The sequence below is a fragment of the Schistocerca piceifrons genome, chromosome 2 (assembly GCF_021461385.2).
Source record: "Schistocerca piceifrons isolate TAMUIC-IGC-003096 chromosome 2, iqSchPice1.1, whole genome shotgun sequence".
NCBI lineage: Eukaryota > Metazoa > Arthropoda > Insecta > Orthoptera > Acrididae > Schistocerca > Schistocerca piceifrons.
Window position 1 is genome coordinate 516,041,616 of NC_060139.1, and position 144,179 is coordinate 516,185,794.

Sequence of the window (144,179 nt, forward strand, 5' to 3'; positions counted from 1 at the left end):
CATTTTAAAAATCATATATCACACCAGTGCAAGTTCTTATACGCAAAATATCTTCTCCTTCAGGTGAATCTTAACACCTCATTTTCTTCTCTGGCGTCTTTTTCCCTCGGAAGTCCTGAATTTAGTATTTAATTTTAATTTTTGACAGTTAAATACCACACTAGTGCAACTTTTTATGCACGAAACAGCTAAGCCCTGAAAAGACAGACGTTTGGACATCTGATTTGGCTTCCTGGCGTCTTTTGTTCTAAATGTAGTACTGGATTCCTAGGACACCTTTTGGACAGTGGAAAAGCACGCCAGTGAAAACTTTTTATGCTCTAAATAGCTAAACTTTGAAATGATATACATTGTTTTTTTCACTTCATTTATGTAGATGGAGCCGCTGTTCGTAAAATCTTTCGATTTTTCCTCAAATCACTAATTACTTTTCTTTCAGTTACAATGATTATTTTCAATCAATTTAACTTTTTCCTCAATGCTAGACGTCACACTAGTCAGTTTGGTAAGTTGTTTGTGTTGTGATTGGCAAGAAAGCCAACACCGTTTTACTAAAGGAGGCCGAAATGCACGCGTTTTAGCTCACGCAGGCTGGCGTGAGGTCTGGAACATGACAAGGAAATTAGAATTTAGAAAAACGGACGTAGCTGGTGGAATACTTAACTTTAATCCATTAATGATGAACGTCGGTTTTGACGGTACATGGTTCACAATATCACTAGTAACTGATAATGGCGCCTTGCTAGGTCGTAGCAAATGACGTAGCTGAAGGCTATGCTAAACTATCGTCTCGGCAAATGAGAACGTAAGTAGGCAGTGAACCATCGCTAGCAAAGTCGGCTGTACAACTGGGGCGAGTGCTAGGAAGTCTCTCTAGACCTGCCGTGTGGCGGCGCTCGGTCTGCAATCACTGATAGTGGCGACACGCGGGTCCGACGTATACTACCGGACCGCGGCCGATTTAAAGGCTACCACCTAGCAACTGTGGTGTCTGGCGGTGACACCACAGTTTGATCACTTCCCATCATCCTTCCTTTGGCTACGAAAATTTGGACAAAAATCAATTGCATAATTTCTAGGGAGTCTTATACTTAAAAGAGGTATGCTTTGGAGAGATAAATTTTGTTACATTTCATTTATATACAGGGGGTTCGAGTAAGAGCGGGCAAAAATTCAACAGGGCGTAGAGGATGGCCAACTGAACAATTTGAGACAGGGAACCAGGAGTCGGAGAAGCTAGCTTAAGAAGATAAGGGGAATAAAATCACATTACTGCGACCTTTTTTGTTTACATTAGTTACACATCAAATATCATCATTGACACAATGAAGGTACCATTTATACTGCATCTGGCACTGAAACTGACGGCCATCGACCTCAGTGCAAGCATGACCCCGGCGAACAAGATTCTGACACCCTGGTGTCTTTCGAATCAGAAACAGGCAGCTACAAATGGCTCTGAGCACTATGGGACCTAACTTCTGAGGTCGTCAGTCCCCTAGAAAATAGAACTACTTAATCCTAACTAACTTAAGGACATCACACACAACCATGCCCGAGGCAGGATTCGAACCTGCGACCGTAGCGGTTGCGCGGTTCCAGGCAGCTACAATTCTGGCAAACACGGGTCTCATACACAAGTGACTTTAGATATCCCCACAGGAAATAATCGCCGGCCGGGGTAGCCAAGCGGTTCTAGGTGCTACAGTCTGGAACCGCGCGACCGCTACGGTCGCAGGTTCGAATCCTGCCTCGGGCATGGATGTGTGTGATGTCCTTAGGTTAGTTAGGTTTAAGCAGTTCTAAGTTCTAGGGGCCTGATGACCTCAGAAGTTAAGTCCCATAGTGCTCAGAGCCATTTGAGCCATTTGAAATAATCAGGCAGATTCAGGTCCGGCTATGGAATAGACCTTCCCTACCAATCCAACGACCATGTTGTATCTACTTTGCACGAACGTCAAATAAAGGTGACCTTACAGACGGCCAGGTAGGAGATATGGCCCAATAAGACTGTCGCCTACAATGCTCGACCAGATATTCACAGCAAAACGTACTTGATGGTGTGACTCTACTACAGCGTGAGGGTTTTCCTCATCCCACACATGGATGTTCCTGCTGTTCGAAATACCATCATGATCAAATAAGGCTTCGTCAGAAAAATCACAATTTGGAGGAAATCTGGTCGATCAAGCATTGTTGGAGCAACCACTGACACGAAGTGTCCATTGGTGCAAAGTCATTCACAAGCTAAACATGGAATACTTGTGGGTGATATGGGTGTAATTGTTGTTCGTGGAGTACTTCCACACGCTTGTATGTGCAGCGCCCATTTTACGTGCAATATGGCGAGCATTTGTACTGGGGTCCGCCGCAACACGTTCGAGCACCTCCTGTTCAAAATCAGGTGTACGGGTGGTCGTAATGTTGTCAGGTCCCTAGTTTCCTTTCTAATGAACCAGTCTCCGGCATTCATCGATCGAGAGAAATAAACACTCGTCGTGACGGATGATGCCTGTTAGGAAATCATTTCTAGTACAGCCTTTTAGCAGCGAGAGCATTGCAAAGTACTTCCCATACACAAGGTGTATGTCAGTGAGTTCTGTAAAATTGTACCAGTACTACTGCATTGTACTGTACTGTACGTCTCTGAACAGCACTGAGTAATGAATGGGTCTGTCGTTAATTCACAGCACGTTTTGTCATGAGACAATGTAAATACGATACAACGGAGTCACCTTATGGACAAGTGAAGTAAAGAAAACCTGCATCATGACTTCCTAGTAATCAGACTCGTCCTCCTTGCTTCCTTGCAGGAAATAAAGAATCTACCTGTAAATAACGGCACAGTACGCATAATCTTGTACGCATATTAGGTGTTAAAAAGCTGGGAAACCGTAATGCTAGACAAAGCCACAGACAAGTTTACTTCCATATCTCTGTAAACTGTATTCTCCGACACCAGATTCCCTGTCTCAAATATTTCAGTAGAGCATTCTTTACAACTTGTTACATTTTTGCACGCTCTTGCGGAAATGTCCTGTAGATAGAGCTACTGCTCGTAAAATATTTAGATTTTCCCTCAAGTAACTAATTAAGTTTCTTTTAATTACAATAATTATTTTCTAGCAATTAAATCTTTTTCAATACTAGGCCACATACTAGTAAATTTGGTAAGCCCTGTGGCCATTTCCCATCACTCTTCATTTCTTTATGGAAATTGCTCTTGTCAAACATGTGACCAAAAAGGTCATACACATAAAGTAAGAGAAGTTAAATATCCTGTAAGGTAATGTTGCAAAAACTAGGTTCTTTGAAGCGAAAACATGCAGTACGAAGTAAGTAACACATTACAGTAGCTCGCAGCATAGAAATAGATGTGAATGTGGACCCTACAGTGTAAGTCTTTGGTAGCATTTAACCAACTAGCTTTAAAAAAAAAAAATACAAAAATTAAAAAAATAAAAGGGAGGAGAAGAAAATTAAAAAAAAAATTACTGTGGCTGAAATTTCCTAATTGACTAAGAGTCTGACTAGAATTCCAGTCCAGTCCCTTCGTTCACGTAGGCAATTCGCATTGTGAGTACTGCCTGAGAACTAGAAATAATTTTTACTGTTGACGAAGTTTCACTACAGTGACGTACAATTTGTGGTTTTTTTTTTTTTTTTTTTTTCTTTTCCTTGACATTCAGGATCTGACAGCTCTAGAATCTGACAGTACAGGATGCAGCCAATATTCGGGTTGTTCACGTATACAGTATTTTGGATACAAAGATTCACGGATCCGAAAGTGCTGAGAAGGTCTCTTTTAATCGGAACCCAGTTTCATATTGCAACAGGGGTTGCGAGGGAAGAGCTGGAAACTACTCTTAGAGGTAGCGGCGTTTTCTTGGGTCGTTGGCTTATTTCCTCGGGGAGGCGGAATCAGAGAATCTGCTACAACGACGGCAGTGGTTTGCTCCCCCTCCCCCTCACCGATCGGTGGGCCCGAATCACGGCTCGCGGCCAAAGTATGGCCAGCCGCGGCCCGGGGGGACTGGCCGGCAGCCACCTGCTGCCCGCCCACACACACACACACACACACACACACACACACACACACGCCTTCGGCCGGACATCCCGACGTGCCGAGACTGGCGAGCGAGTAATCAGGCCGCGACCCGCCCTGCCCATCCATATTGATGGACGCCGCGAGCCCCAGCCAGGGCTTTCCGACCCGCGCGTTCGCTGGCAGTAAGGTGCGGCAGCTGCGCCGCGTCTGCTGCCACTGTCCCATTGAGTTTGCGCTTCATAACTTTTGTTTAGGACCAAGTAACGAGCACCGACGTACTCCGCTCTTTCTGATGAAAAGCTATCGGTCTGCCAGCGAGAGAAAATGATTTTCCGTCGAAAATGCTCTTATTGTGCAATGTAAGTCATTTCTTTGGACAAATCAGTTTGTTCAAATTTTACAGTAAATACACTCTTTGGGCAAAGGAAACGACGAATCACCAAATAACTGTCCGAATGGGACGCATATCAGTTGATATAATCACATATACTAACAAAAAAATGGTTCAAATGGCTCTGAGCACTGTGGGACTTAACTTCTGAGGTCATCAGTCCCCTAGAACTTAGAACTAGTTAAAACCTAACTAACCTAAGTACATCACACACATCCGAGGCAGGATTCGAACCTGCGACCGCAGTGGTCACGCGGTTCCAGACTGTAGCGCCTAGAACCGCTCGGCAACCCCGGCCGGCGGACGCATATCAGTTGATATGAAGACATGTACTAACAAACAACTGCAAGTACATAAGGAACTGGATAATTTATTCAAGAGAAAGAACTTCACAAATTGGGCAACTAAATAATACGTTGGTCACCTCTGGCCCTTAAGCCAGTAGTTATTCTGTCCAATTGGTGCGTTAGTTCGTCCAATTTCTGGCCTAGTTGCAGGGTCCTGCCCATAACCCTAAAGTTCAGAATTGGGAGAAAACCGGCAAGGCAGGATTAAGCAAGCAGGAAAACCAGCAGTCGAAACTGTCGTCTTGTTTGGGCCAGCACTATCTTGCCGAAATGTATATTGTGGCGTGTGGTGTAATTGTGCGTGTGCTGTGTTGTACAATTTCAGCAAGTTTACAATAAAACTAGTTACTTATTATTAATGTGACAACGGCCTTGCCTCAGTGGATACACCGGTTCCCGTGAGATCACCAAAGTTACGCGCTGTCGGGCGTGGATGGCACTTGGATGGGTGGCCATCCAGGCCGCCATGTGCTGTTGCCATTTTTCGGGGTGCACTCAGCCTCGTGATGCCAATTGCGGAGCTACTCGACCGAATAGTAGCGGCTCCGGTCCATAATACCATCATAACGACCGGGAGAGCGGTGTGCTGACCCCACGCCCCTCCTATCCGCATCCTCATCTGAGGATGACACGGCGGTCGGATGGTCCCGATAGGCTACTCGTGGCCTGAAGACGGAGTGCTTTACTTATTATTAATGTAATATGAGGTTTTATTTAATCACTGCTTTCCCCGGCTAATGAACGTTATCTTGTTAAAGAAATCTCCTCCTTGGAACGTGTAGCAATGTTGTCTGTTAAGCAGTGTAAATGCCACTAAATTCATTCACAAAAGTAATCATTTATAATCAACAAACAAACTAAATGTTTGATAAGTAATCTGAACTAAACACGAGTAATGTTTTTAATAATTTCAGTACTGTTGTTTAAAAGACTATTTGCTAGTTGCAGTTCGTTTATCAAAATTGACGCTACTGTTATCTCGAGGTGGCAGCACTTTTCTTTACGCAAAATAAACAATTTTGTCACACAATACCACACGTACACAACACTAATGCATTTTCCTGCCGAAATATTTCATAAAAGTGGTTACGAAATTACTAGGCTTCATCAGCAAATGACAGTCTATATCATGTAACATGCCGTTCGCATTCATAGAAGTTCGGTGTGTTCATCATCTGACTGGAATTTATTAGCCCAGAGTGGCTCCTCGGCCACTAGTACACAATTATTGTTGCAATTATAACCAGCAACTTTTAAGTCTGTATAGAAAATCAATTTAAAACTGTCGCTGCAATATTTCACTAAGATGGTGGCTAGCATAAAACAATCACTTATTCGAATTACAATGAAATAAAACTCCAAACAAAGAAGATTCATTTCAGTAACACAGAAACTATATTTTCAAATATCAGCAACATAACAACACTTTAGCACAGTTTTTTACAGATCTCTGTGATACATCAGCCACATCCTATCAGTACAACAGTTCTAACAAGAAGAAGAAGGATTTTTCTACAAAAATCATGGATAACCAAAGATTGAAATTTTCAGTACCTTTTTACATGGGTCTTGTCTGATATACAATTTTTTAAAAAATAATACATTATTTCGTTGGCAATAATTATTTATTATTTTTTATGATGAAGTCCCTTTTATCACTAACACGATAATAGTTCAAAGTTCAGTCACATTACACATACAATGCTGTCGTGAAAATTATTCTGAATAAGATATAGGGGTGGATATTATAATATCCAGGCAGGTTCACCTTGTAGCACAACGAAACGAGGCGTAAAATATCGTCGACGTAGCATGTGCTGTAAGGGCGCTGCCGGTGACAACCAAAGGTTTCCATTGTGAAAAGAAATGGCACGCCAGACCACCACTCCTTAATGTCGGCAGCATCACTGGTGTCGGGTTGGAGTGCCATCGCCGTACGGAGTGTCGCCAGACACGTCTTCGCTGGTCATCGGGGCTCAGTTAAAAGTGGGACTCGTCACTGAAGACAATTAATCTCCATTCAATGAGATTCTAGGCCAAGCACGTATTTACAGACGCCCCGGACAGCAGTAGGATGCTAACCTTTCAGTCGCCCGCCATACGGCCCAAAACCCAGGAGTGATGGTCTAGGGTGCCATTTATTTTCAGAGTAGGATCTCTTTGTCATTCGTGGCATCCTTAGAGTGCAGGGTACGTCGTCGATATTCTACTCCCCGTTTTCTTGCCCTTGATGACAAAACAAACTGGGCTTGCTTTTCAGCAAGATAATGACCACCTACACAGGGCGAGGGTTTCTACTGTTCGTCTTCGTGCTTGCCAAACCATACCTTGGCCAGAAAAGTCACCTAAACTTTCTCCAGCAGCTGAGAACGGTAGCAAAATTACTGGCAGTGCCTTCCAACCAACTCTCGATTTCGACGATCTTACGCGCCATTTGGAGAGAATTTGTTACGATATCGCTCTACAGGACATCCATATCTCTGTCAATCAATGCCAAAATGAATAATTGCTTACATTGTTTTTTCTTTTTTAGTGTGTATTTGATTCCTGAAGGCTGATTCTAGACGCTTTGCAAAATACTCGCCTTTAGAAGTTATAAAAGGTTTTATCCGTAAAAGTTCATACCTGAGAAAATATGGTTGCCAGAGTGAAAAGAATTCATCAGTTCCCGACAATCAGTAATTCACATCCCTCAGTTCCGCAATGGCCAAAGAAGCTTTCTAGACGGGTTCTACGACTTAGTTTTTGTTTTATTTTTTTCATGCATACCTTCATTTATTTCCATGCTAGCGAATTACCTATCGAAAAGTAATAGTATATGGTCGATAGTAACGGGTAAAACAGCTTAATTGTAAGAACGTTAGCTGGAAAACTCATATTGCAGCCACGTACACAACATAACAGCTTGAAAATATATTTTCTCCGTTATCATGTCCGTCACAAGAGCGATCAAAATTTGAAAACAACATTACTGACAAATAAAACGAAGGACTATAACTAAACATCTCCGTACAGTTGGGATCACAAAAAAATGTTCTATTAGAATGTCACTGAGTTACTGGTGATGTAAGATGATAAGAAATGTTTCATCACCAACTGAATTAACTACTGCTGATCAGATGCTCCATATTCACAGAATAATTTTATGAATTTAAGGATGTTTGATTGTGATCTTTTTTGTTATTGTATGTGAACTCTATGTATGTGACAACACTGTGACGGTATCGTATGCGAATTTCTCGACCTCCGCGATCGGATACAGAATTGTAGGGCTCCCCTCAATAAACTGAAGCAACGAAGAGACTGGTACAGGCATGGGTATTAAAATACAGAGTTGTGTAAACAGAATACGGCGCTACGGTCGGGAACGCCTTTATATGACAACAAGTGTCTGGCACAGTTGTTAGATCGCTTACTGTGGCTACAACGGCTGGTTATCAAGATTTAAGTGAGTTTGAACATGGTGTTATATTCAGTGCACGAGCGATTGCACACAGCATCTCCGAGGTAGCGATGTAGTGGGGATTTTCAGGTATGACCATTTCAAGAGTGACAAAACTGCAACCCTTCCGCAAATTGCTGCCGACTTCAGTGCTCGGTCATCAACAAGTGACAGCGTGCGAACCATTCAACGAAACATCATCGATATGGTCTTTCGGAGCCGAAGACGCACTCGTGTTACCTTGATGACTGCACGACACAAAACGTTGCACTTCCCCTGGGCCTGTCATCAGCGACATTGGAGTTCTGATTGCTGGTGTCATGTTGCCTCATCGGACGAGTCTCGTTTCAAGTTGCATCGAACGGATGGACGTGCACGGGTGTGGAGACAATCTCATGAATACATGGTCCCTGCATGTTAGTAGGAGACTGTTGAAGCTGGTAGAGACACTGTAATAGTGTGGGGCGTGAGCAGTTGAAGTGACATGGGACACCTCACACGCCTATATTCGACTCTGACAGGTGGTACGTACTTATGCATCCTGTCTGATCTCCTGCATCCATTCATGTTCGTTGTGCATTCCGACGGACTTGGGCAATTCCAGCAGGACAACGCGACACCCCACACTTCCGCAATTTCTACTGAGTGTTTCCAGGAATACTCTTCTGAGTTTAAACATTTCCACTCCTCACCAAACTTCCCAGACATGAACATTATTGAGCGTATCTGGGGTGCCTTGCAATGTGCTCTTCAGAAGAGGTTTCCACCCCCTCATACTGTTACAGATTTATGGATAACCCTGCAGAAATCATGTTGTCGATTCCCTCCAGCACTACTTCAGACATTATTCGAGTTCATGCCACGTCGTGTTGCGACACACTTGCAAGCTCGCGGGGGCCCTAAACTACATTTGGTAGGTGTAGCAGTTTTTTTTGGCTCTTCAGTGTACATCAGGCGTGCACCACACGCAGGAGACGGCTACTAGGGCTACTAGTGTCAGTGCAAATGAGGTGGTTTTAGCTTAGAGAAAACCTACCCTGGGATTAAAGACGATTTGCCTGAAATTAGACACAATGTGTTCAGAGGACGTTCCTCGTCGCAGAAAAGAGACAGAAAAGGTTAATTTGATTTTGGTAAACTACAGGAGCATCCAGGGAACGGTCCCTGAATTATTATCGTTAACCGAAGATTATAATGCACAGATAGTATTAGGAACAGAGAGCTGGTTGAAAGCAGGTGTTAATGACATCGAAATCCTGAATTCAGATTGGAATATTTATCGTAAGAAGTTAACTATCACAGATCGGTTAAAAATGGTAATTGGATGCTTTTGTAGACCACCTGGGTCAGGAGCTCTGGTGGTAGAGCGTTTAAAACAGAATTTGTGGAATGTCATTAATAATTTTCCTGAGCATGCTGTCTTAGTAGGAGGTGACTTCAACTTGCCAGATATAGATCTGGAGTGTCATGCTGTGAAAACTGGTGCCAGAGAGAGGAACTCTTGTGACATAGTTCTGGATGCCTTGTCCGAAAATTACTTTGACCAAATAGAGAACCAACTTGTGAGGTTAACAACTAGCTACAAACAGACCTGAACTTATCGAGGTAGTTAACGTAGAGGAAGATATCAGTGATCATAAGGCTGTGATAGCATCTATGACAACGGGTCTGACAAAGACTGTTAATAAAGGTAGGGAGAGTAGCGAGAGAGAAAGGATACATGTTTCAATCTAAGCAGTCAGCATCAAATATTCGGTGATGATGACAAAGGTGGGGAAAACGAATGGACAAAATTCAAAGGAATCGTACAATATGCTTTAGACAAGTATTTTCCGAGTAAGATCTTAAGGGATAGGAGAGACCTCCGTGATTTAATAACGGTGTTGGAAAACTTCATCTCAGATTCAAGAGAGGTAAAAACCTAGATGATAAACAAAAGCCGAACGAAACGAAAATGAGCCTAAGGAGAGCAATGTGAGAAGCGTTCAATGACGTTGCACGTAGAACTTTGTCAACTGGTCCGAGTAAAAACCTTGAGAGGTTTTGGTCACGTGTAAAATCAGTAAGTGGACCAAAATCATCTATTCATTCACTCGGTGACCATACTGGCTGCGAAACGGAAGATAATAGAGAGGAGGCCGAAATACTGAACTCGGTTTTCCTAAGTTGTTTCACGTGGATGACTGTAACATGGTCACTCCTTCCAATCGTCGTAAGAACGTCGAATTGGGATACTGAGATAACCGATCGCGGAATAGAAAAACAACTACAATCACTTAGTAGTAGAAAGACGTCAGGACCAGGTGAGATACTTATAGATTCTACAGAGATTATGCGAAAGAACTTCCTCCCTTCCACCAGCAATTTATCGTAGATCACTTGAGCAATGAAGGATACATAGCGACTGGAAGAAAGCGCAGGTCACTCCCGCTTTTAAGAAGGGCTGTAGGACAAATGCACCCAATTATAGACCTATATCGTTACCTTTAAGCTCTTTTAGAATTATGGAACATGTTTTATGCTCAATCAGTATGACATTCTTGGAGAAGAAAAATCTCCTCTATAAAAATTAACATGGATTCGACAAACAGAGAACAGGCGAAACCCAGTTCGCTCTGCTCCTGCATGAGATTCACAGCGCCACTGACAATGACACTCAGGTTGATGCCACGTTCCTTGAGTTCAGGAAGGCGTTTAACACCGTCCCGCAATGCCGTTTAGTGAAAAAATACGAGCTTACGGAGTATCGGAGCAGATTTGCGACTGGATTCAAGACTTCCATACAGACCGAACTCAACACGTTGCTCCTAACGAAACAAAGTCAAACCATGTAAAGGTAATTTACGGCACACCCAAGGAATTCTGGCAGGACCGTTACTGACTACAACGTATATAAATGATCTAGTAGAAAGCGTAGGATGCTCTCTAAGGCTGTTCACAGATGATGCCGTTGTCCATAACATGATAGCAACGCCAGAAGATAGCAACAATTTGCAGAATGACCTCCGTTAGGAGTAACTATCCTGAGTTGATGAGTGATGCAGGCTCTGGCAGTTGACCCTGAATGTAAGTAACTGTAACGTATTTCGCTTCTGCTGTCCAACGGAGGGCTTGCGCGCGGCCGACCTGCGTATGGCCTGTGCGGGGTGTGGCAGTATCGTGCTGGAGGACGCCGCTGCTAGCGATGTGACTTTCCTCGCCTCACACGACATGTTTGCTTGATTTGCAGTAAGTGCGCAGTGCATTCGCGCCTCTCCCTATCCGTCCCGAATTTTACTACTGTATGACAGACCACTGGAAACAGTATCTGCCGTAAAATATTTAGGAGTAACTATACTGAGCAATCTTAAGTGAAATGACCACCTAAAACAATTAGTGGAAAAAAGGGAATGATGCAGGCTCTGGCATTTGACCATGAACGTAAATAAATGTAACGTATTTCGTTTAAATTGGAAAAGAAATTCACTACTGTATGACAGACCGCTGGAAACAGCATCTGCCGTAAAATATTTAGGAGTAATTATCTTCAACAACCTTAAGTGAAATGACCACATAAAACAAATATTGGGAATAGTAGATACCAGACTCAGATTCATAGGAAGGATCTTAACGAAATGTAACTCGTTCACGAGGGAAGTAGCTTATAAGGTGCTTTTGATCGATTCTAGAGTATTTTTGTCTATCTGGGGTCCCTACCAGTTAGGACAGAGAGAATAGACAGAGAAGACCCAACGAAAAAGTCACGTTTCGTCAAGGGATCGTTTGGTCGTTACGAGAGCATTACGGAGATGCTCAACAAATTCCACTGGGAGGCGTTGCAAGAGAGATGTTGTGCACCATGAAGAGATTTACTATTGAAATTTCGAGACAGCAACAGCAAGATATGGATGTAGATGCAGATGTAGATAAAGATGTAGCAGCCCTCTGAGCAACAAGACGGTACAATTTGTGAACAGTGGGTAGATACAAAGTTATATGGCTACCCACAGAAAAAAACTGGCAACGAAGATAGCCAAACCCTGTTCTAGGACTTGGCTAATCGATCGAGTCATGTAAATAAATTGCAATCATCTTTAAAATGTCGGCATCTTCCTTGTCCTGAAAGCAATATCATTGAACTAAGAAGCTAAATTGTCCCCTGCTAATGTATCAGAACTTAAAAGTTAAAAATTGTGTCCTAATGTACAGTGTAGTTCAGCGCCTTTATTAATCTGGAGAGGTTATAAACATTCTCAGTAGCAGAATTATTTGCAGTTTGATTTTGATATTTGACGTTGAGAGCCCAGATATAGCAAACACACAAACACACTATAGCGCTTAGGCACCGTTATCATTCACTAATTCTGAGTTAAGCGTAAGTAGTGAACAAGTAAACAAAAATGTTCAAATGTGTGTGAAATCTTACGGGACTTAACTGCTAAGGTCGTCAGACCCTAAGCTTACACACTACTTAACCTAAATTATCCTAAGGACAAACACACACACCCATGCCAGAGGGAGGACTCGAACCTCCGCCGGGACCAGCCACACAGTCCATGACTGCAGCGCCTTGGACCGATCGGCAAATCCCGCGCAGTGAACAAGTAAACACTCTTGGTATGTCAGCTGATAACAGACATCATAGGGCGAAATGAAAACATAATTTTGTCCCAGAACAGATTTTTACGGGACTTGATGTCCATTGTTAATAAACAATACTGCGGTAGTTACAATTTTTACTTACTTTCCAAAGTGCAACTTCTGTTTTCTGAGTTCCACATTTAGTTACAGCTACATCGTAAATTCTTGTCCGAAATGCTCAATAGCGCACTTAAAGGGTTGCAGTAAAGCAAAAAATAATAAATCCATTAATCATAATAAAACATACCACAGTTAGAAATGTAGTTCTTATTAATAGCTGTCTTAGTTTCAAGATCATACAGTAGCCATTTACATTTTATGATATACGCATATTTATGGCTTTTATGAAGATACACTTTGCCCACAATGAATATGTTAAATACGTGAACAAATGTGAAAGGTGGACACGTAGGTCCGGAACCGCACGACAGCTACGGTCGCAGGTTCGAATCCTGCCTCGGGCATGGACGTGTGTGATGTCCTTAGGTTAGTTAGGTTTAAGTAGTTCTAAGTTCTAGGGGTCTGATGACCTCAGAAGTTAAGTCCCATAGTGCTCAGAGCCATTTGAACCATTTATTTGGACACGTAGATTATGTTTCCTATGGCACATCGAAGAAACTTTTGTGGTACATACATGCTGCCCTTCTATGGTCCTAGTAATAGCCTTGTAGCGCAGCGCCACTGAGTAAAATAGCAGCACTGCTTCAGCTGTCGCAAGAGACCACGGTATCAGGTACATTCGGAGCGGTCCAAAACATCCCGGTGTCAGTGATCAATGACAACATGGCGGGGCGAGACGTATGCTAGCATCGATACAGCAGAAAGGCAGAAAGACGGTAAAGTCGGCAGGCCAGTTACTTTACCCCTGACTTACAAGCTTATTTCGCTATACATAGTTGAAAGTGGTGCTTCGGGAAAACAAGAGGACGACGAAGCTGTGTAAATATCAATTGTTTTTAGCCAGAGATATCTCCGTCCGAGAGTACCATCTCCAAAGGGTGGACTATGCCAGGCCCCGGAGCGACACGGTTCAGCAAGCAGCCAGCACAAGACTTGGCCTCCACTAATGACAGGCTTACTACTGTGCCTTCTAGCTGGCGGGCCACCTCCAGAGTCACTCCAGCTGCTTCCCCCTCAAAGAGGCCTCCAGTGTACTCGTTCCACCTATCCGCTCTCTCCTCTGCATTTAACAGTGGAATTCCCGTTGCACAGGAAGGGGGGGGGGGGAGGGGAAGTGAGTACTTTAAGGATGTTGAAGATGGACCCAAGTGTCAGAAAATACAAATTCCTATCGTAATCGGCAGCGGTAGAATCTGCGCAATATGAACCATTGTGGATGCTAGAAAGGCTTCCAAGTAGGCAACACGCTGCAAATGATCGAGGCGGCGTAGGGAGCTATGATTGATCATCAAGCGGGTAACTTTCAAAACTTGACGAAAGTTGACAAGCGCTGTACGTCGCGTTGATGATGTAAAGGTGATCCCAAAATAGCGAAGATGTTGGACACAGGGCAGCCCGAGGGTAGCCCGCGTCCAGTAGTCAACGCCTTGGATTTGCAAACATTCATCACACTTCCAGCCTCTCTCCTATGCGTGGTGATGGTGTCGTAGATGAGAACGAACCAGAAGCAGGAGATCATCTGCGTATGCACGACATCGGAAGGTGTAAACGCGTAAGGAAAGTCCAGACAACTGCGTCGTCAACTGCCTTATGAGTGGCTGCAGTCCTACTGCATAAACGCACTTGGACTGGGGCAGCCTTGTCGGACCGACCGTTGAAACGGTATCGGACTCGCCACACCCCATTGACCTAGATCAACACAAGAGCCACCGAAGGACACTGATAAACCGGGCAGGGACACCCATCTGTTCTAAGACAGAGTATTCGGAGACATGGCGCACCATGTCAAACGCGCTGTCAAAATATACGGCAGCAATCGCTGCACGAAGTCTGCATGACTGCCAGCGCAGTCGCGTCACGACGATGTCCAGCCGCTGTCTAGACGTTAACTGTGCCACTTGGCATAGTTTACCCATTTGGAGAGGATACATGGTGAGAGCGGTGTGCAGAGCTCCGCCAGTAACTGCGCAAAAATCTTATAATCAGTATTTCATAACGTGACAGGTCGGTAGTTGCCCTTAGTAATTCCAGGCGTCTGTTTATGAACAGGAACATTAATACTCTTGACGAAAGCTGGTGTTACAAACCTGCAGATGTGATCAGTTCATTATACATCTCCGTCCACCGTGTAGATATGAGACCCCAAAGTGTGCTATAGTACTCAGTACTAAGTCCGTTGATGTCTGATGACTTGCACAATGCACCCCTGAAAATAGTGGTGGAAGGTTCCATTAACATCCAGGACGGCCCCATCATCAGCACGGTAGACTCGGCGATAATGTGCGACAAAGCTATGGACTACGTGCACGTGCCAGGTAAACCGCTGCACACGATGGCCTATGAATTCGGTGACTAAGTTGTGTCTGCGATTGTGCACAATATGATGTATGGACGGATTGTCCCACCACACCACATCACCACAGCGCCCTGTAGTTTCTGGCGAGTAATCGCTAGTAGCTTCGCCTTAATCATGCCTCGTTCAGTTTGTACTTCTGGGGAAATTGGCTGGCCTTCAAGGTCGCGGAGGGCGCTGAAGTAAAAGTCTGTAGTGTGCCTGTACTAAGCGGCCACCTCCCTGCTGTAAGTGATGAATGTGCGCCGGAGCATCGGTTTGGATTATTTCGGCAAGTGTCCATGACGGATGCGTAGGATTGAAGACACCGCGCGCATCTTGCCCACGTCTCACTCATACTTCGGCAACAATCAGGATCCTACTAATGCTAAGAGTTTCCATGGTGCTCGACTCCTCCAAACCTCCTGGCGGGCCGGCCGGAGTGGCCGAGCCGTTCTAGGCGCTACAGTCTGGAACCGCGCGACCGCTACGGTCGTAGATTCGAATCCTGCCTCTGGCATGGTTGTTTGTGATGTCCTTAGGATAGTCAGGTTTAAGTAGTTCTAAGTTCTAGGGGATTGATGACCTCAGAAGTTAAGTCCCATAGTGCTCAGAGCCATTTGAACCATCTGAACCTCCTGGCGGGGAAGGAGAAACGTAGATACTCGTATTTACACGCAGTGACCAGAGAACACCAAAGACCAGCACTCTAAATCGAGCGTCACATCAACCAGCCTAAAGGAGACATACATACTGTCTAATCTAATAGCTGAATGGCTCGTGTGAAACGAGAACCTCGGGTAGTTACTGCGCGGTACCTCCCAGGTATCCCGTAGGGTTAGATCACGAGCAATGAGACGCAGCTGTTGACACGGCGTAAAATTCGGGTACTGCTCTCTCTGACCGAGTATTCAGTTAAAGTCCTCTCCAAAGAGAAAATGTTCATGAGGACCTAAGAACAGTGGGGCAATCTCCTTCGCAAAAATTCGTGCTCTTTCACGCCGACATCCAGTACCAGAAGGCATATAGACATTAATGACGTGCGTGGAGTGAATTATAAAGGCCATACCCCTGGCAGATGGGAGATACATGATGTCGTCAGTCAGGATGTCTTCGCATTGCCTCAGCAGGCCTGACCATTCGGTACAACCTGCAGCTCTGGCCACATCTGCAGCTTCGGCATCTCAGGCTCCAACAACAGCGGCGGACGCCTCATGGCCAGTGGAGCATAGTCTGTACTCAGGCATCACTCTCTATCTTTCAGAAGCGGTGGCGGCTGACCAGCTTTCCATACGCGATGTGGACCGCATGTTATCCGACACCACTCACAATCAGTTTGAGCAACCTGAGGTCCTCAGGGTGGTGATGCAGAACCTCCCTGATCCAGTAGCAGTACCTCAGCGTCCGAGGCGGAGCTAGCACAGACTGAACCGATTCCGCCTGTAAGTTTCATCTGCGGAGAGGGGGGAGGGGGGGGGGGAGGGAGTGACTGACGAAGCCATAACCGACCTCGAGAGTGATATGGAATCATCACAGCTGTTGGAGATCGGCCATCACTAACCGATCTTGCCTGAGAAGGTGTATGTTGGCTACCTACATACACCGCACCCATGGAGCATGCTTCATATCACGTGGCGAGACACCTCATCATTGGTTATGTTTAAAACAGCTTCCCAGTCTTGAGCGGTCACTTCGACTGGCAGTGCGGCTGTGAACATAGACCCTAAGACAATTCCTGGAATTGCTTTGACTTGAGTGGAATAGTCATCAGTGATGATTCTTGCTTCGAACTGAGCCCCGATGACCAGCGATAACGAGTCTGGAAGGGCCTCAGGCCCCTGTGGGGTACCAAGCTAACTGTCAGCCGCCATATGACCCAACAACCCTTTCATTCCACAGCAGGACGCCTTTGCCGGTCACTCACAGAATAGCGGTATGTCGACGATATTCTACACCCTGTTTTCTTGCCCTTCATGGTAAGTCTTCCTGGTCTTTCATTTGAACAAAATAATTCCCTCTCCCACAAGGGGAGAGTTTCTACTGCTTGGCTTCCTTCTTACCAAACTCTACCTTGGCCAGCAAGGTCACAGGATCCATCCTCAATTGAGAACGTATGGAGCGTTATGGGCAGGTCCTACAACAAGCTCGGGGTTTTTACTATCTAATGCGCCAATTGAAAAGAATCTGGAACGATATCCCTCAGGAGGACGTCCAACAACATTGTCAATCAATGCCAAGATAAATAACTGCTTGCATCAAGGCCAGAGGTGGACGAACCCGTTACTGAGTTGCTCGCTTTGTGAAGCTCTTTCTCGTGAATAAACTATCCAATTTTTCTTAAATTGTGATCGTTTGTTTGTCTGTACATACAGATCACATCTATTGATATTCGTCCCATTCGGAAAATTCCTTCGTAGTGCATGGTTTCTGTTGTCTTAATGTGTATTTGTGTACTCGCTTCTCATACTACGACGACTATTGGCTACGTTTTCCAGACTTCCACGAGTTTTGTTTTCGTCAAATATATTCTCATAGTATCATGTCAGTCGTGCATATACTTCGTGTAATGTACATATACGTAGTTTGTATGTGTGTTATATTTCATAAATTTTTTCGTAATTGCAGCCTCTAACATACCCTGTATCTTCTTTCATTCAGAGTTTTCATTGTACTGTTTTCCTCACAGATTCTGCAGAGAGCATTCTCATTCATTATATTATATGTCTACTTTTTTTCTTCTTTTTCCTGTAACACCGCCTCTCAAAGATTTCGATTTCCTTTTTCCCAGTTTGTCAACACTCAATAGTTCATTTCCGTAGTACGCTTTAATGCATACGTACTTAGTAATTTCTTTCTCAGGTTAATTCTAATGCGTTTCTTAGAGTTGCTTCGTCTGTTATCCGTCGTTTTGCTTCCAAGTCAACAGACTTTCTTAACTTTGTCCACCTCCACATTCCCAATTCTAATCTCATTTGTACTACAGCTTAATATTTTGTCTTTCTTCCCCAACCAACATTCGGTGCTCTTTTCATAGTATTCAACCCGTCCTATATTACTTCCTCTGTTTCACAGAAAACAGCAGTATCATCAACGAATCTTATCATTAACCCCCACTCTGAACTTCTTAGATATACAGGTTGGACAGTAGAGCAGATGGAATATATCTTTTCCTTTTTCCTCTTTTGAATCTACAGCCATTTGTCTGGATCGCCACGAATTCCTCCCTTGTGTCAACCTCTCTATCGCAGAGTAGCTCTTGCACCCAACGTCCTCAGTTACTTGCTGGATGTGTTCCAGTCTCTGTCTTTCTCCACAGTTTTCATCCTCTACAGTCTCCTCTAGCACCATGGAAGTTATTCCTTGATGCATAATATCCTATCATCTTGTCCCTTCTTCTTGTCTGTGATTTCCATTTCTCCCTTTCTTAGCTGATTTTACAGAGAAAATTCTCGTCCTCACCGTGTCAGTTCAGCTGATTTTCAAAACTGTCTTATATCACTGGATCTCAAATGCTCCGATTCTCTTTTGTTCAGGTATACCCGCGGTCCAATATTCATTGCCACACGGTACTGAGCCCCAAAAGTACATTCTCAGAAATTTCTTCCTCATCTTAAGGCTTACAGTACATAGTAACAGAACTTCTTTTGGCCTGTATGGAACGCTCTCTTTGCAGACGCTAGTCTTTATTTTATTTATTCATTTCTTCGTCCATCATAAATTACTTTGCTTCCAAGGTCTATATCGTGATCACAAATTTTCATATTAAACTTCTCCCTTTTATCCTTCTTGTACTTCCCATTATGTTCGTTATTCTTAGATTTACCCTCAGCCCATGTTCCGTATTCATTAGACTGTTAATTCCGTTGAACAGATCCTTTAATTCTCAGTATAGGTTACTCCTATTTTGCTCAGAATTTCGAACATCTTGCCATTTTACATTGTCGAACGCTTCCCTCAGGTCGACAAATACAAAGAAAGAGTTTTCATTTTTCTTGAGTTTAGCTTTGATTGTCAAGCGTCATAACTGCCTATCTGGTGCCTCTACCTTTTCTGAAGCCAACTTTACCGTCATATAACACATATTCAATTTTCTTTTCCTTTCTTTTGCATAATATTCTTGTCAGCAATTTCCATGAGGTGTTAAGCTGATTGTGTGACAGTTCTAGAGCTTCTCTTGTTATCTTCGAAATGGAGGGGATTATATTTTTCCGAAAGTCTGATGGTATGTCGCCTGTCTCGCAGATTATACTTATCAACTTGTATAGTCATTTTGTTGCCACTCCACTCAATGAGGTTAGAAATCCTGATAGAATTTTATCCATCCCTCTTACCTTATTTGATCTCAAGTCGTCCAGAGCACTTTTAGATTCTAACAATGGATCCCCTATCTTCGACTTCTTCTTTTATCATGCCATCAGATACTTCTTCCTCTCCATATAGACCTTCTATGTATTCTTTCCACATATCCGCTTTCTCCTCGGCGCTCAAAACTGAATTCCCATTGCATTCCTCACGTTACCAACCTCGCATTACATTTCATAGAAGAATTTATAGATTTTTTATATGCTGAATCCATCCTTAAGACGATCATTTCTTGTTAGATTTCTTAACACATTTACTGCAGCCATTTCGCCTTGCCATCCCCGCACTTCATTTCTAATATTTCTATATTTGCTGTATTTCTGTCTTTCTCTAAACAATTTTGTACTTTCTTCTTTCGTCGATCAGTTGAAGTACCTAACTGATACCTACTTTTGTCTGGCACAACATGTGTAGTATTCTTAGGGAGGTAACTCCTTTTCTACTGAATATCTATCGCGGAATTCGTTAACGCAATATCCACATTTTAGTGAACTTCAAACGCGTCTCGTGATTCCTCAGTACTTCAACACCAAACTTATTTGCACACTGCCTCTTCCGAATTATTATCTTAAACTTCAGTTTACTCTTCATCGTTACGAAATTGTAATCTGAGTCTACATCAGCTCCTGGGTACGCCTTACAACTCAACGTCTGATTTCGGTGTCTCTGTCTGATCATAATGCAATCCATCTGGAATCTTCTATGAGTCCATGACTTTTCCTCCGTCATGTGGTTCTTCACCATTACTATCTGGAAATTTAAGATGAAGTCAGTTCTTCTTTCTCTCCTCTCTTTCCTGCCACAAAGGCAATATTACCCCGTAATTCTTTCCTCAACTCCTTCCCCTACAGCCGCATTCCACTCCCCCATCGTTACTAGATTATCATCTTCCTTTAGACACTGAATTTCCCGTTGAGTATCCTCATGTACTTTATGATTCATCTCCTTCTTGCAACGTTGGCATGCATTCCTGAACTATAGTTTTCGACGTTGGTGTGCTGTAGAGTCTGATGAGGACAACCGTATCGCTGGCTTGTTCACAGTATCTTGCTCTCTGCCCTACCTTCCTTTTCATAATGAATCCTACCAACGTTATCTCCTGCTGCTGCGGAATTACCCTATATTCTTCTGAACAGAAATCCTTGAAGACTTTTCGTTTCACTACACTGACCTTCTTTACATTTATAGTGGGCCTTCCCCTTTCCGTTTTCCAGCTATCTAGCTTCAATATCAAGTTCAAACATTTGACATTATACGCCCCGACTTGTGGGGTGCAACCGTTTTGTTAGTGTATCGTCACCTCCCCCTAGACATTCACGTCCAGGATATCCTGGTGGGAGACTAATGTGGAATCTTTTGTTAAGAGAGAGATCATGACATTTTTACAATCTTCTGTCAATTAGCTTTGCTTTTCCAGTTTCCTGTCCTTTCACCAGGCTGAGACTGGTGAGGTATTATAATTTTTACCTCATCAAATTTCCTCGCAGACACCTACATCATCTTCCAAAATTGTGATATTGAAGCTAGCACTATCTAAATAGCCAATAATGTATAACTAAACAGAAACACCTCAAATAAACTGCCCTAGGACACACCAGATATAACTCCAATATCTGTAGCTGACTCGTTGTCGAGGATAACGTAATGCATTCTGCCTTTAGGAAATTTTCGATCCACTCTAAAACCTAAGAGTATAACTGCCCTAGAAGGCGTATGCATTACATAATCCGAAGCTTCTCTAAAGTCTATTAATACCGAAACAATCTGTTTTCCTGGATCCATGGCAAAGTCGATATCGTGTATGAAGACTACGAGTTGAGTTACACACGACCGTTGCTTTCGTAACCCTTGCTGGTTTCCATGAGAAGATGATGTATTCTAAAATGGTGTCGCACCTGAGTAACTATAATATTTTCAGAAAATTGCAGTTTGGATTTCAAAGGAGTTGTTCCTATGAAAGTGTCGTTCACATGTTCCCACACCAAATTTTACAAGCAATAAATAATAAAACAGCGCCGGCTGGTATTTTCTGCAACCGAGCTAAAGAATTTGACTCTGTGAATCATAATATTCAATAGAATATTCTATAGAATACTGTGGTAAATTGAAGTTGTATGGGATGAATGGTATAGCCAGCCATTGAATAATATCATATCTATCAAATAGAAAAAAGGAGGAAGTTATACTTAGTAATTCAACCAGTGTAGTTTGTAGACATTATTGTGACTGTGGAGAAATCAATTATGGGGTTCTCCAACGCTCAGTCTAATGTTCACTATTGCACCTCACATATGTAACGATCTTCCATCTAATACACATAAGCATAGTTAATAATAAACGATTTTCTTAAAAGTATCAATGACTGATTTTCTGCATATAGTCTCACCCTCAATAGTTGCAGTTCTGAAAATTTACGGATAATACACCGATGGAAGAGCAACACATGAAAAGGGAATAATAAATAGGATGGAAAATTCAAAATTCTTATTTGTACAAATTGATGAGATTTTAAATTGAAAAAGCGCATTTTGGAAACCCTAAAAAAACTTTATTCAGCCACATTTCACGTAGAATCATTGCAAATCTTGGAGGGAGACAAATGAGTAAGATTATATATTTTGCATATTTTCATTCAATGATGTCATGTGGAATAGTGTTCTGCGTAACTCATTTTTAAGAAAGAAAGTCTTCATTGTTAGAAAACGGTCTTTAAAAATAACATGTGGTGTTCACCCATTATCATCTTGCAGGCATCTGTTCAAGGAGTTGGGAATTCTGAATATTACTTCTCACAAGGGAACCTCCCCATCGCACCCCCCTCAGATTTAGTTATAAGTTGGCACAGTGGATAGGCCTTGAAAAACTGAACACAGTTCAATCGAGAAAACAGGAAGACGTTGTGTGGAATTATGAAAAAAATAAGCTAAATTTACGAACTAAGTAGTCCATGCGCAAGATAGGTAACATCAAGGATAGTGTGAGCTCAGTCCCGTGGTTAGCGTGAGCAGCTGCGGAACGCGAGGTCCTTGGTTCAAGTCTTCCCTCGAGTGAAAAGTTTACTTTCTTTATTTTCGCAAAGTTATGATCTGTCCGTTCGTTCATTGCGTCTCTGTTCATTGTAATAAGTTTAGTGTCTGTGTTTTGCGACCGCACCGCAAATCCGTGCGATTTGATCGCAAGGTCATAGGTCAAGCGATTCCTCCACAGGAAAACACGTCTGATATATTCTATACGACACTAGTGACGGCATGAGCGTCACATGACAGGAATATGTTGTCGACCCACCTAACTTGTACACTTGGCGAATGGGTAAAAAGATCCTTCTACCTTGCCCGACTTAGGTTTTCTTGTGGATGTGATAATCACTCCCAAAAAAGTGATGAAAACATAAGAGTTTGTCACATAAACTGAAACAAATGAATGCTACAGTTTCACAGTCGCACAGTTTTCCCTGTGCTCTGTCATAACATATATTTTTAACGTTTTCAAATTTTTCCGCGTGTAGACCGTCAAATCCTGCATATGTCCAAGCAAATGTGAACATGTCCTGGAATTTTGGAGAGCGAAGTTCATTATGTGTGAGTGCCTGAACTTTGATAATTGTCTGAAAACAAAAAGTTAAACTTTTCACTCGAGGAGAGACTGAAACCAAAGACCTCTCGTTCCGCAGCTGCTCACGGTAACCACGGGACCACGGCGCTCCTGAGCTCAAAATAACCTTTATGTTGCATATCATGCGCATAGACTACTCACTTGGTATATTTTGCCTATATTTTCAAAGTTCCACACAACTTCTTCCTGTTTTCTCGATTGATCTGTGCTCAGTTTTTCAAGATCTATCCACTGTGCCAACTTATAACTAAATCTGAGAGGGGTGCGATGGGGAGGTTCCCTTGTCAGTATATTTATTCTCTCATGAATTACGTTATAAATAATCCACTGCAGGTAAAATCGAACAATGATGTACATAATTACACTACCAACAGGGAAAATAACATTCATTACTCCACATTAAGGTTGTATTTAGCATAAAAATGGGTGCAGAATGCTGCAACAAAAATTTTTGATAACTTACTCAGGGATATAAAATGTCTGACGGATAGAAAAGTAAAATTTGAAGAACAACCTAGAAAAATTTCTCCTTGACAACTTCTTCCATTCTGTAGAAGAATTTCTACTACCGTAATGTGTAAAAGGTGGTGGTTAGGAATTACTAACTCAAACAAAATAAATAGGTAAATAAATAAAATAAACCATAATAAACGTTCAGCAATGTAGCCATGTTTAAAAATTAAGATGTGATGTCTATGTCAAATGATTCGTTTGCGAGGGGCCAACATTCCCCGCTATATCATCAGCCACGATGCCCGTCCGTTGGAATCTGGCGAAGAACTTTCGAATGGTTTTCTCAGAGGGTCCTTTTGGAAGATTAAATCGTGTTTTCAAACTGTGCCTAGTTACCGTGGGATTATGTTCCAACCTGCGCTATTCCAACACGAGGATACACCGTTTTTCAATGGAATACAGTACTTCAAGTTTTTCCTTCGATACGCTAACTTCCTTCGACATTTCAACTATTGAACTGATCGTTCTGAGCTGCGGCTCACTATTTATAGGCACTATGAATTCTGATAACAACGCCGTTTGTTATTATGTTTCCGAAGTGTTTCGAAACTTCTGCATAGCTTCGATAAAAAATACTTACCGCTTTCACAATAAACTCGTATATCGATCTTACTTTTCGAGACATCTAATTTTGAAATATACACCAACCTAGAAAGTTAGCATTACAGCTACAGTATTTTTTCCTTCAGACTTGTTTTCGAATGAGTCACCGGATACGTCGTCACAGTTAATCAGCTTTACAAATTTCACATTGAATTTTATGCTGCTGCTAACGCATTAAGTCTTTCTCGTAAATCCGTTCCCCAGAAATAATTTCTCTTTAAAAGAGAAAACGTTTCCGCTGCTGAAGAATTATATACCACCGTCTATAGGTCCATTTGAATGCAACCATGGCATTCGGATATAGTTCCATTCTTCTCCTGCAGAGTGAACAAAAGGTTCAGCGGACCTCGAATTACAACGCAACGCCATACTTTCGGTTCGTACACAAATTTACACATCGCTCGTGAACGTACTTTGTAGGATTTTAGCTTGTAGTCCAATTTCGTATACCTTTTCTTACAAATTGAAGAGTACTCTTTATTCCGCTTTTCCACTTTTGGGTGACCATCTCTGTCTAAAATGCAAGCACCGGCAGAAGCTTCTCGGAACCCCCTTGCATTCGTTGGTGTAGTCCTGGACGTATCTGGCCCTCAAGTAAATCCAGGCACCTGTGTATACCTCCTTCGTTTTTACAGTACTGGACAAACTTTTACCAGAACGTCTAAAACAGCAAATCTGCTTCGTAAAATATTTAATCTATCGTGCGGTTTGGGCGCAGATATTTTTTCTGGTACTCACTTAACGCTCATGAGAAGAATTACATACGTTTCCTATTACAGTATTTGCTACTGTAATTTATAGCTAAATTTTTAAACCTATAGTTAAAATCTTCGTCTTTATATTTTCTGATGATATTGTTTCCCGAGAGGAAGCTACATAAGGAATTACCAAAAAGGCAAATACCTTACGTTTCACACTTCCGGAATTTCAAGTCATAAGCGAATAATTAATTTTTGCATTGCTTAATTCGATGTATTTCAATCCGCTTGTGAATAAAAATTGTACCGGTATTTACAGTTGAGAGAAGAGAATGGGTACAGAACAGTTGGTGCATTGTGGTGCAGTAGGGTGGGAGAAGGGGAATCAGGCCGAGGGTAGAGGAGGGAAGGGAAGCACCTGTAAGGGGAGGAGGGGGAGAGTGTTATAGGATGGAGGGGACATTTTGTTGTATAGCGGAGGGATTTCTAATTGCTGTGATTAAGCGACGACTACCTATTTGCATAAACGGTGGGGATCACCTGCGCCGTGGTAACTTAAGCCGGCGCTGATCTCGGTCCTATTGAAACAATTTAGGCGGGCCGTATAATGGCGATTATATCGATTGGTGAAAATGTGGCCACAGCCTGACGGTTAGGCAAACAGCTTAGCGCGCGTGCTAAGGCGGCGAGCGCTGGCGGGCGGCAGGCGGTGGTCCAGCGCTGCCCGCATGAATTTTGCAGCCGCCTCTTAGCCGGAATCGCTGCAGCAGCGGCCGCACCGCCTCCTCGTGCCAGAGGAACGCCGGCGGACCGACACACTTTACCTTCTAAACGTCTTCTACCCCACCTCCCCTCCCAAAATAGCAGCGCCAGGCCCCACGGCCCTCTTATTTTCCTCGGAAAACTTCCTCCACCAACTGAGCTTTAGCTGTATCTGCATTGTAGTACCATCGCAACGACGTTGTTCTCACAGACATGACACTGGCAAAACAACACAACTGTGATAGTTATAGTGACATTAATCTGCATCTACCTCTACATCTACATGGATACTCTACAAATCATATAAGTGCCTGACAGAGTGATCATCGAACCACCTTCACAATAATTCTCTATTATTTCAATCTCGTACAGCGTGCGGAAAAAACGAATAGATATATTTTTCCGTGCGAGCTCTGATTTCCCTTGTTTTATTATTATGATCGTTTCTCCCTGTGTCAGCAAAATATTTTCGCCTTTGGAGGAGGAAGTTGATGACTGAAATTTCGTGAGATTCAGCCGCATCGAAAAAACCCTTTGATTCAATGATGTCCAGCCCAGATCCTGTGTTATTTCTGTGACACTCTCTTCCCTAGTTCACGATAATGCAAAACCTGCTGCCCTTCTTTGAACGTTCTCGATACAGGATCCCACACCAAGCAGCAGCTTTCTAGAAGAGGACGGACAAGCTTACTGCGGGCAGCCTCTTTAGTAGATCTGTTACATTCTATAAGTGTCCCCCTAATAAAATACAGTCTTTGGTTAGCCTTCCCCACAATATTTTCTATGTATTCCTTCCAATTTAAGTTGTTTGTAATAGTAATTCCTAGGTATTTAGTTGAATTTACGGCCTGTAGATCTGACTGATTTGTAGTGTAACCGAAGTTTAACGGATTGCTTTCGGCACTCATGTTGATTGTAACATGGCCGGGAGTACGAATGGGTGGGGTCCCTTTAACTGTTTGTCGTTCCTTGACCGTGCGCCCTATCCACACCACGTACCTGATAATCCCCCGGCGGTCGTACTGTTCTGCTTCACGCTGCTGCTGGCATGCCTGAAATTACCTATCGAAATATACAGGCGGGTTTAGGGGAACCACTCAAAGTTAAAACACAGCACTGTTCTACGTCTGGTATGAACAACTATATTCTGAGACGATAAATAAAAATCGCAAGTTGCACTGTTTACATTCTAATTCATAAGTACACTCTAATTCATAAGTGCTTATCCCATTTAACTGATGATTATCTGTCCACAAAAATCACTAGGACGAGCGTACGCGTATCCGAACACGGCACAGATGATTATTGATGACGCGAAAGCCGAATGAGCGCACGAAAGTTCTTACGCTCGTCACGCATACACAGATATTTGGTACCAGTCCTCCTTGACACTAGTAATCATATAGCACTGTTCGTAAAGTTAATTTTTCAGTTCTCAGTTCTCACTTGTACGAGCGTGCGCGTAACCGTCGCCGTGCGGCTGATTGTTGATGATGCAGAACGTGATGACCGAACGCACGTCCTTACGCTCGCTACAAGACACTGGCACTTGACTGCACTCTTTTATCGTAACTAATTTCTACTGATCCACATCAGTTCATTCTGGGAGATCGAACATGGCGCGGATGATTGATACTGCACTACATGCAACGAGAGGACGCAACAAATACGTTATCGGCGGCACTGCTCATTATTAATTACATCTTGACGCACTTTCCTCTGAATTACTTCCATATTTAATAACTTTACTGTAATAGCACTTGTAGCAACACTTCAACATCCGTACTAACAATGCTTCTCACATGCAGAGCTACACACTACACAACATAACAGTTCCGTGTCCCGTGCTCGACCCCCTAGACGCGGCTGCCCCCAAAGATACTCCACAACTAAAGCAGCGATAGGACAGTACACTTACATGATGAAATCGCACTTTTCATTATTTATGGCCAATTTCCCACTTTTTCACCACACAGATATATTTTCTAAGTTGTCTTTCAATTTCTTTTGATCTTCTGATGTCTTTAATAGTCGATAAACGAATGCATTATCTGCAAACAATCTAAGACAGCTCCTGAGGTTGTCTCCTAAATCGTTTATGTAGATAAGAAACAGCAAATGGCCTATAACACTACCTTGGAGAAAGACAGAGATCTATTTTCTTTTACTCGATGACTTTCCGTTAATTACTACGAACTGTGACGTCTCTGACAGGAAATCAAGAATCCAGTTACATAACAAGCGGTATTCCATAAGCACTCAATTTCACTACAAGCCGCTTGTGAGGTGCAGTGTCTAAAGCCTTCTGGAAACATAGAAATACAGAATCAGTTTGAAATCCCTTCTATATCGCACTCGACACTTCGTGTGAGTAAAGAGCTAGTTGTGTTTCACAAGGAAGATGTTTTCTGAATTCGTGTTGACTGTGTGTCAATAGACCATTCTCTTCGACGTAATTCATAATGTTCGAACACAATATACTCTGGTTTCCGAAAGTAAAGCAACAAACCGCTATTTCCCCGTCGTATGTCTAATTCACGACTTAATCATACGAACTGTCCACAGATGTCCGCGCGATCGTGTTCTTCATGGAAGATGGCTTTCCGGTCAACAGACAACCACGCCAACAATGAGGTCAGTACAGCTGTCAAACGGGGTAGCGTTGGCAGGGTAGTCCGACATCCACAATCACTGTGCGGCATGGTACAGAGAAGACGCCTGGAGGGCTGGAGGGCCGTAGCAAGATTGAAAGGAGCTAATTCGCAAACTGCTGTGGCCCTATGGCTCAATGTTTCTCGGATTTGGGTACAGTTTATGGAGACAGAAACTGTATCCCAAAGACCAGGGCAGGACCGACCGAGTGTGACATCACTATTTCTCGGAGGCGGAAACACTTTATAGAGACAGAAACTGTATCCCAAAGACAAGGGCAGGGCCAATCACGCGTAACATCAGAAAGAGAGGACCGTTATTTGGCTGTAAGGGCACAACAGTACTGTCTTAATACTGTACTGCAACTGCTGTCTGACCTCGCAGCATCTACTGGATGTGTTGTATCGACGCAAACGGTGTACAGAAGGCTTCGGCAGAGTGGCCTTTATTCTCGGAGACCTCCTTTATGTGTACCTCTGAAGCTTCTTCGCAGAAGGGAACGTCTAGAGTGGTGTCGTCAACATGCCACCTGAATGGTCGAACTGTGTACAAATGTACTTTTCAAAGATGAATCCCTATTTGGTCTGGAGAGTGACACCAAACGGATTTTCATCTGGGGGAAGGTGGAACGTGATTTTGGGATCCAGACACTGTGAATATAGATATCGACGACGATCCCTAATGGTGTAGGAAGGCAAACACTTCTTCATGAAATTGTGCAGATGAATTGGCAATGTTTAACTGCTGTCAGGTATCGTGAAGAGATCTTAGGACATCATACGTGGTTGTTGCAAGATACTGTGGGCCCAGCCTTGGTATTGCTGGACGATAATGGTCGACCTCGTAGAATACGGATGACTGATGTTTTCTTGGAAACGGAAGAACGGAAGATATTGCACACATGGCGTGACCTGCTCGCTCTCCCTGTTCGAATTCCATGGAGCATGACTGGGATGGACTAGGGTGACAGGTTGCATCACGTCAGCATCCACCAACTATTCTCCAAGACTTGCGAGCAGCTCTGCAGGAAGAAGGGGCGTTGTTGTCTCAACATGAAATTGGTGACATCATTCATAGCATGCCCACTCGTTCTCATACCTGTACTACCAGAGACGGTCACCCGCCAAACTGAAAACATTAACCAGATGTCGGAAGGTGTGTGCAAATCCGTTAAGTTGGAAAAAACGAAGAACGTTTTTGTCCACCGTTATGCATTTTGAAATTGTTTACGTTCCGTAGTTTTTTACACTACTTTACTATCACGTGCTTATACTATTTTCTGGCAAAAGAAACGCAACCTTGACAAATTTCCGTTAGTTGCATTAATTTTGGACACCAGCATATGTTCCAAAATCCTTCTGAATATCGACGTTTATGATATGGGCCTGTAATTTAATGGATTACTCCTACTACCTTTCTTGGATATTGGTGTGACCTGTGCGGCTTTCCAGTCTTTGGATAAGGGTCTTTCGTAGAGCGAACGGTTGCATATGATTGTTAAGTATCGAGCTATTGTAAAAGCATACTCCGAAAGGAACCTAACTGGTATACAGTCTGACTGGAAGACTTTCTTTGTTAAGTGATTTATCAAAAGCAGATCTTCTGTTCCAGACTGTATTCCAGTTACGTTCCTTTCAGAGTATGCTGATACAATAGCTCCATACTTAACAACCATATACAACCGTTCTCTCGACAGAAGATCCGTACTCAAAGACTGGAAAGTAGCACAGGTCAAGAAAGGTAGTAGGAGTAGACCACTACATTACATGGCCATGTCATTAACGTCGACGTGCAGCAGGATTTTGGAACATATATTGTGTTCGAACATTATGAATTACCTCGGAGAGAACGGTCTATTGACACACAGTCAACACGGATTTAGGAAACATCTTTCTTGTGAAACACAACTAGCTCTTTACTAGCTTAATACACTTTTCTATACTTCTACAGTATCGTTATGAAATCCTTGTGAGCGTAACGTCTCACATTTGTCAGAACGTTGGAGAAACACTCTTGCATCCAGAAACATTGAGAAGTTTCATGATACCATAATGAGGCTGTCCACCTCACCACTGCAAACATTGATGAAAAAATGGTTCAAATGGCTCTAAGCACTATGGGACTTAACATATGAGGTCATCAGTCACCTAGACTCAGAAATTACTCAAACCTAACCAACCTAAGGACATCACACACATCCATGCCCAAGGCAGGATTCGAACCTGCGACCGTAGCAGCAGCGCGGTCCCGGACTGAAGCGCCTAGAACGTCTCGGCCACAACGGCCGGCCATTAATGACACAAATTACAAAATAAGTAATTTATTACGAAGGTTTTAAGTTCCGCGCCAGCAAACAGACTAGTTCTAACAAGTGGCAATACGAAAATTTTTGTTCCCAATACCATTTATACAGATAAACTTCGATTTATCTATGATCATGTAAGTGCAGAAATGCGGCTGTAATACACGTAAGACAAAAAGCAAATGATGCAAAATGAAGGAATTGTTAGAACTGGACGGAAATCGGTAGATATAATGTACATGTACAGACAAACAAAACATTACAATTTGAGAAGAATTGGATGATTGATTCAGGAGAAAGACCTTAACGATTTGATCAAACCAATAACGCGTCGGTCCACCTCTGGCCCCTTGCAAGAAGTTATTCGGCTTGGCACTGATTGGCAGAGAAACTGGAAATCCTTGATCAGACTGGCTCGTTAGATCGTCAAAATCCTGATCTGGTTCGAGGGCCCTGCCCATAATGCTCCAAACGTCCGTAATTAGGGAGAGGTCCGATGACCTTGCTAGACAAGATAGGGTTTGTCAAGCATGAAGACAAGCATCAGAAACTCTCGTCGTATGCGGACGAGCATTATACTGCTGAAAAGTAAGCCCAAGGTAGCTTGAAATGAAGAAAACAAAAAAAAGGGCGCAGAATATCATTGACGTATCACAGTCCTGCAATGACGCCGCCTATTAATTACAGTTGCACGTCAGATCGATGATATTGATGAATCCGGGCTCTGAGTACCTCTCCGTCGTCTGCTCGTTCCTCACTTTCCGGCACCTCTCTAGGTCGACCGCGTCCTTCTTGACACTGTATTCGGACATGGGTCAACTATTTCTGCAGAGATTGTCTAATAGTGACATCGCTCCTGTTCAGAGGTAGAGCGTATAACACTCCTAACTGCTACTGCTATACCTTAACCTCAAAACTGGAGGCAGTTTGCAAAACAGAATTATTTTGTTATAGCAATTATGGTATAAAGCAACAGAGCAGTGTTACCCTCTGAGAGGAATTTTGTTATGTTGACCGTGTTGTTCCTAACGGAAGTGGCTTATCGGAAATGAAAGTCAAAATTACGTACATATTGGAATAGTAACAAACAAAATTTTGCCTAGCTATATTGTTTACAGAATAAGGGAAACGGTCGCCAGCCTAATTAGGCAAGAGAAACATTAATGTGCTCGTTTATCAAAGTAGGTATAAGTAACTATAATGGACAAACACAACCTAGACTTAGCCACACGCGAGTGCAATGAACTCTGACACACATATGTTTTAAGATTGAAGCTAACAACTAGAGCAGCACAAACTATTTGCAAAAATTATAAGAGATACCGAAACAACTTATTACTTTCAGGCTTACATAAAGTGAATGGTCTTTATAACATTACTATTAACATGCACTTATAATACACAAGATACACAAACACTTAGCAAACTTGAATATATAATGTTCAACAACTGCAGCTTTCTCACTTTTACTACAGCGAAACACAATACTGACCGAATTGCAAGAACTGACTCACCCTTAAGAATTTACTGCAGACAATAATGTGATCGTTTGCCTTATAAGCCTCAGTCTGAAGAACTTTTAATATTGAAGTTAGCAGCAACACTTTAAATAAGCAGTTTTACTAGGAAAATTATTTCAGCAAGCATCAATAACTTTAACTCACTCTCTTGCCACTTTAACTTTCTCTTCACTAAGTTCAAGAGGCATTAATTAGCAAAACTCTAGGCTTTAATTTCTTTTAGTAAGGACACTCGGATATCACTTTAGCTCAAACGGAGAGGAACCTGAGAGGTGTTATGATGAGGAGAAAACCAAGGTAGGTACATAAATTCAAATACGAATTACCTTATATTTCAGTACATTAGCACGTCCTTAAGCTGATCCTTCACTATACATCATTGTAGTATTACGTAGCAATGATTGCGCAATGTGGTGGCAACTGCATGTTGGTAGGTGGATTCGCAGACTGAATTGCTGGACTCTGTCATTTCTTGGTGGCGACGATAGATACAAATTCCAAACTAGTTCCAGCTATTTATCCATCCATCCGAGGCCTTGGAAAGAAGCAGGAAAAGCCTCTCTCAGAACTAGCACCATATGCATCTTTTACATGGCGGTGCACGGACTCGTGGCTCGTCCCCGACTGGTGGCTCGTCCCCGACTCGTAGCTCGCCTCCGACTGACTATCAGTTCCACCTTTTCTACCTAGGCCAACCACAATTTGTGCGCGCTACACAGTTCCGTTCCCGAGGAGAACCACTACACCTTTTACATACAGAATAACTAAGAGCCCTAAGTGAAGGTCAGCAGTTTACATAAGAGCAAACAAACACATTAAATAAAACAGAACATTTTCACATATTGACGCTTCTACAAAAAATTATTCCCACAAAATTACAATTATATACAGTAAGTTTTGTTCCCTCCAAATGGGACAAAGAATTTTAAATTACAGATACACTACTTTGCATAGAATCAAATCACGACAACAAAGGTTTGGCAAAGAAAAGAGTACACAATTTTATGTTATCGATTCAAACACATTTACAAACGATAAACAATGTAACATTAAATAAAGCAAAAAAAAACAAAATAAATCCATACAGCATAAGAGCTGTGGTGTTACAAGCGGTTCGTCGATTACTGCAACCGACTTCTTTAAGCCCAATTACACGTCCTCACTCAATTGCCGACATCTGCGAAGCATAATTACTGTCCACTTGAGTCCACGGAATGAATTTCGTAAAGACTTGTGCCCTGGTATCGGCATGCCCTCTGTTTTCTATCCCTGCCAACTGCGTGTTCATACTGCGCTGTAGCGTCACACATTAGTCACCGGCCGCTGAAATTTTGAATTTTCCACTGATGACTCAATGCTGAAATTTTGAATTTTCCACTGATGCCTCAATGAATACTAATTTGTGACCAATTTCCATAACTCCTTCGTGATGAGTCTTTTTTTGTTGTCTCAGAGTGTATTTTAATCAGTAGAGCTGCAGTCAACAAATACCATTTCTCGTTAATTTTTCATTTTTTGTAAGAGAATAACAAAATCAAAATGAAGAAAAATTCTCAGAGAATTAATGTCTGTTTCTTACACTACTCCATTCTTGGGGTCAGATTTTGCGAAGTTTACTGTAATACTCCCTGCACTGTTCAGCAAGAAATGACAACATGGTCAACAGGTCTTTAAGTTCTGCGACTGACAGAAAATATTGATTTTCCACATGAAGTACGCCATCACACATGGTCATCGTCTTTTTTCTGTTCTGAATACACTTACATCTCCTCATTCTTCACTTTCTAGTAAAAATTTCTTAAAAGCGGTTCGAGGTGGATGACTATGAGGAACTATGATGATACTGGGTTTCGAGATCTCAAATGCATGCATTGACAACAATGTCTCAGCAGCATCATATCCTCAACTGATCCGACTATCATATGTTAATCTTGTGGATCTAAAGCCTTGCTTATTTTTTCCCCGTTTCTCTAAAATTGCAAGATGGAACTAAAGTCTTGCTTACTTTTCCTCGTTTCTCTAAAATTGCAAGATCTCTTTCGCAGCACAAAATTCTGTGACCGCTAACCAAAACCCGCATGTTAGCTGTTCAAACAATCCCAGGTTGGGCCGTGCGGTTCTAGGCACTTCAGTCTGGAACCGCATGTCCGCTACGGTCGCAGATTCGAATCCTGCCTGTGTGTGATGTCCTTAGATTAGTTAGGTTTAAGTAGTTCTAAGTTCTAGGGGATTGATGACCACAGATGTTCAGTCCCATAGTGCTCAGAGCCATTTGAACCAATCCCAGGTTGACGCAAGGCACTAGGAACTGCAGGAGGAATCAATACTCGGCACCCGATCATGAGCCATCTGGTAATGAATGTTTGAAACATTTTCTCCATGATTTGACACTTAGGACAAGGCTAGGGACATACAACAACAAACCTAGAACACAACAGCACTGAAGTCAGTAAAAAATGGCACCTAGAACGTTTTCCACTTCCACTCTTCATCTGAAAATAGAAACTATCTATTCTACAAAGGTAAACCGTATTCTTGAGGTGCAACAGTTAAAAAAAATAGTAACAGTTTTAACAAGCATATACAATTTTATGAAGAGTTTGTGTCCTCAATGTTAGTCTAAGCTATGAAAGCCTATTCATCTCAGCATAACTACTGCAGGTCACATCCATTTCAACTTACTTTCCACAGTCAAGCCTTGACCTCCGCCCCCTCCCTCTTTCATCACAAACTGACAAGTCGTTGATGCCACAGGATTTGTCCTATCAGCCGTTCCCTTCTTTTCCCCAAGACATGCCACTAATTTCTTTTTTCCTCATGTGACATAATAAGTGATTTGTTATCCGACATATCCGTCTAATTCTCATCATTTTTCTGTAGAGCAACATTTCAATAACCTTTCTTCTTCTTTGGATTGTTTGACCTCCACGTTTCACTTCCCTACAGGGCTACAGTACAAGCACATACCTTCAGAGAAGACTTCATAACGCGTAAAGTTACACGTTAACAGCTTCCCCTCTTTCAGAAACGTATTTCTTGCTGCTGCTATTCTTTACTTTATATCCTCTCAGCGTCGGCCATCGTCCATTATTTGGCTATCCAAAGTAGGTACTACCCATAAGGTACTGCATCAAATTGAAGAACAGAAACTGCAGCACAAATTCACTAACGGGATACACTGATTGTTCCCACCCTGAGGCAACAAAAGAATAGTTAATTTAGTAAATGAGGAAAAAAACTCTGTTTATGTGTGCGTGTGTGTGTGTGTGTGTGTGTGTGTGTGTGTGTGTGTGTGTGTGCAAACATAAAGAGCTGCTGAGAATATATGAGCATAATCAAGATTATAACACAGGAATTACCTTAATTTTTCTCCAGGAACTCTTCAACTGTGTGGAGTGAATGATCCGTGGGGAAATTACTCTCTGTATACTTGAAAGCTCGAGGTTATACTGTTAAGATTTCCTTACTTCCTGTGGCAACTCATTGATAATGGATGCAACAGAACACAGCTCGTCTTTCTGCAGAAGTGTCAAGGAGGTAGCAATCCAAGTGCGTAGTAGCATTTTGTCTGACATTAACTGAATGAAAGTTGCTGATTCTTCGGAATAAGCTGATATTTATCAACAAACGATATTATAGAAAATATATTACAAAACGCCAGTGTCAGAATTCTAAGGTTCTTAAACAGGGGTCTGCAAGAGGTTCGCGGATTTACACCTTATATTGCTCCAACTGCCCGTTTCTGAGGCACAACTACAGTGTGAAGTGTTACCCAACAATATAACGCCACATGTTATAAGCGAATGGAAATAAGGAAAGTAGACTAGTCTCTTGATTGACTGTCACTTGTTGCAGATACTGTGCTAGTGGTAAACAGAGCAGTATTCAGTTTTAGGGCACTAAGCTAGTGGCATCAGCAAACAGAAATATTTTAGTAGTGTCCCCTGTCATGTTACAATGAATATCACTTACATAACAGTAGTGGCCCCAACAATGACCCCTGAGGCACCATCATGACTCAACTGTGCCCATAACAGACGCCACCTCAAAGTTGTTCTCATTACTGTGCAGAATGGCCTTCCATTGTCTATCCTTAAAGTATGAGATGAATCTTTTGTGAGCTAGGCGTTGTATAAGAGTCCAATTTCCGCTGTGCCCATATCAGACATCACCTAAATGTTGTTCTTATTCCTGTGCAGAATAACCTTCCGCTGTCTGTTCTTAAAGTATGAGAGGAACCATTTGTGAGCTAGTCATTGCATAAAAGTCCAACTTCCGCTGTATTATTTTATGATCAAAACGATTAAATCAGTTTCTGCAGAGAAAAGAGAATAAAGCATTTTCAAACTGTTAACATCATCTAAACTCTGTACTTTCACAGCAGATTGTGTGAACTGAAATGGTCATTTACACTTATATACGCAGTCTTCCCAGGAACAACTGCAAACATTGATGCGATAGAAATAGAGCTAAAATCGTCTACCTTAACTCTTTCTCCTTTTTTATAAGGCAGCTTCACTACTGGGTAAATTAATCGTTCTTCCCAAAGGAAGAATTTAGAATGTAGCTAAATACTAGGCTAATAACACAGGCAGCAAAGTGCTTCACCATCCTGACAGATACCCCATCGTATTCAGTAGACCCCTTAGTCTTTAGCGATTTAACTATCGAATAATCTCCCCCTTGCTAGTATCACGGAAGTGTATTTGAGATGGCAGTCTTGGAAACCCATTTGATAAGCTAATTATATGGATTTACTGTTTTAGCTTTTATTCATTTAACCTGCTATATTCAGAAGGGGATTGTTAAGTACGGTACTTGTATGTGAATTGTCACTAACATAAAACATATTTACGGTGTATAGACTTCATATCCTTGAATTGTGCAGTTTGCACAAACTTCCTTCATGACTAACCCTATGATTCCAACTTTATTCTGAGAATTATCTGATATTTTTGCAAACTTTCCTTTTTGACTTCCTAATAACATTTTAAAATACCTTACATTACTCTCTGTAATCGGCCAATGCAGCTCATTGGAATTATTTATAGCGTTTTGATATAATTCCCACTTCGTTCTGTATGCTACCCTTATCCCATCTATCAGCCACCCAAGTTGGCTGTTGGAGTTATCACCCCGTTCTGATCGTCCTAATGAAAAACTACTTTGAAACAGCCAAACGTGTTGAGGAAGTGTCAAATTTATTATCTATGTTAATAACACTATACAGATCCTGCCACTGCTGTTCTTGATGCTTAAAAATGTCTGTTTCCACTGACGTAACATTTCTAAATAATCTCAAATTGTATGTAACATGTTTGGTTGCTTATTCTATCACTAACGGAATGCCCCTCTATTAATAAAGAATGGATAAAAATGTTGCTTATATTTGTACAGCTCTACCCTTGAAGTATGGTTTAAAAAAATACAGTCAGCATGATACGAGTTCAAGAGATCTTCAACATTATTTTCCTTGCAGAATGATATAAAATTAATATTAAAATCACCACAGTCATCTAATTCTTAATACTGTCTATAAAGTGAACCAAGAACTCTCGCTAACTTGAACAGAAACGTTCTGAAATCAGAGGTAGTGGACGAATAGATGACTATAATTGAAATATTAGCATACCTAAATTCAGCTCCTCCTGCACAGTACTCATTCTGCAACTTAATTTTAGTACCTCACTTTGATACATCAGTACATTCAGCTGGAAGATGGTCTCTTTGTTAAAGAGCCTTACCTTGAGTGAGGTAAAGAGACTTCCACAAAAAGACCTGCGTGAAGAGCTGCTTTGTACATTTTATCATCACCAATAAGTAAAGAGATTTTCTAATTTATCTTTCTCCTTTCTCCCCCTTTCTTTCTTAACACCTCATGAATGTTCTTCGCCATCGTTAATGAACTGATGTCATGTATCTAAGTATTAGGTGGTTATGCCCTTTCTTACATTCATTGAGTAAACGTACCACTGTATATTTTGGGAGTATGTCTTCTCGCACATTATTAACATGCCCGTACAATTGTAATAGTTTATACTGAATTACATCAATAATTGAATTTTTAGTAACCAGTCAACGTCTGGTGGTTCCATTTCTCATTTTATTCTTTCCTCGACGTTCATGATGAATTGTCAACGGGTGATGAATTTTGAACGGATATTCGTAAGTATGCGCAGTAATTTGAATATGACCTTCCATTTCGTGTTCTGAACATCTGACTCGTAAGTAATAATACTCCTATAAGTCGTCGGTAAAATGTATGAAATGTATTCACAGTTGCGAATAAGGTCAATCACCAGTTGTATAAGGGAATGACACAAGTGAAAATTTGTGCCGGACGTGGACTCGAACCCAGAATTCCCGCTCATTGCGAGCAGTCACCTTACCATTGGTCCATCCAAACACGACTCACAGCCAGACCCTAACTGCCATATATCGTTACCCACGCGTCACAACCTGCACTCGTGTATCCGTTGTGTATATTCATCTACAGGGGAGAAATGTTACTTGAAAGTCTCTTCCCTAGTGTCGGTGGATAAATAAATGCATGTCCGAAGGAACTTTGCACCGTATTTCGGAATAACATAGGCACAGGAATATAGTGTTGTTAGTAACACTTTTTTCCCTTACTGTTGATTATTATCTGTTTAACCCACGGAATTCCATTCATTAAAATAAAAGTCAATTTTCCTGAATTTGTTTCTCATCTGATTTCTAATGATTTGTAATTTTCATCCCTTAGAAATAAAAGTTAGGAGAAAAGAAAGTTATAGAAATGGCTATCAGGTTAATGGGGGAAAATAAAGTGAAAAGTCTAGACCAGAGTTTCCCAAACTGGGGGGCGTGCCCCCCTGGGGGGGGGGGGGCGTGATGATGTTGCAAGGGGGGGCGCGGGTGGAGTTAATGGTATAAACCTAATATTTCTTTTTAATATCGATATTTTAATAAAAATGAATGTGCAGGTATTAATGACAGATTATGGTGCTGACTGCAATCGTTTGGCGTCCCACTTCCCGCAACCCTATCTCAATAACCTATCCTAGAACATACAGCTTTTGAAGATCACGTCTAGAATGTCACACACAGAAACTCTCAAAATTACGAAGGCGATATGCGTTAATTCTAATATATCAGATTTGTAAACAACTTACTTCTGACAATTGGAAAACAGAAAAGTCAGGTATTAACTATTCCATATATTTGTACACATGAACTGAACGTAATCATGTTATAAATTTTTGCCGTAGTAGGCTATGTTCATCAGAGTAAGAATCACTTATACTGCGTAACTGCAAAAATGACGTTTTATTACCCTGTCAACCCGCGGATCCCCATGTCATGCGATTACAGTGACTTTAATAGACTGTATACGCTTCAAATGAACTGGCGGGTTCGTAATTTGGATGCCAGGGTTATGCCCTTTGCCACCAGAAAAATGAGCACGACGTGAATGCGAAACTAGTACAAGTGTTCGTTCTGAGCAGAGTACTTCACGCCGTTCTGGAAACATTGTCGTGAGTGCTAACAATGAAACATAATCCAGCTAGTCCATTAGTGAGGCTATTTTTTTTTTTTTTTCGAACGGTCAGTACTACAGCTCTTTCATTCGGATTACATATCTGACAAAACAGTTATTTTTCTTCTGCCTTTTTGAAATACGGCATAATTTCGTTTGAAATTACTGTACGTTCTTTGCTGCGACAATAGCTTCTTTTGGTACGAGTACAGAGATAACTGCTCGGCACTGTGCACAGTTTCCAGCGATGTGTGAGGTGTATCCATGACCTTACTTAATTACTGTGAAATTTGGCAACCAATTCATTGATGTTACCTCAAAACTTATAACGTAACGTAAGATAGGGGCACGAAAACGATTTTCGCATCAAACCCCAGGCCGCACTGCTCAGAACAGCACCGCAAAACAGGTAGCAAATTCTTAGGGTGCCTGTAGGCTGTTTCCGCCCTAATCCGGGAAAAGCCCGTTTCTCCCAGCAAGAGCCCTGCTCGGCCACCAGGTCGCAGGCAGACAGTGCACCGACTACCTGCACTGTGGCTGGGCTTCCCCGTTCTTCGCCCCAGGCAGTCATCTGAGGTGCCGACAGATGACAGTAGCTTTCCTTTATTTCAGCTGGTTGCTTGCAGTTGTTGACACATCTGATGTATTGGATTTTGCTGAAGTCGCGTTGAATCTTTCACAGTTGTGCCTCAGTAAAATCAGTGTTAGTGCGAAATTATACTGTTAACTCCTTGTTTTCTTTTTACTTCACCATAAGTGTCGTGAAAAAACGTGAATATAATGATGATTATATCAAATACGGTTTTGCTTCTATACAAAAACATGGTGTTGACAAGTAGCAATGTGTTATTTACTACGAGGTATTGAGCAATGATTCCATGAGACCTTCTCGTCTGGAACACCATTGGTCTCAAAGCATGGTGCATTGAAAGAGAAGCCGAAGGAATTTTTTGCTGCAAAATGTGATAATTTGAAACGGATGAAGTTGGACACTGCTGGATCCTTCTCTCAGACATCTGAAAAGGTACTGGAAGCCTCGTATGAGTTATCGCTACTTATTTCAAGGAACAAGGAAAGTAATATTATCACAGAGACACTAATCAAACCCTGTTTGTTGAAAGCTGCTGATATTGTTCTTGGGTCAGAAAGTAAACAAAAACTTTCACAAATACCGCTTTCTGGCAATACTGTGAAACGTCGGATTGATGATATGACCGAAGACATACAAAATCAATTACTTATGGCCGTCAAACAATCGCAGTTTTCCGCAATACAGTTAGACGAGAGTACCGATGTTGCGAATTGTTGCCAACTGCTAGCTTTCGTTCGCTATATAGAAAAATGAAGCAATTAAAGAAGAGTTGCTGTTTTCTACAGAGTTAAAGACAACTTCAAAAGCAATTCATATAATGGCAGCCGTCTCTGAATTCTTTTGTAAAAATGAGTTATCGTGGCAGAAACTGATAGGCGTATGCACAGACGGCGCCCCATCAATGCTTGGATGTCGCCCAGGATTCGTGCAGATGGTCAGAGAAAAAAAACCCTAGTGTTACTGCTATCCGCTGTGTAATACACAATCAAGCATTGGCAGCTAAGACACTTCCAAAGGAACTCAATGATGTCTTGAAATTGTGCATCAAAATCGTGAATCATATTAAAAAGAGTGCGTTAAATTCCAGGTTATTTACTGCTCTTTGTGAAGACTTGGGAGCAGAGTATAAAACACTTTTATTTCATACAGAAGTACGCTGGCTCTCAAAAGAAAATATGCTAGGAAAATTATTTGAACTTCGAGATGAAGTGATGCAGTTTTTGGAAAATAACAAACAAACTAAATTGTATGTGGTATTTAGAAGGCCCAGTGTTCATATTGCATTCGCATATCTGTCAGATATTTTCGAATCTTTAAACACATTGAATTTGGAATTACAAGGTGGAGAGTCAAACATAATTTTTCATTGGGATGCCATCAAAGCGTTTACTGATAAGTTGCAACTATGGAAACGTAAAATTTTAGCCTGCAATTATTCCTGCTTTCCCAGATTGTTTGGAATCCTGGAAGAAGCCCGATTTCATAACGATTTTAAGTATACTGATACTAAGAGTAAAATACTGAACCATTTGCAGTACCTCATTGATGAATTCGAACAATACTTTCCTAACAGTTGTGATGATAAAATTTATTATAGGTTAGCGACGGATCCATTTCACGTTGACGTGGATGTGTTGCCAGACAGACTACAGGAGGAAGTCTTAGAAATTAAAAATGATTTTGCAGCGAAGTATGACTTTGAGAAGATGGATAAGCCTTTATTTTGGGTGAAATATCTCACGGTGTATCCCAGCACAGCAGAACAAGCACTGAAACTGTATTTACCATTTTCAAGCACTTATTTGTGTGAAAGAGCATTTTCAGCTGTAATGGCGATAAAAAATAAGCTTGAGGCAAACTCAGTATTGCCAATGATTTACGTTGGGCAGTTTCTACTATTCACCCAAGAATTCAAAATCTTGTAAAAAATATGCAAGCTAATCCTTCACATTGATTTACTTGTTTGTTTCTTGCCAAAATCGTGTGGAAATAATATTTTTATAATAAATACGTCACATTATAAGAGAACTTGTTATTTTCTCCTTACTATCCTTACATGTAGGTAATACTGTAAACTTATAAAAAACTATTTCGAAGGAACAATATAAAATAAACATAGTGAATCTTATTTAAATATAAATACTGCGTGTGATCCTTATGGATTCTGATGTTACGTGTGGTATGTTATTTCAACTAATCATAGTATTTCAGCTGGATGAAGACACAGCGAAAGTTTATCCTACATATGGCAAGCGAAGAGTAGTCCTAAAATCGTATACTGGTAAAGAAATGGTGTGCAGCAAGGGAATGTAATCAAGGTAAGGAAGTTGTTTTACTCATATTTTTTAAAGTTCTGTGAAGTCTGCAAAATTATTTCGTAAAACTTATTTTTTATTTTTTGTCTTGTTCTGGGAACTGGGCCTTTGTCGCCGTTCGGTATCTGTTGTCGTCGACATGAATGCCAACCTATGCGCATTGACAATGGGGAGCGCTATAGGCGTACAAATTAGTGATGTTCGTTAACACCGTGACTGAGTGACTATTTTTGACAATGAGTGAAATTATTAAGCTACACTCAACTTGAAATAATGGCCCGCGTCCACTAATCTGCAAAGGTTACATTAACAGCCCACCATGTTACATGACGTCACCATCACAAATTTTTCAATAGTGTCTTGATAATTAATAAAAATCTCTATATCTTTAGGAGGGGGGGGGGGGGGCACGGAAGTTTTCTTTTCGGCAGGAGGGGGGCGTGACAAACAAAAGTTTGGGAACTTCTGGTCTAGACGAAACTGGCGTTTCATATGAGCCTTCGGACAACAAGAGTGGACAAAACGTATATAAACAGGACATTCATAATATTCGTAGACGTAGGTGCATGTTCTGATCTTGTGTGACGGCTTGCCCTATCGAAGACAGAAAATTCCAGAATGCCAATTTCTAGCAAAAAATGCTCTGGGATACTCATGTCATGATACACTTACGTAGTAGTACCTCCATGTTCAACAGATGAGTGCTGAGTTTGTAACTAATGAGTCGTCATAATACTATGAACTTTTAACGCACTGTAGTAGGTAATTGTCTCCAAGTGATTGACAGCACGCAGGGGAACTAATATATTCCTGTCGATTGGAATAATAACCTTTAATTTTGCACGTTACAGTTTATTGTCAAATAAATCAGGAAATGATGGAAATAGTGCTAAGTGCCTTAACTGAAATCATTCTCAATAGACAGAAAGTTATTACTTTGCTTTCTCACATAAGAAATGAGCTAACACCCCTCTAGGCTGCTGTTAGAGTTATATACGTCAGGGTTTCACATTAGAAACACTTCTTTTCCTAAAATGTAGTAATAATTTGCCATTAGGTGTCACAGATAAAAGAAAAGCGGTTTACTTTCGAAGACATAACGAATCATGGTGTCGGACAGTAAAGGACAGAGTGAAAATCTCATTCTGGAAACATCCCCCAGGCTGTGGCTAAGCCATGTCTCCGCAATATCCTTTCTTTCAGGAGTGCTAGTTCTGCAAGTTTCGGAGAAGAGCTTCTGTAAAGTTTGGAAGGTAGGAGACGAGGTACTGGCAGAAGTAAAATTGTGAGTACCGGGCGTGAGTCGTGCTTCGGTAGCTCAGTTGGTAGAGCACTTGCCCGCGAAAGGCAAAGGTCCCGAGTTCGAGTCTCAGTCAGGCACACAGTTTTAATCTGCCAGGAAGTTTCAGTAAAGGAATAGTATACCAAATTATATTGTGCAGAGAAAATTCTGACTAAATGAAACACAATACATCCAGTTGTCATTTTCAATGATCTCAATAATCTTCGTGCGTGGATTATTTCCTATGTCAGCACCAGTGATATAATGAAATATCAAATCTTAATGTAGTGTAACATATTTCGACAGTTTAAATACAAAGAAAAAGTTCAGGTTAAATCTACAAGGGCGATACTCTCTTGCACAGAATAGTTTGGCAGGAATGTATTTAACGGTCTGAGGCTTCCTAGACTAACACTACAGTAAATCATTTCCCTTGTGAGATGTTTGGTCAACAGTATGAACTTGTGTAAAAAAACAGCAACATCTGTTTATAAATCACAAGATATGGTAACATTCTTAAGTGGCTTGCACATAGGTAACCATTGATGGCAAATTTTGTCTCAGGATTTGTAAGAGTGTAAAGCCGTTCAGTGATTCAGTTTCGCCATGAGATAATATTTCAATCTGTTTTGAGTGGTACCCAATTCCAGCAAAATCGTTGTGTTCAAATCACCTCAGAATTGAGACAACTTTACGTTTAGATTCTCAGCAGCTTTCGGGAATTGGGACTATCTGAGCCGTTATTCCGAGAGAGTCTCGTGTGATGTAGATGTTTTAACGCTTCCTCGAGTGAACGTCAAGACAAGGTTATGGCGGCTGAACTGCATGTTATTTATTTTTACTACCGTTTGATTTTATTCCAACAGAGGTAGAATGTAGTTATGCCCAATTCAAGTGAATAATAGTTTACAGGTGATCTTCTAGCAGTTGTTCGTATATGCAGAAGCTTAAGAGCACTCGTAATATTTCTCATATGTAAGTAATACTCCACACACAGCCCCAAATGTAGACATTTTGTGGCCATTGTTCATCCGCCATTAATGGTCTTTCTTCAGTGGATAAATAAATGATATTACTCAACATTTATCCCAGCATTCGGTTTAGCTACCGTTAATGGTCACGTTGTATCACATTCACAATACTTACTATTTAATTTGCACCTTGCCCAATTTATGAACTTTTTAAAAAAATCGTACTTAATTCCGTTACCATGAGTGGACGACTTAAATGAAGTTGCATGCCATCCACCCTCAAGACGACTTAAACGAGCATATGTAATTTTTGTTATATATTTTCTCAATCCGTCATAGTAGACAGTTGGTTGTTATCGTTTGCGAAAGGTAATGAAGAAACAAAATTTTACTTAGGACCTTACATATTTCAGATGAATATAGTACACTACTGGCCATTAAAATTACTACATCATGAAGAAGACGTACTACAGACGCGTAATTTAACCGACAAGAAGAAGATGCTGTGATATGCAAGTGATTAGCTTTTCAGAGCATTCACACAAGACCGGCGCCGGTGGCAACACCTACAACGTGCTGACATGAGGAAAGTTTCCAATCGATTTCTCATACACAAACAGCAGTTGACCGGCGTTGCCTGGTGAAACGTTGTTGTGATGCCTCGTGTAAGGAGGAGACATGCGTACCATCATGTTTCCGACTTTGATAAAGGTCGGATTGTAGCCTATCGCGATTGCGGTTTATCGTATAGCGATATTGCTGCTCGCGTTGGTCGAGATCCAACAACTGTTAGCAGAATATGGAATCCGTGGGTTCAGGAGGGTAATACGGAACGCTGTGCTGGATCCCAACGGCCTCGTATCACTAGCAGTCGAGATGACAGGCATCTTATCCGCATGGCTGTAACGGATCGTGAAGCCACGTATCGATCCCTGAGTCAACAGATGGGGGCGTTTGCAAGACAACAACCATCTGCACGAACAGTTCGATGACGTTTGCAGCAGCATGGACAATCAGCTCGGAGACCATGGCTGTAGTTACCCTTGACGCTGCATCACAGATAGGAGTGCCTGCGATGGTGTACTCAACGGCGAACCCCTGGGTGCACGAATGGCAAAACGTTATTTTATCGAATGAGTCCAGGCTCTGTTTACAGCATCATGATGGTCGCATCCGTGTTTGGCGACATCGCGGTGAACGCTGAATTGCCCCTCTGTTTATTGATTGGATAGCCACTGAATTGCTATTTGTTTATTTAATGGGATAATAATAATTATTAAAAGGTAGCAATTTTATTTAAGCACCGTCTTCTTTACTCTTTCGATTGTTGCGAGTCAGCGATAGTGCAATGCTGCTCGCTTTGGAGAATACACATTTTATAAGAATTATTTGGTCCAGGAAACACCTTTGCAATCACGGTTGCGATTTAGACGGTATTCGCTAATTGTACTGATTAAAAGTTATCGTTTCCAAAAGACGCAGGTTCGATTAAAGCTGTGTGCACTTTTGCGCGTATAATGAAAATATTCATAACACGTCGCGTAACAAAAAGAAATATGCGAATTACAACCGTGATCAAACGAATCTGCTTAGTGTATTCATCTCTTGGTCTCCCTCTACGATTTTTACCCTCCACGCTGCCCTCCAATACCAAATTGGTGACCCCTTGATGCCTCAGAACATTTCCTACCAACCGATCCCTTCTTCTCGTCAAGCTTTGCCACAAACTTCTCTTCTCCCCAATCCTATTCAATACTTCCTCATTAGTTATGTGATCTACCCATCTAATCTTCAGCATTCTTCTGTAGCACCACATTTATAAAGCTTCTATTCTTTTCTCGTCAAACTATTTATCGTCCTTGTTTCACTTCCATACATGGCTACACTCCATACAAATACTTTCAGAAATGAATTCCTGACACTTAAATCTATACTCGATGTTAAGAAATTTCTCTTCTTCAGAAACGTTTTCCTTGCCATTGCCAGTCTACATTTTGTATCCTCTCTACTTCGAACATCATCAGTTATTTTGCTCCCCAAATAGCAAAACTCCTTTACTACTTTAAGTGTCTCATTTCCTAATCTAATTCCCTCAGCATCACCCGACTTAATTCGACTACATTCCATTATCCTCGTTTTGCTTTTGTGGATGTTCCTCTTATATCCTCCTTTCAAGACGCTATCCATTCCATTCAACTGCTCTTCCAAGTCCTTTGCTGTCTCTGACAGAATTACAATGTCATCGGCGAACCTCAAAGTTTTTATTTCTTCTCCATGGATTTTAATACCTACTCCGAATTTTTCTTTTGTTTCCTTTACTGCTTGCTCAATATACAGACTGAATAACATCTGGGAGAGGCTACAACCCTGTCTTACTCCCTTCCCAACAACTGCTTCCCTTCCATGTCCCTCGACTCTTATAACTGCTATCTGGTTTCTGTACAAATTGTAAATATCCTTTCGCTCCCTGTATTTTACCCCTGCCACCTTTAGAATTTGAAAGAGAGTATTCCAGTCAACATTGTCAAAAGCTTTCTCTAACTCTACAAATGCTAGATTCGTAGGTTTGCCTTTCCTTAATCTTTCTTCTAAGATAAGTCGTAAGGTCAGTATTGCCTCACGTGTTGCAATATTTCTACGGAATCCAAACTGAGCGTCCCCGAGGTCGGCTTCTACTAGTTTTTCCATTCGTCTGTAAAGAATTCGTGTTAGTATTTTGCAGCTGTGGCTTATTAAACTGATTGTTCGGTAATTTTCACATCTGTCAACACCTGCTTTCTTTGGGATTGGGATTATTATATTCTTCTTGAAGTCTGAGGATATTTCGTCTGTCTCATACATCTTGCTCACCAGATGGTAGAGTTCTGTCAGGAGTGGCTCTCCCAAGGCCGTCAGTAGTTCCAATGGAATGTTGTCTACTCCGGGGGCCTTGTTTCGACTCAGGTCTTTCAGTGCTCTGTCAAACTCTTCACGCAGTATCGTATCTCCCATTTCATCTTCATTTACATCCTCTTCCATTTCCATAATATTGTCCTGAAGTACATCGCCGTTGTATAGACCCTCTATATACTCCTTCCACCTTTCTCCTTTCCCTTCTTTGCTTAGAACTGGGTTTCCATCTGAGCTCTTGACGTTCATACAAGTGGTTCTCTTATCTCCAAAGGTCTCTTTAATTTTCCTGTAGGCAGTATCTATCTTACCCCCAGTGAGATAAGCCTCTACATCTTTACATTTGTCCTCTAGCCATCCCTGCTTAGCCATTTTGCACTTCCTGTCGAACTCAGAGACGTTTGTATTCCGCTTCATTTACTGCATTTTTATATTTTCTCCTTTCATCAATTAAATTCAATATTTGTTGTGTTACCCAAGGATTTCTACTAGCCCTCGTCTTTTTACCTACTTGATCCTCTGCTGCCTTCACTACTTCATCCCTCAAAGCTAACCATTCTTCTTCTACTGTATTTCTTTCCCCCATCCTGTCAATTGTTCCCTTATTCTCTCCCTGAAACTCTGTACAACCTCTGGTTCTTTCAGTTTATCCAGGTCCCATCTCCTTAAGTTCCCACCTTTTTGCAGTTTCTTCAGTTTTAATCTACAGGTCATAACCAATAGATTGAGGTCAGAGTGCACGTCTGCCCTGGAAATGTCTTACAATTTAAAACCTGGTTCCTAAATCCCTGTCCTACTATTATATAATCTATCTGATACCTTTTAGTATCTCCAGGGTTCTTCCATGTATACAACCTTCTTTCATGATTCTTAAACCAAGTGTTAGTTATGATTAAGTTGTGCTCTATGCAAAATTCTACGAGGCGGCTTCCTCTTTCATTTCTTAGCCCCAATCCATATTCACCTACTACGTTTCCTTCTTTCCCTTTTCCTACTACCGAATTCCAGTCACCCATGACTATTAAATTTTCGTCAGCCTCCACTATCTAAATAATTTCTTTTATTTCATCATACATTTCTTCAATTTCTTCGTCATCTGCAGAGCTAGATGGCATATAAACTTGTGCTACTGTAGTAGGTGTGGGCTTCGTATCTATCTTGGCCACAATAATGCGTTCACTATGCTGTTTGTAGTAGCTTACCCGCATTCCTATTTTCCTATTCATTATTAAACCTACTCCTCCGTTACCCTTATTTGATTTTGTGTTTATAACCCTGTAGCCACCTGACCAGAAGTCTTGTTCCTCCTGCCACCGAACTTCACTAATTCCCACTATATCTAACTTCAACCTATCCATTTCCCTTTTTAAATTTTCTAACCTACATGCCCGATTAAGTGATCTGACATTCCACGCTCCGATCCGTAGAACGTCAGTTTTCTTTCTACTGATAACGACATCCTCTTGAGTAGTCCCCGCCCGGAGATCCGAATGGGGGACTATTTTACCTCCGGAATATTTTACCCAAGAGGACGCCATCATCATTTATCCATACAGTAAAGCTGCATGCCCTCGGGAAAAATTATGGCCGTAGTTTCCCCTTGCTTTCAGCCGTTCGCAGTACCAGCACAGCATGGCCGTTTTGGTTATTGTAAGAAGGCCAGATCAGTCAATCATCCAGACTGTTGGCCTTGCAACTACTGAAAAGGCTGCTGCCCCTCTTCAGGAACCACACGTTTGTCTGGCCTCTCAACAGATACCCCTCCGTTGTGGTCGCGCCTAAGGTACGGCTATCTGTTTCGCTGAGGCACTCAAGCCTCCCCACCAACGGCAAGGTCCATGGTTCATGGGGGGAGGGAAGAAAATATATGATAACATAAATGTTCTTCGCTGTTATTCAGGACAGGCTCAGATTAGACCTTGCAGTTTTTAATTATAGGAAATGACAAGACGTTACACTTGGGAGATATTTGTTTTGAAGAACTTGTATTTACCTTCTCTCTCTCCTTTTTACAGACTTTATACCTTCACGTCGATTAAGGAACTACTACTTCTCTACCGACCAGTACGAGAACAAAATTCAGACTCCACAAAATGTCTTACATTGAATTATTACATGCTTAACCCTTAACAATCACATATAGTTTCGTAGTACAAACAATGCTAAATTATTCCGTGCACTAGAAAGTCTTTGATACACTGAGCACAAAAATGAAAATAATAAAATTATAATTACATTTTTAATATCATGAATACTTCTTTAAATCATGAAAATAAGGTTTTACATCGTCGTAATATTAATTTTCATCGTTGTAGCACTGCAACGCACATTGGAAGCTTGTATTCGTCATCGCCATACTGGCGTATCACCTGGCGTGATGATGGTATGGGGTGCCATTGGTTACACGTCTCGGTCACCTCTTGTTCGCATTGACGGCACTTTGAACAGTGAAATGTGATCACATGTCAGTTCTAGTATAATATATTTGTCCAATGTATACCCGTTTATCATCTGTATTTCTTCTTGGTGTAGCAATTTTAATGGCCAGTAGTGTAGTTCAATGTAGACACTTCTTGCTTAATGGCTGTAATATAGAATGAATGCTCATTCTCTACACTTACTATTATTATTTTATTATTATTATTATTATCGCTGTTTTTCACTTTTTTAGCGTTTTTATTTTTCGTAGATTATAGTTTTTTTCTGAACTCTTTTCATTTAAGGAGTCTTGATAGTGTTGTAGTATATTACTACTGACGTAGAGAAAAAGTAGAGGGATAAATCAAATAATAAATAAGTCCATTTATTTTAAGCTTTTACGTGTATAGGTGACAGAAAGATGTAAATCATTAAGAAACCTGACTAGTTTCTTATCATCATAAAAACAACGTGATAAATGTTTAACTAAAAGGAAATCCATTGCACAGCCCATTTTTGCAAAGTGATAGCTTCTCGCAATATTGAGTGGAGAGTGCGGGTGACAGGGCGATCACACGAAGTCGTTGCGTGTCACTTCTCTGTGCGGACGACACAGAGTTTTCCATTTCGTGACTGGGAGCCATTAGGTACGGAGCAGGCGGTGAGCAACCACTGTAACGATCAGCTGAAAGCCTTGTCTGAACAGAGCAAAATCGGTAAGCAAACGCGATTATCACCCACCACTGGTTTCTGTTCAACTTCTCAAATGTCTGTTTTCGTAACGTAAAGCAGTTCATGCAAGTTTTTCGCAGAAACATAAGGCCACAGTGTTGGTTATGTTTTCAGCCGGTGAGTGCTACTGTCAGCAGTTGATGAACATACAAGTGAAGTGAGGACGTTACTTCTGTCGCTTTTTTCCTTTAAACGTTTCCAGTACACTTGTATAATCACTTTTTAATCATTTCCTCGGTGGCTGCAATTTATGGAGGAGGGGCAAAATTAACTTCTGTGTCTTTTCATTCTTCGGGGAGGGACGCTCTTAACATGTAATATGGAATCCTGTATAAGAAATTGTTCTAGTTTTCTGAGAGGCAGAAAGTGTGAGTATACTGGGAAAATGTCAACTAACGCAGATCGAAACTTTATAATGAAATCAGTTCTTTGTGTGACCAAGGAGCCAATAAAGAGAGAGTTTTGGGGCAAATACAAATGACTGTAAGTCAAAACAAAAAGACCTTTAATTCTAAATATAAGTAAGAATAAGTTATTTTAGTTACTTGAGCAAAATAAGTTTCCCAACCAGATCAGCTTAAGGTTATATTGTTTCTAGCAAATCATTTGTATATGCAAAATATTGGTGGGGACATATTGGAAGAAACAAGAGCTGGTAATTCCCTTGTCCGAGGTCATGTCATTTCCTTCTTTGTTGGTATTTTTGTGTGGCTATTACACCAATGGTTTTTTAGAATAAAGGTCTTTTGTTGTTAGTGAAGTATGAGTTTTGAGGAAAGTTGATAAGTTCTGGAGTAGAAGCGTAGGCAAATGGACTGAGGATTTGTAGGCTGGTCGTAGAATGTTATCTGGAATGGAGAGTCATCGACAGAAGTAAGTTCAGACGAACCCCAGGAAAGATTGCTGGAACCCTTATTGTTCACGTGTTATAATTATGAGCTGTCAGGTAATATCATTAGTAATCTTGGGCATTCTCCGTATAACTAACTTACGCATAATGTAATACTTTCTGAAAAAAACTGCAAAAAAATTGTCATATCCTAGTAAGATTTCAAACTCCGCAAAGACTGGCAGTTTTTTTGATGTTTGGGGTGTAAAATTGTTAACAAAAGCGAGAAGGGTAGAATGTTATGACAACATCAATGAATCACTGTCGGAATCAGTCAAGTCGCACAAATTTTTTTTGTGTAAAAAATTGTAAGGATATGAAAATGAATGATGGTAGTGATTCAGTCGTAGCTAAGCCAGATGGCCGACATTGGTTCTAATAGCCTTTGGTTGAATAATCCATAATTAATACTGAAGCGCTAAAAGTGAAGGCTTCTAAATGGAACAAAATTTTAATAGTCTTCCCCTGATAACACCAGAGCAAGGCAGTACGAAACTGCCTGGCGAAATGCCAACGAAGATGGACATGTAATGTTGCCAAATGACGGATGTAATTCCTACACACCATAATAGGAAAGTGAAGAGTAAAGTGGCTGGGATAATAGCAGGAAATCTGAGAGAGAGAGAGAGACACTATTATGAGTGGTAAAATACTAGTGGTTACAGGTGTTGGAGCAGCACCTTTTTGGGGATAGGTAGGACAGAAAGAAGTACACTGCATTAGCAAACACAGCTGTTGGTTACAAAGTTGACATAACCTGCCTCTCTGATCATCACGTGATCACGGGTATAGACGTGTTAAATGTTGCACGCTTTAGGTTACCTTCTCACTTTTGTAGGGCAGAAATATAGGATGGAGGAGTTGTCATAGTCACAAAGAATTGCCATAAATTTAATAACACAGACTTCCACAAATTTTGTCTAGAGCAGCATATGGAAGCATGTGGAATAGAAGCAGAATCTAATAATAAATGATTCGTAATAGTAAGTGTATACTAAGTATGAGCAGGTAATTTTAATATACTGTAAATCACATTGTAGCTCCACTGACCTATTTAACAATAAAAAGAAAAAAATTAGTGGTTGGTTGTGATTTTAATGTAGATTTTCTTGGAAACTCTTCCAGTGTAAGAACTTATTGCAGTCAGTCGCATTGTCATGCAGCTTAATTCATACTGTTGACTTTACAACTAGAATAGCTAAGGGCTCAAAAATGGCCATTGTTTATATCTGCATAGAAATGTCTTATGAACAAAAAACGAAATTATATTATAACACCAATAATAATCATCCTCTCAGACCATGACATGCAGTTCCTTTTGCTAAATTAATACTATTGGGACTGAAAATCTACTAAATCTGAGTTCAAGAGGGTAGTCAGTAAGCCGAAACTTGATTCCTTAAGGAAACTCCTCGAAGACATGAATTGGAGTGATGTGTACAAAGCTCATGGCATGAATGAGCAATACAAAGTTATTAATTGTGTCCTTAACTTATTTGTAAACTGTTTTCCCTCAAAACTAATCCAGATTAGAGCAAAGACTATAAATAAGCCATGAATTACTCAAGGAATAAAGGTATCTTGTACTGCAAAAAGGAAATTATATGTATTCATCAAAAACAGCTCTGATGTAGATGCTGCAGATCATTGCAAAACATACTGCGAAATGTGGAAGATTTGTAATACAGACATAAAAATAAATGCGTTATCAGAAAAGGATAGTCGTGTCAATAACATAGTAAAGACAATGTGGGATATGGTGACGGAGGAGAATGGTAGAACCAAAGATGAAAATTTGTGATTTGTCAAGTCATTTGACTATGTGAATCACAATACCCTTTTAAGTAAATTCGAATATTATGGTGTAACAGGAAATCTGCAAAACAGTTCGAATCCTATATGTTTGACAGGAAGCATATGGTATCAAAAGAAAAGTGACATGTCTTAAGCTAGAAGGCATCATCCAGCTGGGAACCATAATATGTGGTGCCCACAAGGTTCCATCTTAGGAGCCTTACTTTTTCTTGTGTATATAAGTGACTTTTTGTCATTAACATTACCAGATGTAAGTTTATAATGTTACTTAAAATCCGTCTTGATTGCAAATTTTTTATTCATATGACCGGTTTCGGTTCATTCAGAACCATCTTCAGATCTGTAAAAATAATGATACTAATTTACTATTTCACAGAAGCAAATCTTTTTCATCCTGTCTGATCAACATCAAATGTACCAGAACGTACCTGATATTTCAGTTACAGGAGTAACCCGTCCAAATCCAGCAACTTTCACATGCTACGTCACATAAAATTGGTTGGCAGTGTGCACGTCATTTATAACACTATTACCGACAGGTTACGTCTGGTACATTTGTTACATTCCATTTGCATATACTGTATTCAGTAGATCTTTTTTTTATTTTACATTAAAAATACTTAATTAAAATATGTAGATGTCAAGGTTAAAATCTGTACCTATCAGAATTAAAAAACAGTAAAATTATCATTTTTATACTATCTAAAAAACATAGGGCGATTTATATATCTATGGTGCTGGTGTGAACTTGTTGTCCTCTACGGTCTGCTTCCGTGGTTCCCGTTGTGTTGTGCCGCGGTCGCCTGTATACCATCGAAGTAAAATGTGCCGCGGTCCGCTCAATCGTCTGATGTCCATCGCCGCGGGCAAGAGGGCGGCACAGGAGGGCCCCGTCAACGACGCCAGGCGCTGCACGCGTCTTCTGGCTTCTCCACCGCGCACCATCTCTCATCCCTCGGCCTGGATCTCCACACGCAACAGTTGTCGTCTTAGTAGGTCGTCATAAATGCTAAAATAGGCGTTATGATTGAATTCGCTTTGCTCGTTGAGGATTAAATCCGGATCTTTATTTTTGTGGGTGTATATTTCAATTTCTTCCAAAATGTTAAGAAACCGTCCCTTATGATCTCTATGCAGAATGTCTAAATTGTGTTCAATGTTCGCGACTGAGTGCTTTGTCGCAGCCTGTTTTGTTTTGAGAGTAGGTGTGCTCCCTGAATCTGGTTTCAAAGTTCCTACCAGTCTACCCTATATATTGTTTACAGCAGTCATTACATTTGATCTTATATACACCTGAATCCCGAAATTTATTCCTGCTATTACATATTCTATGCCGGAGCTTCAATTTTAACGTGTTATTTGTTCGGAACCCTATTTTAACGTCGGATTTACGAAAGCATCTTTCAATTTTATCTGTAATCTTCCATTGTAAGTGAGAGCTACATATTTTTTCTTGTTGGTCCTCTTAACTGCGACTTGACTTCCTTCTATTTGTTCCATTTGCCTCTTCTTTATCTTCCTATAAATATTTATCACCTGCTTACACGTATAGCCGTTCGCTACGGCCACTTGTTTTAAAATACTTAACTCCTTTTCCACTTCCTGTTGGCTTAGTGGCAATCTTAGTAGCCTCTATACCATAGAAGTAAAATATGCCCATTTGTATCGCGGTCGGTGACAAGAGCGCTCATTGATAACTAAATCTGTACACGTAGGATTTCTGAATATGCTACATTCATGTTTCCCATCTTTCTTTATTAGTTGTTAATCTAAGTAATCGCTGAGAAAATTTTATATTACAGGAGATATGTTGACGACTCCATTTTATTATACAAAGGAGATAAAAATGATATCGAAAAACGAGCTCTCAACACCCGAAAATTAGATTCACCATGGAATTTGAAGAAAATTACCGTATAGATTACTTAGATTTAACGGCCAATGGATATTCTGTCAAAAACTGCGTGAAAAGAGGAAGAAGGTGTTCAAATGGTTCAGATGGCTCTAAGCACTATGAGACTTAATATCGGAGGTCATCAGTCCTCTAGACTTAGAAGTACTTAAACCTAACTAACCTAAGGACATCACACACATCCATGCACGAGCCAGGATTCGAACCTGCGACCGTAGCAGCCACGTGGTTCCGGACTGAAGCGCCTAGAACCGCTCGACCACAGCGGCCGGCGAAGAAGGTGTACTGAACCAAGGAAAAAGAAGCAAAATATAATCAGTGAACGGTCCAAGTTCAAGATGTGCGACATCGAGCAAACTCGGACAGTTATGGCGTGATGGTTGTGTTGTCGCGGTGTTGGACTGCAAAGTGGGAGATCCGTGTTCAAACATCCTTGTCGCCCCCTTTTTTTATAAAATTATGAACTTCCCATCCGGCCATTGACGTGACTGTTCTCTTTCAATAGTCTTGCCAATTGTCATACTGTACGTTGCCTACAAAATATGAATCAAGTGGGAAGAATGTATTAAAGTCGCAGTACATGTGATGAATAGTGTCAAAATTTCCAAAACGGAAAGCAGGAGTCATAATATGTCGTACTTGCGTAGAACAAATATAAGGTACTTATCTCTCGAGGTCCCTTCCTTAAACCTCGCTGTTGCAAACGGACGTTACATCACGATACAGACACAAATCTAAATACAGTTAACAGACACATCATTGACTGGACGGAAAGGTCAGAATTCAATGAAAAAAATAGGACACGAAGGAGATTTGAACACTGATACCCCCTTCGCAGTGCAACACCGTGACCACAAAACCACGACGCCATCCGGCGGGGTCAGGGATTTTCTCTGCCTCGTGATGACTGGGTGTTGTGTGATGTCCTTAGGTTATTTAGGTTTAAGTAGTTCTAAGTTCTAGGGGACTGATGACCATAGATGTTAAGTCCCATAGTGCTCAGAGCCATTTGAACCACGACGCCATTGCTATTGAAGTTAGCTCGATGTCGCACGTCTCGAGCATGGGCTTCTAACCGTTCCGATGTTACTTCTTTTTACACAGTTCAGTACAACTTCGTCCTGTTTTCATGCCTGATTTGTGTTTAGTTATTTATCGACTATCCACTGGGCTATCTTAAGACTAATCCGAGGGGGGGTGTGATGGAGAGTTTCCCTTGTAAGAGTACTGAACATTTAATATATGGTGACAAGTTCTATATCCTTTGATAGGTATACATATATATTGAAGCGCCAAAGAAATTGGTATAGGCATGCGTATTCAAGTACACAGATATATAAATAAACAGAATAAGGCGCTGCGCTCGGTAACGCCCATATAACACAACAAATGTCTGGTGCAGTTCTTAGATCGGTTACTGCTGCTGCAATGGCAGTTTATCAAGATTTAAGTGAGTTTGAATGTGGTGTTATAGTCGACAGGCGAGAGATGGGACACAGCATCTCCGAGATAGCGATGGCGTGGGGATTTTCCCGTACGACTATTTCACGAGTGTACCGTGAATATCAGGAACTCGGTAAAACATCAAATTCCCGAAATCGCTGCTGTCGGAAGAAGATCCAACCAGATCGGGACCAACGAAAAATGAAGAGAATTGTTCTACATAACAGAAGTGCAATCCTTCCGCAAATTGCTGCAGATTTCAATGTTCGGCTGTCAATAGGTATCAGCGTGCCAAACATTCAACGAAATATCGCCGATATGGGCTTTCGGAGCCAAAGGTCCACTCGCTTTCTCTTGATGAAAGCACTTCACAGAGCTTCACGCCTCGCCTGGGCCCGTCAACACCGACGTTGGACTGTTGATGTCTGGAAACATGTTGCCTGGTCGGACGAGTCTCCTTTCAAATGGACATGTACGGGTATGGAGACGACCTCATAAATCCATGGACCCTCCACGTCAGCAGGGGACTGTTCCAGCTGGTGGAGGCTCTGTAATGGTGGTGGTTGGAAGGGGGGGGGGGACAGTTGGAGTAATATAGGACCAATGATTTTATCTTGCAAATCTTCCGTGTTTCAAAAAAAAAAAACATTAATATCAGAAATTGAGTCCGGCTTGATGCAAAACACGTTGTTATTCGTTCATTTCTTTATTATCCCAAACTAGTTTCGGCGACAAATATCACCATCATCAGTGGGGTTTTTAAATCTAAAACAAGCAGTATTCGTCTTTTTAAATATAGTTATCTGTGGATAGTTTCATACTACCTTATTTATTGTATGTTACAGCATGTTTTAAGCGATTATTGGCGCTGTTTGCGACATATTTTCTGTGCTCTTTTTTCTGTTCCCGTTTTTTACTTAGCCAACATCATGTCATTTGCAAGCATGTGAGCGGCTGTTAATAAACAAAATCCTAAAAAGTGAACTTGGAATGTGAGCAGTATATACTTGGGGTTGTGGTAGTGTTGCGGAAACCAGTTATTTGGTGTGTACTGAGCTGTTCCATAGCTATTCGTGTACTCACGTTCGCTGGTTGGTATGTGGCTGCTTTTATACACAGGAAAACAAAACGTTCGCACTTTGTTTCTGATCCAGAGTATTACGCCATCTTGCTGTTCGCGTGTATCGCGAGAGGTGTATCGCATGTGGCAAGAAAGGCTATTAAAACTGTAGCGTGGATTACGGAGACTTCTTTTCATTATTTATGTCTCTGTGTGTGATTGGGAAGTGGTTCTTTTGCGTGTGTGTGTGTGCTTTCTGTTCTGTGTCCTTGGTCAGTTCTCTCAAGCGGTAAAGAGTGTGTTGTTGCAAAGTGTCGTGTTTTCATTCATTACATTTTTCCCTTCGACTATAGCCTTTTGTATGTAGTAATTTTCTTCTATTGTAAGTTGTAGGTGTGGACTGTTGCTGTTTCTCAGAATGTGTAGATCGTTTTCGATATTAGTGGGGTTATGGTTTTTGTTCATTAGATGTTCTGCAAAAGTTGAATGTGTGCTGCCACTTTTTAGATCTCTCATGCGCTCTGTGTACCTTGTACGGACGTTTCTACTTGTTTATCCTATTTATTGGGCCTGGCAGGAGTTGCAAGTGAGTTGATATATTCCAGCGTTGCTGAATTTGTTTGAGGTTCTTCTGCTGGTCTTATTCTTTTCTGAACTGTATTGTTTGTTCTGAATGTTATTGGGATCTTTTGCATTTTCATGACATTTCCTATTCTATGTGATATTTTGTTATCGTATGTTAGTGGTGTGGTCTGCTGTGTTGTCTGAGTGTACTGCATTTTTCCGTGTTACCTTGTTGTTGAGTTTGTTTATGATGTCTTTTTTGTAGTCGTTTTCAACAGCAATTCGTTTCATTATATTTAGTTCCTGTAGTTTTCTGGTTTAGGAGGTGTCCTATTTATCCTGTGGAGCATGTGTTCGAACTGGCATATTTATGCACTGTCGGGTAGTTTGATGAGCTGTGGATAACAGTGCTCGTGGATGTGGGTTTTCTGTAGATGGAGAATTCATGTTGGTGGTTGTTACTTGTGATTGTGAGGTCCAAGAAATTTAGTTTCTTGTTGTTTTCTATTTCCATTGTGAAGTGGATTTTTGGGTGTACTAGTTGATGTTACTGTGTAGCTCTTCTATCCTGTTATGTGTTTCATCCACAAGACAGATTACGTCATTCACACATCGGTACCAGAACTTATTTTGTACCATCCTTGTTTTACAAAGTTATTGAATATTGTGTTCTCTACACGGTCCAAGAAAATGTTTGCTAAGGTTCCACTCATGGGGGACCCCATGGGAAGCCCCTGTTGTTGCAAGTAAAAGTTGTTGTTGAAAGTGATGTAGTTTTGTTCTGTGATTAGCCTAAGAATTGATGAGATTCCATTTATTTGTAAATCTGGGAATTTGACGCATTTTAGCTGTTGTTCTATAATATTTATAGTTTCTTCTATGGGTATGTTTGTGTACATGGATGTTACGTCAAAGGATACCAGTTTTGCTGTTGGAGGGATGTTGACATTTGTAATTATCTCTATTATGTCCCCTGTGTTTTTGAGGCTTCTGTTGTTTGTGTATGTTTATATCTTCTGTAGGAATATGTGCATGTGTCTCCCTTGTAAGTAAGATGGGGCTCTTTTGAAGTCAACCACTGGCCTGACTGGGATGAGGTGTTTGTGGACCTTTGGCAGGCTTGATAAGAGCGGAACACAACAACAAACTAAATTTCTGTTGTGTCATTCTCTTTGTCTAGTTCTGTGTCAATGTGTGTGTGTGATGTTTTTTAAGAGAGTATTTACATTTCTTTGATATCTTTGTGTTGGGTCACTGGTTAGCTTGCTTATTTCATTCTCTACCAGAAATTTTGCTGTTTTCTCAATGTATTATGCCTCTGTTATTAAGACTAGAAGCTTCCCTTTGTCTGCCTTGGTGATGAGAGCATTATGTTGTTTTAGTTTTCTGTGTATACTCTTCATGGTTTCCTCATCAGATGTTTTTTTTTATTTGTGTTTAAGGACGGTTTGCTCTTTCTGATGATTTGCTTCATTTTATCTGTCACTAGTTCTCGTGTTAGGCCTGGGTTGTGGTCTCGAGTGATAGTTTTTTCATGTTGTCCCATGATGTATTCAGTCTCAGTAATAAGATTTTCTATGGTTTTATGTGTTATGTCAGTGTTCAAACTGTATTTTGGGATTTCTCAAGTAGCTGTTTTTCTTCTTTTGTGAGTGTTATGTCAATAAAATTAATCAAACGTTCACGGAATGTGTGTTGTGTGTGTGTCTCTGTTTTAGAGCAGCTTTTGTTTATGAGTTTATTTAATTTCTGTTCTTGTTTCTGGCATTTCTTTTGCATTGTTGACTGTGAGTGGTGATTTATTTTTTCTATTGTGTCATACAGTGCTGAGGAGCTGGGGATTTGGTTTGCTAATTCTAGGTGTAATTTGTATAAGCTGACATTGAGTTCTTGTTTTTTTTAGTACAGGGAGCAAATTTCATATTTCAGCCAAGCTCTTTCAGCTGTTCGTTTAGGACACAGAACAGAAAGCACACACATGCAAAAGAACCACTTCCCCATCACACACGGAGACATAAATAACGAAAAGAAGTCGTCGTCATTCGCGCTACAGTTTTTCGTAGCCATTTTCTTGGACCATGTAGAGAACACAATATTCAATAACATTGTAAAACAAGGAGGGTGCAAATTAATCTACTGGTACCGTTATGTGGATGACGCAATCTGTCTTGTAGATGAAACACGTAACAGGATAGAAGAGCTATGCAGTAACAGCAACGCAGTACACACACAAATCCACTTCACAATGGAAATAGAAAACAACAAGAAACTAAATTTCTTGGACCTCACAATCACAAGTAACAACCACCAACATGAATTCTCCATCTACAGAAAACCCACATCCACAAGCACTGTTACCCACAGCTCATCCAACCACCCGAAAGTGCGTAAATATGCTAGTTCGAACACATGCTCCACAGGATAAATAGGACACCTCTTAAACCAGAAAACTACAGGAACTAAATATAATGAAACGAATTGCTGTTGAAAACGACTACAAAACAGACATCATGAACAAACTCAACAACAAGGTAAAACGGAAAACTGCAGTACACTCAGACAACACAGCAGACCACACTACCTCAGAAAAAAGAGAGAGATGGTACACACTAACATACAACAACAAAATATCACGTAGAATAGTAAACGTCTAGAAAAAGCAAGGGATCCCAGTAACATTCAGAGCAAACAATACAGTTCAGAAAAGACTAAGACCAGCAGAAAAACCTCAGACAAATTCAGCAACGCTGGAATATATCAACTCACTTGCAGCTCCTGCCAGGCCCAATACATAGAACAAACTAGCAGAAACTTCCGCACGAGGTACACAGAGCACATGAGATCTATAAAAAGTGGCAGCACACATTCAACTTTTGCAGAACATCTAATGAACAAAAACCATAACCCCACTAATATCGAAAACGATCTACACATTTTGAGAAACAGCAACAGTCTACACCTACAACTAAGAATAGAAGAAAATTGCTACATACAAGGAGTTATAGTCGAAGGGAAAAATGTAATAAATGAAAACACAACACTTTGCAACAACACACTCTTTGCCGCTCTGAGAGAACTTACCAAGGACACAGTACAGAAAGCACACACACATACGCAAAAGAACCACTTCTCAATCACACACAGAGACATAAATAATGAAAAGAAGTCTCCGTAATCCGCGCTACAGTTTTAATAGCCTTTCTTGCCACATGCTATACACCTCTTGCGACACACGCGAACAGCAAGATGGCGTAATACTCTGGATCAGAAACAAAGTGCGAACGTTTTGTTTTCCTGTGTATAAAAGCAGCCACATACCAACCAGCGAACGTGAGTACACGAATAGCTATGTAACAGCTCAGTACACACCAAATAACTGGTTTCCGCAACACTACCACAACCCCAAGTATATATTGCTTACATACGAAGTTCACTTTTTAGAATTTTGTTTACTATCAACCGCTCACATGGTTACAGATGACATGATGTTCGCTAAGTAAATAACGGCAACAGAAAAAAAGAGCACAGAAAATATTTCGCAAACAGCGTCAATAATTGCTTAAAACATGCTGTAACATACAATAAATAAGGTAGTACGAATGTATCCATCGGAAACTATATTCCAAAATACGAACAGTAAAAATGTATTGATTGGCGACTCCATGTTGTCTTGTGCACTACGACCAGATAACAGGTATACTTGAAAAAAGAGACAGCATTGGTCGTATATTTTTTACTATTGAAAAATCGATTTTCTGTCACTGAGTGACCATCTTCAGTGCTAGAAGTCAAAAATTTTTTTTTCACATTACGATCAGAGAGTACAACATAGAAAATCACAATTACATCTGCATATGAACATAACACTTGTTAGAAACAAACCTATATTGTATAACTTAAATTGGGATGCACTGTTGTCACTAAGCTTACGGCAATCACATAGACTGAGGTCGCTGTTTACCTGCACTTGTTCAGCAGACCTCGGTATGACGGGGCTTGACACGCCCTCTATGTGACATGTGTCACGTGAAGACATAGTATTATTTGTTTTGCGAATTATTAACACTAAATAACTCTTGTACTTTTGTGAATAGTGTAGTAATTCAAATTTAAAATGTACGTACAACACATAGCAGATGCAGGAGAATATCTAAAATACATTGGCATATTGTTTTTTTATAAACAATAAAACATAAAATAGATCGATGATAAGTTGTTAGAGTTACCTCTCGGAAGAATATGAAAGTGGTTGATGAATCTCCAGATGGACATGAATTGTTAATAATGGTGGGCTGGAATGGACGAATTGAAAAAGGTTAAATGTTGATGATGTAGGTCCATGGAGGAAAGGAAGTAACGGAAGGTAACGCTAGGAAGTTGATTAACTTCTGTAAAGTACAGAAGTACACTAGTATTAATGGCCAATTCCAGCACAAATAAGTTCATAGATTCGTCTGGTCTAATTCGTCCAGGAACCTAAACTCAAGTATAATTGAAGACAGTGGGTGATGAACCTACAAGATATAAGGGTAAAAAGAGGAACAGAGTGTGGCTCCTATCACACTAGATATACATAAAAAACTGCTTTTCCACTTACAGAAAAAAAATAGGATGATAAGGAGGTTGATTTAGGAAATACAACTACAAACGATGTAAAATATAGAGGTTGAATATATCTACTACTAGAAGACAGTGTCAAAAGTTTATTTCAGAAAAAATGAAATCTAAGACTGGATGCTGTGGAGGAGGACTGGGGTGACAGTGAACTATGGTTTTCCGAAAGAGTCGATTAAGGAAGCAGCGGAGGGAGTTTTAGTAAGGGAAAGGGAGTGACGAGTAAGAAGTGAATGGATGGAACAAAGGTGTTGGATATAACTGACCAAAGTTCTAGAAGGGATGTGGTGTGGATATAAGATATATAAAAAGAGACCTAAGAAAGTAACAGGAAAGAGCTTTTACTTGTGTATAGGAGATCTACCGAGGGATGGAAGATGTTAAGAAAGATGAAAATGGCTATCAATACTGCACACAGAAGAAGTACAAGAGTCACTCTGGAAAACTACAGGTAGGAAAAAGAAGAGACCAGCAGGGCTGCGATAAGTGAGCTGGCAAATAAGCAGCCTTCGGGAATTTATACGCAGGGTATCTCGTATCTGCTAGAAATCGGTGAGGTACCTTTGTTCCCATTACGCTGTGCAACGAATGATAGCAAGCTGTATTTCGTTACAATTACATACTGCTCCTGCTTTAAATTAACCTGTGAAAATTATCTCAAAGGGATAGAGGATGAACCACCGCAAAGAAAATGAATCAACTTTTAGCTGTACTTCATTTATCTCAGTTCACGACACATTTCGTCAGCAAGTCATACGCGGAGACCTTTAAACGCCAGTAATTTCGTTAGTTGGAAAACAAGTTTTTTGTAAGTTTTCTGGAAAAACTATGCTCTGTATTTGGAGATGCTGTCAAGTATGCCTCACTTCCACTGAACACATAATTTATTGTTCGAAACCTCTTATGGGACATGAAGTAAAAGAACCTGTCTGGTTCCCTGTGTACATAAATGACGTGCAGAATTGTTCTTTCTTGTTGCTGTTGTAGGTGAGCATATAAGTAAAAGAAATCAAGACGGTGCGACATTACTGCTCTGAGCGCACTCTTGAAGACTAGCAGTTCCTTCAGTTTATAATTCTGGCTGTTGGTACTGTTGTATAAACTAAAGAAGAAAATGCAACTAATACGTTGTGACTGGATGCAGCTAGTTGGCGGCAATTATGAGACAGAATATTTATTTTATTCGATGTTGTTGGTAATAGGCAAGGTGATATTTAGAAGCTGGTTATAGAATCGTGTCTCGGTCATTCAGCACGATGTGTTAGGCATTCGGTTTCATAATTCTCTTTCGCAGTTACGTCATTTTATATTGTGCTGGTTATCGTGAACTTAAATTTAAACTACTGGTTTCCAAATTTGCCAGTTTACGTTCGACATATATCCGGGAACCCAAATGGTTCTTGTTTCTTGCTTATCTGTTTAGAAAGTACTTTAGATTGTTTAACTACATTTGCTGTTACTCATTCTACTTCCTCCAGTCATTTGTGACTTTTGTTGGAAGTCATTGTGCACTCACGTCGCAAAGAATGCCCTTCTTGTTCAGTCAATGATGTTCTATCCTTCCACGATTATAATTGTTGACTGCCCCCTTGCCCCGCCAGTTAAGTCTCCAGAATGCTTGATGGTGAGTTTCCACAGGATTCCACCAGTCTTGATCGAATGACAGCACTGCAGCTTGCCATGGCAAAGTCCTTCTTGTATAACTTGTTGTTCCATCAGAGCTCAGACAGAGTCTCAATGAACAGAGGATAGACCGAAGTAGGTTATATACCCAGCTAGGTTGACGGCGAGATCAACACAAATAAACGAATCCACTGAATAAGAATGATATAAAGGAACAGTCTCTCTTGGATTGCTCTTGCGATTCGATGATGACATCACTTGTCCACCTTTATGGACTGGACAGCTTGCTGGATACTTACGCTGTAGCCGACAGGTGTGTTAATTCTGTCTTTCAGAAGCAGTGGTAGGCGTGTTCGCCAGCGTTAGTAGTCTGAACGATCGTTGTTACGTCTGACCTACAGCTTGTTACTTATAATTTCAGTTATAATCGGTGAAGTTTGATTGTTAGACTGATTATTCTGCCATGCCACTCTATTCCTTCCAATTAATTATTCCATGTTTCCATTTCCTTCTCATAAAACCTGATTCTTTCAGTTTTTTTCCACTCCATTCCATAACAGGATACAGTTTTAAACTGTACTTGTCCGCATTATTTCTTTTTCCTATTTGTCATTACCTGTATATTCACCTCCAGTGCCTCAATTTCTTTAGTTACTAGTCTCATTTTTTCCTGACTACACTTGTACACTGCATGCTGCGTAAATCAGAGTCCTTGTTATCAGAGCTGATGACTTTTGATCCAACCCCTCGCTCAATCGCCGGCCTGGGGATCGGGAGTTTACCTCAGGATTTACTCCCCTATGGAGGCTGCCAAGAATTCCCCCCTCCTCTCCCATATATTATGTTGTCATGTCATGAAAGGAAAACTCAGGAAAATATGGAATGTTATCAGACACTCTTTGTCGAGGTTTTCTGAATGGGGCCTACCCAGCATGGGAGACTCTGCCAGTAGCTACGCTATTGCTGCTTCATCGAAACATGCAAGCCCCCTCCCCCATACGGACAGTGCTGTATTATGGTGGTGTCTCCTCGAGAGGATAAGGAAAAGCAATGGACACAAAAGAAAACCCTGTGGCACCCCAATGTACATTGTCCTAGTTAGATTAAATTCAAGCCATTCTAATCCACTGTTGTTCAACTGCTCCCAGAGTTTAGGTAAACTTATCGGAACTGAATCTAGGGGGCGCATTTCGCTTAATATCATCCCATAAACGCACAAGAGAAGAGCCATCCGTTGACTTTAGGAGCTACACAGACACCCTCAGTTCGTGCGGTATCCGTAAGCTAATCTGATACAATTCAGGAGCGTTTGTAGGACCCATTCTCTTGCTGAAGGTACAGTCTGCTGGCGGGGAGATGTAGCCTAAGAGATGAACGCACACTACAGCGCTCTAGGTTCTAGAGCTGTTCTTTGGAGAAACTCGATGGCAAATGCATTCCGTATGATTTAAAGTTTCTACGCCTAAACATATTCACTATCCAGTTGAACGGTGCTCTGCCAAAAAAGGAATTGTACATCCCATGTGGTTCCTACTTGGTTGCACACCAAGCTGCGCCCATCAGTCAAGGAGAACTTTTTCGTGCCTTGAGCATCCAATTTCACTCTCTCTGAGAACATAAAAATCTCTGTTCATTGTGACATGCTGTAAGCTGAGGTACATGTCTGAGTGATGGTTTCTCATATCCGAAAGGAGACTGTATGGCTATTCATCGAATGTCGCTCTCCAAAGTTGAAAAGCTCGCTCATCAACACGTTGTTGACGACACTAATTGTCTCGTGGTGACGGTTTTTCACGAACTAATATACTCACTAAATACGTTTCACAAAGTCCATGTGAAATGCTTGATACTGGCGAGTTTTTCATATAGAAGACGTATGTAACAACTCTATAAATTTTTATACATAGCAATATTATTATCAAAAATTGCATAATAATTATACCTACATGAACTTAACGACTATGGTGTTTCCGACTCTTTTGTAGAAGCTGCAGGAAGTGTGACAGTTCTGACTAACCGGTTTTGCACTGCGGTATTTTTGACCAGCGTCTCCATCACTGTTGTGGTTTCCTTTGACATTCGGAAAAGCCACAGCAAAAATATTTCTCGTCAGAAACACCAGAAACCTAAGTCCACAGTCGGAAAGTCCACGACACCTTATTTGGACTCTCTGAACATTTAAGGCTGATCCAATCATTGTTGCGGCGCTCTCGGCGCAGCATCAGACAGAGCCAAGGCGACAGTGAGGCTCCAGATGACAGCACTGGACACAAGAGAGCACTTACAGTAACATTTTGAAAATATTTAAAAAGGTCTACTGCAAATCAAGCTGCCAGCTACAGTTTTTCTGGTGTCTCGTGAGGTGACGCCTTTGCCGTGCATGCAGTTCATACTGGAGGTCTGTTTACTGGGGGTTGATCGTCTCAGAAAGCCTCTCTATATCGTGACCTTGGCTTGCTAGCTGTGCACGTCCGCTCGCCATATTTGGATGGTGCATGCTTACTGTGGAGAGCGTGCCTGCGCCGGGATCTTCATCAGCGCTCCCCCTCGTCCCTGGTTGTTGCAGAGGTTAAGCTTCTCTACTGATTCCCACAAGTTTTCCTTCTTTTGTGGAGTTTCTCCATTTTTCTTTTGTGTCATGCGCCTACCGGAAAGTCGCCACCTCCCTCTGTCCATGTGATGCCGAGCCATACTCTGTAGCTCGACGAACCCTGTTTGCTGCTACCTTGTTTGGTGGATGTGCCCCAATACACTATCCGTAATCCTCCTAGACCTGACCCAGGAAAAACGGTGAACATCATGCAGTTAAAATGCACCGCAGTTCGTGACAATCCCTGTGCTTCTGCTAATGAGTTTCATTTTGTGTTCGTACTGTAAGCTGACCTGGTTTATTCTCATGGTCGTCAGTTGTTCTTTACCTTATAAATGGATCAGCATCCTGTAACAAGAACATGCACAAGTTAAACATCGATTATTCCTGACTGATCTGTTTAATATGCACTATTGGTGGGTGTATTTTCGTATGTTTGGTATTTTTAACATTTGTCCTTGTCAGTTGAGATGCATAATTTTTGTAATATCTTTAAAATCTGTTTGATCATTAACCGTAAGTCTTCAGCGAAAGGGACTTGATTTCACCGGCATCATTAGTGCGTGCGTTTTCTAAGTTTAGATACCGTTACAATGTTTCTTTATCAGTTTGCTTTATCTAGAAAATTCAGCTCTACCAACAATACTACTGCGTAAGTTTTCTAACTTTTAAATTTACAAGACGGGAGCATGATGCGGATATTAAGTTATGTTGGTTCTACTCAGTTAAAGTACTTGGGATTCGAAAGTACTGAATTATGTGCTCTCATTTCCCCAGTCATGTTTGGGCCCGTGTGCTATTCACCGCTTTTGTGTTAGGTAAATTTAACACAGTTTTCTGTGTGTATGTTTAGAATCTGTACCGAACTGAGCAAACCTTCGGGACGTGCAGATGAGCTCAAGCCTGCTACCATACACTAGTTAATATATGCGTTTCAGCCCCACTGTTTTAGATTTGACCTTTCTTACTCTTATTAATAATTATACTTGTTGATTTACTAATGCTTACTTTCTTTTTTCAAAACCAATGTAGGTATATCTGCTACACTACATTTTCTGTTATCTTCAAAGTTTGTGCTATGATTTATGTGTTAAAAGCTCCTGACGTGATTTCCTAATTCAAACCTATAACGTTAAGTTTGACCTCTGGAAAACAGACGTATTTAAAGATGACTTTCCTTTGTACTCAGCATCAAAGTCCTCTCGGAGCCCAGCTCTGTACCAATTCAGTGAATGCGACACAAAATCCACATTTCCGCTGCATTCCTTGCTTCGGGCGTCACATTTTTTTTTTTTTTTTTGTCAGTTTAGTGAGTTCTGTAGAGTTTCTTCTGTCGAATGATGTTTCACGCATGTTCGTTGGCCGTTGTCTATTCCTTTTTGTGATGAAAATTGCATTTACACAAGTGTGTCTGTGAATCAGTATACAGGGTGACGGAAAAGCTCGTTAACATCTGAAAATTCACTAATTCATGGAATAATATAGATAGAGAGGTAAAAATTGACACACTTGCCTGAAATGACATGATATATTATTGAAAGGAGAAACGAGTCCAAAACCTACCAACAGATGGCACTGAACAGCAAAAGTCAGTGACACCGCATGAGTATCGTGTATAAAATGAGATAAAGTGTGACAGCAAATCAGATCATCCCTAGACAGCCTGATAAACACCTGCTGGAAGGTACGAATTTCATGCAGAATGGCGGTCAACGCCACATTCCTATACGTATGAAAGTTCTCTTGCGCACATCGTTTGGTGAGGATCCCGTGCTGAGCCGTCAGGTCCGTCATACTTGTCCTCTCAGGTCCCCAGATCTCAGTTCGTGTGATTATTGATTATGGGGTTGTAAGTCACAACCCTGCCGTGTTCATCCGACCTTATTAAGGATGCTTAAAGACAACATACGATGGTAGTTTCTCATCATACCAACTGACATGCTATACAATGCTGTTCACACTACTGTCCCTCGACTAGAGGAATGAAAACCGACATGTTTAGTATTTGTTATAAAGAACATCGTCTTTGCTAAAAATCAATTCTTACGCTAATTACTGCTTTCGTATTACATGAAGTGTCATCTGTTGGTCGTTTTGTTCACTTTTCTTGTTTTCAGTAAAACCGCATGTTATTTCAAGCATGTGTGTCGATTTTTACCTATCTACCTACATTACTTCTTCAAGTATTGAATTCTCAAATGCCGCCGGACTTTTAGGTCACCCTGTATGTACATAAGCACTCAATAGAAATATTAGTGCGCATCGTATTGATCTATTTCAAATTTTTGTTGGTAACTATTACATCGGACCGAGGATGATACATTTCTGCTATGGGTGTTCCCTCTTATCTGCGGCTTTTTTCTTCTGAGTTATATTTCATTCTTGATTGCGTTTAATGGGTAGTAGTTGTGTGTTGTCCATCCTTTCGGACAGTCTTTGCTCGAGATAAAATACTCTCACCACGGAGTTGATGCTGGAGTATCTTTCAAATTCGTCGGAAGTCCGGAAATTATGTGATTTCGTTAGCGTTACTAAATGCTGAATGCTGTAGTGCTGCTGTGTGTGCATTTCCGTCAACGTGCGGTTAATTCGTAACGTTTTATATTTTTCCTTATTCTTTATTTACTCGGGTTCGCCTTTTCCATAGGCAATGTGAGTGTATTGAATTTTATTTCAGAAATATGATTTATGAGTAAAAACCAGCTCGAAGGTCTTTGGATGTTTGTCGATATTGCCATTGATACCTGCTACTTTTGTGCAACATAATTCATCAAATTTATTCTATGTATGGTTTTAATGTTTTTGTGTAAATTCAAGGATTCTGTTACTATGTTCGTATACGTTTGTATACATGTCAACCGCAATTTCTGTCATCTCACTTGAGAAAATATCGCAGTAGCTCTCATAAAAGTGGCTCCAATTACCATCAGTGTCTGGGAGCTTCCTTTTGCTACATTGACCACAGACGTTTTAATTTCATGCGCAGTAATACGACGTGAAGTCTAGGCTTCTGAGGTCATGTTTTCGCGATCTGTTGATGTTTATTGCAGGTTATTCCTGTTTGGCACCTAATCTCGTCTGCTGGCTGCACTCTTCTACTCTTCAAGGTCGTCATCATATGGAACAATAGCACTCTTTCTTCAATAGCAACGTCTTTTAGTTTTGAACTTATTATTGTGGGTTCCATTTTGTTTCTTCTAATGCTTGTTTACTTTGTTCTGTATGTTTTCATGGCGTATCGGTTTAGTTTTGCAAGTAGATTCGTGAATTCCTGCCAGAAGCGTAACAAGACGAAGTAATCGACGGAAAATTGTCACGTAAAAAAGAAATGATATCCGGCGTTCCCCAACGAAAGGTTATAACTTTTCTACTGTTCCTAATCTATATGAATGATTCATTCGACCATCTGTGCAACACTCTTAGATTGATGCAAATGACGTGGTCATTTACCTTCCAGTAAAAACGTCAGAAGATCAAAACGAATTGTAAGTGACTTAGACACGAACCCTGTTGTGTGCTAAAAGTGGCTATAAGGCAATAAGGGGAAGTGGGAGGTCATCCACATGATTACTAAAATAATTCCGTTAATTTCGATTGTACTATAAATCACACAAACATATAGCGTGTCAGTTCTACAAAAGACCTAGGAAGTGCGATTATGAACAACTTAAATTGGAACGATCGCCTAGGCAATGTTGTGAGAAAGGCAAACCAAGGAGTGCGTTTTGTTGGCAGAACACTTAGAAGATGCAACAGGTCCACTAAAGAGTCTGCCTACACTACGCTTGTCTGTCCTCTGCTAGAGTATTGCTGTGATATATGGTATTCTGACCAGAAGTTGTAACGGAGGACATCGAAAAAGTCCAATGCAGAGCAGCTCGTTTTGTATTATCACGAATTGGGGGAAGAGTGTCACGGATATTATCAGCGAGTTGCCGTGGCAATTATTAAAACAAAGGCGTTTTTCGAGGTGACAAAATTTTAGTCACTAATTTTCTCACGTCAATGAGAAATCAGTTTACTGTTGCCAAACTACATAGCGAGGAACGGTCATCACATTAAAGTAAGACAAATCTGCACTCGTAAGGAAAGATTTAAGTGTTCGTTTTCCCACGCGGTGTTAGAGAGTGGAATGATAGAGAAATGGTCTGAAGCTGGTTCGGAGAAAGCTCCGCCAGGCACTTAAGTGTGAACTCATCAGTAGTCAAGTAGATGTAGATATCGTTGTTAATGTCGAAAGTTGATCCTGGTTTCTGGGCTGGGTTGTGTCCTCCGCACCGAAGTCGAGGAGCTTGACAGAGCCACTGGATCTCTCATTTATGCCCCACTAAAAATTTATTTTCATCAGGAACTAACAAAGTGGCTTAAGTGTAATCCAAGAAGAACAATTACCCAGTGTCAAATGTGTCCTCTATTTACTAAAAGCCTATGGGAAAGCAGCAACCCTTGCTGATGCTGCTAATGCTTTTCAACTAACGGATTCTGGCCTCGTAACTGTTACATATTCCGAGAACACATCTTTGCTCCAGCAGCAACTACAGATATCCCAGATTGTGAACCTCCAAAGACATATGAAGTGTCTCTCTTTGTGAAAGCAATGACAAGGAACCAAATAAAGATATTGAAGCTGTGGAAATAATTGTTACGCTCAAGTGGTAGACATTAGCAACATTCCTACCATTCATTTGGAAATGGATCTCAAAGGAAACAAAAAAGAAAAAAAGACACATACTGTATTCATCAACAGCCCTACTTAAAACAACTTCAACAGAAACGTGAAGAGAAAGGGGAACGGCTGCAAAGAAAAAAAAAAAAAAAGAAAAGAGGAAACGTAGTGTTTGGAAAAGAAATGTTATACAAAAAATACTTTTTTGGCGACAACAATGTTGCTTCCTAATATTGTCGCTGCTTGTACTGCTTGGACTATATTCCCACTCAAAACCAGGAGAACACTGGTTAAGATGTCAGCATTGTAGTTTGTGAACACACACTGAATGTGCTGGAGTCAGCGACAGAACAAAAACTTTATTTGTGACGTCTGCAAATAGATAAGATTGATGAGAATTATTTTTTTCAGAAACCTAACTAATTTCTTTGTTTCATGGGTTGACATTTGTAATTCTACTTTCAGTCTCCAATTTTTGTACAACTGAACTGAGAAACCTTACCTGATAATGCTGAAGAACTGTTTCAAGAATAGTCTTTTATTTGTTCTTAAGAACAAATATATTGACTATGTCAAATATATGGTGTTTATCTGAATTTCTTACTTTTTCTTACTCCTATGCCTTTTTACCCTGACATCTGTCTAAATGATATAATATGCAGTTTTTACAATAACGTCAAAAACATACGTTTTATATTAATTTAAAATCATGGCACCAAGCTAACGGTACCTACAATTGAAAGTGTCCTGTCCCAATACAAATTTTATTTAACATAATGGCTTATGAATCAGTCATGACCTAAAAGAAAATGGTGTGTTATTTTAGCCGGACTTCCCCTACTAAAAGCACAAAGTAGAGAGGATGTCAAATTTATGATAAAGAAGTTAATGGAAGCCTTTTAACGAGACGGGCTCGTAATAAACATGAGCAGAACAGAATATCTAGTAGTGGGGGGAGATAGAAGGACTATAGTGGGAGGAGATAGAAGGAATATAGTACTGCTGGAAGGAACTATTGTGCTGTAAATAAGTTTAAATACGTGGGTTTGATTAGAGTTCTTCGGTAAGCTGTGAAGCAGATGTGGAACGCAGGATCCAGCATGCAAGAGGAGCAATTAAAGTGCCGGTAAATACCAAAAGAAACAAAGAAGAGGATTCTGCAAAGAGTAGTGGAAAGTATACTAACATACGGTGCAGAAGGATGGACTCTGGAGGAGCGGCAGTGAAGCAGAATAGAGGCTGTAGTGATGGCTGGAATGAGTAGAGCATCCAGGATATCCAGAACCAAGCGGAGATAAAATGAGGAAGTAAGGTGGATTATAGATATGGAATAACCAGTCGTGCAAAGAACTGAGAACAGAGTTCCTAAATGGTATGGTAAATGGAGCAAGAACGATAACCAAAAACAATCCTGGAACGGTCGCCGCCAAAACGGAGGAAGCGTGACGGCCGAGATTAACATGGAGAGGTGGAGTAATTACAGTGATGAGGACGAAAGTTCTGAAAGAGAAAGACTACCAGTGTCGTGAAAGCTGACGAACGAGAATGCATGACAACTACTACACGGTGTAGAAATCCTTAATAGTAAAAGTAAGTATTATTAAATTTATCATTTTGAACTTGATGACTAGCGTGCATGTGTAAGTTTTTAACTTCGAGCATTGGGTATTGTTTATACTAAAATCTAAATTAATTTTAGGCGTTCATCAGTGTCTTAAGGGAGCTGTGAAAAAAAATGTAATTAGCACATCCTTCAGAGGATTTTATGTCTATGCATTGCAATTATTGTTATCTTGGCCCGATGCTAATGTGAGCTGTTTTCCATTGAAGAAAAACCATCCAAATGTGGTTAACTTGATGTGTAGATGCACCATATGCAACTGACGGCCTGTAAGCTACGGATGAGTATAATTACATAAATGTTTGAGATGTAACGATATCAGCTAAGAGATAAGGCAGATGGCTGTATTAAGCGAAACAGCTGAGGCGGGTTGAGTAATTTATGTACAAATAATTTGATACGGTACAAAATTGACAGATATTGGTTTCAGAACTTTTAATATTAACATTATAAATGTTAACAGGTCACTCTACATTAGAGTTCTTCGGTAAGCTGTGAAGCAGATGTGGAACGCAGGATCCAGAATCCGCCCAACTACCTACCAGTCAGTGTAGCAACATCGAGAACTGTCCTTGTCACACAGGTCGTGGACATTGATCATTGAAAGTTTGGTCGCTGTTTCGGTCCTGGCTTCCAGACGATGATATATTTTCACAGGCTAAACACCTTCGCTGCTGACATTTATTTTACCTGATAGAAGTTAAATTCCTTGAAATAGCGTGTTGTGCTCACTTGGCTGTCATGCTGGCAGTAGTACCCCAGTTATATATCACACAGAACTATTCCACTGTGCATGTACAACTAATCCATAATCTGCAAACTACCGTGGAATGCACGACAGAAGTATTTCTCATCGAATCAAGTATTAGCGTCCTTCCTGTTCCATCGACCTATGGAGCACAAGGAAAAGGACTGTTTACATTCATCAGTGCGTGCTGGGATCAGGCTCCACCCGTCCTTGTGGTTCCCGCTGCAGTATTACGAAGAGGGGCTGGAATACATTCTAAGATTAATACTGGTTCTTTAAAGTATGTAAATAATAGTTCATGTTCATCCTCAAGTATCATCCATTTACAGTGTCCGCCCTCGGTCAGCGCGACAGAATGTCAATCCTAAGGGCCCCGGTTCGATTCCCGGCTGGGTCGGAGATTTTCTCCGCTCAGAGACTGGGTGTTGCGTTGTCCTAATCATCATCGTTTCATCCCCATCGACGCGCAAGTCGCCGAAGTGGCGTCAAAGCGAAAGACTTGCACCAGGCGAGCGGTCTACCGGACGGGAAGCCGTAGTCACACGACATTTACATTTATCCATTTCCAGTTATTCTGAGTTTGCGAGACCCTCTGCCTTGACTGAAGCAAACACACGATCATACATGCTGATCTTCCCGTGTTGGACCTATTTGTATAAGGTCCCACGCGTTTGACCGATATTCCAGGGTTGGTTGGATGAGTGTTTTGTAACCATGTCCTTCGTAGACTAATTATATTTTCCTTGTGTCCTACCACTGAACCGAAATCATCCATCTGCTTTGATCATTTGTGATTATCCATGCTGCCTTTACCTGTTAGCCCTATTTGGAGAACGTTTCACACATTGATGGATTTTCTAGCGTGGGACGGTTTAGTGATTTGTAGCAATTTCCTTTGTAGATTAATTATATTTTCCCAGCATCCTACCACTGAACAGAAACCAGTCACCTGCTCTTCGATGGAATTCAGGTGATCATTCCGTTTCATAGCCGCACAAATTGTTACACTCAGTTATTTGTTTGCGTTGACTGATTCCTGCTGTGGTTATTGATCTCATGGTCATATGTTATCATTTTTCTGCTTTTTATGAAGTCATAATACACATTTAGTAATAATTTAAGCAAGCTGAAAATACTTCTATCACTATCACAAAAGACTCATCAGGAGCTGAGTGAGTAATTACGCAGTCAGAGAGCGAAGAGGAAAAAGTACTTCAGGGTATAAAGGCCGTTGTGAGAAAATCTCAAGCACAGTTGGTGAAATTGCCGATATAATGTCTGGGTCAATTACCACAGTTGCCCACTGGACACTACGTCACAAGCCGGATCGTAAGTTATGGCAAACAAGATTCAGTCCAAGAGTCCGTATTGATGCTTTTAGAGAGTAATCCGCATCCTACCACTGATCCAGTGTCTACAGCGTGCTTATATTACCCTCTTGCAGTCACGAGTGTAAAGACTGCTCACGAGAAGGGAGTGTAGCGACATAGCCAATGTCTGTCTGCTGAAGCCTAACGCCTAACCATGATCCCTGGCCAACTTGACTTTTTATCGTCTGCCAATGACCGTGTTCCTACATGTCTGTAACCAAGTACAGCAATTTTTAAAAGTAAAATTCTCAATAAGTAATTCTAATAAATGCTCGTGTCCATTATTAATCATTTTCAACAATAGCATTTATGGAGATTTTCTAATTCTCATAAACCTCACAGATTTATTAAACTTTCTGAGTTATACAAACACATTACGTGACAAAAAACTGATCCAACCAGATGACATGGTCGGATGACAAAGTAACTTCGTGCCCGTACACACTTTGACAGCTATATAAATGATTAAAATAGGAATTCTTTGCGATGCGAGCAGCGTCAGATATTGAGTGATCACTGCCAATAACATGGAGATGTCGCGTACTCGTGTGAGACAGTGTTTCACTGTCGATCTGCGAAAGAGCGGGTGGCAAACTGCGGAATACTCAGATTTGTGGAGGCCGATATATATATATATATATATATATATATATATATATATATATATATATATATACACTGCACGGGAACGTGAGCTCAGCTTTAACTCGTGATCAAAATTCCGGTCGACCAAGTTTAGACACCAAAAGGAAGGATCACAACATTCTTCGCCAAGCACATCCAAACCGCTTCATATCAGTGGCTGCCATCTGAGAACAAGTAACGATTACCTGCAGTATTCTCAGCCAGTCTCGCACCATTGATCGAAGAGTAACAGCAGCAGGACTGTCATCAAACGTCTCATGCGTAGGCTGCCATCAACACCACAACACAAACGGCTGTGTTTGGAGTGGTGCCGTGAGGGGTGAATCACCGTTCTGAACACACGTGGACCAGCAGAGAGGTCAAATTGTTTGGGAGGCACAGCGATGTTACTCTTGGCGTCGAGGTGGGGAGCCATCGGGTATGTTTCCAGGTCACGACTGGTGGTGATTTGGGCAATTCTTGACGGCAGAAGGGTACGCTAAGGACATCCTGCGTCCTCATGTCACCTCCCATGCTACGGTGTTATGGTGTCAGTTATCAACGAGACAAGGCTCGCCCACCAATGTCTGCGTGATGCTGAGGCAGTCCAGTGGTCAGCAAGATCACGAAATCTGTCCCTGATATAACATGGGTGGATAAACCGCTTTCACATTCTTCCCGACCGAAGAAGAGCACGCCTCCACGCCAGATGGGTGTGCAACGTCATACTGAAGATTGGGCTCATACTGCAATGCCCTTCGAAAATTTGGCTCGGTGTCGTAATCAATGACACAACATCTCAACCCGAGAAGTTCCATTCAATTACGTCATCATCGACAGCCCATATCATCCATCTAATTGGACACGTCAGGAGACGCATGCTCCTTCTACACACCTATGCAACCATCGGCTAAGAAATTTTATGGGCTGTTGAAATTACATGAGTGTCGAAACCGGTCCAGCCGACAGTATATGTGAGCATTCACTGTTACAATATGTAGTACTCTTTCGAAACTTCCTGGAACATTAAAACTATTTGTTTGACAAAGAGTCGAACCCTGAACCTTACCTTTCTCGTTCAATCCTCTTGCCGTGAGCCTTAGAAGTTTAACTATTTTCTTTTCACTTCTTTCACTTCTGTTCATAAATGTAAAAGAAATGCGATATGCGTCGTGGTTCTGAATCCACACGAAGGTATTTGGCTGGGAAAGCCACTTCAGAGGTCGGAGGAAGGTAACTGCATACCACCTCTGATAGGACGTTGCTTAGTAGAGATATGTGCTGTTTAAATCAATGTCCGGGCTGGAGAGCTATGGCGTTACCTTTTTATTCAGATCAAAGATCAATCTGCATTGGGACTGACACTTCACTTAAGAGTCAAGAGTGGTGTATACAGTTGTATGCAAAAAAAGAATTATATTTCAGTATATAGTTCTAACACACGGTAGACGTTGAGCAAAAAAACATCGCTGAACTGCAAAACAAATCAAAATATGTACAGAATATTTAACCGCAGAACGGTGTGGCGGTAGGAATTAAAAATTTCTTTCTTGAATTCTTCCAAGATAACGCTAACGACACTAAAGCAAAAGCGTTGCGCTGGAAGATGCAAAAACCTTCACAGCCTCTTTCAAGCATCCAGTAGACAATACTAACGGATAACGAGTACAACAAACAGCGTGTAACACATCGGCTTAAATATACAGGGTGTTACAAAAAGGTACGGACAAACTTTCAGGAAACATTCCTCACACACAAATAAAGAAAAGATGTTATGTGGTCATGTGTTCGGAAGCACTTAATTTCCATGTTAGAGCTCATTTTAGTTTCGTCCACCTACGCTCAATGGAGCACGTTATCATGATTTATACGGGATACTCTACCTCTACTTCTAGAACATGTGCCTTTACAAGTACGACACAACATGTGGTTCATGCACGATGGAGCTACTGCACATTTCAGTCGAAGTGTTCGTACGCTTCTCAACAATACATTCGGTGACCGATGGATTGGTAGAGGCGGACCAATTCCAGGGCCTCCACGCTCTCCTGACCTCAACGCTCTTGACTTTCATTTATGGGGGCATTTGAAAGCTCTTTTCTACGCAACCGCGGTACCAAATGTAGAGACTCTTCGTGCTCGTATTGTGGACGGCTGTGATACAATACGCCACTCTCCAGGGCTGCATCAGCGCATCAGGGATTCCATGCGACGGAGGGTGGATGCATGTATCCTCGCTAACGGAGGGCATTTTGAAAATTTCCTGTAACAAAGTGTTTGAAGTCACGCTGGTATGTTCTGTTGCTGTATGTTTCCATTCCATGATTAATGTGATTTGAAGAGAAGTAATAAAATGAGCTCAAACACGGAAAGTAAGCGTTTCCGGACACATGTCCACATAACATATTTTCTTTCTTCGTGTGTGAGGAATGTTTCCTGAAAGTTTGGCCGTACCTTTTTGTAACACCTTGTACACTTAACCGAATCCTACAGCTTTGTTGTACAATGCAAAGTACTATAACGAATCAGTATATGCCTAAACGCTTGAAAAGTGAGACTATGGATGTTACAGTTATATACGGGCCCTTAGGAACGGTTCTTTCAGAAGTGATCGACGATTATCCAACATCTGAGAAGTTCAGTCCATCGAGTGTACATCTTCCAACATCTGTTAGTGACGGACCATAGAATGTAAATATCTTAGCAAACGAATAAACATAGTAAAGAACTACTTGGACGAGTTATGCATGGATGAGAGGTTGACAGAAAGCGCAACTGGACATGGAATTACTTTAAACACAATCGTCGACGACATTAATTGAGAACAAAATTCTTTGTGTTCAAGACAGAGGCAAGGTGTAGGTGCACACGGAATGACCCAGTCACTGTTCGTATCTGCCGCATTTGACCGAGAGATTAAAAATGAGTAACTTTAGTTTTTCTGCGACATCTCCTCAAGACATTTCTCTTATGTTTCCAGCACAAGTGATTTTGATATGAACTTCATTTAAAGTACTAGGGCCTGCTGAAAAGTAATGTTTTCCAGTTTTTTATTATGTTCTGAATATCGGTCGAAGCATGACATGTCATCCATATTCCTTAGTCGACTTTCCCGTTTCTCTGACGCAAGTTGCAGCCCTGTGCCGCTAGAGCGCTATGAATTGTAGCGTGTGACATGGTGGTGTGCAATGTAACTTGATTTGTAATAGAGTTACTAACCACAGAACATTTCGTACACGCACTGGGAATCCTTTCCTTCAGCACGACAATACCATACCACACACGAGTGCTGTAACATCTGCAAGAGTCCAACGTCTTGGGTTCACTGTGATCGATCACAGTCCCGACTTGGCCCTATCCGATTTGGCCCCATCCGATTTTCATCTGCTTCAGAACTTAAAAAAAAAAAACACCTTCGAAGTCTTCACTTTGACGATGAAGTGGTGCAAACAGAGGTGAAATTGTGGTTCCGCCAACAATGTCAAACAATTCACATTAACGGTATCAGCAAACTGGTCTCTCGTGGAGAGAAACGTGTTCCTTGGTAGGGTGACTATGTTGAGAAACAGATATATGGACATGAAGAAAAAATAAGTAAAATATTAATCACTTTTATCTTAATTAAAAAGCTTTAAGTGTCTTCACAAAAAAAGATCGAAAGCATTGATTTTCAACACTGCCTCAGCTAAAGATAACTGACGTACAAGACGTAGCAGAGCTCATAGAGCTATCTGAGTGCACGTAGAACCGTCTTGATGTAACTAACAGAACCGACAACGGTTGCAAAGGATGAGCGTTATTTTTCCAAGCTAAAAATATGAAAAAATATGTGTGTTGCAGACTAACGAACAGTTGTCTGGTCCATCGAAAGGAGAGGAATGGTCCGTGCAATCTCAGAATGATTTGAGTCGCAAGCGAACGTACCATAACTGTTCAAAAATTCGTCAGTAGCAGAACTGTAAACAAGACGCAGTGCATCTCACAAGACCTTACTGTGGGAGAAGATGAAATGACAACATTTTGATGAGAATCACATAGGAGTATGAGTGAAAATGGAGGAGGGGGCTCCATCTCACAAACTTCCCTCAGGCCCCCTTCACTCAATCCAACGCCACTGGCAAAACCGTTTTTTACCATTTCTGTGCTGACCTAACGCGTTACAGAACGTTCTCGACTATGCCGTAGAAAGGACGTTATCGCTCTGGAAACACCTGTCCATGAGTTGTCGAAAGACTGGTACTATAACCATGCTACGACTGGTGACTTGTACACTACTGGCCATTAAACTCGCTACACCACGAAGATGACGTGCTACAGACGCGAAATTTAACCGACAGTAAGAAGATGCTGTGATATGCAAATGATTAGCTTTTCAGAGCATTCACACAAGGTTGGCGCCAGTGGCGACACCTGCAACGTGCTGACATGAGGAAAGTTTCCAACCGATTTCTCATACAGAAACAGCAGTTGACCGGCGTTACCTGGTGAAACGTCGTTGTGATGCCTCGTGCAAGGAGGAGAAATGCGTAGCATCACGGTTCCGACTTTGATTAAGGTCGGATTGTAGCCTATCGCGATTGCGGTTTATCGTATCGCAACATTGCTGCTCGCGTTGGTCGAGATCCAATGACTGTTAGCAGAATATGGAATCGGCGGGATCAGGAGGGTAATACCGAACCCCGTGCTGGATCCCAACGGCCTCGTATCACTAGCAGTCGAGATGGCAGGCATCTTATCCACCTGGCTGTAACGGATCGTGCAGCCACGTCTCGATCCCTGAGTCAACAGATGGGGACGTTTGCAAGACAACAACTATCTGCACGAACAGTTCCACGACGTTTGCAGCATCATGGACTATCAGCTCTGAGACCATAGCTACGGTTACCCTTGACGCTGCATCACAGACAGGAGCGCCTGCGATGGTGTACTCAACAACGAACCTGGGTGCACGAATGGCAAAACGGATGAATTCAGGTTCTGTTTACAGCATCATGATGGTCGCACTCGTGTTTGGCGACATCGCGGTGAACGCACATTGGAAGCGTGTATTCGTCATCGCAATACTTGCGTATCACCTGGCGTGATGGTATGGGGTGCCATTGGTTACACGTCTCGGTCACCTCTTGTTCGCATTGACGGCACTTTGAACAGTGGATGTTACATTTCAGGTGTGTTACGACCCATGGCTCTACCCTTCATTCGATCCCTGCGAAACCCTACATTTCAGCAGGATAATGCACGACCGAATGTTGCAGGTCCTGTACGGGCCTTTCTGGATACAGAAATTGTTCGACTGCTGCCCTGGCCAGCACATTCTCCAGATCTCTCAGCAACTGTAAACGTCTGGTCAATGGTGGCCGAGTAACTGGCTCGTCCCAATATGCCAGTCATTACTCTTGATGAACTGTGGTATCGTGTTGAAGCTGCATGGGCAGCTGTACCTGTACACGACATCCAAGCTCTGTTTGACTCAATGCCCAGGAGTATCAAGGCCGTCATTACGGCCGGTGGTGGTTATTCTGGGTACTGATTTCCCAGGATCTACGCACCCAAATTGCGTGAAAATGTAATGACATGTCAGTTCTAGTATAATATATTTGTCAAATGAATACCCGTTTATCATCAGCATTTCTTCTTGATGTAGCAATTTTAATGGCCAGTAGTGTAACTTAGAGCTGTGGTAGCGTGGAAAGAGATGTCTGTATCCATAATCCAAATTCAGTTGAACGCAATGGCCGATCTGATTACGGTTACAGCTGTTGTTGTTGGAAGAAATAGCAGGTAAGTCTGGCAGATGCACAGTCCCAAATCACCTGCAAATTTAATGAGGTATTCTTTCTTCAGTACTGCTTACAACGAGGCTCCGCTGACCCTACTATACGTTTTATGCAATCAACAATGCCGTGAAAAACCACGGGCAAGACTTTCGTATTCCCTCGCTCGCTACACGCAGGTTATCAGTTCTACAGAAAGAATGAACAGGACCTTTTAGTAGTAAATTTAATGTAGTTAAATTTTGTACTGGTATATGTGTTCACTGGAGGACACGGTTTTCGAATTACAGAAGAAAAAGGCGTTTGAAGGTCACTTACGTACGCTGGTCTTGAGTAATTCCAAAACTACGGCGTCTAGCGAAAACATACCGCAGTACAGGGAGACCCTGTTCATTTTTGCTGTAGCAGTAGTGGTTTGCACGTGGCCAGGAACAGAATATGAAAATCGTGTTAGTGGTAGTTACAAGCATAGCAGGTTGCATAATACGCATAGGCAGGAGCAGCTGAACCACAAGCAGTTGAATCACACTATATACGCGGAGGGTAATATCTCGTAATTTACTATCCTTCCTGGTTTTGCCGTTTTAATGATCAGTAGTGTAGTTTACTGTTTGTGCTGTAGTACACGTACTACATCCTGATGTAATCTCCGTAATCGTGTACTTCACGGTGTGGCACAATCTGTGTTGCTGGAGTGTTAATCAGATGTTCTTGCCCGCTGCCTCTGAGGTTGCCGTGGCAAAACACTTCACCCGGTAATGAACCGCGCACGGCAAGCTCCCTCCTATCATCGAACGAGGCATAGGGGGCGCCTCGGTGGTGGAATCGCGCCAGTAACGTCCTCCACAGGTCGGCCGTGACGCCACAGCTTAATTCGCAGACCCTGCCGTAATTAGAGAGTGGGCAGCAGGCGATAACGCAGGCTCAGCCGTGGCTGCCGACGTAGGTAGTGGCGGAGTGCGGTGACAGGTTTTTGCGGGGGCTGCAGCGCGCCGCGCCGGCCCATCTGCGCATCGGAGCGACCAGGCAGACTGGCCGGACGAATTAACAAGGAAATTTAATCTGCCGCAGCCGCCGCCGATGCCGGTGCCGCTATCGATTCGCATCGGCGACGATACGCGACAAAACGCGACCGAGCGCGTGAGAGTGTGTCAGGAGAGAGAGAGAGAGAGAGAGAGAGAGAGAGAGAGAGAGAGAGAGAGAAGTGTGCTCCGATAAACGCGTCGAGCGTCGGGGATGGCTGCGCGTATCGTGTTCGTGCAAAATGTCAGAGTAAAAGGTTCCAGCAAATTCATACAGGCACAATTTTCATTCCGTGAATCTCTCTTTACACTCCCTTTATAGATAGGGTAGACAGTAACATCACAACATGGCCTACGAGAAATATTATTATGACATTCGCAGCAATGCTACAGATTACCAGCCTTGGGCAAACTTTGGAAAAAATTGAGAAAGGAAAAAGACATACTATACCTCTATACTTTAAAATTGTGCCCCAGAAAATGCAGTAAATAACGGAACTACACTTAAAGTACTTATACACTGAAGAGCAAAGAAACTGGTACACCTGACTAATATCGTATAGATCCCCGCGAGCACGTAGATGTGCCGCAACACGACTTGGCATGTCTCGACTAATGTCTGAAGAAGTGCTGGAGGGAACCGGCACCATGAATCCTGCACGGCAGTCCACAAATCCGTAAGAGTACGAAGGGGTGGAGATCTCTTCCGGATAGCACGTTGCAAGGCTTTCCAGATATGCTCAATAATTTTCATGACTGAAGAGTTTGGTACTCAGCTGTGTCCCATCGCTCGGGCGCCGACTATAACACTACGTTCAAACTCACTTAAATATTGATAACGTGCCTTTGAAGCAGCAGTAACCGATGTAACAACTGCCCCAGCCACTTGTTGTTTTATATAGGCGTTGCCCTCCACAGCGCCGTGTTCTGCCTGTTTGCATATATCTGTATGTAAATACGCTTGCCTATACCAGTTTGGAAATTTGTGGTAAGTGCTATGGGACCAAACTGCTGAGGTCATCGGTCCCTATGCTTACATACTACTTAATCTAACTTAAACTAACTTAAGCTATGGACAACACATACACCCATGCCCGAGGGAGATTCGAACCTCCGACGGGGGGAAGCAGCTCGAACCGTGACAAGGTGCCAAGACACAGCGGCTACTCCGCGCGGCTATACCAGTTTCTTTGCGGCTTCATTGTAGAGTATAGAAAGATGAATACATTGTTACATTTGTAGAACATTTAGGGGTACAAGGGTCGAACATCTAGTGCACAGAGGTATCACCTCAGGCAGTTAGTATTGTCTCCCCGGCTGGGCACTGCGCTTAGGTGACGCATGTGATATAGCATTCCACGCTGGTTTCGACTCTATGCCAGGCCCATCAGTCATAGTGGGTGGCATGTGGTGACGTGCTAGACTTTCAGCAATCTGTGACGTTTTCAACACATGACAGATCTAGAAAACGTGTTGTCCAGGGCAATAGTCTAATCCCCTCTGCATCTGCTAAGTCACAACAGCAAATGCAACTTCCAGTATTGTGTTATCTTGTCGAAATGTAACATCAGAGGAAACTAGAAGGTAGACCAAAGCCACCGGCACGCTTCAAAAAGTCAGAAATCTAAAACACGCTCGCCGAATTCTGGCTATGCGAACCAAAAATTATCGTGTTGCGTACACCGTGGCACTGCATGCCATCACTCCGGATGTTGTCCCGTAATACGAAGACGAATGCATTCTAGCGAAAAAACGAATGTATGTAAAACATGACAACGAGAAGGAACACTACGATAGGATGTCTGTTGAGACATCATAGAATAACTTCCATGGTACTAGAAGGAGCTGTAGTGTGTATAAACGGTAGAGGAAGATAGAAACTGGGATACATCCAGCAAATAATTGAGAACATAGGTTGCAACTGCTACTCTGATGTGAAAGGGACGGCACAGGAGAGCAATTCTTAGCGGGCAGCATCAAACCAGTCAGAAGACCGATGACGTAAAAAAAGAAAATGAAAGAGGGATTTATGAATGAGAAACCGCTAATCCTTCTTGATATTCAGCGGTTGAACTGAAATACAAATCATTTGGACATGCAAACATGTAATACGCTTCTTGTCAGTTTGTTCGCACGCTACTCCCATGACGTACCCCTTTAAACAGCCATCATCGTATTCAAACTTTTCACGAAAAAGAGTTAAAGTGTCCAATTGTGTCGCTATAAAAATGTACATCTGTTATTTACAGGGTTATAATAATTACGATTCTAGTTTCAAAACGCATTAAAAGAAAAGAGCCACTGCTCAAAATGACGTCCAACTTGAACGGAATATTATCGAAGAAGGGGGAAACATTATAGACACAAAAAATTACCATAATATTACCAGTACACTGTGCTGCAATCACCAAAATACGCGGAGTACACGACTTCTCCACATTTAGCTTCCAAGACGCTCAGCATCACTATCTCAGCGCAGGATGGCGCATTGATGGTAAAGCTCTTTTACAAGAACGGTGATTATGAGCAGAAAGCTCTTTAGCAGTCCCAAACACTCGAACAAGGCCTGATCTGATATCTGCCAAGAGACTGAAGATAATGATTACGAATTTCGAAAAAAAAGAATAGGTTCTTTTCAAGTGCAATACGATAGAGAGAGCAAATCAGCAGAAAATGTAGGCATAGCATTGAGATGGTGTTCGACATACAATGAATGGGGAATTACCCTGCCCTTTGAACGTGCCTGTGAGAGTGGTGCACAAAATTCTACGAAATTTCTTCCACTGCTATCCGTATAAAATTACCCGTGTACAGGAGTTACTTCATGTTTACCTGCCTGTAAGACTAACATTTGCTCGTATGGAAGTCTTTTAACATTCTCAGGACAGGCGACATCCATTTCCATTTCCAAGGACATGTCAACACACAAAACCGCAGAATATGAGCAACGGAATATCCGCTCGCACATCAATTGCTACCTCCTCATTCTCCTGAAGTACGTGTAACTGTATGGTGCGGGTTGAAAGTATCGTTTATCCTAGGGCCATCCTGTATGCGTTTCCTGCGCACCGACGTCATTCCATCCCTTGAACAGAGCCGTTTTTATGCAAGATGGCTCTCCTCTGCATACTGCACAGCCTTTGGAAGAACTTCTGCAGAGGCATTTGGAAATTCTAGAATTATCAGCTGTCATTTCCCTACAGCCTGGCCCTCCAGATCACCTAACCTTAATCCATGTGACGTCTGGCTTTGGGATTTTCTGAAAGATATTGCTTTCTGTGCTTCGGCTACAAACTTAGCTAAATTGAAAGTACGCATTGCGGAACTGTTTCTGAGTGTGATCCCTGAGACATTGTGATCTGTTGTGGAACATGCTGTTTGTTGCTTTCGACTTCCAGCAGAAAACGGTGGATAGCATACTGAACATGTATTGTGCCATTCTCTCGACAGTTCAAAACACATTTCATTGTTGCTTTTTATGCGGTTCGTAGCCACAGTTAAAAACCAATGTCATTGTTGGCTTTCCTGCGGTTTTTCGCCTCAGAACAATAAACAACCTATTTTCCCCATCCGATGTTGTATCAACATCGGATGGGGAAAATAGGTTGTTTATTGTTCTTCATCTTGGATGGAAATACCTAACCAGCAGTGTCACAACTGTTGAATCCTAAAGTTGTGCGGTCATGCACATTGCGCAGTATGGTTGGTTTAATATGCAGGTCGCATCATAGCCATCGTATTGCGATTCATCTGTCATTTGTAAAAGGTTTCCATTTGCGTTATAACGCTTAAACCGCCAGCTAGTGGGAAAATCGTTGTGAAATTTTTTGTTTCAATAATGTTTTCCCCTTCTTCGATGTATTTCGTTCAAATCTGACGACATTCTGAGCACCTGTTCCTTTTTGTACAGCGTTTTGAAACTGCAACTTTAATCATAATAACCCTGTAGATACTGTATTACAATAGGCAGTGCTTTATATTTTTTCTCTCATCAAATTTACAACTTAGTGTCACGTAAAAATTGCATCTCTTTTTCGTATTCTAGGGATTCCTTTTTTCCAAACACCTATATGTACACAATTTTTGTGCAATCTGCTGATAGTCAAATACCTTAACTTAAATTTGCATTTATGACGTCGTATTAGTGTTTTCTCTATTATTCCTAACTTATTTAGTTATGCCTTACCGGTGGTTTTATTCCAAGATACTTGATGTTCCATTTAATTAGTCTGCTTTCCGCTATATTTTCAATCTAATATAAATAAAACTTTCACTCATACCCTGTTCTATGAAATGTACGTAGTACTTTTAGTATGACTGTACCATTATCACAAATTGTCAATAACTGTAGTAACAGTATATGCACAAGATAACATTACAGATTTAAAAACAGAACTCTCATTTTCTGTTAATCTCATTTCTTATTTAACGCCATTATTAAAAATGTCAGTACCTTACAACTGAATTTCTGTTCTACGTTACAATTCACATCCACCTCTACAGCAACATTTATAATCCTCAAGTAACCTTACGGTGCGTGGCGGTGTGTACTTTCTTGGCCATTACATCTACCTTTACAGCAATATTTATATTCCGCAAGCCACCTTACGGTGTGTGGCAGAGGGAACTTTCTTGACAACTGTCGCTTTGTCCCTTTTCTGCTTCAGTCACTAATGGTTTGTGAGAGGGAATATTGTCGGTAAGCCTCCATGTCAGTTCGAACTATTCTAATTCTACCTCAATGTCCTTTTCATGAGGTATACGGAAGAAGAAGCAATAAAAAGGTTGACTCTTCTTGAAACTTGTCCAATAATTCACACCGTGGTGCAAAATAGCACTCTTGCAGCCGTTTTCACATGTTTGGCTGAGCAACTCCATGATGCTTTCGCGCTTACTAAATGAACCTGTAAGGAAACGTGCTGCTCTTCTTTGCATCCTCTCTACTTCCCTCAAATCTTTTCTGGACTTTCAGCCACCAATCGAAGCACTGTGTCCACTTTCTTCGAAGACTACGTCTTTAGCGTTTACTCTTTCATTCACGATGCGAACATATAAGAAATAAATACAAACGTCTTAATTGTTCCTTGACTAACCTCGCTCACATTTGTCTTCACTATTCGTTCATATTAAGAGATGAGATATCTTCATTTATTGTCTTTAGCAGAAGAAACTCTCATGCGCGCTGTATGCTTCCACAATGCTAGATGCAAGGGAGCATCAGTAATTTTCCCTTCACCGGGGCTCATGTAATTATACTTATCAGAATAATTTATGGCCCAATATGTGAACAAATCAACCATCATTGCATTGCATTGCGTTACAACCATCAGGAATGTAATACCGATTCTAGCGATGTTCTAATATTGATGAAAAACAAAAGAAGTCAGTAGTATAATATAGGCCAGACAAGAAGAAGTTCAAGAAATATTTAAACTAAGACACTCATATTTCTCGTCTCATTTTGTTGTGTTGGACACTTGAATTTTTAGTGTCCAGATACTTCACTATTTTGGTGACCCATCTGATAGGACTATCATTGATAACCAACTACTATGGAGTTACTGTCACAGCAGACCAGAGTTCTAGTAATTCCTACAGAATCAGTTGCCATGGTACTTAGAGGATACCTTTTCGGCAGCAATATCTGGAACATAGTTGCAAATACGCATTTCCCCTGACCATAGTAAATGCTCTCCAGTGACACATGGGGGGGGGGGGGGGGGAGAGGATCGGTCACAGCGCTGTGATTTCATGCCTACCAAAGTTACGACATAAGTTCCCATCTGATTATTGGCTGTGTTGTTTGATTCAACACTGAACTTAACAAGTAGAAATGGAAATCAAGGTAAGAGTTGAAATTTGACAGGAAGAGTAAATCTGTGTTGGTAAACAGATCACTGTCCTTCGCTGGCTCTAATCTTTCCTACTGAACTATCCATGTTGTCTCACGACATGTTTGAATCTGAATACGTCTCCACCACTTTGCAGAGGACCCAATGACTGCTCCAGGTTCCAAGCAGGATTTGCCACGCCCGGATAAAAAACAGGCCACATACGTGGAGTCTGAAGCACATAATCGAGTTAATGACACCTTTCAATTGATTGCTTAGTCATACACGTGTAACTCAGTCGACAAGAGAATCATGAGAGGTCAGAGTCCAGTTCGATATCTAATTTCAGTAAGCATGGACCTTCATTCCCAGAAGACAGGAATTGATTGTCCTCGAATCAGCCACTAAAACTCTAATTACCATGCTACGCCTGTCTGCACGACTTGTAAAATGAGTTTCTGCGTGTAGTGTCTTGTTTGACCATGTGTTGCAAACAGGCATTGACGATAAACAAAATATAACAATATTGTAATGAATTATCAGTTACACTGACCACATTCATGAGAGGCATGTAGCAGCACTCGGAAAAGCGTTTTAAATAGTATACATCCAATTTTTTTTTTTATCTTTCTGAATTATTCAAAGAACTAACTTTTAATGAATGACTATTTGAGTCTGTTTTAGATTCCAAAGCAGCGTCTAACTCGAGCACAATTAAGCAATGGCGTCGGAAAACCAAAACCTAAAGCAGTCATGCCAGTTTAATAAATTTAAAATGTCCATGTGCTTTACTTTCGCGATCCTGAGTTAAATCATAATCTCCCTATATCCTCAACGCGAATATAAAAATTTTATAGCTGCTAAATTAGCATCTGCTCGAGCAAACAGTTTGTGCTCATAACTGCGAAATGAGTAAATATGTATATTTTACATGGTCTGTTGAGTTATATTACAGTACAATATTCGTTCCATCATTAAAAATTTCTCCCAGTGAACGTTTTATAACCAAACAGAAAAATTATCATGTCGGAACACGACGTAAAAGAGCACGTAAGATTTAAAAGCGTCAGAAAAATGTGCCACTTGGAGCGTTAAAAGTGGAAAATTCCATCGTTTTAGTCGCACATAAAATCAGTATTGTATATGATTGATACTTCAAGTGATTATCCAAACAGAGATGATTTTTTGTATCTTTACTAACATTTGTCACACAGTAAAATGATTCATTATATTTAGATACTTGCAGCTAATCATTTATGCCTTGTTCAACCTGTAATTGTCTCACGCCGAATGACAGTTACCGTCAAAACATCCCTAACATGTCACAGTCAGGCATCGATTCTAAAACATTAAGCGTCATAGTGGGAGACGGAGGTGTGCAAACACGTGGTCGAGTAATGTGTAAATTTCCCCACAATTACGCGAAATCATAGAAAGAGGCTAAGAGAACAGTTCAACTGCAGAAGAAAACAGAGTGTCGTTGATACATAGTCTGTCGCGCTGACCACTCAGCTACCGGGGGCGGAATGTATACACATGTGTTGTGGCATCAAACAGTGAACACTTATAAACGTTAGTTTTTCTGCAGATGATCTCCATAAGAAAACAGCAACAGAAGTCACCATCGAAGAGAAATAAAATTATGAGAACACTACACTATGAGACTTTCACTGTGGAATTGAAGATTCCTGCGACGGCATCCTTGTTTTCAGTTTTCATGCTGCGTAAGATTTAAGTAAAACTTTGAGCTTACGACAAAATCCTGAATCGCCCTGTTAACGTTAAAAAGAAATTGCCCATCTATCTTTGTTATGAGTTGCGTCGTGACAGCCGTTAATTTAGAGTCAGACAGCTGAAATTAAATTAATACTCGTATTGAACGAGTACACACAGGATTTATAAATCACAATACCGTGTTGTAAATCCACACTCTGAGCACTCAAATGAATTTTTCTTCAATATTTTTCTGCAGGACACAGAAGCAATGACGCTGAAAGAATTCACAATGAAAAACTGTGGATGCCACTAAGATGAGGATCTATAGCCCTTCACTCAGAATCTGGATATTCTCGTATCCCAGGGGCGAACAAAACAGTGTTTCAGTTTGTAAATTAGAACACGGTTGTCGAGGGACGTACTGACTCCCGCGTTATAGCGCTCCCGCGCTATTTCAAAAGTGAGCCATGTAACGACACACTACGCATGGGAAGTTAGGAAGAACATGTAATGCAATATTATACATGCACTTCAGGAACTGGTAAAACATCAAATCTCCGAGATCGCTGCAGGCGGAAAAAGATTTTACACAATTATTTAACAAATTTGCAGCTAAGCTTTGGAATCTCCCCATGCTGCTTCCCTGGTAGCAGGTCATGTTTCTCGCAGCACTGGGGACATTATCCCGGTGGCGTGCTGCCGCTGTCTTTTCATATTTATCTAGAGGTGTTCTCCCGGCACGGAACGACGAGATTGGCCTCAGTCCCCTTCATTTACACACAGCTTTCTGCTTGAACAATGAGTTTTTGTCGATACTATGAAAAAGACTATAACACCTCTCTATGATAGGGGCGGCTATGTTACTGCGAATGCATTATCAGCAATTTCACATCAATTTTTGTTCGCCCCCGGTAGCTGAGCGGAAAGTCGGCTCTCAGCCGTGGCAGCGTGCGGACGGCCCCGCGCGCCGGCCAGTGCTCCGCTGCAGGCGTTGTTACATGTCGAGCGCTTACCGCCGTGCGACCCTTAAAGTTTCCTTCCCAGCTGAACATGCGCGACCTCGTGCACATGAAGTTGAAACGTTCATACGTGAAGAAGTTCGTTTGGATCCTAACCACGTTATCGGAATCCATTTTTCGATCACGAGTAGTGTCGTTCATATTAAAATGACAAACACCGAGGTGTGTGAAGATGTTATTCGCCGCCATGCCAATGAACTTAAGTTCAAATACTCTGATGGTCACGTCGGAGCTGTAACACTTGAACTCGCAGAGTACGGTCAACGCACGATTAGGGTGTTTGAACTACCTTTTGAAGTGCCGAAGGACGAAGTTGTTTCTGCGTTACAACCATACGGTAACGTCTTCGGTTACGTAGAGGAAAAATGGCAAACCTTCACGACCTACCATGTCCTTAATGGTGTGCGTCAGGTCAAAATTGAACTGAAAAAACATATACCATCATACCTGACAATTGGCGGGGTGCGAGCCATTGTCATGTACGACGGCCAACCCCGAACATGTGCGGGTTGTGGACAAGAAGGCCACGTCAGATCCGCCTGCATGCGACGCCGCCTGATCCAGACGCCGGACGGCGAGGAAGCGTCCCCAGCAGTGATCACTCAGATCCCTGTCACATATGCCAAGGTTGCGCAGGAAGGTAGCACCTCTACACAGGGTCTTCCTGCTCCGTTGACGTCGTCTGATCAGGTAGATACAACCGCTCCTGAGATTCCTTCTGATGTGCCACAGACGCCAGATCCTGACCTGCCGAATCATCACAGCACTGTGACTGAAAATGCTACTGAGATGGACGTTGATCCGGGAGTGGTACCTACTTCTGCTTTCCTTCAGACTGGTCCGGAGTCAGACGAAAGCCACCCGCAATCGGACTCTGAACGACCTGTTCGAAAACAAGGCTCGACACGAAAGTGAAACAAACGTAGCCGTACACCCCCTGATGAATCCATTCTACGGATGGATACCAGGGATGCAGACCCGAAGATGGACGACAAACCGCTCTTTGACGACCAAAAGTCTGATGCGAAAGACCCGCCACAGGCGACCACTGGCCACGAACACCCCTCCATACTGGCGCCGTCGCCCCCACAGGTGGACGTTGAAGAGAGTCTATCCGCTGAGCCGAAAACTACGTCTCCTCTCCACATGGATGATGTACACAGCCGGTACCCTACCGCAGTATCAGTCTCCTGGGCAGACGATGTGGAGATCGAAGGGAATGGGATGGACGGTGCTGTTGATGTGGCGCCCCCATCGGTTGCGCCCGCGACCGCAGTCTCTCCATAATAGCAGCCTCTTCAACGGACCAGCACGATCGTCGACCTCTCGCTCCTGAAGAAGGAGCTCCACCTGTGCCTGTGGGACTCCAACACCAGCACTATCGTGTCGCAACGATTAACCTCGTGACCATTCGTGCGCCCCACAAACTAGCGCTACTCCGCGATATGAATTATGATGCGGACATAGATATTGCGCTTTTTCAGGAAGTGCTTGTCGCCGATTTTTCACCACCACATGGCTTCACGGCGCATCTTTCTCCCGCTTCGGACACCGGTAGTGGTGTTGCCATCATCTTACGAGAAGGTCGTCCTGCCGAAGATGTCCTATACCTCCCCAACGGCAGAGGTATGGCCCTTACTCTCTTTGGTGTATGCATCGTCAACATTTATGCGCCGTCGGGCTCCAGCTACCGTCGAGAACGCAATGCCTTCTTCGCGAATGAAGTTACACCCCTTTTTATGGGACCACACGATGACTGGGTCACGGATGGAGACTTCAGCTGCACACAGCGACCTCAGGGTCAATTTCCGCGTCACTCACCATGCGCAGCTCTGGAAACAGTCGTCACGCGGCTACAATTTGTCGACACGTGGAGACATGTTCACGGTGATCTTTTGGGCTTTACGTACTACACTGCGCACTTCTCTAGCAGACTGGATCGCATCTACATCTCGCGATCCCTAATTCAACACACTCGACAGGATGAAATCTGGCCTGTTGCTTTCTCAGATCATGAGGCTTACTTCTGTGACGTTGTTCTCACAAGACAGGCAGTATGGCACGGACGTGGTTTCTGGAAACTGAACACGGCACTTCTTAATTCACCTGACTGTCGACTTCTAATAGAAGACACTTGGATCACGTGTAATAGACGCCGTCCCACGTATCCGTCTACATATCCTGGTGGATCCAGTGTGCAAAACCTGCTCTTCAAAAAACTTTGATCCGGTATGGCAAAGATGTTGTCGCCTGGAGGAAGAGCACTGTGGACTTTTACTACAGGATCCTACGAGAATGCTCCACGATGCCAGCCTCCCCTGAGCGCCATACAAGGATTAACCATGCTAAGGCCCAAATCTCCAATCTCATGCGAAGGCATTTGGAAGGAGCGATAGTACGATCCCGTACTGCTGATCGCATGCCTCATGAACATCCGTCGATGTACCATATCATCCAAGAACGCCAACATCGACGCCGAAAATTGATTCACGTCCTAACAGACCAAGAAGGGCCTCGCTACGTAACCCAATCTGCGATAGGGAATGTGCTTCACGCCCACTACCAGCAGCTCTACGCCGCAATTCCACATTCCCCAGAGTTGATCGAGGAAGTCTCACAGCTCAATTTCCGCGATGGGATCTGGGCAGGAACCATCAATCGCTCCCCAGGACCCGACGGTCTTCCCCTCGAATTTTATCGCACCTTCCGTGATTTGTTAGAGTCTACCTTCACCTCCATCTGTCGGGAACTGATGTCTCCAGAAGTACCTGTGCCGGACGCTTTCATGGAAGGAGTTATTATTCCTATACATAAACCGCATGGTGGCAACAATATCAGTGATTATCAGCCGCTCACCCTCCTTAACAGTAATATGAAAATCTTCACTCGCCTTTTGGCGGCACGACTTAAAAACGTTGCCCGATATGTTGTGTCGCCAGACCAAGCATATTTGGGAGTGGATAATAATATCCGCACGGCTTTATGCCGCTACAGGGATATGATCCCCGTTACCCAGGCACAACGCCTCTCTGGGGCACTTGCGTCTTTTGACTTTAGTCAAGCTTTTGATACGGTTGACCATTCGTTCCTTACGGCCGTTCTCCATCATATGGGTTTCCCAGTCGCCGTTATCACGGTAGTGATGCGCCTTCTGCGGGGTGCCTCTTCCAGGATTATGTACAATGGCAGACTCACTCCTCCGATAAAAATAGGTCGATCCGTACGTCAAGGTTGCCCTCTATCAGCGATTTTGTACGCCTTTTCCTTGGAATCCTTGCTATGTGGACTCAGACAACGTTTGGTAGGGTTGACCATAGATCGATACCGATTCTGTTGCACGGCGTACGCTGACGATGTAGTCATCTGTTTACGTAATGCCGACGAGGTTCGAGCTGTTTTGACGTGGGTAGTGACTCATGGTAAGGCGTCGGGTAGCTCTTTAAACGTACGTAAGTCACAAGTTATGTTCATTGGCACGGTGCGTTACACCTCTCACAACCGTTGATACCATTCGCTGTTTGGGAATAGATTTTTCATCTGATCTCCGGCGTTCAGCCACCATCAACTGCCGACGCCTCCTTTTAATGATCAGAGCAGGTCTTATGGACAATCGCCTTCAATCCCTAGATATTCTCCAACGAGCTCGATATGTCAATATATATATCGCATCCCGAGTTCCCCATGTAGCACAAGTTCTACCTTTCCCGCTTACTGTGGCACGTCGCATGTTGGCAGCGATGGCATCTTTCGTCAGCTCTGGCATCAGAGTTAACTATGCAACCCTTACTCTTCCCCGTGAACGAGGTGGGACAGGTCTGTTTCACGTGCCGGATAGAGCTCGCGCCCTATTTGTCAGCTCCCAGATGACGGTATGGACACGTTGCCCAACGAGCCTCACTGGTCTCCTCCTGTCGGCATATACGCCGGTCTCACGGTCAGCCCCAGTGATGATCTCGGATGTTCCGGCCCAGTTCCATTATATACGATACTTCTTTCTTGAACTCAGTTATCTACGCCTCACCTTACCAAGACAGCTTTTACTCAAGACAAAGGCAGTACACAATGTCCTCCAATTAGGTCGTCCACCTAACCCGATTGAACAAAAGTTGCCCCAGGTTGACTCGCGTCATGTATGGCGCGCGGTTTACGCCTGTTACCTTGACACGAATGTTCAATCTGTCTGGTACCTAACTGTCAATGGTAAGCAAATCAACCAATCTCGCCTTCATCGTATCCACCTCGCCGAATCACCTTCATGTTCCACGTGTGGAGTGCCAGACAATGATGAACATCGGTTTGTTTGCGGACCGGCGACGGAGGTTTGGCACTTGATTCGTCGTATTGTCGCTTTTCTATCGCGGGACATTCCGGATCGGATTCTCCCCTTTTATTATTATTTCCGGAACGTGACTATTTTCCTCGGACAAAGACCAGTTCTGTGAATTGGATTCGCGGACATGCCATTCACTACATATTTGGACAAACTGTAGACTCTGTACTCGATTTTTGGACATACCTCATTGACCGTCATTATGTCGTTCTCCGTCACCCAAAATACAGACAATTTTTCTCGAACTTCCTTGGGAGTGCTTTCCACGACCCGCCTCACATCTGGAATGTGTTAAGCCATGAGAGAAGAGGGTTTCCTGTTAGAACCAATGAACATTTCTGAACAATTGAACGGAACACATCAATTTCGAGAAGTCGTGACTCTACATATTACCAGCGGGGGAAGAAGGCCTCTGATCAATTACACAACAAAACTAAACAAAAAAATAAAATAAAATAAAATAACATAACATAAAAACAATAAAAATAAAATTCAGAAAAAGGAAGATTTTGTTTTGTTTGTAAGGATAGCCCTAACCTTGATTTCCCATATTTCCCCTGGTATATAGGCAGCTCTCTGGGGTAGGTTTAGTCAGGAGCCAACGCCTGAAGTGGACCAGATTTTTTTGTTATAGGATGAAAAGTGGCGGTGGCACTTGGTTTTCTTGTTTTTTTTGTAGTTCCATTTTATAAAAGGGTTTTTAAAAAGACAAGCAAATGTTAAAAAGAAAAACAAAAAAACAGAAAAAAATTAAAAAGAAGAAAAAAGATGGTAGAGCACTAAAAAATAGCGCAACGGGGATCGGTAAACCCGGGTTCGAAAATTCAAAAAAATAAATAAATAAATAAAATAAAATAAAAAAGTGGCCATGCGGTTCTAGGCGCTGCAGACTAGAACCGCAATAATTAAAAAACAAAAAAAAAGCGGTCAGCGCGACAAAATGTCAATTCTAAGGGCCCGGGTTCGATTCCCGGCAGGGTCAAAGATTTTCTCCGCTCGGGGACTGGGTGTTGTGTTTTCCTAATCATCATCGTTTCATGCCCATCGACGCGCAAGTCGCCGAAGTTTCGTAAAATCGAAAGACTTGCACGCGGCGAACGGTCTACCCGACGGGAGGCCCTCGTCACTCGACGTTTATGTTACTTCAGTTTATGCAGCACACTCGATAGGTGCAGGTGGTGGATAAAAATATGTACCGCAATAAATGCATGCAACGGCACAGGTACACAGCCCTCAATATGTCGCAAGAGTCAGTTGTTTTCAGAACAGAGTTCCGTAGACTTGTGAATCCATTACGTACTAGCTAACTGAATTTAAAATGGGAAAATTGTTGCTGCTCGTATGATGTGTCCTTCCGTGACCAACAGAGCCGAAGTGTTTGCTCTGTCAAGACGGCTGCAAGAGCCTTGGCAGAACGTAATGACGCACTCGCGAAAACTATCAGAAGACGATAATGGAACGGTGAGCTGGAATTCCAATACCACTCATCATTGATGCAAATGACCGCAGCAGAAAAGATATAAAACCTGGACTATAGAACAAAGGAAGAAAGTCTCTTGATCGGATGGGTGTTGTTTCACACTGTTTACAACTTATGCTCGAGACTACGTCCCAAGAGTGAAACATGGCTGTGGTTACTCTGCAATGTCTCACTTCTGCCAAGGTTTGTGTAACCATTATGGCTATCGCATCTGTCGCGTTGTACATCGTTTGTTCCTCTATCGTGACACTGTGCCCCAAGACGGCTGGGCCCCTGTCCACACAGCTCGTATCGTCCAGGACTGGTTTTGTGAGCACGAGGATGAACTGTCGCATCTCCCCTGGCCACCACAGTCACCATATTTGAGCCGCTGTGGTCTACTTTGGAGAGCAGTGTGTGACATCGCTTTCCACCTCTGCCATGTGCCACAATTTTGAGGGAAGAATACTATAAGATTCTCTTGATAACCATACAGGATATATTTCTTACACGTATTTGGCATAGTCATATGTTTTTAGTGTTTCACGATTTTTTCCATGCCTTGTATTTCTTAGTCAGTCGCCTCTACAAGTCCTAGAAATTTGTAACCAGAATTCCCGAACACCATGTGCTGTTACACTCCTAATGTAAAGAGCTTTTCGAAAATGAGACAGTGAAACATTTTTAGCGATTGAAAAAGTTACTTGTCGTATTCACCTCTTTCCTAGTCGTTCATTCCTTGAATATATTGATCGACAGATATTTTTGTATGAATCGTGTCTGTCAAATTTTCCAGTGGTTCATCTCATTAAAAATGTCCATTGTTTCACCAAAGAAATTAATCGCTCAGTATCTCTTAATAAAACTATGTTTAGGCCTACGACAAAAATTACGACATAAAAAGAATTCCAACGAAGAAAGGAAGCTTGCGGTTGCCTCGAAGAATACCAAGTCGCGTTGTAATCGACATCCTACCACCCACACTGCAACGTACTAAAACACTTTAGTCCATTACACTGCAAGTGCTCGGCAGCTTCTTCATTATTTTCTGCCGTTTGGACGGCCTGTGCAGGGTTCGCGTGAAAGCCGCCTTATGGATTTCCACACAACGGTGATGCCTACTGTGCCTTTAACGGCTGTTTCACACCGGCGGCCGTCGCTTCCAGATTTGTCTTGTTGCAACCCTTGTCCACAGTACGAGCAGCCCTTAGCGGCTCGCCATCTGACAAGTGTTCATGACGTCGCCTTTCCGGCTGAGATCTTTTTTAATATGTGACTTGTAAGTACTGCATCTTTTCGAGTCAGTACAAACTTTAATTTTATTAATGTACTATATACCTAATGTTTTAGTACAGCCAGTCTAATTCTGAAGACGACGCTCATAGTAGCGTCAAAACCAGGTCAATTTTTACTTCATATTTGTGACCGAGGGCTTATTTGTTACAATACAAACGTCTGTATTATAATATTGTACTGTTAATGACATCAACCAGACACCTCATCATTTATGAACTTTAGTATCCTTTGCGGCTGTTCTCCGCTGGAACTCTCTGATCTGTCAGTTCACAGCACTTATGTGTTGGATATTGGGAGAAGGAAGTTTGTCGTGTTGTGTTACAAAGCAAACACTGTTACTCTATCCCAAGACTATTGACCATTTGAAATACTTATGTGCTAGTAGTATGCTGGAGAGGATATCTCACAATCATACTGATTTCTTTTTTAACTATAGGTATTTTCACAACTCATAAACGAATAACAAGTACATGTTTGGAGACAAATAACGTCACATGAAATGCGTCTGAACGTTTTTGCTTAATTTGTGATGTTACCAGATACAAATATTAATCTATTATTATTCCAACAACTCTGTTTCTCCTTGTTGTGATCTGTTTACATTTTATATAGCCATTCTAAATGAACAATGCAATAACGCTTGATGACTATTCTTGCTTCAGATATCAACATCAGTCCTCGTGCATTTACAAGTCCTAAGACTGTATTTGGGATGTTGCAGAATGCAAAATGTAATACATAATTTAGTGTTGTTATTGCAATAGAAATTAAATATTGTATCATTTTGTTTATTTGATTCATTACTCATTATTTATATCTCAGCAAAATTTTAATATTTTGTATTGATGTACTACTAGACACTGCAATATGTATGTTTGGAAACTGATGATTTCAGATTCTGATTCTAATTTCATCCATTTTTGTTGCATACATGTTATGGAAATTGAGGACTTTCAACAAAAGACGAAAGAGAATTAGGATTTAATACAAGGTTGACGACGAGGTCATTAGTGACAGAATGGTATTGATACGGTATGTTTTACGTGTGATTGTGTGAAAATAATTAGGAACAGGGAAGTTGTAGGACAAGTGAATTGGAAGAACTAGACTGCGGTGTTTTTGTTTTATGAGTTGTAGCGCGAACATTCTCAGCAAAAGACATACCTATTCGACTTAGTTTCGACTTAGTTATCACACTTCGTCACCAAGATGCCAGATATTGCAATGAAATTGTTTACATGACGCCCACATTTCCGGTCTGTATTTGTGTCAGGTTTGCATGGAAGAGCAAGGTAAATAAATATTTATAAACTCAGAGTGCGCGAAAGCGGGAGACAGAAAGAGAGAGAGAGAGAGACAGAGAGAGAGAGAGAGAGAGAGAGAGAGAGAGAGAGAGAGAGAGAGAGAAAGAGCAATACTATGGGATTGGTTGTCTAAAGGATAGAGAAAGGGTGTAATATTCAGCACAGTATTTCTCATTTCGTTTCCGCAATGCCAATTTAACATACAGAAGCCATATACTCGTAAAACATACAGCTTGTATCACTTTTCATCATATTGCATGAAAATGTTTTAACTTTGTTTGTACACCTTTTGATACTGGAAACAAAAAGCTTGTGAAATATGAGTTTCTGGAATGTAGAGCGTACGATTGTGCCTTCACACCTGTACAGAACTGTAAGGAAAAACTAGCAAACACGTTTGGAAGCTCCATTTGTGTCTTCAGTACTAGCGTACATTCCTTAAGACAGTCTTGTCAGATTCCTGTGGTATATTCTGGTTTAACAGTAGCATTATATGGGTACATTTTCGGTATTCATTGTTGTGTGTACGCTTGAGTTCTTTCAATTCACACAATTCTTTATCAGTCAGGGATAACGGATGGACACTAAGTGAAATAGCGCGCGAGTTTGACAATGTGATTAGCCAGAACGTACAACGAAAACAGCATTTCCTTCACTTACGATGAAAGCTCACATTCACCTCTGTCAACTAAATGAACAAAAAGTTTTGTAAACTCAGGTATCCTTGTGACCGCCAAAATAGTTTACCAAGGAAAGTAATTGTGTAAACTAAACTGAAATCAACACCCTTGAAAAGCTGCTGTCACGCTAGACTCGAGAATAGTACACATTAAACACGAATAAGCTTTTACACTGCCGAAATTATTAGTACTGCAGTATTTCTGGTTTAAAATACTAAGCAGTCTTCGTATGTGACAAATGTTTATTAAACGTTGCACCAAAGTGTAAATGAGAACTGAGAATTACAAAATTTTCCGTGAAGTGCATAAGTCTTTGTTGAACGATGCAGTGACTTCTGGTGTGGGGTAGCATCTTTGATCAGCAGTCAGAACATCCTGAGTTTACATAAAAATCGACAGAAATGGCAGCTGCAGACTCTTTCCAGTAGCCTTGTCGAAGAGAACGGAGAAGCGGTCAAAGCTTCAAGGCCCTCTCTAGCCCTTTGCTTGGAAAACTGGCCTTGAAATGCTGATGAATCAGCAACGACCAATGGCATGCAGATGTAGATTTTATGAGTCGAACTGTGTAATGTTGAAAGTTTGAATATAAAATCAGAAAAGGGAAATTTTAAGGCTTACTTTAGATATAGTCGGGATCAGTGAAGGGAAATGGGAACAAGATAAGGATTTCTGGTACGACGGGTATTGGGTAATATTTATAGCAGCAGAAAATTAATAGGTTTATTCTCATCAGAATCGACAACAAACCAATACCGACAACAACTGTTCATACCGGCGTCGCAAGCTGAAAATGAAAAGATAGAGAAGCTGTATTAGGATATTGAGCAGGTATCCAAAACGTAAAAAGATAAAACTCTAATAATCATGGGGGATTCGAAAGCGGTTGTAGGGTAATTAGAAAGGGTTACGAGAGAATAAAGACTTGGTAGCAGGAATGAGAGAGGAGAAAGGCTAATTAAGTTCTACCTTAAGTGTGAGCTAGTAATAGAGAATACATTGACGAAGAATCAAAAGAGAAGACAGTATATGTGGAAAAGGACTGGAGCGTGCGAAGCTTCCAGCTGGATTACATCACGCTCAGACAGAGATATCGAAATCAGATATTGGGTTTCAGGCATACTCAGAGACAGATATAAACACTGATCACACTTTAGAAATCATGAATAGCAGGCAAAAGTTTAAGAGAATTGTTCGGAAGAATCAATGTGGTACGTTGTGAGACACCGAATTACTGAGGAAGGATGACAAGAGTTTAAAGTTCTTTAAAGATGTAGATACTGTAATAAGGAATAACACAGAAGGCAGTTCATCTTAAGAGCAGTGGAAATCTCTAAAAGGAGCAATCGCAAAAGGTGGAAATACAGTACCTCCCTAACAAAGGTAATTGGTAGCTAGCTGCGTGTCGACCTTGGATAATAGAAGAAATACTACAAATGATCTACGAAAGAGGGAAACACAAAAATATTCAGTTAAAGGCAGAAATACTGCAAATTATATCACTTAGGAATCAAACAAACAGTAGGTGCAGCGAAAAAAAAGCATAATGGCTACAGCAAATAAGCGAAATAATCGTAAAGAAATCGTAGTCTGAAGGATGTACTTAGCATATAGAGAAGTCAAAATCGGCCTTCCGTAATTATAAGCAAGGACGGCAACATTAATAGTGAAATGAGAATTCCACCTTTAAACACAGACAAGAGAGCCGATAGGTGGAAGGAGTTCACTGATTGATTCCACCGCGCTATCAGCTTAACAGCTCATGTATACAGTTTGCTGAGATGAATACAGAAGAATGGAAAACTGATGGTCTTTTGAATCACGATCAGTCTGGCTTCAGAAAAGGAAACTGCACTAGAGAGGGAGTCTCGAAATTGCGCTTGATAGTGGAAGCAAGACTGAAGGAAAATCAAGACCCGTTCGTAGGATCTGACGACCTCGAAAAAGCGTTCGACAACGTAAAACCGTGCAAGATGTTCGAAATTCTGAGTAAAATAGAAGTAAGCTATTGGGAAAGGCAAGTAATACGCAATATGTGCAATAACGAAGAGGGCACAGTATGTTTCCAAGACCACGAACGTAGCACTCGGATTAAAATGGGAATAAGACAGGGGTGCAATCTTTCACCCCTCCTGTTCGCAGTATACATCGAAGAAAGACGAAAGTAATAAGGAGTAGAATAAATGAGAATAGCAAGAAATTTGATACGAAATTTGGTGGTCACGAAGAGGACGAAGTAAAGGAATTCTCTTACTTTGGAAGTATAAAAGTCCATGAGGGACGAAGCAAGGAGGACATTAAAAGCAGACGAACACACGCAAACAGGGCATTCGCAGCCGAGAGAAGTCTATTAGTATCGTCCGCCTGCTGAACTAACCAGTCAGTCAGTATTCAGCCATGATTTCGAACTCTCAGTAGAAATGACGTTCTCTTACCGCCAGGCTACTGTGAAACTCACGTTCGATGATTTCTACGCTCTTCCAAAGGCTTATGAAATCGAACGGCTTTTGAGAGACGACATACATGTGGATCCCCACGAGCTGATAGGCATCCATCTGTCTATCGCTCCCAGCACAGTCTACCTCAAGATGAAGAACGAAGAGGCGTGTGATAACCTATTCCGACGTTCCAACAACGGCTACCGCTTTCATCTTGCCGACGGTAACGTCAGCACAGTAACCACGCACCACGCAGGTATGGGGGTGTGTACTATGTGCGTATTCGAACTGCCGTTGGAAGCCCCGGCCGCGCTTGTCACTGACGCGTTGCGGCCATATGCCACGATCCTCAGCTATATGGAAGAGAAATGTAACACCTTTACAACATATCCCGCTCTCGATGGCGTCAGACAGGTACGCCTCGAACTCCCCAAACACGTGCCGACGTACGTGTGCGTCGGCGTTTGTGGGGCCATCATTATTTATGATTGACAACCTCGTACTTGAGCCGGCTGTAGACAAGATGGTTACGTCCGATCAAATTGCTCTCAGAGACGCCTTGTCCAGGTGCCACGTGCGGAACCAGTACAGACAGCGGTGCCGTCCATATTACCACTTACATACGTGGAAGCGGTGCGGCCGGTGTGCACAGAAGCCGCGCCCATGACGCAGTCTTACGTGACGGCGAGCTCAACCGCCGATGACGTCGTGACGGCGGCGCCGAATGACGAGACGCCCTAGCAGCACACAACGCCAGGCCGCACGTCCATCACCGTCGCCTCACCAGCGGCGTCGGGTCTGCACGCCGGCCTCATGTCTGAAGGTGGTGACCCCAGCCCTTCGACGGGGGTGGACAGGCAGTCCCGGAAACAACGGTCGCCGAAACGTCGTAAGAAACGCTGCCTCTCGACTGAAAACGTCCAGCGGGATGGAGACAGGGAGCAAGCTGCCGACACCATCTCTGACTCGTAGTTGCCAACAGACTCTACCAGCACCACCCCAACGCAAGCATCCAACGCCACGGACAAGATGGCGGCCTGCCCACCCCAGACGTCCGCGTGGCCAAAGCCCCTCAGGACAATGAATAGGCGATGGAGACCATTACCCACGACGACGACGCGTCACCGACCCCTTCCCCGCTCAGTGACTGGGCTCCTGAAATGGAGGCAGAAGACTCACCAGACGCCATTGACGCTCCTCCACCACACTGGACTGACGCCCCACTAGAGGTGAGCCTAACACCTGCACAAGGGCGGCGTTAAGCATGCCTCCACAAGGAATGACAGCCAAGTGAGCCCATTACCATCGAGGGGCCGCCATTTGGATCTGCACATTATGCAGTAAGATGTCCCAGTTTTACAATTTGGGCACGATCAACGTTAATGTCATCAAAAAGCGCATGTTCCACGACATGCTCCAGGTGGTGGATCTGGATATCACCCTCCTTCAAAAAGGTCACCCAGAGTTACGTTTGAACATTTATGGGTACTTAGTCTACAGCATCTCATTTAGCGACGATGCCAGCAGAACCGCCATCCTCTTACGCGACAGCATCGAGGCATTAGGCGCCACATATTTGCCATCTGCACAAGGCCTTGCCAGTATGGTGGGAGCAGTCCATACTGTCAATGTATATGCGCTCTCCGGGACACCTCACCACGGTGAAGGGATCACCTTTTGTTCCAAAGAAATTGCTCCACTCCTGAATGGGAATACAGAACACTACCTCACAGACGGTGGTTTTAATAGTGCCACTGTACCTGCTGGGCACTAGTGTGAGATATGGCTCTACCAGACACGTGACATCCCCTTCATGAGGACTGCTGCGGATATGCATACTTTACCCACCACTCCGTAAGTCACCTCGACTGGAAATACATATCCTGAGGACTCTGAACAACCACAAGGGACGCGGAACTGTGACAGGCAGCCTTCAGCGATCATTCAGTATTCATCTGTTCGGCCACGCTCTCCTGACAGCTCACGTAACGCAGCCACACTCCATGGACTCTGAACATTTCCTCCCCGTACGAGGACACATATCTGTGGTAGATCGCTGCTACATGGGACCGCTGTCTCCACAGTATTCATGTACATCCTTCAACCTTACATTGGTGGCTGGACCGCGCCAAACACTCCCTTCGAGGGGTCCTCATTTGATATCACTTTGACAGGGAGCACTGGCGTCGGTCAACGTAAGAATTTTGTTACACGGCGCTCAGGGATCTAATGAAACAGCCACCGTCACGAGACCTGCAGAGAGCGGTTAATCGTCTCAAAGCTCGCTGACTCTGTCCCACTGCGGGACAGCTTCACGGAGACCGAACGAAATAGCATCAGTATATAGCATCAGAGAGGCCACTGCAAACGCCACCTTATATCAGCAGATACAGCAGCGGGTGGACGCTTCGACACAGAGCGTGCCATCGCTGCAGCATTCGTACAGCATTACAGAATGTTTTATGCCGAGGACCCTTAGACCGTCCGCGAATATGAAGGCGTCCTGTGCGATTTTCCTGATCCCAGAGTAGCGTCCCAGGACGACGACCTGCTGACTCTCATAATTGCTGAAGACATAACAGCAGCCTTGGCACATAGCGCCCCGAATAAATCACCGGACACGGACGGCTTACTGAACGAATTCTACCGCGTCTTCTATCCCCTAATGGGCCCTCAGTTGATTCGGATGTTTCAAGGCTTCCTTCGCGACGATTTTACCGTCCCCACGGATTTCCGCGAAGGCGTCAGGATACCAGTTCCAAACGCGAGTGGTTCTCGCCGTCGTCACGACTATTGTCCTCTTACGCTACTGAACATGGATTATAAACTCATCGTTCGTATCCTTCGCACACTTCTTCAGCCCACAATTGGGCACATGATTCATCCTGACCAGAAATGTTTAGGTGGCGAGAAGAGCATCCACAGGGCACTTGGTGCCTACTCCGACGCCATGGTGCTGGTGGCGGCCAGTCACCTCCGAGGCGCCCTTGTCACCGTCAATTTTGATCGCGTCTTTGATCGCATCGACAACGGTTTCCTTCGCATCGTGCTCGAACTATTGGCCCCTCGCAGACATCGTGATCCTACGTTTAATCCTCGGGATATTCTCCCAGATTATGGTCAACGACACCAAAACGAATGCATCACTTTAGGATGGTCGGTGCAACAGGGATGTCCTTTACTAGGAATCTTACTCGCGGCGGCCCTCGAACCTGCGTTGCACGGCCCTCGCCAATGACTGGATGGCATCTGCATTCGAAACGTTACATTCCGACATGGTGCCGTCGCTGACGACATGGTGCTCTTGGCGCTGTCGGGCGACGAGATCGAAATTACGCTTCAGTGGTTGTGCGCTACGACGCGGTATCATGCTAAGTCGTCAATATGTTTGAAGAGGCGTCCTCCTCCCGACAGCTGCCCTCTTCCAGAAGGTTGCCTCACTGAACATAATGAGAGTGCAGGTCTCCAGTACTGTTGGCCGAACTGTGATAGCCGCACATCGCCTGTTACTACAAGAGACACATGCCCTTCTCCCTGACAGCAGATTTCGCAACATGGATATGATCGTCTGGAAGCGTTACGTCAACACTTAACTAGCATCCCAACTTAATTATTTTGCACACATTCTTCCCCTAATACTCACCACAGCACATATTTTCCGGCCGGTGTATAGACGTTTTGTGAGCGCAGGTCACATATTGTTAGGCCGGTACACAATTTAGCTGGACCATGGTGTGGGGGGCCGTCCACACCTCGTATGTGCGCACCTACGCTCGTTCCTTGTGGTTTGTGGTGGTGAATGGTAAATTAGGCACACGCCAGTTCCTCCATTCTACCATCTTACGGACGACCATTTGTGCCCCACTGGGGTTCGGATGCGCACCGCTTGACATGTGCTGCGACAGGCAGCTGCTGGGATCTTATACAACGCATGCTGGTGCTGCTGTTCCGATGACAGAGTCTATCGCCCTGGGCGTACTTCTACGTTCAGATATTGCTTTTACTTATTTTCCCACCGCCAGAACGAACACCGTCAACCGGCTGAAGTGCATGGTGCTGTATTACGTTCTGCAAACCGCGTTCTCGACTTGTGGTTCCGCCTGATGACGACTCCTGAGACGTTCCGCCGCCATGCATTGTACCGTACCCGACTATCGAATTATTTTGGCGCATTATTCGAGGATTCTCCTGCCCCTTAGGGCGTTCCGAGTGCTAAAAGGCACACTTGGAGCAGATTCACGGCACGTGATTGTTGCTCCGAGGAAACGGTTTAGAGGGAGTCCCCCCTCCATTAATTAGCTGGAAAGCAACTCGGAATATTCTGTTGGCGGTAGTAGCACCCAGTTAAAAATTATAAAACAAGAGAAGAAAACGAATAACTAAAAACAAAAATGAATTTGTCCAAATAAAGCTCTCTTGATCCTGTAAGCCCCTTTTCTTTCTTGGTTCCAGGAGGGCAGGAATGGGACACTGAGGCCTGCCCTCTTTGCTCCTGACTCTCCCCTAGGCCTTCTTATTAAAAAAGATTTAAAAAGTGGTAACATTGTCGCCTACCAGGTAGCAGGCCCAGGTTCCATTCCCGGCCGGATTGGAGATTTTCTCCGCTCATGACCTTTCATCATCATCACCAACATGCAAGTCGCTAATGTGGCGTCACCTGAAATATGACTGGCAACCCGGCGGCCGAACTTCCCCGAATGGAGCCTGCCGGTCAACAATGCCACACGATCATTTTTTTCTACCAGTATCAACATAGGCCTTAATCATAGACAGAAATACACTCCTGGAAATTGAAATAAGAACACCGTGAATTCATTGTCCCAGGAAGGGGAAACTTTATTGACACATTCCTGGGGTCAGATACATCACATGATCACACTGACAGAACCACAGGCACATAGACACAGGTAACAGAGCATGCACAATGTCGGCACTAGTACAGTGTATATCCACCTTTCGCAGCAATGCAGGCTGCTATTCTCCCATGGAGACGATCGTACAGATGCTGGATGTAGTCCTGTGGAACGACTTGCCATGCCATTTCCACCTGGCGCCTCAGTTGGACCAGCGTTCGTGCTGGACGTGCAGACCGCGTGAGACGACGCTTCATCCAGTCCCAAACATGCTCAATGGGGGACAGATCCGGAGATCTTGCTGGCCAGGGTAGTTGACTTACACCTTCTAGAGCACGTTGGGTGACACGGGATACATGCGGACGTGCATTGTCCTGTTGGAACAGCAAGTTCCCTTGCCGGTCTAGGAATGGTAGAACGATGGGTTCGATGACGGTTTGGATGTACCGTGCACTATTCAGTGTCCCCTCGACGATCACCAGTGGTGTACGGCCAGTGTAGGAGATCGCTCCCCACACCATGATGCCGGGTGTTGGCCCTGTGTGCCTCGGTCGTATGCAGTCCTGATTATGGCGCTCACCTGCACGGCGCCAAACACGCATACGACCATCATTGGCACCAAGGCAGAAGCGACTCTCATCGCTGAAGACGACACGTCTCCATTCGTCCCTCCATTCACGCCTGTCGCGACACCACTGGAGGCGGGCTGCACGATGTTGGGGCGTGAGCGGAAGACGGCCTAACGGTGTTCGGGACCGTAGCCCAGCTTCATGGAGACGGTTGCGAATGGTCCTCGCCGATACCCCAGGAGCAACAGTGTCCCTAATTTGCTGGGAAGTGGCGGTGCGGTGCTGACACTGACGGCGGCGGTGCACAAATGCTGCGCAGCTAGCGCCATTCGACGGCCAACACCGCGGTTCCTGGTGTGTCCACTGTGCCGTGCGTGTGATCATTGCTTGTACAGCCCTCTCGCAGTGTCCGGAGCAAGTATGGTGGGTCTGGCACACCGGTGTCAATGTGTTCTTTTTTCCATTTCCAGGAGTGTATATGAGAAAGGACATATAAAGCACCTCATTGTATGATAGTGAAACATGGACTGTGGGGAAACCTGAACAGAGGAGAGCATTTGAGATTGAGCCGTGCTGTGAGGAAAATACCTCGCGCTTGACTCGCGAGAATGTCTGGGATGCTGTGGCAGACAGATCAGGCTGGGGCAGCGTGCGGAGAGACATTTCTGATGGTTGCCGTTAAAAGAGGTAACTGGCGGTCTGTTTTGGCTACAAGGCTCTCAGCACGGAAGGTCTCTGGTGCTCGCTGGGCGAGTAAGGGGAAACAGCGAAAACACGGCAAGAGGGACGCTCATGCACAGGGGACGACTCGCGAGCAGAAGACGAGCGGCTTGTGGCAACATGTTTTCCCGATGTCGCTGTTAGTGCTAGTTTATGCGGAGGACGAAGCACTGCTCCTCCTGAACTTATTAAGACTGGTTGTGCACCGTAATTTTCCTACTGCGTTGGTGGTTTTCCTCAGACCAGGTCGGCGGAGTGTTTAGCACAGTTCTTGCCCGTTTTCCCTGTTGTGGTGCTGCATCACCATCTTCTTCATTTCGACACGTGCCCGTCTTGAGAATTTAGTGCGCCTTTTGCGTGATCATGTCGATCAAGCAACGCTATGCTCAGCCTCTCTCTTTGATACAATTTATTTTCGCTTTTGGCTTCTGTTGCCAAGCATTTCTATTTTATTACGTTCACCTGTTGACTGACTTTTACACGGTATCACGTTTGAGCTAGTGTACATTCTGTAAATTTTTTTGTAGCATGTTCGGCTATCTGAGCCACCTTTTGGTATTTCATGTTTGAACTTGTTAAATGTTGCAACCTCTGTCAGAGTGTACCCGTTTTTTTAATCACGTTAAAAAGGGCGGTTGTAGTACACGTTATCTCACATGTCTTAAAGAGTTTTGCTGTGTTATAGAAGTCGTTTATAGTCTGGTCCCTCACGTCAGCGTTGGCGTGTGCCTGCGCGGCCTGACCGGACCTTGTGCGTGACTGTTTTGGCTGACGTGGCGGGCGGGATCCTTGGCCGGTCTTAGGACATGCTGTTGGTGATCACGCCAAACAGAAACCACTTATGTCTGTATTCTGTCCGTTACGTTTGGTTTTTTTATCTTTTACCATTTGTAAAGTTTACTATTGTGTGTGTTTTTCTTCTTAACTAAAGAATCTTAAACGATTTTATTAGGACGTTTGGATAGAACTTAAACGAGTCTTGAAAGATCACCAAAATTCTGTTATCCATCTGTTGTAAGTTTTAATGGTTTTGTTTTATGTTATTCACATTGAAATAGTGATTCCCTTGTTAAGATCACTTTAATTCACAATTACTTATGTGGTGCTCAAATTGAAATAGTGATTCCCTTGTTAAGATCACTTTAATTCACAATTACTTATGTGGTGCTCAGTTTGGATTTGTAATAATAATAATTTTGTGTCCCAGTAAATTTAATTTTTTTTTAAAGTGCAATGCTAAATTGCCTTCCCCCTCACGCTCCTATCCTCCCACCCACCCACCCTCCCCGCACCGATGATCCAGCCATTCCTACTATGTTAAGCGGAGCACACGCAGTGAATGCCACACTACAGAGATGTGGTGCTACTGAAGAATGCTAAAAATTAGGTGGACCGAAACGGTAAGGAATTAAGAAGTTATCCTCAGAAGCACCGAAAAAAGGAACGTATGGAAAACGCTGACAGGAGGAAGGGACAGGATAATAAGACATATGTTAAGATATCATGGTACTAGAGGGAGCTGAAGAGCGTGAAAGCTGTGGGGGAAGACGTTGGATAATACACCACAAACAACTGAGAGCGTAGGCTTCATGTGCTACACGTCTGAACAAGAGAGAAATCATCGCGGGCCACACCAAACCTGTCAGCAGACTGGTGACTGAAAAAAAGGAAGATTTTCAAGGACAGAAAGAGAGCAAAAACTGTCTGTCTTTTACATTTTGATAATAAAGCAAATATAATGCTTTCAGAGACAAACATAGATTACGCATCTTTTAGACAATTTTAGATAATACAGAAGGGGGAACTATATCCGCTATCGGCATTCTTTGTTTAGCCACCAATATTTGATAAAAATATCGAATGTCCTGTGAAAATTTATAATATGACTGGGATCATTACACCAAACCGCGGCTGTGTTAAAACAAGCGTAAAAGTACGAAGTTTCCTGTAAAGTCGAACGTGATCAAGAGCTGCCACAAATGACACTGACGTCATCTTCTTCTCTACGCAGTAATTATACCATGTCATGAATACCTGACGAATTATTGCGGTATGAACTCAATGTCTGCTCCCTTAATCTGTTACAAATATTACTACGGTTCCATCTAAATATACATTTACATTATCTGATGAAAAGTCCATACACCAGATGCAATGCAGAATTGACCTTTCGAAATCGAGACAGATAAGCCTGTGTCATAGGAGGCGGGGAGAATTATGTTGTTAGTAGTGAAGAATGTAACAGCGAAATGTTGCGATTACGAGACCTCACCGACTTCGAAAGTGCCGGCCGCTGGTGGCCGAGCGGTTCTAGGCGCTTCAGTCTGGAACCGCGCGATCGCTACGGTCGCAGGTTCGAATCCTGCCTCGGGCATGGATGTGTGTGATGTGCTTAGGTTAGTTAGGTTTAAGTAGTTCTAAGTTCTAGGGGACTGATGACCTGAGATGTTAAGTCCCATAGTGCTCAGAGCCATTTGAACCATTGGACTTAGAAAGTGGGAAACGAGTCCATCAGAGATATTTCATCCTTCTAAATCTGCCCAAGTGGACTGTTGATGACTTCACTGGGACAATTACAACTAAAGCAATACTAGGCAGACCTAATGGACTGACCAACAGGGACCATCGAGCATTGCGGATGTTGGCTGTAAAAAGTAGTACGGAGTCGGCGTGAGCAGTCCAGCTAGCCCAATGACTGTGCTTAGAGAGTCAAAAGCAATGTGGTACAGCGGTCGAGTGGCTCCTCACAAGCCACACACTTCTGTAAATTTCAAACGTCGCTTGAGATGATATAGAGAATGATGCGACTGGACAATGGATGAATGGTGGAGTGATGAATGACAAAATATAAATTCCGGCAATCCAGTGGAACGGTTTTGGGTTTGGCGAATTCCTGGCAAATGTTACATATCATAATGTGTAGTGCAAACAGTGAATTGTCGGGAAAGGCATTGCGGTATGAAGATGAGGATGGTTAGGATGTGGTCCCCATGTCACGCTCAAGAAAAAGCTGATTGCAAAAGGACTTGAACACATTTTATAGCATAGTGTAGAGGAACAGTTTGAAGACTACGATTGTATCAGGATGATAACGCACCCTGTCTTCAAGGAGCATCTTTGAGGCAATAATCAATGTACGATGCCATTCACAAAATGAATTGGCTTACCCAGAGTTCTGGCCTGAACCAAATGGAACACCTTTGGGATGAGATAGAACGGCGACCCCTTCAGAACACGACGTCCAACGTCACTACATTGTCTTGTTTCAGCTCTTGTGGAAGAATAGGGTGTCTTTCCTTGGCCGGCCGGAGTGGCCGAGCTGTTCTAGACGCTACAGTATGGAACCACGCGACCGCTACGGTCGCAGGTTCGAATCGTGCCTGGGGCATGGATGTGTGTGATGTACTTAGTTTAGTTAGGTTTAAGTAGTTCTAAGTTCTAGGGGACTGATGACCTTAGAAGTTAAGTCCCATAGTGCTCAGAGCCATTTGTCTTTCCTTCCTAAACATTCAGAAACCATCATGAAGGTGAAGGTCGTACACACTCCATATTAATGTCGACTAAGATAGAGTACTTCATATTAAAATATTGTTCTTTTGTATTCTTTATAGGGGCTCCCACTATTACGTGAATTTAAAACTTAGTTCCATTCTAATACGTATATCATCATTGTTATGAGAAAATTTTACCACTACATCTACATCTACATCTACATTGATACTCCGCAAGCCACCCAACGGTGTGTGGCGGAGGGCACTTTACGTGCCACTGTCATTACCTCCCTTTCCTGTTCCAGTCACGTATGATTCGCGGGAAGAACGACTGTCTGAAAGCCTCCGTGCGCGCTCTAATCTCTCTAATTTTACATTCGTGATCTCCTCGGGAGGTATAAGTAGGGGGAAGCAATATATTCGATACCTCATCCAGAAACGCACCCTCTCGGAACCTGGTGAGCAAGCTACACCGCGATGCAGAGCGCCTCTCTTGCAGAGTCTGCCACTTGAGTTTATTAAACATCTCCGTAACGCTATCACGGTTACCAAATAACCCTGTGACGAAACGCGCCGCTCTTCTTTGGATCTTCTCTATCTCCTCCGTCAAACCAATCTGGTACGGATCCCACACTGATGAGCAATACTCGATTATAGGTCGAACGAGTGTTTTGTAAGCCACCTCCTTTGTTGATGGACTACATTTTCTAAGCACTCTCCCAATGAATCTCAACCTGGTACCCGCCTTACCAACAACTAATTTTATATGATCATTCCACTTCAAATCGTTCCGCACGCATACTCCCAGATATTTTACAGAAGTAACTGCTACCAGTGTTTGTTCCGCTATCATATAATCATACAATAAAGGATCCTTCTTTCTATGTATTCGCAATACATTACATTTGTCTATGTTAAGGGTCAGTTGCCACTCCCTGCACCAAGTGCCTATCCGCTGCAGGTCTTCCTGCATTTCGCTACAATTTTCTAATGCTGCAACTTCTCTGTATACTACAGCATCATCCGCGAAAAGCCGCATGGAACTTCCGACACTATCTACTAAGTCATTTATATATATTGTGAAAAGCAATGGTCCCATAACACTCCCCTGTGGCACGCCAGAGGTTACTTTAACGTCTGTAGACGTCTCTCCATTGATAACAACATGCTGTGTTCTGTTTGCTAAAAACTCTTCAATCCAGCCACACAGCTGGTCTGATATTCCGTAGGCTCTTACTTTGTTTATCAGGCGACAGTGCGGAACTGTATCGAACGCCTTCCGGAAGTCAAGAAAAATAGCATCTACCTGGGAGCCTGTATCTAATATTTTCTGGGTCTCATGAACAAATAAGGCGAGTTGGGTCTCACACGATCGCTGTTTCCGGAATCCATGTTGATTCCTACATAGTAGATTCTGGGTTTCCAGAAATGACATGATACGCGAGCAAAAAACATGTTCTAAAATTCTACAAGAGATCGACGTAAGAGATATAGGTCTATAGTTTTGCGCATCTGCTCGACGACCCTTCTTGAAGACTGGGACTATCTGTGCTCTTTTCCAATCATTTGGAACCCTCCGTTCCTCTAGAGACTTGCGGTACACGGCTGTTAGAAGGGGGGCAAGTTCTTTCGCGTACTCTGTGTAGAATCGAATTGGTATCCCGTCAGGTCCAGTGGACTTTCCTCACGAGGCAATATTTTCTCCACATGTCTCGCATGGAAGTGCAGAATTTTATTTTAATTTTGTACGTTTTGTTTCCATTACAATTTCGTAACATTGGAAGTTTGTTCCGCAACTTCTGTTTTAATTGTGCACGTATCTGTCAGTTATTCAAGCCACTAATAATACTGTGTCTGAATTCGCTGCGGTAAGTGAAGCTAGGTGGGAATGTGGGTCGGCCGAGAGGCGTGCTGAGACAGTTCGCTCAGGTGGTGCAGTGGTTAACACAACTGCCTACTAAGCGGGAGGTCCTGGGTTCGTATCATGTAGTCAGTCGTAGTACAGTCGTCGTCAGAACGTTCATAGTTACGGTTTATCAAACTATTAAAACGTTATTTTCATCTCCTGCAGGTGACTTTTGTAATAAGGAATACTTCCTCATCGTTGCACGTCACGGAATCACTAGACAAACAGATTTTATACGTCTCTAAGTGTACAAGAACGCTCAGATAAAAAGGTTTATTATTGACTCTTTAATTATTTACATAAGTTTAATATTTTTAGTTTGTGTATTAATCTGTTACATAAATCACGTCATTACTCAAGATGGTCAGAAGCCTACACGTGAGTCATACCTGTATATTCTTCTACGCCACGATGTACAGATTAAAATCTATTAGAAAGACTGACAAATTACGGTCAGTATTGGCCAATAGTACAAATTAATTCGGTAAATATGACAGTTATAAAGTTGGCGAGAAGGACGTGGGGATAAGCCGAAAAGAGAAGGAAAATCAGGGTTTAATGTCTCGATGACAACACAGTCCTGCTACGCTCCCATCACTTATCACCACAATTTGCTAGAACCGTTATTTTACAAGTTTGGCAGCGGAAAACATATATATGGCACGTGTACAAAACGTGTGAGGTGAGAAATGAATAGCTGGACACAGACGCAGGCAGTAGATAAATGCATCAAATGTACAACCGCAGATACAGAACGTGAAAGCAGTTCCATAAGCTGTACGGCTGCAGTTAATTATTACTTTGCTCCTATACTCGTTTCAAATGCGCACAGAACGTGTTGTTGTTGTTGTGGTCTTCAGTCCTGAGACTGGTTTGATGCGGCTCTCCATGCCACTCTATCCTGTGCAAGCTTTTTCATCTCCCAGTACCTACTGCAACCTACATCCTTCTGAATCTGCTTAGTGTATTCATCTCTTGGTCTCCCTCTACGATTTTTACCCTCCACGCTGCCCTCCAATACTAAATTGGTGATCCCTTGATGCCTCAGAACTTGTCCTACCAACCGATCCCTTCTTCTGGTCAAGTTGTGCCACAAACTTCTCTTCTCCCCAATCCTATTCAATACTTCCTCATTAGTTATGTGATCTACCCATCTAATCTTCAGCATTCTTCTGTAGCACCACATTTCGAAAGCTTCTATTCTCTTCTTGTCCAAACTATTTATCGTCCATGTTTCACTTCCATACATGGCTACACTCCATACGAATACTTTCAGAAATGACTTCCTGACACTTAAATCAATACTGGATGTTAACAAATTTCTCTTCTTCAGAAACGCTTTCCTTGCCATTGCCAGCCTACATTTTATATCCTCTCTACTTCGACCATCATCAGTTATTTTGCTCCCCAAATAGCAAAACTCTTTTACTACTTTAAGTGCCTCATTTCCTAATCTAATTCCCTCAGCATCACCCGACTTAATTAGACTACATTCCATTATCCTTGTTTTGCTTTTGTTGATGTTCATCTTATATCCTCCTTTCAAGACACTGTCCATTCCATTCAACTGCTCTTCCAAGTCCTTTGCTGTCTCTGACAGAATTACAATGTCATCGGCGAACCTCAAAGTTTTTATTTCTTCTCCATGAATTTTAATACCTACCCCGAATTTTTCTTTTGTTTCCTTTACTGCTTGCTCAACATACAGATTGAACAACATCGGGGAGAGGCTACAACCCTGTCTTACTCCCTTCCCAACCACTGCTTCCCTTTCATGTCCCTCGACTCTTATAACTGCCATCTGGTTTCTGTACAAATTGTAAATAGCCTTTCGCTCCCTGTATTTTACCCCTGCCACCTTCAGAATTTGAAAGAGAGTATTCCAGTCAACATTGTCAAAAGCTTTCTCTAAGTCTACAAATGCTAGAAACGTAGGTTTGCCTTTCCTTAATCTTTCTTCTAAGATAAGTCGTAAGGTCAGTATTGCCTCACGTGTTCCAGTGTTTCTACGGAATCCAAACTGATCTTCCCCGAGGTTGGCTTCTACTAGTTTTTCCATTCTTCTGTAAAGAATTCGTGTTAGTATTTTGCAGCTGTGACTTATTAAGCTGATAGTTCGGTAATTTTCACATCTGTCAACACCTGCTTTCTTTGGGATTGGAATTATTATATTCTTCTTGAAGTCTGAGGGTATTTCGCCTGTTTCATACATCTTGCTCACCAGATGGTAGAGTTTTGTCAGGACTGGCTCTCCCACGGCCGTCAGTAGTTCCAATGGAATATTGTCTACTCCGGGGGCCTTGTTTCGACTCAGGTCTTTCAGTGCTCTGTCAAACTCTTCACGCAGTATCGTATCTCCCATTTCATCTTCATCTACATCCTCTTCCATTTCCATAATATTGTCCTCAAGTACATCGCCCTTGTATAGACCCTCTATATACTCCTTCCACCTTTCTGCTTTCCCTTCTTTGCTTAGAACTGGGATTCCATCTGAGCTCTTGATATTCATACCAGTCGTTCTCTTATCTCCAAAGGTCTCTTTAATTTTCCTGTAGGCGATATCTACCTTACCCCTAGTGAGATAGGCCTCTACATCCTTACATTTGTCCTCTAGCCATCGCTGCTTAGCCATTTTGCACTTCCTGTCGATCTCATTTTTGAGACGTTTGTATTCCTTTTTGCCTGTTTCACTTACTGCATTTTTATATTTTCTCCTTTCATCAATTAATTTCTTTATTTCTTCTGTTACCCAAGGATTTCTACTAGCCCTCGTCTTTTTACCTACTTGATCCTCTGCTGCCTTCACTACTTCATCCCTCAAAGCTACCCATTCTTCTTCTACTGTATTTATTTCCCCCATTCCTGTCAATTGCTCCCTTATGCTCTCCCTGAATCTCTGTACAACCTCTGGTTCTTTCAGTTTATCCAGGTCCCATCTCCTTAAATTCCCACCTTTTTGCAGTTTCTTCAGTTTTAATCTACAGGTCATAACCAATAGATTGTGGTCAGAGTCCACATCTGCCCCTGGAAATGTCTTACAATTTAAAACCTGGTTCCTAAATCTCTGTCTTACCATTATATAATCTATCTGATACCTTTTAGTATCTCCAGGGTTCTTCCATGTATACAACCTTCTTTCATGATTCTTAAACCAAGTGTTAGTTATGATTATGTTGTGCTCTGTGCAAAATTCTACCAGGCGGCTTCCTCTTTCATTTCTGTCCCCCAATCCATATTCACCTACTATGTTTCCTTCTCTCCCTTTTCCTACACTCGAATTCCAGTCACCCATGACTATTAAATTTTCGTCTCCCTTCACAATCTGAATAATTTCTTTTATTTCATCATACATTTCTTCAATTTCTTCGTCATCTGCAGAGCTAGTTGGCATATAAACTTGTACTACTGTAGTAGGTGTGGGCTTCGTATCTATCTTGGCCACAATAATGCGTTCACTATGCTGTTTGTAGTAGCTTACCCGCATTCCTATTTTCCTATTCATTATTAAACCTACTCCTGCATTACCCCTATTTGATTTTGTGTTTATAACCCTGTAGTCACCTGACCAGAAGTCTTGTTCCTCCTGCCACCGAACTTCACTAATTCCCACTATATCTAACTTCTACCTATCCATTTCCCTTTTTAAATTTTCTAACCTACCTGCCCGATTAAGGGATCTGACATTCCACGCTCCGATCCGTAGAACGCCAGTTTTCTTTCTCCTGATAACGACATCCTCTTGAGTAGTCCCCCCCCGGAGATCCGAATGGGGGACTATTTTACCTCCGGAATATTTTACCCAAGAGGACGCCATCATCATGTAATCATACAGTAAAGCTGCATGCCCTCGGGAAAAATTACGGCTGTAGTTTCCCCTTGCTTTCAGCCGTTCGCAGTACCAGCACAGCAAGGCCGTTTTGGTTATTGTTACCAGGCCAGATCAGTCAATCATCCAGACTGTTGCCCTTGCAACTACTGAAAAGGCTGCTGCCCCTCTTCAGGAACCACACGTTTGTCTGGCCTCTCAACAGATACCCCTCCGTTGTGGTTGCACCTACGGTACGGCTATCTGTATCGCTGAGGCACGCAAGCCTACCCACCAACGGCAAGGTCCATGGTTCATGGAGGGAGGGCACAGAACGTATTAACCTGATTAAGGAACAAGTAAAACGCACAATATACTACTGATTAAAATTTTATTTACAAAGTTTGCTGCAGGACGGACGATTTTCTTTCGAGGTAGTGTTTAGTACCAAATGATCTACTCATACGTATTTAATAAACCACATGAACATTGCAGTCACCAGTAGCCTGTCTCATTTTTTTCACTCTCCACAACGCTTCTCATGAAGATCACGGTGAGGCGCCGAAATGGTGGAAAATTGCATGACGACAGCCTAAAGATACTTTATAGAGTGCAGTCCGAAAAAAATCTCCGTTATATTAAAAGAAAAATCTTGGTCTTCATAAAGATTAAAATTTTGAGTGTTGCCGTGGTGAATGGCCGGATATCTCAGCTGATAAAAACAATGCAAAAAAATGCAAGTTTATGGGTTCAGTTCCATTCCAGCAAGAGGAAGTTTAACACAGTGTGCAGTCGGCTGAAAAATAACATTTTTCTGTTTAGAATAAATCAGAAACGTTTCCTTGGCGTATTACGGTCACAAGTAATTTACTCAGTACGTTCAAGTGGTATATAAATTACACATGCCATGTTAATAACTATTTGAAGTGTGTTAGACACTCCCTGTTCCAGATATATAAACACACGCTCCCACTCACAAAAGAAACCAGTGTCTTTAAGAGCATTGTAACCATAATCGTTTACTATAAGTGAAGAATTGAGAATAATTCAAGAACAGGCTACATGGCCCCAAAAAATCAAGGTAAAATGAATTAACTATATACTCTACGGAACGGGCACACCAGTTTCTTAGCCGCGCGGGGTACCTATGCGGTTGAGACGCTTAGTCACGGTTCGCGCGGCTCCCCCCGTCGGAGGTTCGAATCCTCCCTTGGCCATGGGTCTGTATGTTTCCTTAGCGCAAGTTAGATTAAGTACTGCGTAAGCTTAGGGACCGATGACCTCAGCAGTTTGGTGCCATAGAACTTACCACAAATTTCGAATTTTTTTTTCCAGTTTCTTATTATGAAACAATCGTGAAATAGACCGGTGTATGTTTTGCAATCGGCAACCGAAAGAAGGAGATTATCACTGTATCCACATACAGAGTCTAACGGCAAACCAAACAAACAACCAAAGTGGCGCTGCTGTGGAAAGAAAAGGTTCGCCAGATAATCACTCCTGGTTGTTGGTCCACCCACCGCTGCCTGGGACGTCTCCAGACACGTCTTCGGCCTGGAATCTCATTGACTGGACTACAACTGTCTACAGCGACGAGTCTCGCATCGAACATCACTTTACACTGGCTGAATAATGTTGGTGAATGGCTCGTTACAACAGCGGAAGAAGAGAAAATGGGTATTGGTTAATTTTCATCAAGTGTTTCACACAGGTAAATGCAAGAGACCTATGGAGCGATTTTGTATACGTCATAAGACGATGAAATTTTAAATATCTTAAAATTTGTCCTAAAAAAATTAAACAGCTATAATGTCTTTTCTGGCTTCAGATTAGGTGGAATAAAAGGGATAAAATTAATTTTTACTAATAGTGTATCTGATTTTTTATGCTCACTTATGGTGCGCTGGATTCTTTGTACATAAACTCCGCAGTCAAGTTACAATTGAGGTTCACGATATTATGTTCGTCCTGCCTAGTAACGATTCTTTTACAGGTGAGATGATAACTGTTAATCAATGAACAGTGCCAGGTCTACAAGGCAAAAGTTCGGAAACACAAGGGGGGTGCCTGGAAAGCAGAAGGCTGTTGCCCCAGGCGAGTAGCATCTGGTATGGACGGGGGAAGAAGCATCGTAAACTCTCTTCGATAGAAGATTTCGAACTGTCTAAAATTCTGATGAAGGAAGAGTAGGAATTAATACATTTCACGGGACTGTATTCGTGATACAACTTTCTTGCTCTCTGACGGGTTTGATGCGGACCGCCGTGACTTCCTATGAAGTGGCCGCCCCTTCGACTCAGAGCAGCACTTGCACCCAACATACTTTGCACTTTCATTTGTTGGATGTATTCCAATTTTTGTCTTTTTCTACAGGTATTAACCTCTATAACTCCGTCCAGAACCATGAAAGTTTTACCTTAATCTCCAGATATAATCTTCCTTCTTCTTTCCAGTCGTCTCCACACGTCCTTTCCTCACAGACTCGGCGGAGAGCCTCATCAGTTCTTATCAGGTCAGCTAATTTTCAAAGTCTTTACATAGCACCACCAATCAAACTTACGGATTTTCTATTTCGTTTGCTGACACTCAGTTATTCCCTCCCATACAATGTTAGTCTTCTCTTTATGTCCTTTCTTGCTTCGTACGCCATATGTTATGAGGTCGATTTCTTCCCTCCTCTGTTCGGTCGCGAAATGAAAACCACAGAGAAAATCAAGAATATTTTATTTGTAGCATCTGATTACAGCTTCCTGCTACTTCTCTACACAGTCGCCTCTTTGACTTACACATCTGTCGTAGTGTGGTATCACCTCACCAATACCCTAGTCATAGAAGACATCCGCTTGTGATTTCCGCCAGCCCTTACTCTTGTCTGCAGCTAGATGTCTGTGCCATAATGCTGTCTTCATAGCAGCTGTTCATGTGATCGAAGAGATAAAGATTAGGGCTGATCAAACACTGCCTATCGCAATCGTTGCAGGAGCGTCTTAGTTGCACCTGCTGTATGAGGCCAAAAAATTTCGTGAAGAAAGAAAAGCATGAAAGGTACGTTAAATGGGCTACAAGAAATAAAGCGAATCTCTTCCACAGCCTTCGTACTTGACGTGAGACACTGTTTTCTAGCCATCTTTACGTGTTCACAGTGCCTTAAGAACTGAAAAGTGCGACGAGACGCGATACACAGGCATAATAGCGACACTCCGCAACACATCTGCTCAAAGCTTTACCGAATTTAACGGTGGGTTTAACTTCGCGAATGTTGGGAGGTGTCAAAAAATGTGGGCGTCATATTTTGCTTCCAAGGTAGGACAAGTCTTTCACAAGTCGGCAATTTTAATTTCAAGTTTATCGTTAATCTCATTCCTGCTACTCCTCATTTCCTTCCTCTTTCTTCAGTTTATCCTAAGTCCATATTCTAAGCTCATTTGGCTATTCATTCCATTGAATAAGTTCTGTAACTATTGTTCAAATTCACTGGTAGTACCAGTGTCGTCAACGAATTTTACCATTCAAATCCTTTCACTCGGAGTTTTTATTCTACTTCTGAAACTTCCTTTTATTTCCGTGATATGGTAATGAAACAGTACGACGGGACTCGCCTTTTGGACATAAACTAGAAAATCTATCTACTCAATTACGTGCCATAAATTCTTGGCATCATGTTCTTTTATGTTAATAAGGTTGTCTTATACTACCACTGAAAGTTTCAGTGTTATAATGGCAATACAATCGGATTCTTTTAATGTATCAGTTAAACCAGGCCGCCCGGAATCAACCGAGCGGTCTGGGGCACTGCAGTCATGGACTGTGCGGCTGGTCCCGGCGGAGGTTCGAGTCCTCCCTTGGGGGCATGGGTGTGTGTTTGTCCTTAGGATAATTTAGGTTAAGTAGTGTGTAAGCTGAGGGACTGATCACCTTAGCAGTTAAGATTTCACGCACATTTGAACATTTTGAGTTAAACCAATTTTGCTTCCAGCAGTACTGAAAAATTCTTCGTAACCACCAGAAACACTGATAGCGAAGCTTCTACCTTCAGATATTTCACTTCTCGCACTGTGTGCTGCTAGAGCTGTATTGATTCAGAAATGCTTCCTCAGACTCACTATATTTCATACGTCTTAATTATTCCCGTTCCCCATGATATGACGTACCCATGAATCTAGTAGTAACTCACACCATTTTTTTTGTTCTGGCCAGTACTGTAGAACAATATCCTCAAACGGTCGAATAAAAACCTTGGGTATACATTACCTTTTGTTGAGAAATGCCACCTTCTCACAGTCTTCCGTCTGTTGTTGTTTACATCATGTTTCTAACCTATGCTTAATTTTCTCTTCTATCTTACTGTCGTAACTAGACATAGCCTCTATTTATGGGAGTTTTCTACCATTTCTACGATTTCTCACAATTTATCTTGAATCACATATGTCGTATTTATGTCTTGTTCTATACTGAAAATTTTACTGCTAAGTGTGATCTGTTGTTGATGTGTTTTTCCTACATGTCGTAAAAGCGCCAGCTTGCGTGTAGCTTAGTGTTGCTTGTAAAAGTGTGTATTTGTTTATCCGACTTATCCTCTGTTTCATCCTGACGCTCAGTAAAATGTGTAATCCATTATTTTGTTTGTACACGTATCTCCTTGACAGTCTTAATAGGCTTTACTTCAATTTTTGTAATCTTTGATTAGAGTTCTTTCTTAACTCATATTTATGTTCTTTTGATCAATCTCTTAATTTCCGCGTTAATAATTCAGTCACAGACTTTACTGTTGGAGCTGCAGTTTGCTCAACATTCTTTCCTCCAAAAATATCCTCAGTTGGCAATGTGTTAGTTGACACAGTGCCATGGCTTTGATTACAGTTCCTCTTTTAACTCGTTTTTATTTTCTATTAATCCAACTTTTATTTCCTGCATTTATAATTTCATCATGGTCGTCACCGTTTGATCGTGATTTTATTCAACATTCTTTGCTATACCAGCATTCTCATTAGCAAAGCGCCAGTTAATGCAGTCCATAACTTTACCTATCAAACTCTTCTTGCAGCTCGTTTGAAATGTCATCGTCTGAGCGTGTGTCCACAGGGTTCTCTTTCAAATCTGCCACATCAGAATGGTCAGACACGGCGGATTCTGTGTTTTTGGAACAAATTGTTCAAATGGCTCTGAGCACTATGGGACTCAACACCTGAGGTCATAAGTTCCCTAGAACTTAGAACTACTTAAACCTAACTAACCTAAGGACATCACACACACCCATGCCCGAGGCAGGATTCGAACCTGCGACCGTAGCATTCCCGCGGTTCCGGACTGCAGCGCCAGAACCGCACGGCCACCGCGGCCGGCGTTTTTGGAACAGTTATTCGTCACATTATCTACATTTTGAGCTATGACCCCATTATCTGCGATTTGTAGCTGCTCTGAAGGATCGTGGCTAGCGCAGTTAACTTGCGCTCCTTCCATTCTTCTAAGGAGATACCTTCATTCCCATTTACTAGCCATATTTTACAAATTAAATGCAATTTCAGCGTACTGTTTGACAATTCTCAGTTTACTCAGTTGCTTCCACCAGCCACTATATGCATTAAAATGTGGCATGCAAAGCATAACACTCACTCTAAGTAAATGTTTTCATGTACAGGACGACAACTATTGAACTACATTAAAAAAACGTAAATTAGTTACAAACTACGGCGTGCATACAGTTTGTTCAGCATGTACACGTCACTACAGGTATTCGGATTTATATTATGACAAGTTCGATATGCCTGCCATCATTGGCGATGATGTGGCGCAGACGAATAGCAAAATTATACGTGACCCGCTGAAGTGTCGGAACACCGATGCTGTCAACGACCTCCTGAATGGCTATTTTCACCTCAGAAATGGTGTTGGAGGTGTTGCTGTACACCTTGTCTTGAAGGAGTCGCATGTGTTCAGATCAGGAGAATCTGAATTCAAAGAGTTCATCCACACATGGAACACCGTCTCCTTCGGTATGACAGTGTCAGACCATCACACGAGCACCGAGATATCTACAACAGTCCGATGCTTTGGGTTCTTGGTCATAGAGTCAGCTCCATATGGGCCAGACTTGAGCCCATTTCTTTTTTATCCGTTTACAAAAATTAAGGAACACCTTCGTGGATTTCACGTTGGTATTGATGGAACCTTGTAAGCAGCGGTGAGGTGGTGTCTCTGTAAATAGTGTCAAAGATTTTACAGTGTCAGCATCAGCAAACTGCTCTCTCATTAAGAGAAACCTGTTCGTCGCCATGGTCATTATGTTGAGAAGTAAACATGTAGACATGAAGCGTAAGGATTTAATGTTAATAACGTTTATTTTATTAAAAAAAACTAGGAGTTGCCTCTTCGGAGGCTTTACTTTTCAGCACGCCCTCGTACAAATCCAGGCACTGCCAGGTACTCAGGTACTAAATAAATAAAAAATTCTAAATGTAACAGTACACAAATCTTCAAATGTGACGAATTTCTGGATATATGTCTGTCCTGCTAGTAGCAATGAATTCTTAGGGATTCAAGAGAAACTATCATTAAATCTGAGTTCGCCATACAACAAAGGAAGCTCATTGTTTAAAATCACCTTCATGACGAGGTAATTTACGGCAGAACACTAATTCCAGTTGAGAATGATGGGCAAAGTTAATAACGAATGTCCTTTTAAAGTGGTTTATAGAAACAACCGAAAACCTAAACCTGTACAGTAGGAGGAATTTTGAACTGTTATTCTCCTGAATGCGATTCTAGTGTCGTAATCTGGCACCACACACACACACACACACACACACACACATTAATATTTTGAAATCTGTTCTTGGGCTGTAATTGAAGTCCTCAGGTTCATCCACTTTAGAAGTACTTGGGGTGGCAATTGTGTTGCGTTCGATGTATACAAACACACACTGGGTATATGGCGCTTGCCTTACAGTTGTAGAAAGAATTTCAACAGTCAGATACCAGAATGAGATTTTTTTTTTTAAATGGCTCTGATCACTATGGGTTTTAACATCTGAGGTCATCAGTCCCCTAGAACTTAGAACTGCTTAAACCTAACTAACCTAAGGACAGCACACACATCCATGCCCGAGGCAGGATTCGAACCTCCGACCGTAGCCGTCGCACGGTTCCAGACTGTAGCGCCTAGAACCGCTCGGCCACCCCGGCCGGCTGAGATTTTCACTCTGCAGCGGAGTGTGCGCTGATATGAAATTTCCTGGCAGATTAAAATTGTGTGCCGGACCGAGACTCGAACTCGGGACCTTTCCCTTTCGCGGGTAAGTGCTCTACCAACTGAGCTACCTAAGCAAGACTCACGCCCCTCCTACCTTCAAAATTTTACAGTTGGAGTCTCGGTCCGGCACACAGTTTTAATCTGCCAGGAAGTTTCATATCAGCGCACACTCCGATGCAGAGTGAAAATCTCATTCTGGAAACATCCCCCAGGCTGTGGGTAAGCCATGTCTCCGCAATATCCTTTCTTTCAGGAGTGCTAGTTCTGCAACGTTCGCAGGAGAGCTTCTGTAGAGTTTGGAAGGTAGGAGGCGAGGTACTGGCAGAAGTAAAGCTGTGAGGACGGAGCGTGAGTCGTGCTTGGGTAGCTCAGTTGGTAGAGCACTTGCCCGCGAAAGGCAAAGATCCCGAGTTTGAGTCTCGGTCAGGCACACAGTTTTAATCTGCCAGGAAGTTTCAGTGAGATACCACTCGATGGACTCTCCACCACTGAGTCATGGTGCGGGATCCCGAGAAATATTACCTCGCATTAAGGCGCGGTTGCCCTAGGAACCTGCCCTTAGCTGTGTACGTTACGTCTCATGGCCGTAGACCGTGCTTTTTACAGTGCTATCGACTTGCACTTCTTTGCGTATGTGATTACCGGATGCGTTTTCCCCTTTCTTCGTTCACAACACGAACTTTATTTATTGCGACTTCAGTGGTTAACCTGTGTGTAAGTTTGTTTCCCTGTCTTTTCAATGACTGGTAACATATAGATTGTTGTCTCCATATCAGGATGTCATCACTTTATTTATGTTTAGGTTAATAAATTGAAGGTCTATAAGTACTTCCACGGTTTCAGAAGACGGCTGTGAGAAAACGTCAAGACATGCAGTGGGTGGAACGTCTTTCGAAGTTTCGATTCCTATTACGTGCCGTGGTGTAATTTCAGTGCGCTCCTCTAGGCGGGGAAGACAAATCATTCGCTCCGTATTACTTCACTGAATATGTTTGCACCAGCAGACAGCCAATCCACTGGACAGATTTCCAAAGCAGGCTGCTGTCGTTGCGCCTTCCTGCGCCATCAATGTTTCCTGCGCGTTCAATGAATTACACGCACGTGCACTTTCACCCGTATTGACGTTGCTCCGTCACAAACGTTACCGTTATTTAGCACCTGCAGTTTGAGTAAAAATCGTGGAGAGATGTACTATTCGTTGATATGTGCCTGTTTCCTTTTTGACATTGAGCTTTTGCCCTGTCGTCATTTGAAACCCTGTATGAACTTATGAATTACCCTGCACATTTGCGGCAGTGTCTCAACACTGTCACCTTTCAAATGTCTGTGTCTAGAAAAGCAATGAATAACTATAAGCGAAACATACGTCTCCGGAACAGGCATCGTTTCCTATTATGGCTGCAGCATGTTACACGCCAAGAGATCTAGAGGCATATGTGCAACGGGCAGTAAAATGAAAACGACACAGATGGGAAAAAGTACGTAGATAAACTGTTTTTAATTTTAAAAATAATCACCTAACAGATAACATATATATGTCATTGAAATACAAGGCCCACAATTCCTTCACGGAAAAATGTTTGCCATTGTCTACGGTATCGTGGATAGGTCCAGTCGTGCATCTCTTTGTCCGAAGCAAATCTACAGCCACAAACGTCTTCCTTCGCTGCTCCCAGTGGGGAGAGATCGGAACTGTGTGGAGGTCGTGTAAGGGCTTCCTAGCGAAACTTCTGCAGTGTAATTGAAACTGCACTATGTGATCAAAAGTATCCTGACACCCCCAAAAACATACGTTTTTCATATTAGGTGCATTGTGCTGCCACCTACTGCCAGGTACCACATATCAGCGACCTCAGTAGTCATTAGACATCGTGACGGAGTAGAATGGGGCACTCCGGGGAACTCATGGACTTCGATCGTGGTCACGAGATTGGGTGTCACTTGTGTCATTCGCCTGTGAGTGAGATTCCCACACTGCTAAACATCCCTAGGTCCCCTGTTTCCGATGTGATGGTGAAGTGGAATGTGAAGGGACACGTACGGAACAAAAACGTACAAGCCGACCTCGTCTGTTGACTCACAGAGACCGCCGACAGTTGAAGAGCGTCGTAATGTGCAATAGGCAGACATCTATCCAGACCATTACACAAGAATTACAGACTGCATCACGATCCACTGCAACGATTATGACAGTTAGGCGCGGGGTGAGAAAACGTGGATTTCATGGTCGGGTGGCTGCTCAGAAGCCGCACATAACGCCCGTCAATGCCAAACGACGTCTCGCTTGGTGTAATAAGTATAAACACTGGACGATTGAACAGTGGAAAAACGTTGTGTGGAGTGACGAATCACGCTGCACATTGTGGCGACCCGATGGCAGGGTTTGGGTATGGTGAATTCCCGTGAACGTCATCTGCCAGCGTGTGTAGTGTATAACTCGTAGTCCGTGGTGTTATGGTGTGGTCGTGTATTTCATGGAGGGTGCTTGCACCCATTGTTGTTTCGCTTGGCACTATCACAGCACAGGCCTACATTGATTATTTAAGCACCTTCTTGCTTCCCACTGTTTAAGAGCAATTCGGGGATGTTGATTGCACCTTTCAACACTATCGAGCACCTGTTCATAATGCACGGCCTGCGGAGGAGTGGTTACACGAGAATAACATCCCTGTAATGGTCTGACCTGCACAGAATCCTGACCTGAATCCTATAGAACACCTCTCTGATGTTTTGGAAAGCCGACTTCGTGCCAGTCCTCACAGACCGACATCGACACCTCTCCTCAGTACAGCACTCCGTGAAGAATGGGCTGCCATTCCCGAAGAAACCTTTCTGCACCTGATTGAACGTATGCCTGCGAGATTGGAAGCTGTCATCAAAGTTAAGGGTGGGCCAACACCTTATTGAATTTTATAGCATTAGTGATGAGGAGGGGGCGGCGGGGGGGGGGGGGGGGGGGGAGGGGCACGAACTTGTAAGTCTTTTTCAGCCAGCCAGGTGTCCGGTTACTTTTGATCACATAGTGTACCTTGGCAACATGTGGACGTGTCGTTATCGCGCAACAGAATGAAGCCTTCCGTCAACATTCTTGGACGCTTGCACTTGATGGCGTGCTTCAGTTTTTACCGCTGGGCGCTAATTATGACACCGTGAACCAGAAATTCAATGAGGAGCAGGCCATTGCAATCAAAGAAAATGGTCATCATGACTTTCCCGGCCCTTGCTGGCCGCGGTGACCGAGCGGTTCTAGGCGCTTCAGACTGGAACCGCGAGAGTGCTACGGTCGCAGGTTCGAATCCTGCCTCGGGCATGGATGTGTGTGATGTCCTCAGGTTAGTTATCTTTGAGTAGTTCTAAGTTCTAGGCGACTGATGATCTCAGATGTGAAGTCCCATAGTGCTTGGAGCCATTTCAACTATTTTTCCCGGCCATGGTGTGCCCGTAAGTTGCTTCGACTACATTTCAGAAGTTTCGCTGCGAAGCCCTAAGAAATCCGTCATAAGCTACAATGCCTCCCCATTCGGTTTCCCCAGTTTTAGAGCCTTGAAAAAAGACATTCGTGGCCCTATATATACATGCTTCGGAATAAGAAGTTCAGGCCTGGTTACATAGGAACAGCAAACGTTGTTCCATAAAGGCGTTAGCTGTCTTGTCACACAGTGGAATAAACGTATTACCGGTTACGGCGATTACTCTCGAAATAATAAACCGTTTACTTACTTTTCTCCGGATGTCTCGTTTTCATTTGACTGCTCATAATAATTACAAGTACTACTACGAAGAAAAGTTTGAAAACTAATAAAATAACTTCTGGTCCAGCTATTTTATGAATTCATGGCATACACTGCGTGCCCGTGTCGTGACAGTAAATGATATCGTCGCCTATATTATTTCAAAAAGAATCTACGGTTATGGATCTCGCATGTGCATTTACTCATGCAGCATACACGCATATAACACATGTTGGCACGCGAGACAGCCATTTCTATCGTGGTATAGTCGCCTGTTCCTCCATTTTGCGTGACACATAATACTGGTATCGAAACTTTCATGATGAGAGGTGATTGCGAGATAAGTTCACAAAGTAACAGAGAATTAGTTACTGGGCTACGTTACTAACCATTATCTTTCTGTTGTAAAGTCCTTGGGTGACCTACGTAAATATAACAGGAAGTTATACATTTCTTTTTCTGAATCGGTCTATAGTGCCGATGTTATTCAATATGACAGTAACGTCCGCCAATACTATTTGTATGAATATTATTAACGCTGCCCCATGGTGAGCTGCGTGCAGTGTATAGTATCTGTTAGTGTCAGTTGCTGGCGTGGTGCGAGTCACCAGTTGGTTGTTTGGTTGGTTGGTTGGTTGGTTTTGTGGGAGGGGACCAAACAGCAAGGTCATCGGTCCCCCGGATTAGGGAAGGATGGAGAAGGAAGGCGGCCGTGCGCTTCCAAAGGAACCATCACGGCATTTGCCTGGAGCGATTTAGGGAAATCTCGGAAAACCTAAATCAGGATGGCCGGACGGGGAATTGAACTGTCGTCCTCCCGAATGCGAGTTCAGTGTGTTAACCACTGCGCCACCTCGCTCGGTAAGACACCAGTTGAAACCCGATTACAGGCAATTATTTTTCGTTCAGTATTCATCATTTCTAGAAGATTCACAAAATTTCCTATGTTTTCGTGTTCGTATGTTCTAGAATTTCTATCTTTGTATAAATAGATGCACTCTCCGTCCAGGACACAGTTCTGTTCCGTCTGTACATTTGTATCCGTAATAAAAATGCTTTAGGTGCTAAGTGTTGTATTTCACTGATGACCCTCTATTCGAATTTGAATCTGTTTGTGATTGTGACGCGACAGTATGAACTTTCTTCCGCGACGTTTTTCATATCTGATAAGGATGATTACAAGATTGTTATTACGATAATTACCTCATCGATGTAATAGAAATATAAGACGATGCAGGTAAAACATATTCTACCTTCTACGATATTGCCGTTCATATCTGTTAAATCCAGAGATTTTTTGTTTCTAAAATTTGTTCAAAAAATTTAACTCCATTGTCGCACAAAATGTTTAGTGATGCCGCATTACCTACTGCCATACCCCGGCATTCAATGACATCGGCGTACAGCTACAAGGATTGGCATAACCAGGTTCATTCATATGCGGAATGGAGTCTGTCAGCTTACACTCGGCACAGCACCTCCAAAATAAATGCATAAACGTCGTTGACAATCGAGCTGATCTGTGTAGAAGACTTATATATTTTCACTATCGCAACACTGTACAGAACACTGTTTCCTAATACCGTGTACTAAACGTGCCAGGGTGCGGTCATGGTGACGCGACGCAAGCATAATCTCATTTTTCTCCTCTTTCTGAAGTATTATCTTTAAGTTTATTTCCCTTATAAAGACATTCTGTATATTCCGTCTTTTTCTGATTAGTACAGCCTAGCCACCTGAGCTCTTGATGTTGGTATAGCTGCTTCCTATCTCTTCAAAGATCTGTTTAATTTTCCAGCAGGCAGCGTCTACCTTTCCGCTAGTTATGCAAGCTTCTACAGCCTTGCATCTGTCCCCTAGACATTCCTGTTTCTCCATTTTGCTCTTTCTCTCAATCTCTTTCTTTAAACATCTGTATTCATTTTCATCTGCTTATTTGCCTGCATTTCTCTGTTTTTCTCTCCTGTGTTATCCGGACTATTCTATTAGACGTCATCTTTTCGCTATTCTATCAAAAAAATTTGTGTGAAATCTTATGAGACTTAACTGCTAAGGTCATCAGTTCCTAAGCTTACACACTACTTAACCTAAATTATACTAAGGACAAACACACACACACCCATGCCCGAGGGAGGACTACAACCTCCGCCGGGACCAGCTGCATAGTTCATGACTGCAGCGCCTTAGGGCGCTCGGCTAATCCCGCGCGGCGCTATTTTATCCTCCGTGGCCTTAAATGTTCATCTCTCAAGATTACTGACTTGTCTTCTTTTGCGGTATCTGCCCCAGTTTCACTCAATCATTCCCCAATGCTCCCTTTGAAACAGCCAAGAACCTCTGGTTCTTTTCTTTTATACAGTTCCTATCTCATGAATTTCTTATCTCTCTGCACTTACTTCAGTTTTAATGTGCAGATCATAATCTATAAATTACGGTCAGAGTCCATCTCTGCAGCTGGATATGTTTTGCAACTTAAAATCCGGCTAAGAAATTCCTTTCTTACCATTATGTAATCTTCTTGAAACCTTGTGGCGTCGCCAGGTGTTTTCCATACGTGAAATCTTCCACGATTCTTAAACCCGAAATGAGTAACAATTAAACTGTGCTGGGTGCATAATTTTTTACTGGCAGCTTCCTTTACCATTCGTTTATCATAGTGCACGTTCACCTATCATTTAGCCTTTTAGTCCTTCCCTACTATCAAAATCGAGTCTCTCATCAACATAAAATGATCACCAATTCTTTCAATCTCTTAATTATCGGCGTGCCTGATACTCATATAAAGTTGTACTTTAGTGGTGAGTGTTGGTTTCGTGTTTACTGTGACTACTATATTGCATTCACAGTTCTGTTCATAGCAGTTTACCTTCATTACTATTTTCTTATATTTTATTAGGCTAACTCCTGCGTAGCCGGCCGCGGTGGCTGAGCGGTTCTAGGCACTTCAGTCCGGAACCGCGCTACTGCTACGATCGCAGGTTCGAATCCTGCCTCGTGCATGGATGTGTGTGATGTCCTTAGGTTAGTTAGATTTAAGTAGTTCTAAGTCTAGGGGACTGATGACCTCAGATGTTAAGTCCCATAGTGCTTAGAGCCATTTTTGAAATATACCCCTGTCTACAACCTCTAAGCGTGGGTGTATGGATGAGAAGTCGTGGCATGTAGCAAATAACGACCAATATTAGTACCGAATTCATAGTTTTTGGGGTCTTTGGGATCATTGATGACAGTCCTGATGACGTTTCGTCGCTGGATGTGTGTGTGGTAGAAGACGGGTGGAAAAAAAAACCAGTGACAAATCAGCCTATATCTGTAACGCCAAAGCAATTTTTGTCAAATTGGGTGCACATATCTGTTGCAGCCAGAGAAAAAAAGAAAAAGTCACTGAGACAGTACAGCTAAGGGTGGGGTTGCCGGTGAAAGGTGGTTACATAAAACCACAGCTCAGCTACTCCTGGAAATTTTTTTTAAACCAAATTCAGCAAATACATGACTCATTTTCTGTGTAAATGTGCTGCGGGTCTGAGATATCCAAACGATGGGCTTCGAAATGAGTAGTGTGTTACATGGAAAAATGTTCTCAAAGGACCTACTGTTATTTCTTTCCAGTGTTTATTTGACTTTAAATAGATGAAACGAAATCTATCTCCTGTTTCTGCTGACTAGTGTGTCAATCATGTCACGACAGTGAGCACTTCAGTGAGCCTATAATTAATCAGTGTGTTTCAGGAAGTGAGATCATGCCATTTGACTGAATCCTACAGATAAATTTAACATCCACATTGGAGTTGTATGGTGTAAGACAACAGAGAATCCGCTGTATATTGCGTAATTGATTACTTGATATCACGAAAGACATGCCTCTAAGACGCGGGGAGTATTGCGTTGTCAGTCAAAAAGCATTAACAGCTGGATGGGTTCGTCAGGACAGAACATGGACTTCGAATGTGGAGTAATTAATCATGGGATATCAGCCGAGTAACAAATCTGTCAAGGACGTTTCAGACCTTCTAAAGCCTCTCAAGTAGACTGTAGGTGATGTGACTGTCAAATGCAAATGCAAAGGAAAAACGACACCTAAAACAAGACTAAGCAGACTTCGTGGAAGGTGAATGTAAAATATCGCATTTAATCAGCGAAAGGTATTACTCGTCAGTTCTAAAGTGCTAACAACATTCCAGCTAACATGGTGACTGTGTGTAGAGAGTTAACGGGGTAAGATATCCGACCAGCTCCTCATAAGCCACACATCCCCGTTGTCAATGCTAAGCGAGGCTTGAAATGGTGTAAAGAGCGAGGACGCTGGACAGTGGATAAGTGGAAACGATTGATCTGGATGAACCACATTCCACTCTGTGGCAATGTGAAGGCTCAGTTGGGATTTGGTGAATGCATGGAGAACTTCGCGTGCAATCGTGTATAGTGGCACTGTACGGTGGAGGTGGTGTAACGATATGGGGTGTATTTTGCGTGGTTAGGATGTGATCTACTTATTGCGCCTGTGGAAGGATATGATAATATTTCTTAGAGTTATGTACTGCATGTACTAGAGGGACAGTTCGGAGACTATGATTGTACCAGTATGAAAATGCACCCTGTCGCAAAGCAGCATTTTTGGGCCTGTGGTTTCTAGACACTGATATCCCTGAAATGGAATGAACGGCCCAGAGGCCCAACGCGAACCTAATACAGTACTTTTGAGAAAAGTTAGAATTTCGAGTTCGATCCAGATTCCATTGTCAAACATCAATTCCGTCTCTTCTTTCGGCTCTTGAGGAATAATGGTCCTCCATTCTTTCACAGCCATTCAGATACATCATAGAAAGTGTTCTCAGCAGATTTCAACCAATCTTACAGGCGAACCCGTTATTAATATCCGCTAACAGCTGCCAGGACGCTTTTGATAGGATAGTGTATGCGTGCAGCATATGTGACATACACGTATACGGGTCAAACCTAGAAATCTATAAATTTTCTCTATAATTACTCGCAGAGCAGTGGTAAACATTCACCGATAATACCCACTCTACAAACTACAGAAGCATCTGAACAGTTAGGTTCCTAAAGGTGCACTAAATCATCGAATTCTTATACACATGTCAGCTGTCACCAGATGCGTATTTAACTAACAGGACCTACTACGTGATACTGGGTGGTTATTGTTCGACGAGAAACGCAAATGTGGCCCAAGGAAGCGCAACAGGTCCTCTAATGTTTTCCAATGTTCTCAGTGTATTGGGAAGGATCAGAAGGTTGCTGACGGTGTCGCTGCCTATAAAAATCTATCGTCGTTATAATAATGTAAGGAAATGCAAAAGGACTTGGCTTAAGGAATAACAGCTCTTTACACATATTTATAAATGTAAGCTAATGCCTAACAAAGAGAAAGAAGCCGACAGCATCCGATTAAAGTACTGGTGAACGTCTTGACCACGTCACATCTTAAGTTAGTTACATTTAACGAACACGTAAATTCATTATCAGGGAAGGTGAAGAGATTTGTTGGAAGGATCCTGGGAATAACTTTATATTTGACACAGTACAGGAGAAACTTCAGTCCTGAATTTATTTTTAATCCTTTATTTTGTGACATTTTAAGTGAACACCATAACTCCATTGCTGTCTTTACAGGTGGGTCGAGACGGGGGGCTCCTTTGGTTGCTCTGTTGTTTTAGCTGATCATCTCCTCACGACTCGACTGTCTCAAGACTTAACTGACGCGGAGTGATATGCGATCTTCCGAGGAATGGAACAGATCAAGTGTGCTTCGAGTGCTAAATTCCTTGTTTGTTCCGATTCTGTGAGCGCCCTTCACTCTCTGCAACCCTTGTACCCAGTCCATAGGTTAGGCCAAAACATCCAAAGTCATCATTCCGCAGCTACTATCGCCTCGCAAGTGAGTCACGAGATCAAGAGAGCAGGACCCGTGTACAGTGGCATACAGACATTTCCCCATGTAGATGTGCGGAGTGATTGACAATGATCGTTTGGTAGCAGAGGCTAAAGAGTATTACATTTCCCACAATTGTAATTTCCTTATTTAAAATGCTGAAAATGTGTAATTATGGACATATCAACATCTAGGATGTAATAAAACGTCTTTGTTTGCCAGTATAGTCGATGATTTATGATGTAAAACGATTACGGACCCGTGCCTTCTTCTGCATACCTCGTGAAAATGGTGTGATCTGTTTTGCAAAGTATTCTGTAAAATACCATTCAAAATTTTCGTGCAACAGTTTTCAACAAGATTCAGGCTCGCCTGGATGTCCATGGAGTCCTTAAACTCTGTTAAGTTGTACGATATGGCGGTGTCTGTGTAACTCCAAATTACGATGCAATGTTCATTCGGACATGCTTCCATATCCGAAGGACAGGCATTGTGGTGACTACAGCCCTTATGAAGTACATGAACTTAATTCGCAGTCGCGAATATGGACAACCACCAACTATATACTGGAATGACAACAGTGAAATTTTGTGCCAGACCGGGACTCGAACCCAGATTTTCCGCACGTAGCGAGAGGTCGCCTTATCATTAGGCTATCCGAGCACGACTCAGAGCCACAACCGAACTTCCATATGTTGTTAACCATGTATGTCCAGCCTGTAATTGTAGATCCACTATATACGTTCCCATAAAGGGGGGATATTTTTATTTGAAGCACGAAGGAACATTGCAATGTAATTTGGAATAGCACAGGCACTGCAATACCGTATTTATCCGCCTCGCAACGGAGAGCGCGACATTGGGCGAGCAGTTTCAAGTAAAAGAGATATACAGCTAATGGTTGTCCATATTCGCAACTGGGAATTAATTTTATGTATGAAGTTGTTGTTCATGCCGTTTCTTTTAGCCTTCTATGCTGCCTGACAAAAAATGTTAAGCGAGAAGCCAATGCAACTTCGTACACATACACACTATAGGCATATATTTTAATGATTAGAGTTGCGCTTCTCTGTGACAGGTAGACTGCCAAAAGAGTGCATTTCTGATGTGTATTATCACTATCAGGTCTGGTAGGGTTTATAAGCGGCATGGACAGCATCAGATACTCAGTGATCACTGTGAAAGACACAGAGAAACTGCTTACTCGTGTGAGAGATGTTTATCACCACCTTACCCGAACTAAAAGGGGCTCGTTGTGTGTCTCCATATGGACGGGTAGTCGAATCATGCGGTTCTCAGGTTCGTGGGGAATTCAGCTGTGAGACTAAGGCTGGACTTCACGGGAATGCGAGAGCGGGCACACTCGTCTATAAGATTCCGGTCGACTCTGTCTGACCACAAGGGAGGATGGCAATATTGTGCACCAGGCACATTGCAACCCCTACACATGTCTAATCGGTGATTAGCAGTATCTGGACTAGGGAATTACTGGCTGTCATTAACACCACAGCATGACCCGCAACGTTTGGAGTGGTGTCGTGACTTGGGCCCATGGACAGTTTGTGAATAGCCTCGCGCTTGTGTTCAGTACTGAATCACGGTTCTGCACTTCAAATGGTTCAAATGGCTCTGAGCACTATGGGACTTAACATCTGAGGTCATCAGTCCCTTGAACTTAGAACTACTTAAACCTAACTAACCTAAGGACATCACACACATCCATGCGCGAGGCAGGATCAGGATTCCAACCTGCGACCGTAGCAGTCGCGCGGTTCCGGACTGAAGCGCCTAGAACCGTTCGGCCAACGCTTCTGGTTTCGGCACTTCCGCGGCCGACTTTCGTCAGTGAGTACATCGGTGACCTTCATTTGTCTTTGGAGAAGTACAGTGGTGTTAATCCTGGTGTCGCGGTGCGGGGAGCCATTCAGGTCACGATTGATAGCTTTTGATGGAACACAGAGCGCGCACGATGTCAGTGACGTACCGTTGTGCCGAGCGGTACGCCACACTTGGTATGTGTCTCTGTGAACTGTATGGGTGATGCTGAGGTATTCAGGTGGTCAGCAAGATCCCTAGATCACTCACCGATGGAACATTTGTGTGATCAGTCCACTGGGTTCCAGCGTCCAAGATATCAAGATCAATTACCACAGTTGTGTGCCAGCTTACTTGAGAAGGTGATACAAGGATTTTATGACGCTCTTCTCAACCGAATGAGTACACGCATCCACGCCAAGTGCGACGCCATACTGATAGGTGGCCTCATACTGCCAAGTTCTTTCTAATTTTAGTCGAATTTGTTATGTCTGGAATAACGTTACACACTATCTCAGAGGTATCATACCATTTCCTCCTCCCCTTCTGCGGGCTTCACCCTTTTTTCAGGCAGTGTACACCGTGCCTCAAAGTTGTACCAAGGTGAGTGTTGCTTACTAATTTCCTGATAGATGTTTAGCATCTGCACTGGTACCACATTAACGCTTGCATCTGCGACTTCCGGAGATTGCTGAGAGACTCGCACAGCAGGTAGGTCCCAGAGCGCGGAGACATCTGGTACGGTTTGATCTGGGGCGGTCTGGTGGCGCAGTCCGTTCGCGACGAGCTGCTGCCACTGTGCAGCCTGCCGGGGAATCACCGCCCTGTTTGCTCTGCCAATATTGTCAGCGGCACGGCGCAGCAGGGCACGAAGCGACCTGCTCGAGGACAGGCAAACACGTGACACGCACACCACTCCTCTGTACGCGCTCATGCACTGTCGCCCTCGCGCCGTCGTTCTCCCACGCCACACGGCAAACAGTGGTGATCACGGGCGCGGAAGATTGGTGTCGGAAATCTTGGCTACGTAATAGCCGACAGGTAGTAAAGGAAAGCGGCTGTTAGCATTCCCGTGAAAACCGCAGCTGCAGCGGATTTGAGAAGGTTCCCAATACTCGCGGATGCTGTTAAATATTTCAAGTACGTGCTTCGCCGGTAAATGGGGTCATAAAGACACCTTAAAGGACATGATACACTAATTAGATTGATCTGCTGCAGAATACTGCTGTTTTAGAAATATTCTGCACCCATCCACTCAGACTGCCTCATTCAGTGGATGCTTTGAGAATGTGATGGCAGAGATGAGGATTAAGGACAAGTTAACATCAACACATTGGTACAAAAAATGCATTACCCTCATAATCATTTTATTGGCAAGTGCAGTGACAAAAAATTCATTTTTGTGTGAGTATATGGTAACAAATTTAAACCAAATGCAACCCACACCTCAAAGTAAAGGGCGCCAGATAGTTGAATCAATTCACAGAGAAACCCCACTCCATCGTGGCAGTACAGGCGTGTATTCTGGCACATAAAAGATCATAAAGGTGACGAATGGTATGCTGCAATAGATGATCCCAAGCATATTGTGCCTTTTGTTCCAATTTGGCAATGGTTCTTTCAAGTCCTGGAGGGTGAGTAAGTTCCCACTTCAACGTGCCCGTACACGTTCAGTTAACGAGAGACCTGATGTTCTTGCTGTCAAAGGCAGCTTGAAGCTGTAGCAATAGCTCAGGGATAACGATCTGGGCAATGGAGTGGACAGTGGTTTCTTTATCCTGCAGATATACGAAATGTGACTGCATGTTTTAATTGACACCTCAGACTCCCCACACCATGAAGCCTCGGATGCGACCTATGTGTCTTGGGCGAATGCGCTCTGGAATAAGTGGCTCACGAGGTCTGCGTGTACTCTGCCACTCTTGTGCAGACGCAACCTATTATCATCACTAACAGAACGCCATTCCCTTTTCTAGTCAACTTTTTCACGACACCAGAGTAGCCATGCTTGGCAGTTTCGTGATGTAAGTGGCAGACCCGCCAGAGGCACACGTGATCTTAAACCTGCTGCACACAGACGGTTTCCATTGGCCCCTGATGACAAACCACCTGCAACATATGGCCGGATTTCGTCACTGATTGATGTCCGGTCGCCTATCGATCGTCGCACAGTCAGTCGATCTTGTCGTGCACCTGTAAAACGCTGATGTCCAGAACGTCTTCTATAGAGATGGGAATTTTCCACAGACCACTGCAAAGCTTTGACACGCCACCGATACATTGTGCCCAACATGTGCAGGGCTCTATCGGTACGTCATACCAGCTCTTCGCAGGCCTGCACGGCAACAGCATTCAAATAGCTAACACTGTTCACCAGTGGTACACGCACTCGTCAGTCGGTAATGGTAATTCCCTATAATGAATTTACACACGCTGTTCGCCTCTAAAGACAGCACAGTTACTGCCCGATTAGTCGACACAGAGAGCGCTCAGACAGGCCTCCTGAACGTCACATTGTGGCTGGCGGCCGTGAAAAATTAATCACTAACACTACTACCCCTCAGTATCTACACGTACGTACATATTACATCTTCTTGCCACAGCACATTGATAGCGCTGTATTTTCTTCTGGCAGTGTATTAGCAGAATAGTTCCTAACCACAGCGCATCAGGACAGTTGAAGACACATCCTCTCCGTAAGTCACTAACGTAATTGGTGCGCTTTTTCCATGCGGGTGTTCAACCATGCAACTGATATTCAAGTTCACTCAAGCGCGTAAGCTTCTTAGAGCCACGCCGCGAGTCGACAGCCCGGCCCCGAAGCAGAGCTCTTCACGGAACACGAAGGCTGTGAGCTTTCCGCGACACGAAAAGGCAAAAGTCCACAAACGTAGACCGCAAACAGAAGAGCTTAGACTTTTGAGGTACTGCAGCAGAAAGATCGTACCCTGGAAAGGAGAATGAAGAGGAGGGGCCAGGAAGATTCGTCTACCATCTGCGATTACTAAATCGCCAACCAGTGACAAGTTCTGATGAGAGGGGAGGTGGAACGGAAGGGGATTTTGTACGGGAATTTCGTGTAGATAGTTGCTGTGAGGACCTGGTGTGCACTTTCTCTTGAAATTGAGCCATCCCTTTCTGATTTCATTCTGTTCCACGTACGGATTTCCTTTCCAGTCTACTGCAGATTTCATTCCAGGCTAACGCCTACCTTCAGACTCTAGTCTTTATTTTCCTTTGTAGTCTAATTCCAGTAATGATTCAAGGTTCAAATGGTTCAAATTGCTCTGAGCACTATGGGACTTAACATCTATGGTCATCAGTCCCCAAGAACTTAGAACTACTTAGACCTAACTAACCTAAGGACATCACACAACACCCAGCCATCACGAGGGAGAGAAAATCCCTGACCCCACCGGGAATCGAACCCGGGAACTCGGGTACGGGAAGCGAGAACGCTACCGCACGACCACGAGCTGCGACTTCGAGGTCATTAGCGACGGAGCACAAGTTCGGACTGTGTCAAGGATGACGAAATAAATAGGCTGTGCCCTTTCAAAAGAACCATTCCGGCATTCACCTAGAGTGACTTACCGAAATCATGGAAAATCTTAGTCTGAATGGCTGGACGCGGGTTTTAACCATCGTCCGCCCGAACGCGAGTCCAGTGTTCCTACCACTACACCACCTCGCTCGGTACTGATTCAAGTTTTGACTCTGTTACCACTGAGTCATTCTCAAAGGATCCCCATTCCACTTCATTCCGATTCCTCTGGAACTGCTTCAGCAATTCCGCTTGCCAATAGCGCTCGGCAGACCGGATGGTCACCCATGCCCGACAGCCTGACAGCCTGACAGCGCTTAACATCGGTGATCTGATTGGAACCGAAGTTACCACTGCGGCAAGGCCTTTGGCTTTTTCATCCTATGCTAATTTCAATTCCTTTCTCGTCCCACTTTCTTGTCGAGCTCTTCCTTCATGCACTATCCAGATGTCAGAGAGGGGCTTCCTGACAGCAGCAGTGGTCAAAACATCTACCATCCGACTACGAGAACAAAGAGATGCCTGGCCTAGTGGCACTGGGCAATTGAAAACGATCATAATTCGCTTTATTCGCAAAAAAACATCCGGAACGTTCGACTGCCGACATCTAGGAATCATAAACCATGTACCGACCTCTCTTCCACATGCGACCGAGGCCGCAGATCGTCACCTACGCCGCTCCTCTTAATCGCTCACTGACCGCCAACTCTTCGCCATCGACAGCTGATAAAAGACGAGAGTGAGGTCAACACGATATAGCTATTCAGAGTGCCAACCGCCTCCTCCAGTCCTCCTTCATACCAGACGAGTCAAAGGGCCAAGATATTCTAAACCGTTTATATATTTTCCTTGTTTTAATAAACTAATGTCTGAAATTCCTAACCACGATCACGTCTTAGTTATTCAGATCTATGGTCCACACGCTAAGGTAGAAGTCCTGTTTCAACGAAGAGGTCATAGTTTGATCAATGACGATCAAGCCTTGAGCTCAGCAAAAAAGAAAGTAATTTAAGTATTCCAGATATCACAGGAGTTTCAATGAAGCATTTTACGGACTCCCACCTTGGGGTAAGCAGGAGCAGCATGTTACGACAGTATATTTCTTAATAAATAAGAAATTATTTTCCATGCAGTTTTCAACAAAAATACTGTCTTTCCAAGTATGGAATACCTTCAGAACAAAAAACAAGAAAAGCAGAAAGTATCTGCATCGAGTAAGTATCTTGAAGTATTTTCTTGTTTTAAAAAATACTGTACTACAGGAATAAAAGTTGTCAGTAATAGTCTTGAAGCAATCATGCCTTATCGTATAACGGCAGGTCATGTAACAAAAGCAGCTCAGTATAGAATATTTTTAATGAGAGACAAGTGAACATGCCATACAGGATGGCACTAACGATGTCAACATTATAAAAGGCGTTTCATGTGCAGCTGATACGTTTAAAAATCACTCTTTGAGAAGGAGTCATAGAATGGATTCATGAAGTTATGAAGATAATCAAAATAGTTCATACAAAAAGCACTCGAGAGGAAATTCAGTGAAATCCTTAATTTCCACACACATTTATCCCAACTAATGAAAGATATCATGGCCTTTAGAAGCAAAAATTTCATATGGAGTCGATGATATCTCCTATAAGACACTAAACTGTTGTAGAAAACTGTAATTGCTAATGTTCTTAGTGTTGTGTCTAGACAAGACAGCCTAGACACAATGAGAGGAAGCCGAAAGGCACGCGCTAAGCTAAAGCAGGATGGCGTGAGGTCTGAAACAGGATACGTAATGAATGCTATAAAGTAAAGTACGTAGCTTCTGGAATACTTAACTTTAATCCATCCTTTTGGTACATCTGGAGATTGTGGCGATACAAGTGAGACTCTTTAGATACATGCAATGTTACTAATGGCGCCTTGCTAGGTCGTAGCCATTGACTTAGCTGAAGGCTATTCTAACTATCTGCTCTGCAAATGAGCGAGGCTTCGTCAGTGTGCATCGCTAGCTACGTCGTCCGTACAACTGGGGCGAGTGCTATTCCGTATCTCGAGACCTGCCTTGTGGTGGCGCTCGGTCTGCGATCCCCGACAGTGGCGACACGCGGGTCCGACATGTACTAATGGACCGCGGCCGATTTAAAGCTACCACCTAGCAAGTGTGGTGTCTGGCGGTGACACCACACTTAGCGATATATGTAATTACGCCAACTCACGGTACTCTTATAGACAGGATAAAATACACCACTGTTAGGCTATAAAAAAGATCATGTACTTCAGTAAGTAACAGCCAGCCTCTCTCTTTAAGCCATTTTTCAAAAATATTGTAAGGAAATGTACTCGTGGACTGTGATACCTGCGCAGTAAAGGGAATCAAAATTTGGATATCATAAACGCAGCTTTATCTAACTAGTTGTTCATGTTTTCACTGAACATCTACCATAAGTTTTATGTAATTAATTCTTTAGAGAAAGTCAGCTTTTTGTGGGATACGCGTCTGATTTTTGTTCCTACTTAGGAGAAAGGATGCAGAACGGTATATCAGGATATTTCAGCCATAGAAATAGGGACGCCACATCATCTGCACAGTCAGAAATCATAATGGATGGTCATCATGGTTCGATCAAGGAACAGTTGCCGCTCTTGCTCTATGCTAGTGATACAATGTTCAACTTGAATCAAGAGGCAGAATCATTTGTGACGGTGATACAAATACACTCCTGGAAATGGAAAAAAGAACACATTGACACCGGTGTGTCAGACCCACCATACTTGCTCCGGACACTGCGAGAGGGCTGTACAAGCAATGATCACACGCACGGCACAACGGACACACCAGGAACCGCGGTGTTGGCCGTCGAATGGCGCTAGCTGCGCAGCATTTGTGCATCACCGCCGTCAGTGTCAGCCAGTTTGCCGTGGCATACGGAGCTCCATCGCAGTCTTTAACACTGGTAGCATGCCGCGACAGCGTGGACGTGAACCGTATGTGCAGTTGACGGACTTTGAGCGAGGGCGTATAGTGGGCATGCGGGAGGCCGGGTGGACGTACCGCCGAATTGCTCAACACGTGGGGCGTGAGGTCTCCACAGTACATCGATGTTGTCGCCAGTGGTCGGCGGAAGGTGCACGTGCCCGTCGACCTGGGACCGGACCGCAGCGACGCAC